Source organism: Pocillopora damicornis, chromosome 13 (assembly GCF_964200805.1).
Source record: "Pocillopora damicornis chromosome 13, jaPocDami1.2, whole genome shotgun sequence".
Taxonomy (NCBI): Eukaryota; Metazoa; Cnidaria; class Anthozoa; order Scleractinia; family Pocilloporidae; genus Pocillopora; species Pocillopora damicornis.
This window is the reverse complement of record NC_142682.1, coordinates 4981335-5121936: the sequence shown is the minus strand read 5'-3', so window position 1 is coordinate 5121936 and position 140602 is coordinate 4981335. Positions and strand designations below refer to the sequence as shown.

The 140602-nt window shown below is 38.0% G+C and overlaps 12 protein-coding genes, 2 long non-coding RNA genes and 3 pseudogenes across 39 annotated transcripts in view; 14 read left to right on the top strand and 3 right to left on the bottom strand.

Moving 5' to 3' along the window:
- LOC149035109 (uncharacterized) overlaps positions 1–495 on the top strand; it is an 8381-nt gene extending 7886 nt beyond the window's left edge. For 2 of the 3 annotated variants that reach the window (XM_089192641.1, XM_089192639.1), the window contains exon 8: positions 1–495. This exon is cut by the window's left edge and continues 1777 nt beyond it. The gene's annotated coding sequence lies outside the window, so the exon portion shown is untranslated. The other variant, XM_089192638.1, reaches the window with a different exon arrangement.
- LOC149035104 (receptor-type tyrosine-protein phosphatase F-like) overlaps positions 1–46693 on the top strand; it is a 111957-nt gene extending 65264 nt beyond the window's left edge. The window contains exons 7-17 of the mRNA XM_089192600.1: positions 38376–38660; positions 39167–39472; positions 40020–40123; positions 41291–41492; positions 42130–42232; positions 43068–43329; positions 43448–43493; positions 44117–44251; positions 44915–44939; positions 45840–46002; positions 46430–46693. Of these exons, the coding sequence (XP_089048726.1) occupies positions 38376–38660; positions 39167–39472; positions 40020–40123; positions 41291–41492; positions 42130–42232; positions 43068–43329; positions 43448–43493; positions 44117–44251; positions 44915–44939; positions 45840–46002; positions 46430–46543 (1745 nt within the window). The 3' untranslated portion in view covers positions 46544–46693. The remainder of the gene's footprint in view (positions 1–38375; positions 38661–39166; positions 39473–40019; positions 40124–41290; positions 41493–42129; positions 42233–43067; positions 43330–43447; positions 43494–44116; positions 44252–44914; positions 44940–45839; positions 46003–46429) is intronic.
- LOC149035108 (uncharacterized) lies at positions 6908–7441 on the top strand (annotated as a pseudogene).
- Positions 10427–11430, top strand: LOC149035107 (uncharacterized). The gene is made up of 3 exons (XM_089192669.1): positions 10427–10725; positions 10835–10932; positions 11212–11430. The coding sequence occupies exons 1-3, from the start codon at positions 10534–10536 to the stop codon at positions 11300–11302; spliced, it is 381 nt and encodes a 126-aa protein (XP_089048795.1). The 5' UTR covers positions 10427–10533; the 3' UTR covers positions 11303–11430.
- LOC149035106 (C-type lectin domain family 17, member A-like) lies at positions 13788–18903 on the top strand. The gene is made up of 4 exons (XM_089192430.1): positions 13788–13939; positions 15098–15164; positions 18090–18695; positions 18887–18903. Exons 2-4 carry the CDS (start codon positions 15140–15142, stop codon positions 18901–18903), a joined length of 648 nt encoding a protein of 215 aa, XP_089048556.1. The 5' UTR covers positions 13788–13939; positions 15098–15139.
- On the top strand, positions 18928–24804 carry LOC113666564 (uncharacterized). 6 transcript variants are annotated; one of them, XR_016182599.1, is made up of 6 exons: positions 18928–19190; positions 19515–19721; positions 20504–20558; positions 21217–21373; positions 21751–22068; positions 23957–24804. XR_016182599.1 is itself a non-coding variant. In XM_089192662.1 (5 exons), the coding sequence occupies exons 1-5, from the start codon at positions 19040–19042 to the stop codon at positions 21916–21918; spliced, it is 738 nt and encodes a 245-aa protein (XP_089048788.1). In that variant the 5' UTR covers positions 18928–19039; the 3' UTR covers positions 21919–23225. The 6 variants fall into 6 exon arrangements, 2 of the variants coding, with proteins under 2 accessions (XP_089048788.1, XP_089048790.1); XR_016182598.1 differs by having other exon boundaries at positions 21751–22108; XR_016182601.1 differs by having other exon boundaries at positions 18929–19190; positions 21220–21373.
- On the top strand, positions 26809–37548 carry LOC149035105 (EGF-like repeat and discoidin I-like domain-containing protein 3). The gene is made up of 5 exons (XM_089192656.1): positions 26809–26945; positions 35494–35514; positions 36240–36538; positions 36840–36987; positions 37125–37548. Exons 1-5 carry the CDS (start codon positions 26867–26869, stop codon positions 37421–37423), a joined length of 846 nt encoding a protein of 281 aa, XP_089048782.1. The 5' UTR covers positions 26809–26866; the 3' UTR covers positions 37424–37548.
- Positions 46694–64536: 17843 nt separating the features above from the next.
- Positions 64537–91364, top strand: LOC149035100 (uncharacterized). 14 transcript variants are annotated; one of them, XM_089192608.1, is made up of 10 exons: positions 64776–64877; positions 65446–65588; positions 66681–67073; positions 67451–67570; positions 68439–68627; positions 69409–69463; positions 88811–88973; positions 89083–89180; positions 89464–89527; positions 90184–91364. In XM_089192608.1, the coding sequence occupies exons 2-10, from the start codon at positions 65513–65515 to the stop codon at positions 90310–90312; spliced, it is 1287 nt and encodes a 428-aa protein (XP_089048734.1). In that variant the 5' UTR covers positions 64776–64877; positions 65446–65512; the 3' UTR covers positions 90313–91364. The 14 variants fall into 14 exon arrangements, with proteins under 14 accessions (XP_089048742.1, XP_089048745.1, XP_089048735.1 ...); XM_089192609.1 differs by lacking the exon at positions 65446–65588 and having other exon boundaries at positions 64558–64877; XM_089192610.1 differs by lacking the exon at positions 65446–65588 and having other exon boundaries at positions 64716–64877; positions 66684–67073.
- On the bottom strand, positions 73456–73699 carry LOC149035103 (uncharacterized). Its single transcript, XR_016182610.1, has 2 exons — positions 73597–73699; positions 73456–73514 (listed from the first exon to the last, which is right to left on the bottom strand). It is a non-coding gene; the product is annotated as an uncharacterized LOC149035103 (long non-coding RNA).
- On the bottom strand, positions 76984–78700 carry LOC149035102 (uncharacterized; annotated as a pseudogene).
- On the top strand, positions 84724–85406 carry LOC149035101 (uncharacterized; annotated as a pseudogene).
- Positions 91365–91822: 458 nt separating the features above from the next.
- On the top strand, positions 91823–108857 carry LOC149035097 (uncharacterized). 2 transcript variants are annotated; one of them, XM_089192606.1, is made up of 9 exons: positions 91823–92188; positions 95498–95887; positions 96792–96911; positions 97227–97433; positions 98199–98253; positions 106365–106527; positions 106634–106731; positions 107016–107079; positions 107676–108857. In XM_089192606.1, exons 1-9 carry the CDS (start codon positions 92125–92127, stop codon positions 107802–107804), a joined length of 1290 nt encoding a protein of 429 aa, XP_089048732.1. In that variant the 5' UTR covers positions 91823–92124; the 3' UTR covers positions 107805–108857. The 2 variants fall into 2 exon arrangements, with proteins under 2 accessions (XP_089048732.1, XP_089048733.1); XM_089192607.1 differs by lacking the exon at positions 96792–96911 and having other exon boundaries at positions 91978–92188.
- Positions 97851–104051, bottom strand: LOC149035098 (uncharacterized). Its single transcript, XM_089192673.1, has 3 exons — positions 103847–104051; positions 103535–103632; positions 97851–98081 (listed from the first exon to the last, which is right to left on the bottom strand). The coding sequence occupies exons 1-3, from the start codon at positions 103977–103979 to the stop codon at positions 97983–97985; spliced, it is 330 nt and encodes a 109-aa protein (XP_089048799.1). The 5' UTR covers positions 103980–104051; the 3' UTR covers positions 97851–97982.
- Positions 101625–102587, top strand: LOC149035099 (uncharacterized). The gene is made up of 3 exons (XR_016182608.1): positions 101625–101764; positions 102320–102346; positions 102454–102587. It is a non-coding gene; the product is annotated as an uncharacterized LOC149035099 (long non-coding RNA).
- A 441-nt stretch (positions 108858–109298) lies between the features above and the next one.
- Positions 109299–122391, top strand: LOC149035096 (uncharacterized). 2 transcript variants are annotated; one of them, XM_089192651.1, is made up of 7 exons: positions 109299–109682; positions 116284–116673; positions 119094–119213; positions 119545–119751; positions 120530–120584; positions 121241–121394; positions 121786–122391. In XM_089192651.1, the coding sequence occupies exons 1-7, from the start codon at positions 109619–109621 to the stop codon at positions 121951–121953; spliced, it is 1158 nt and encodes a 385-aa protein (XP_089048777.1). In that variant the 5' UTR covers positions 109299–109618; the 3' UTR covers positions 121954–122391. The 2 variants fall into 2 exon arrangements, with proteins under 2 accessions (XP_089048777.1, XP_089048776.1); XM_089192650.1 differs by having other exon boundaries at positions 109303–109682; positions 121238–121394.
- A 3391-nt stretch (positions 122392–125782) lies between these two features.
- LOC149035095 (uncharacterized) lies at positions 125783–132958 on the top strand. 4 transcript variants are annotated; one of them, XR_016182603.1, is made up of 10 exons: positions 125783–125921; positions 126860–127022; positions 127517–127662; positions 127987–128160; positions 128720–128850; positions 129223–129405; positions 130077–130107; positions 131504–131601; positions 131930–131993; positions 132535–132958. XR_016182603.1 is itself a non-coding variant. In XM_089192671.1 (8 exons), the coding sequence occupies exons 5-8, from the start codon at positions 128817–128819 to the stop codon at positions 131586–131588; spliced, it is 333 nt and encodes a 110-aa protein (XP_089048797.1). In that variant the 5' UTR covers positions 125783–125921; positions 126860–127022; positions 127517–127662; positions 127987–128160; positions 128720–128816; the 3' UTR covers positions 131589–131739. The 4 variants fall into 4 exon arrangements, 1 of the variants encoding a protein (XP_089048797.1); XM_089192671.1 differs by lacking the exons at positions 131930–131993; positions 132535–132958 and having other exon boundaries at positions 131504–131739; XR_016182604.1 differs by lacking the exons at positions 125783–125921; positions 126860–127022; positions 127517–127662; positions 127987–128160 and having other exon boundaries at positions 128685–128850.
- Positions 132959–134716: 1758 nt separating this feature from the next.
- On the top strand, positions 134717–137735 carry LOC149035094 (uncharacterized). Its single transcript, XM_089192665.1, has 4 exons — positions 134717–134887; positions 135695–135922; positions 136156–136180; positions 136762–137735. The coding sequence occupies exons 1-4, from the start codon at positions 134824–134826 to the stop codon at positions 137147–137149; spliced, it is 705 nt and encodes a 234-aa protein (XP_089048791.1). The 5' UTR covers positions 134717–134823; the 3' UTR covers positions 137150–137735.
- Positions 137736–140602: the final 2867 nt, after the last annotated feature.

Below are 140602 nucleotides of genomic sequence, written 5' to 3'. Positions count from 1 at the left end.
ATTACGTCGTAGGTGACATAACAGACTATCTATTTAAGGTAAAAACTATTCAAAATATCGCAACGTAACGCACTCGACATAAGAAAAAATCCCCCTGTTAATCAAAAAGGGCCACAAGATTGCACACACAGTGGGGTTTCCTTTAAAAGTCTTTTTTTCCATTTCCGTCGAGAGTACATGTACTTAAATGGAAGTGATTTTAGAAATGTCAGTTAGATAAACGGACTTAATTATATTGAGAAATATGTACAACTTCCTCATTTTGTACTTCCCTATCAATGCAGCACAACAGATGTAATTGCACAAGACAAACTCCGTAGTAATTCTGTGTTAAAACCTTTGATGTATTATAAAACAGATTTCCTTCACTGTAGTTGAAACTCATCTAAGTTACTTCTAAAGGAAACAAAGAAGTTGAACTACGAAAGACACAACTGATAAAACTGCCATGCTATGAATACTTAATAAAGTCAATGGAGCTTGTTCACTTATAAAGCTTTCTAACTAATCACATCACCAAGCTGAAAAAGGTCATTGAAAAATGAAATTCAGTCTGACGTTCTTCGGTTTCAACATTACGGGAAGTTAAAATATCTCGTTTTATTCCCGTAGGGTTGAGACTGAAAAAGAGGAACAATGTTTGAAAGAAAACATGTTTTTGGCAAATTTAAGATGGCCGTGAAGTCATTTTAATTCGTGCAGGAGTTACAAGTTTGTGTTCGGTAAAACTAATGAAAAAACGAAATAATGAATTGATAAATGCTTGAGATGAAATAGGTATTTCTGACGCTGCTCATCTAACTCATACAGTACCGGTAATCAAGCATGTAGAAAGACTCCCTTGAAGAGTTCCAGCCGCGTGTGTTTCTTATAAAAATTATTTAGAAAATACATATAAATTTTGGCATCAAAATTAAAGATATTGATCTGAATGATCAAATAGTTTTATCCACAAGATTATCTTATCGGTTTAGAATCCATCCGAAACTAACTGCAGCTAAAGTATATCTCTATATCTAAAAGGCCACAGACCATATCACATTAGTTCATATTTGAATAATAGAGAGAGAGGAAGAAGGATGAACGAAAAAGAATCTTAAGATTAATTTTTTTCTCCTTTGTTATGGTGTAAAGTTTCTTAGACAATGCCTGACCCTGACGACCTCAATCCCGCTGGCAAAGCATTTCGAGAACATTCCAGAAATATCCAACACAACACACCCCTGCTTTACTTTAATTAAACCAGAACACTTTGCTTCTCCTTTACTAATCTAACGCTAAAGAGAAAATCTGACATCAACACTTTGTGCTTTTTATTCTCACTCTAAATTTTTCTCATTGCCTGTTCTTGATTAACATTTTCCTTGAAGCGTGGTCTCTTGCCAAACTTCCGCTGTTTCCTCCCAAGTCACACCTTGACTGACCGGAAAGTGCGTCGAAATTTTAATTAGTCGTTCAAGCACAACTTTCTCTTTCGTGGCGTAATAAACATCAGCATCCAAAGCTTTGAACGATGGATTTGGTGAAGGTGTATGTATTGATACTTCTCGGAGTTGATTTGTTACTGTCGAGAACAGGTAAATTAGAGAGGAATATTTGATAATTCTAAAGTTCATGAAGTGAAAGCACTTAATCGAATTTCGAGTTTAATTATTTGGTTACTCGAGATCGTGGCGTTTTAGATTAATTCTGGACGTCAGACTGACCTAGCACTTTACTTTCGAGTCGAATCAATAGAAAATGAATTCTTGATTGAAGAATATTGAGATATAATGCGTTCTGACTGATTGCGACAAAGGTTTTTTAAGACTTGCAAGCCGAGCGACGGACGAGGTGAAAAAATTTGCAACGAGAAGGAAGTGGCAGTTTGCATGTTTAACCATTGATGATCAAATTTATGTAAAAAGGCATAATGTTGGTTTATTAATCATGTTAAATAACCCAACATACTCCACTAGCTTTCATCCATTTGAAGCTATAAAGCTGTTTGCTTTGTATTCATCCCGACGGTACGCTGATCTTCATGTAGTTGCGAAACGATTGTAATATATAGCGGGACTAACGTGCCTATGACGTCATGGTAAACCGCACATTACATACAAAGTGTAACGCAACCTAGGCGTGTTGCATGGGAAAATTAAGGGATTTATACAATGTACTTACTTTTACTTTATTCACTGTTTTTAGTATATTACACTGCTTGCTTTTTTAAATAAAAAGTATGTGACTTAAAACGATTTGAGAGAGTCTTAGATAAGCTGAATTTAAGCGCTCGACTTCCTTGCGGATGTGGATTAGTTTAAAGAAGGTTGACATTTGGTCGCTATTCCCTAGGTCTTCCTTCTATGTATATTGGGTCCACTTTAGCGGGGAGGAATGATGATAATGATGATAACGATTTTCTCTAAGAAAACTCAAAAATGATTTTCTGCTCGTAACAGTTAACCCAGTAAAGAGTGCATTCTCTCACAGACGCATAAAGACACACTTTACTGGCACTAACTATTGGTCTAGCTTCTCTGAAATTTGTGTTATTCTAGATGGAGAGAGCCTATGTTCGTGTTATGCTTTCAATAAAAGACAACGGACATGGCCAAATGCAAGAGACTCCTGTAAATCCAACAATAAAAAACTCGTAGTGATGGAATCAGAGCAGGAATGGCAATTTATTAAAAATGAGATTCAAAATAAAAAAACACACAGCCTATATAAAGAATGGTTTATAGGCTTGAAAAAAAACTCAACAACCCAGAGATGGACTTGGATCAATGGTAAATCTTTGACTATTGACAAATGGCATAAAGGTGTCAACAACCCTGACCCAACTGACTCTTACGGGCTGATTCATGAGGAATATCCACTAGGATTTAAAGGATCATTTAGTTCAGTTAGGGGCAGCTTACTAAGAGGATGGATTTGCGAGGAAGAAACAGGTATTAACCAGTACCAGAAAGAGTAAAATACTTTTTGAATACTACGCTGTTGTTATACACGAGTTTTAATTTTCTATGGGCTAACCATCCCTTCCCTGTCGTTTATCTTTCTTACCCTAACCCGAAGGCCGCCAACTGCGATCACCTTACCACTGATATTCCATCGCCATCAGGGGAGTAGACCGTGATTTTTGCCGCATATTTACCTAAGGCTTCCTAAATGATAGGGACGTGACATTGAAACTTTATCACCCATTGGAGGCATTGACTTAGCTTGAGAAACAATACACTTCCTTGTTATCGGGATATCACTTGAAAAATGTATAGTGGTAGGGACAGTAGTTATGTTTCTTTAACAGATACCTGTCAAGGGATTTGCTTCGTCCATCCTGTTCTAATAAGCACAAGTCCTCCTAAAACATCAACTGGGACAAAAGCTGTTACCACACAAGGCAAAACTTCATCTCAATATAAAAGCGATGCTTTATCATGTAAGATCTTCGATCGATTGTTGATTTTAAGATATGTAGACGAGCAATATCCATATTGTGTTCGTTTGTTAGTTTAAAGGTCAGTCTCTTGGTTTAGTATTCAGTTATAACAGGCAGAAGCACTTTTATGGCCAATACTCTTCGAGAAAAAAAGTTAAAACTTAGTACACTAAACGCTTCAAATCAGGGACCTCAGAAACTGCTCACTCCTGCCACGGCGAAATCAACAAAGAAAGTTCAGCCGAGGTTTCCTATTTATACGGAAAAGCTTTCAATTGTTTAAGCTCAACAAAGTAATGACCATAAGGGATTCCCTATGCGAGACTGCCAAGCAGCCCTCTCTCTTTCCATTCCTTTCCATATGTTATCCTATATCAGTAGGGTCAACCTAATTATCAGCTCGACTTTTATTTTTTTTTGTAAGCTTTGATGACGGTCCAAGCTTCCCCGACGACCAGAATTCAAGTAGTGACAAAGGACGATGAGCTCAAGAAACACACCAACTGCTTTTCCCGTTATTTAGCAATTGCTATTTTAGCAGCGTTGTTGTTTATAGTGATGATCATCCTCGCCGTGGTTTTGATACCGCCACGAAAAAAAGCAGCAAGAAATAGGTACTTGGATTTTATTTGCATTTTCCTTTATATTCAACTTGACTTTAAGCCATCTTTATTATCAAGGCAATTTAGGGGGAGACTTGATTAACATACCATTCAGCAACGATTCAACAACAATTCTAGAGATGTATATGAATTTAATTGGCAAGGAAGCGAAATATAAGTAAATGTAGTGAGTGAAGATGAAAAAAAAAATAATAACAATACTAACAATAAATAAATAAAGAGAAAAGAAAACTGAGTTGTGGCGAAGAAATACATTACACTCTCTAGGTCTTAAGAGTCCTGGACTTCAAAACTATGCTGTCTTATAAGACCGACTAGTTGTAGAAAAATCGTATTTGGAGGATCATCAAATTACGCTACAACAAATTCGTATGAAATAACCGTCCTAGATGACGTGCTCAAAGGAAATAGTAGGTCATATCACAGTAAGCTGCGCGACTACCTCTTGGCCGTCAATTTGCTAATTTGTTAACCCAAGGTACTAAGTACATGGATGTGTTCCACTAAAATGCTGCCGACAAATCTGAAGGTTGGCGTCGTTTTGTTTTTCCGACAAGCTAAATTGAAACCTTTCGAAGAAAACAGAAGTTCTCCATTTCTACGGTAATCGATTTCATTCACTAGCCTCAAGAAACAAAGCTATGAAAATGTAAGTCGCTTCTGTATCACTTTTTTCCGTCATTCATTCAGTCTGGTGCACATGGAAATTAAGGCCGAGTGTATCTCTTAAACAATATATAAAAATGATTCAGAAGGAATACATTTTCTCCATGGCATCCATTTTAACTATTCACTCGGTTTCTTTTCGGGGTGCAACAAAGAGTTTTCAGCCGTTTTGGGAGGGTAGAAAACTTACCCAGAAATGCAGATACAGATGGCTCTATGCTTTTAAAAGTGACAAAAGCCAGACATCCAACGCAGCCGTTGTTGCCCAAGAGCCAGTGGGCGAGGGCCTATATAATATCAAAGATTTGTGCTATTCCCATATTTACTTACTTGGAAGCAGAAATGCTCGAAAAAGAAAGCTTATACTGAGTATTGGTGGAACGCTTACAATAGTTTCAGAAACTTAAACAAATCTAGTAATAAAACAAGTTTTTAGAAGGAGAACAAGGAAATCTTACTCAAATGTTGATTTAACCAGTGGCACAAACATTTGATTAGCGCTTTTGATAGGCTGAAACTTTTTTTCTCACTGCCCATCGATACAGAAATCGTCATTCCTATTGATTTCATTCCATAGCAAATTTTGGGATTTTAAGCTGTTTATGAGAGAACAACATTATATTGCTTTACATGGGAGTTTAGGCTACGCTCTGGAACTCCGTAATTAAAAAAAGCATATAAACTCTAACATTTCGATAGTGTTGGTTGTTATTTTTGTAGCGATTTCGAGTCATTCCCCCGTCGGATTTTAGCCGAGCTCTCATTCAACCACTGCCTTCAGTCAGAAGAAGGAATTCGAAAGGAAGGAAAGCTTTTTCAGAACAACGGACTGACTCTCTCTCGAAAATTGCGCGATTCTCAGACTAAACCACGTCTTTTTACTTCAAGACACTGCATCACAAAAGCTATAGATAGTTGTTTTTTAAGTTTATCTTAAAATATTTCATAAAAATTCTGCCGTCGAGGAAACAATCCAGCGAAAATCTCTAAATAACCGCCCTGTCTTCGGAGTCAATGATGGTAATTATACTTACAACGAATTTGAAGTTACCCAGTATGAGCCTTATAAAAAAAGGGACTAAAGTATGTGCCTTACTTTCTTTTTTTTTTTTTTTTTTTTTTTAACTTTTTAGCTGTTCCTCTTTGTTCTCTGCATGTGCCCCTTTCCCTTCAGTTATATTGTTACTATGACGCACCTTGACTGTGGTCTTTTGACATAAAACTTTCCATATCATATAAGTTTGATTGTTTTACCATTTACCATTATTATTCATAAAATTTTATTCTTTCATTTATGTCCCTATTTTCCGTCTATGTCCCTTTCAAACTTCACTTGTTTGATTAAGACCTTTTTAGGAATGCCGGGTAAAGGGGTCTCTTTTGGAAACAGGCCATAAGTTTTAACCACGGTATCTAACAAAACCTTTCTTAAAATGTATTTGAACGAATAACTTGGTAGTTTTTATGGTTTATTCTCGCTAAAATAGCTAACAATTTCAACTGGACGGATTACACACAATAACAAAAAGTATTTAGTCTAGATTTTGATGTCCTCGTTTGACTGTTTTTTATCAAAGTATCTCATATTCTTGAATGGTGATAAGTCGTATTCGGTTTTGGAGAAAAGTAGCAGAAAAGCAAGGAGTTTGAAAGGATAAATCGAGTCTGTAAACCAAACTCATCACTGAATTTTATCTTACTTTATTAGTGAGATATTTCCTGTTCCAGGAAGTTTTGGACTTAGTGGACTGAATCAAAGTAAAATACTACCCTAAACCCTAAGTAAATGACATAATTTGATAAAAATGTTGAAAATTAGACAAGGTAATTGATAAGATTTATTAATTTATCAAATTATTTCTGAATTCACAGGAGTTAAGAGAGAAAGGGATTCAACAGGTAACTAAAAAAAATACTTTGCAAAGTGGAGTTTGAACAGTTTAAAAAATAGAAGAAATTTGAGTATTCAATTTAACATACTACTTTTTTTCAATTATCTCAATTAGAAGAAGAACGACAATTAACATGAGGATGGGGATTCGTTGGTGGCCCCATCACCACAGAAGAAGACCCGGTGGGAGAGAGCGATTTTAATAGTGGTTATCATTCCGCTGAAACTGAGATCATTTCAGATTCAGAAGATGATCCATTCTTTTTAGATGGTGAGTTAGCAGCCACTTATCATTGTAAATAAATTATAAAGTTCAGGATCAAGGCAATTACATTTACAGAAGTGTTACCCAGTGGCCGGGATAATGAAGAGAGAGGAGAGGAAGTGGACGAGGAGGAAGTGGGAGAGATTGAATACTGGAGCGAAGAGGAGTTGGGAGAAGAATGGGAGCAGTGGGAATTTGTAGAGGAAGATGATGTGGAGGACCAAGAGTACGAGGAAGATGAAGAGGAGGAGGAAGACGAAGAGAATGATAATGAGGAGGAGAGGGAGGAAGAAGAAGGCAATGAGGAGGAGAAGGGAGAGGAGAAGGTGCCAGTGTTTCCATTGACTCGAGCGTGGTCTGTGTTACCAGACCACGCAATGCCAGCTTCATTCATAGCGACACAGGACACCAAGTTTGTTGTTTTGAATGCGCTTCAAGGTTGAAAAATGAAAAAGAGAGATGTCCTGTGTGCCGGAAAAAAATCCAACTTGTCATTAAATTTTTTATTGTTTAGTGAGAGTTAATTGTAAGGTAATTAATATATGTAAATAATATAATTACTCAGATGATTATGGAAATGTACAGAAGTAAAAAGTAAGTAAAGTAGAAGTAAAAAATAAAAAGAAAGAAAATGCAGTTGCTTTGATAATCCCCGAGCAAGTATACTTAAAAATTATTATTATTCTCGTCTGGCTCAGTAAATATTGTGGAATTATTGATCAGTCCGATATTATGTGTCGTCGTTCTAAAGAATATCCAACCCCCCCCCCCCCCTTGAATTTCCAATTAAGCTTCATACACAATGTCGGGTTATCACCTAAATTTTTCTGTTACACACATAGTGCTTCAATTAATTGTAATTGTGTATGTATATAAATGATTTTATGTTTTTAATGGTGCCTACCTGAGCAGTATATTTTGAATTTTTTCCTCCTTTCTGTGATCCACGATGGAATGCATGGGCTTGCCAGTAGTTCTTTTGTGGTACATGATATACCAATACTGAAAAAAGAGAGTAATATTGAGTTTATTTATTTTTATACCACAAAGTTTCACTTAAAAGCTTCCTGCTTATATAATTACATTAACTTTCAGGCCTAGTAATTTATCTACTAATAATAAATAGTAGATGCATTGTGAAATTATTATTTGATATCATCATCATTACTTGCATCCAGGAAGACATTTGTTAAGAGTTAAATTTTTGTTGACGTACTGTGAATGTAGAGGGTGATTTCGTCATCATAGAACATTTCAAGAAATAGCTTTCCCCACTCCTGCACATATGTTTTAAAGCGCCGAGGCTCAAGGTAATCTGGATCATTATCTTGAACTTGTAACGCCCGCATCAAAGTCTGAAAACCCTACAGCAAGAAGCAAATGCAGATAACAATTAAGCATCATTATTTTTATTTCAGACGCCCTCACAAAGATTTTTTGCTGATAGCTTAAAAGGAATAAACAGCGACAGGTGAATATATTACTGAGTAATTACCAAGGAAATTTCGCAATGATACGTACCTCGATTGGTTTAAATTCTGCTGGTAAAATCTCTGCAGCATTTCGGAGGTAGTCTCCGATTGTTTTTCTCTTCAAAGACCGCGCAGCCCTGTCCACGCCCAATAGCTTTTGCGGCTGATGTTAAATTTCACGGTGTTCGTTACAGGGTTAACTGCAAGGCGACTTTGGGCAACTTCGTGTCTGAGAAGCTGAAGTTCCTGGTGAAGCTGGAAAACTTCAGCTGTTCTCTCTGCCAATTCCGCCACCTGGTCATTATTGATCTTACCATCTTCCATTTTTTCAGCTCGTAACTGCTCATTTTGAGCGCACAGATGGCGAATACGCTGGTCGTACACCTCAAGGAGCGGCAAAGAGATAGTAGACTGCTCTACCTCAAAATGCCTCGGTCCGCGTCTGTAGAGGGCGTTTGGCGCCTTCTCTATCTTAAACATGGAAAACGTTTTCAAGAAAACTTTTTTTTCGACGATCTCTTCTGATGACACGAGCGAAATGATTGTTGTTAAGTGACAATAGCGAAATGATCGTTGTCGAGTGCACGCGTCTCTATAGCCATTTACTCCATAAGCATGACAACAAGAAAACAATGGTGTCAACTGAGCGCGGATTTCAAAGACGCTCAGCTGCGCTCAAAACAAGTTATAGGCCGGTAACTTAACTTTTGACGATTAAGAAACAAAGACGAGAAAACAATACACAACTGAACTAATGCACTGAAAGTGTTTCGTAACTAAATTCCCCAAGAACCTTGTTACAATTTCTTAGATTGACTACTTATAATCTGCAATATGTTTGCGAAGAGTTAAAATCGATTAGTTTGAATTGGGGGAGTAACAGTAGTAATAGCGCAACAATTGTGTTTTTAAATAACACAAAAGACGCTTTTTTTTCTTATACTTTTAAGACATTCAATAATTTTATCATGACAATTTAACCCTCCCAACAGTTTAATGATATTTCGAACATAATTGATAGCAGCGGCAGTTCTTCGCTGTAGGTAAGCTACTTTCCCCGCAGCGGATTCGGCTTATCAGCTGGCCTATTGCAAAGCATTAAACAGACCAGAAAATAGGCTTATTACTTCGCTTCACTTTTGAGTTTCTTTTCCGATGACTGGGTTTTGCTTGTAGTTGTTTTGCGCCTTTCCATTTGTATTCAAAAGTACAAACCCTAGCCCTTTTAGCGTGCTTCTGAACGTTGACATTCGCCGGTTTGCGTGAAGAAAAGAAATAACTTCTACAGCCCGTGCTTCATGTTACAAAGTTTCCCTTCCGTACCCCCGTTAAAATTGTCTTTGTTCTGAGCGACATTTCCCTTACCCTACCCCGAGAATTGTGATATTATCAACATCTGGTAGTCAACGAATATTTTGAATCTCGCGCTCGGAAATTAGCCTCGCGTCGGTTCTTTCAAACCTTTGTTCCAGAAACAATAGAGCCTCTAAGCTGCAAACAATTAAAATGCCTCTGAAAGGAAGGTAATCCAGTACCATTGTCTACCCAAAATTAAACACAAAGTTTGGTATGGGTAAAGGATATTGAATGTTCGTAAAGGATAAGGATCAAGATGGATATAATTAACCACTTTCTATTTGGAGAAATACTCAAAGAAATGAAATAATTGTAGCTTATCCATCTTCCGTAGAATTACCGTGGTATTTTGACCAATTTCGCTTATAAAACTTTACGCCTCTTTAATATTCTTTGCGCATCTTTACTCACTGTTCTTTACCAACCTTTAACATTCTTAAACATTCTTTACGCACAACCAATCTTTACGTGCCGTTAATTCTCTTTACAAATCTTTAGCGTTCTTCAACGACCCTTAACTTTCCATTCGCACAATCAGTCTGTACGTGCTTTTAATTCTCTTTCCGCATCTGTATTCTGTCTTTATACCGGTTCCAAACTTTCTGTTCGCATAAACTGGTAATAAAGGCCACAGCAAGAGATTCTTAAACGCTGCTCTTACATTTACCATCAAGTCTACTTGATATCTTCCTAATTGCCTGATGAATGTGGCGAGCTGTTCGCTGCTTTGTTTTTTCGAATTTTTTTTTGGATGTCTTACTGTTAGCTCTCAGTGTATTTCCATTGCTAAATGCCATTTATAGCTAGCCTACTTTTGTTTCCTGTTTTCTTTTTGTATGTTTATATGTAACCTCTCTCTCCACAGAAATCAACGCGACTTTCAAGACGGTTTGCCCTTGATTACTTTGAACAATTGTGCCCAGCCTAGTTTTTCCGCGGGAAATGAAACCAAGAATGACAGGCTCCAAAGTAAACCGTCTGTCCAGCAAGGGGGTGTATATACCGCACTATGTCCTCAGTCAATGATGGTAATTATACAGAAAATGGAACGAAATTATCCAATGTGATCCAAATGCGATTTTTGAAAAACAAAAAATTGAATTAAAATTTCCTAATCAGTAAAACTGTGTTTCGCAGACGCCTGAAGAGGATGGTTCACGAACGTACGCGTCGCTTGATGAATCTACAAGAGAAGCCAAAGACATTGAATGTGAGAATTTAATACCAGCTCATGGGTATGTTAATACTTCACCATCAGAAAACATGTCAAAAGCTATGGTGGATTGTTTGTTAGAAATTTAGCGTTAACCCAGGATTAGAAAGCTGAAGTAAACCAAGTGTTCAGAGCACTTAGATTTTGGGAGGAGTTCATTTCATAGGTGGCAATCGAGTCTACAGTTTTTCCTCCCTGTTAAACAATCTACGTACAGTTGAAATTCCCGATGAAATAATTTCTTAAATGAATTAACAGCTAACCTCTTTTCTTTTGTTTGTTTGTTTATTTATTTATTTAGGCTCCGCAAACCTTTTGTCCAACGGGAGGGTGCATATACAGCACTGTGTCCAGAGCCAATGATGGTAATGAATTTAAATTACTTAATATGATCCCCAAAAGATTTTTCAATATAAGATTACAAAAAAATGGAATGAAAAATTTGCGATACGTCTAAGTGTTTTCAAACTACTCAGCTATATCTATCTATCTATCTATCGATCTATCTATCTATCTATCTATCTATCTGTTTGTCTGTCTGTCTGTCTGTCTGTCTATCTATCTATCTATCTATCTATCTATCTATTCTTCTATATATCTATTTAAACATCGCAATTTCTCATGTGAAAAATCACATCATTGCCAGTTAGAAGGATTTCATTTGGAAATAGGCATTACGTTTCAGAACCACTTGTCTAAACTTTTAGCCGTATCTATGTCAAAGATCGGAGTTTATATCATTAGACGATGTAGTAAATTAATTGCTTGATGGTAAGCACAATATGTCACAAAGACCTGAATAGAAATTTCAATTAACTACATACATGTTTTACACGATCAGGAGAAAATGATATTTACTCTTGACATGATCTTATTATCGCTGGGTTGCGTTTATGGTGTCGTTCAATTTTGTTTCTTGACAATGGAGAGTTTAGTCAAGCAAACAGCAATTTTCAAAGGAATTGAGAGCACAGTTGGAGTCGATAAACCTTGTCTGTAAAGTAGATAAAACCATCAGTTTTCTCACAAATAAAACTGGATATTTGCAGGCTCCAGAAGGTGAGGGTTCTCGAACTTACACACCACAGTGGAAGACGGTGACGTTGAATATGTGAATCAAATAATTAATCCTGAATATGTGAACCAGATACCTACTCCTGAGTATGTTAATGCTTGAGTGAGGTGTTCACGAGACGGCTGGCACTAATTTAGGATTATAAAGCTGAAGTAAACGACGTAATGATAGTACTTGTCCCAGAAAGACGACAAAAGAAAAACACGAATTTCCGTTGGGTTAATTTAATTGTGGTTTGAGAAACCCACAGTAAATGGACTCTAAATTATGCCAATTTGTCGTCTAAACAATCTTCTTTGTTCACGCATGCTGCGCCTGATGATGTGGAACTCGCTGTTATTACTGCTTGGAACTTGTAGCAGATTCGCCATCAAAAACAAAATTTTAAAATTAAAAAAAATAATACTGATAACAATAATAACAATGATAATAATAGAAACAGTAATAAAAATAGCAATAACAATAATGATAAAAGCATGAAAATAAAGGAGAAAGCAAACCAAGGCATTTCTTTAATGGTAATATAGCTATAAAAATTTGTAATTTATTATCATTAAGTATGTTTTCAAAATGAAATGTTGCGAGCGTAAAAAAACATTACATACCAGTTAAGTTCCATAGTACAGTGAATGCTTTGCCCGAAGTAATAAAAGAAATTAAAAAAAAAAAAAAAAACTTCAGCTTCTTCGTAACACTATAATCACTGGTGGAGAAAAAAATTACAGCAAGGCGAGGCAACTGTATCTGCATACGCGCATATGTTGCGTGATGGGTGAAGGAGCTCGCCTCCTCGTGCGACTACGAGGCTTTTTTTTCCGGATTACAGAAAAGAGAAGGCTTTGAGTCGATTGTTTTTTTACTTATTCTGTATTACGTAGTTAGTGGTAATTATTCGATAGGACTTTGCTTCGAGGTTTTTTTCGCTCTGTCTTGGAAAACGCCATAACAAAGATGAATGAATTAGCATTTTGTTTTGCTTAGGGTTAGTGTTGTCGTGTTTTATAAAATTTAGGCAAATTCCCTTACAGGACGTTAGTACGTTCCCGTATGGTGCGTCCTTACAGGATCCATACTAAGAGGACGATTTAGTCTGTGTAAAAAAAATTAAATAAATAGATGACTGAAATAACGTAAGTGTTTGGAACTTTGTTTATCAAATTTACATGCGAATCGTGGTAATTACTCATCCGTACAGAAAGATTCCCTTGATGGGTTCCGGGCCTCGTGTTTACATTCCATCGATATGATTTTTGTTAAAGTGACTGAGTAAATACTTTCAAACAATAAATCAAAATACAAGTATATAAATTTGAATGATCAAACTGTGTTGGCAGGGCCATTAGCAGATCGCTTCAAAATGAATGCGAAACTAACCTCTGTTAATATCCATCGAGCTATCTGGAAGACCACAAGCAATATGCATATAAGTTCATACATAAATAATAGAGAGACAAAAGAATCTTGCGTTGAATTTTTTTCCTTAATTGTGGCGTTCGGTTTTCTAGACAGTGCCTGACCCTGACGACCTCAATCCGTCGACAAAGCTTTTCGAGAACATTCCAAAAATATTCAACGCATTACACCCTGCTTATTCGAAAGAAACCGGAACACTTTGCCTCTCGTCTAAAGCTAAAAGAGAAGCTGACAGGAGGAGTTTGCGTTGTTTTATCATTCAAAATTTCTCTTTTTCATATTTTCATTTTCTGGTAAATTCAACTTCCTTTTAATTTACTTTAAAGTTTCTCTGAGGCGGGATCTCTTGTCAAACTTCCGTTGATTCCTCCCACGTCACACGTTGAGTAACCATAAATATCTTAATTGGTCGGCCGAGTGTAACTTTCACTATCTTGGCGTTTCAAACTTTCTCATCCAAAACGTAAGCCTAGAACGATGACTTTCGCGAGGATACATGTATGCTTCGTGCTTGCAATTGGTTTGTTGCCGCCGAGAACTGGTAAGTGAAATAGAATTGAAAATAATCCTTGACTTCAAGAGTTTTGTTGATGTACGTACGTGATCGATACTTAAGATCAAATCTAATATCTTACGCATCCAATGCTTTAAATTGCGAAACTCACCACCAAATGACTTGCTCGCATAAAAAAATGATTGGTGACTTATGTTTTGATTGTTTTTAAAGAAGAATTACCTCGCAGTTTACCTAAACACACTTCACGCTACACAACAATGATCGTTTGGATTGAAAAGGAAGTAGCGGCCTCCATTAGGGCAATAGATCCATATATTTTGATCCGTTGTACCGTGTTTGCTATGAGTACGACTTTCTCGAATTTGGAACTGTGAACAGCTTTCATTTAGTTGTCGCTATGAAGCAGTACGTCTCAAGTACATCGCAACAGCTTGCTTTATTGTTTTAAAAGATGTCCTGCAACGATCCTTGTCAAAGATGGCGTGACTTATTTGCCATCGATCAAATGTGACATAAAAATTTAATCTATTTCAATGGCGAATTTTTACAATGAAAATGACTTACATACGCAGATATTATTGATATACTGCATTTTGACTGTTAGGAAAGAAGACTTTTCACGCAGTTGGCCTTAACACAGGGCAAGCTGTACAACGATTGTCGATTGAAATGAAAAGGAAACACATGCATTTTTTTATCAAATCCAACGTGTCATCCAGCAAACTCGACCAGCTTTCATTTAGTTGTCCCTATGAAGCGGGCGCCAAGAAAATCTGGATCGGACCAGATCGAATCACGGACCGGATCAGGATCCGATCACAGATCATGGATCGGATCATGTTAAATAAAATTAGACATTGTGCGTGACAAGCCAAAATATAGTCTGCGTGACATAATCGAGCGCAGGCCCCACTGGCATTTTTTTTTTAAGGCACAAAAACCTCGCGGATCGGATCACGGATCAAAAAAAGAGAGCTTCTAAAATTGAAACAGTCAAATCATGTACAAAATAATAAAGAGTTTAAAAAAAGGGGCATGAAAAAGTTAAAATGATTTCAATGAAAATTAGAGATGCAGCTAAATAAGCCAAAATAGAGTTTGCGTGACGTAATAGAGCGCACGCTCATTTGAATGTTTTGCTTTTATTATTTTTTTTCTTTCTTGCCCCAAAACTCCATGTAGTCATTTTCACCGCTGTTTCAAGGAGTGTTGTGAAGTGCCGCCATGGACAAAGGCAAGAGAGATCAAGGTACGTATCATTCTTCAATCAGGATGGGAGCATTGGGATTTTCGGTTTTGCGGTTTAGGCTATTTTTAGATTGATTTTCGGTTTTTGCGCCAAAAAACTCTAGTTTTTGCTGTTCATTTCGGTTTGCGGATTTTACGCGGTTTAGCATTTGGTTTTCGGTTTTCGTCAAAAATACAAAAAGGGTTTCCTGAAATTTTTTCGATTTGTTGCGATCTGAGCGGCAATTAAGCTCCTCCACTGACCTCGAACAGCCGAGAAACGCAAATGTTATTGAGAGGAATGCGAAACAAACCAAATGTCACTGTAATAACTTCTCGTTGGTCAAATTTCGTAGCGCTCCGTGAGAGGTCACGGGTCTTAGCACTTAGGTCGATCAGTTTGCGAACTATGGCGTACAACGAGCTTCACGCATCGGAAACAGAAGAGGCTTAAGGACCTTAAGAAGCAACTGTGGATTGTGTCGCGTTTTTCTTAACTGACTGGTGAAATGATACATACCTCTCGCTTACCTTGGTCCACGGTGGCACTACACAACACTCCTCGACACGGCCATGGGGTTTTTGGACGAAAAAACAAAAACAAAGAAACTCCCAGTGGTTCCTGCGCTTCATTATGTCACGCAGACTTTATTTTGGCTTGTGGTGCAAAATTTATAATTGCAATTAACATGACCCGATCCGTGATCCGATCCGTGACCCGGTCCGTAATCTGATCCGATCCGTGATCAGACCGGTGATCCGATCCGGTCGGACCCAGATTTTGTCGAAGCCGCTTTGACGCTAAATGTCTCATGCTCCTCACGACAGCTTGGTTCACATGGATTAAGAATATGGAGTAATGATCACTCATATTCCTGGCGTGACAAAATAACGTCATGCAAAAGCAGCCGTGACGTAAAAGTGGGATGATACCATCGTCTTAAACATTTCAAGCGTGACGCGCGAAGGTTTAATGGATATATTCGCAGTTTTGGTTTTTATTATAATCATCTTTGCGGTGCTTACTTTTTTTGAGGAAAAGAATGTAAATTAGAAGTATTTGAGGAAGTATTGAATAGTAATGTTCGTTTGATTGCCAACTTTGCTAGCGGACGTTTATCTGATCATCATGTGGTTATCTCGTACCTTAACTTTTCAAAGCCAGGCGGTTGAGGGCGGTTGTAAAACCCCTTCTTTCAGTTACACGGTAGGGTCTGGCTATGAGATTACTGGCGTGTGTATGGCGTGAGGTTGTGCTATCGCCGCGATTCTTCTGCTATTCCCTCTAAATCTAACCGAGGTCTTCTTCAGACTGATGGTCTTTTTCGAATCATTAAGTCTTGCTTAAGATTACAAATAATTAACGAAAAATAAATAAAAACATGGATAAATGAATACGTAATTGTGAAAACAGAAATCTTAAGCCTAGCCCAAAGCCCTTGCGTTTCAATCCTGTTAAGCTGAATGCTCATTCCGCGTTTACAGCGCAAAGAACTCTTAACGTAAATGCGACTCCCTACGTTGAGCTGACTGAACTGATCGGAAATCTCCCCGATGATTCCGATGACCATCCTCAATTCCACATTTCTCCTGCTATTAGAGAATAGGTATTCAAAGTGATTAAGGTTAATATTTTCGTTGGATCGTAAGCATTTACCGTGTTGTAAAGTTTCAAGCCTTAGATTCGTGGGCCAATGTTCATCATACAGGGCTTTGTGTGCTGCTTTAAGTAAATGCCACGGTCCCGACGCTCACTCATTGGTAACCAGCCTAATTTAAATAGAGTATTCACAGAGTTCCCATAGTGACCCGTGACAAAGCTGGCAGCGGAAAACTGAATATGCTGAAGCTTTTTAAGCAGATTTTCACTGAGGGGGCAAAATGCAATGTCACTAAAGTCTAAGCGTGATAGAACTAACGATTCGGCAAGATCCTTTCTCAACTTATATTTAGTAAAGTAAAGGATTTTTTTAAGCGTGCCTAAGGTACCATACCACGAAGCAGCTAAATGTTTGATATGGTCGTCCCATTTGAGGTTACTGTGGATGGTAACCCCGAGAAACTTTGTAGATTCGACTCGCTCAAGAGAGTTGTCTCCGACAGTGAGATTAAGAGCGCGATCTATTAATTTGTGGTGGGATGACATTTGCTGGGTGGAGAGAACCACGAATTTGGTCTTATTAGGGTTCAAGCAAGGTTAAAGGTTGGAGTCCTTAGACCATGATCCAAGTTTGGTAAGGGATTCGTTTAAATCGCACGTCAATTCCCTTACTGCACAATGAGTGTAGGGGATGTGTCATCAGCGTATTGAGAACAAGATGTGGATAGATCGAGGTTGTCTTGCAGGTCTGATACATACAAATTGAAGATCATCGTAGAATTCGTAGTTCGTAGAATTTCTTTAGCGTTGTCTTGAAACAAACCATATCAAAAGCCTTAGAAAAATCGGCGAGAACCATCAAGGTGGTCTTTTCCTTTTCATAGCGCGCTATATATCATCTCTTATTTCAAGAAGGGCAGTGAAATCCACACCTTTTCAAAAGAAACTCATAAAATTTTAAAAGCTGCAGTAGATATTTCGTAGAGATATGCATGTATATATTATTATAAGTAATTCTGATTTTTTTTTTATTGTTATACCCAATTTTATGTTTGTATAACATGTAGAGCCATTTTACCCATGTAAACGCTGTTAATAAACCGTTATTATTATTATTATTATTAATTACCTTATTGATTAATGCGTGAATAATGATGGTGATCACCCTCTAACAAGTCACGTGTTCAGTTATAATGCTTGGCTTCAGAAAGTAATCCATTTTCACATAATTCCCTCCCTATCTCTCCTGTTGTTCAAACACTCCCCTCCCTCCCCCTCCTGTTGTTGATTATTGTTAGAACTTAAAACAACATATCTGCAATTTGTTTTGTTTTTGTTTCTTTGTAGATGGAGAGAGGCTTTGCTCGTGTTACAGCTTTAATAACAAGTCAGCTGATTACGCGTGGCCACAAGCAAATGATAACTGTAAATACCACAAAAAACACCTTGTGGTGATAGAAACAGAGCAGGAATGGGAATTTATCAAAAATGCGATTCAAGGCCGAGTAGGCAGTAAAAATGGTGAATGGTTCATAGGTTTGGAGATAAATATAACAACAAGAAATTGGACTTGGGTCAATGGCAAATCTCTGACTATTGACAAATGGGAGAATTCAAGTCCTGACCCAAATGACTTTTATGGGATGATTCATGAGGAATTTCCACCTGGAATTAAAGGATCTTTTAGCACCGTTAAAGGAAACGTACAAAGAGGATGGATTTGCGAGAAAGAATCAGGTATTGATCAGCACCAGATAAAAGAAACGATTTTAGCTCTATCAAAAATTATTATCATGCATGAATCTGAATTAGCCACAGACTGCTTCTACCCTCCCATTCCCACCCCTTATCTTTCCCTTTCCCACCCCTTATCTTTCCCTTTCCCACCCCTTATCTTTCCTTTTCCCACCCCTTATCTTTCCCTTTCCCACCCCTTATCTTTCCCATTCCCACGCCTTATCTTTCCCTTTCCCACCCCTTATCTTTCCTTTTCCCACCCCTTATCTTTCCCTTTCCCACCCTTTATCTTTCCCTTTCCCACCCCTTATCTTTCCCTTTCCCACCCCTTATCTTTCCTTTCCCACCTTACCTTTCTGGAACCCGCCCTTTGCAACCACCTCATACTAAAGGCTTATCATCTTTAGGAAAAAAGTTCCCGTAATACCAGCCCCTTTAAAAAAGTTTTATAGATAAATTATAAGAGAACCTCTTGGAAATGAATCGATTCATGGCTATGGACAAGCCTAAAATAATACATTCTCACCTAATCGCAATGCCACCCCACAAATGTCTAGCTAATGAGTGTCAGTTGTCATGTTCCTTTAACAGACAATTGTCTAGGAGGCTGTTTCATACATCCTGTTCCGCAAAGCACTGGTCTTCCTGGAACAAAAGCTTTTACTACAAAAGTCAGGACGTCAACAGAACAGGATATCACTGATGTGTCAGGTTAATTTAAGGATATGTAAAAGGGCAACTTTCATGAAGTAATCGAAATTTGTATGTTTCGTTTTAAAATTTTGAAAACAAACCGAAACGGTCTCTATTTGTCTCTCTTTTTCTTACCGGTTGGCTAGTCTTTTTGTCTGTTTTTTTTTTTTTTATCTGAGGAAAAAAGATTTGACCTCTCAGTGGTTTTCCTAATTTGTTTGTTTTATTTTTGTGTCTTAAGCTAAAATCAATATTAAAAGCCAGGATCACTATTTAGGTTAAACTGTATCATGATTCATGTGTATGTGAACGAAACTTTTAATACATTGATTTAAAATCTAGGGTCTTTAACAATTGTCTCCATCCTTACCACGGCGAAATCAACAGACAGAGCGAAATCAACAGACACCCCTTTCACAGCGGATGACATGAGCAGTTCTTCTCCCACAGGAACGATAGTAGGCGCATCGTTAGGAGCAGTGGTCCTCGTAGCGTTTATTATTCTCATCATAGTCATTTTATTAAGACGAAAGAAACGTCAGGGAAAAGGTGAAGACTCTCTAGATGTTGTAAAGATGAAACTATTATTATAGTTTAAAATAGTTTCTAATGATATAATGGTTTAGATATCATTCATGCGGCGAAGCCTTTAACTGACCTTCTGTCTCTCAAAGACTATTATTTTGACTGCGAAAATAGAACTGGAGACTAACCACACAGTACAACGGGAGACCAAACAAGCCCTTTTTGTCTGTTTGTTTTCATGTTCGTTTTGTTGTTGTTGTTTTCTTTTCTCAGGAAAATGTTATTGTTCCTTGATTTTCAGATAATATTTATTGCATTTATTTTTGATTACATACCTGGCTTGCACATGCTACTTAATCTTGTTCCAATAAAAGGTCAAATATCGTTGCAGTTCCACTGTGACGTACATGTAACTCGGGCATGGTTTCATCATCAAAGTCGCAAAGCTAACTTGAATAATTGCCTTTTAACTTCTCAGCCGTTCTTTCCTTTGTCGACGTCGTGCTTATAAGCAATGTTGAATCAAAAACCAGCTTTGAATACATAATAACTAGTTTGGCAGATGTTGAAAAAGTGGTTTCCAAATGATCATAGGTAAAACTAACACCAGTCTGCACTTATGCGTCCACAATTTCAGAAAAGTCTTCGTTGTTATGTTGTTGTTGTAGCCACTGTTAATCTCCGCTTAGGAAAACAAAAATGTTTATCTTTTTATTTTTATACATTATTATCATTAGTTGTTAACAAAGGAGATGGTTCCTGCGGTAAATGGTTTGTTTGTTTGTTTGTTTGTTTGTTTTTTTAAGATACAGAGAGCGTACTGCCTAAAGAGTCTTCGCCGAATATGTCAGCGCCGAAGAAGTCAGTATTTATCTTTGCTTTGTTTTTATGTTTATTTGCTTATTTAATTGTTCGAATTCGTTTGTTAATATTTTTGGGGGGTACGTTTTGAGTTTCTTACAACAGATCATTACCAAATGATAACACCAACCAGTACTTATTCAATTTGTATAGGGTAAGGTAAGTTCAGCATACTATTGCTGAAAATCCTATCCTCTTAGCATAGCATAGAGCAATTACGAGTATTGATACTTCTCCCTTCCCTAAAGATAATCCAGTTCATAGCAGGATTACTTCTTCCCCTTTCCCCTCCTTACATTCCGTCAAGTGCCTTTGTGTCCCTGTCAAACGTGGTCTCTGTGTACCAATCAATACTCCTGGATGGAGAGGGACACATCAAGGAACGTGTCTCAAATCCCTGCTAAGGACACACGTGTCTAGAATGTTTGAGACTGAAATGAATCCTCTTCCCACGCACTGCGATGATTTCAGAGCGGTGATGGCGGAGTGGTGAGAACGCTAATCTCCCACCGCTATGGCTCGGGTTCGATTCCTGGATCTGGTGATACGTGTCGGTTGCGGTTGTTGTTGGTTCTAGTCCTTGCTTCGTGGGTTTCCCTACAGAACCTCCCGTTTTGCTCCCCCGCAAAACCAACATTCTCATTTTTTTTTACCTAAGCAGCGAGAACGACCAATTAGGAGAAAGCCAATATGAATCTGTGAATCAAGTTGAAGCCGCAAAGCTTCTTGGGTCACCGAACAGCAAGAATAATACTAGGCTTCAACTACCACCAGAAAATTGTGAATATGCTGTTGTCAACAAGGCAAACAAGAAGGTGAACATTCAGCGTTAGAAGTATGGATGTAATTGAGATTCAGTGTAATTTCAAATTTTTGCTAGGACGATGGACTCTACTAAATATAGCATGTGCAGCAGATGAATGAGCAGATTCTTGAACGTCTACAAGCAGATAGAATTGTGCGCATGACTAAACCTGAAGAGAGGCAGATTATGGAATACATTGTTGTCTACGTAGGGCATCTAGATATTGATGTTCGTTAGAGCGAGGCTCTTTGCGCTGAGAAGTTTGTTATATGTGGCATCAGACCAAAAAGAAAAAAAAAAGAGATTCCATGACATAAACTTGTCGCAAGTATCACCATTGAAGGGCATTTTGATCTATGAAATTTTTTTTTTCTGTGTTGATTCAAGCGAAAGGAAGGAGACCTTGTTTACGCTAAACTCGCTGAATTTGACCATGAAACTGATGCCACCAAACCACCAAAACCACCCAGCTATGAGCCTACGGTATATGCTGATGTTGAAGTACCAGACTCCTTACAGCCAATGTATGGAAATCTTGAAACGACTGGTGTCTGAATGAAATAAATGTACGCAATTTATCAGCCGAGAGGTCCGTATTGGGGAAAACTGTGCCCAAGTTCTTGGACACTGCAACAAGCCGTACGCAAGATCCTCCGGGAAGTGCTGAAGAAAAATATATATTAAACCTGGCCACTTGTGACAAAGGTCAGTGACCTAAAAAATGACTGCTTTCCCCCACTATCTGGTAATTACCAATATAGCAGGATTGTGATTTATAATATTGATAATCCGTGATACTTGCTGGGGTTCTGATACTGAGACAGAAAAACGACAAATATGGAATTGGGTCCTATTGGCTTTCTTTTTAAAATCCAACAGTTATTTTAGCCTTCTCTATTATAAGGGTGATTTACGGGCGCACTTGACTGAAACATTATCATAGGAGACGTGTAAACTCCAACAAACAAGGTAACAAAATATTAAATTAAATAAGCGACGACCGAACAAATTAAACCACAATAAGTTTTAGGTGTCCTGGATTTCAACAATATACTGCCTTATAGCACCGACTTGTTCTGGAAATTTTAAAATCCCATTTAAAAGGTCGTCAAAATAATTACGCCTCGATCGCCTAATCGGGCTAAAATGATCAATTAAAAAAGTCACATCATTAAGTAAGCTGCACCACTAGAGAATTTGTTCATGTTTAGCGCGCTGCTATGTATATGTTACATATTCTCCAGCCAGTTTTTTTCGTGCAATTTATGGTACAAATGTCCATATTGAACAGACTTGCGAAGACTCAACGAGAGTGCATGAATATTTTGTAGGAGTAACCTATAGAGTAGGCGTAATTTTGGCGAGCGAGTGCTCAATATCATTCTTAACGGAAATTATGGCCGCCATCTTTGATTTTAATGGCAGCGGGAGCCTGGGTAAAGAAATAAATTTTTACAAAGGGGGCCCCTACCCCTGCCGTCTACTCCAACTCCAAATCAAATATGGCTGGTGGGATAAATGATCGCGAGCATGTGACGTTAACTCGCACTAATAAGAAGCCTGCACTGCAGGTTATTGTAGAAGTGAAAAGTTCAGGCACCGTTTAACATCATACAAACTGTTTGATAAAATTTAAATAAATCCAACCGGATTTTCATTACTCCTGACTGACATGCAACTTAAGAAACTTTTCTCGTGTTATCCCTTTATCCCGCGTGGTTTATTACACTGGTAAACCGACAGTGTAGTTTATTCCTTAGATAGTGCGTTGAGTATTAAAACGCGCTTGTATCTGCGTTGTTGCTTTCTATCTCTTTTCTTTTTTGTAATGGCGAGGAAATAAAGGAAAACCAAAAACAAAATCCCGTTTTCGTCGCGAAACTTTTGCCTGAATCCAAATGGGCTGCGAAACAATTTTAAGTTGAAAAGGGAAGCACAAAACCTAAGATTTATTTTCTGGGTATTATTTCTATTTTCCTGATTAGGTTCAATAGCAACTGTGCTTTTGATAAGCCAAAATAATAGATTGCAATAAAAAGTGCAGAACTGTCCGTTGATGTTACCACCGTATTCCCCCCTTTCCCCCCCCCCCCCACTTCTAGCGGCGTGATTTGCATATGTATCCCATAATATTAATATTCGTAGGCAACATAAAAGGCTATCTATTTAGGGTAAAAACTATTCAAAATATCGAAATGTAACGAACTCACTAATGGATGGGTAGAGGTTCTCTCGTGTCCAACCACCCCCTCCCCCCTCCCTTGTACCATGGTGGGGATATGAGACTGCATGTACGCCCGAGAGTTGAAAACGAAAAGAAAGTAAAAGAGCCTTTAAATGAGTGCAATATTTTCGTATACAAGCGCATTGGAAAGAATTGTGCACATGAAAAACATCATAAACATTCTAATCTAAGTAGGGAATCTAAATACTGATCTTTGTTAGATCGAGTCCTATTGCATTGAAATTCTGCTACATGTGTCGTCTGCCAAAAAAAGAAAAAAAGGGGATTACCGCTATATCATAAACTTGTCTGTAGCATTACCGCCAAGTTGCGCATTTTTATTGATTATTGTTATTACTTTTATTCAAGCGAAAGGAGGCAGACTTTGTGTACGCTCAACTTGCTGAATTTGACCATGAAACTGATTCTGCAAAGCCACCAAAACCATCCAGCTATGAGCCCACGGTATACGCTGACGTTGAAGCAATACCTCCTGAGATGCATGGTAGAGAGGATCCAGACTATTCACGGTCAACAAACGCGAATCTTAAAACGACTGGTGTCTGAATGAAGAGGAAACAAAATATATAGGTTGAGATAATGGTGTTGGTTTGAACACACCCAGCCGTTGATGCATTGTTTAGGATAATATAAATACATTTAAATCATTTTTTCACCCGAGGGTATCGAGGAAACTTCGAGATATAATGTTCTAACTAAAGATATAAATTACCATGAGTAAAGAGATCTTCTATTAGCATTTTCTAACAGAAATATTGAGGGTTTATGTTAAGAGGTTGTATGAGCCAAATTTCTGTCTCTTACCTAGCTTATAGGAGTAAACTTGCAGTCTGCAACTTGCAACTTGAACGTAATGATATATTGAATTTGTTGTTAGTTTTTTTGTTTTTTTGTTTGTTTTTTTTTTCTAAAAAGAGCGTTGGACACGATTTGGCGCCGATCCGCTGGTGTTTCTTTCCTTCATTGACTGGTCTATCGTAGTGACTGAACCGATAGGAGCTTTTAAATAGTACATCATATTTCGTGCTCAAATGTGGCGTATATAAAGTGCTTTTCGAATTCCGTACGCTCTTCCATTGTGTCTGCGTGCTAACGCACTAGACACAAAAAGTATTATGTGTGTATTTAATATTTCATCGAGAGAGATGACATTAGAGAAAAACAGAGGTTAAAAATAAACGATGAGCTAATTGAGACTCATGAATTTGTTGTGTATGAACGCCGCACAAGGAACCGTTATGACTGCTGCCCCATTAAATCTAAATCGCACACGCCCGGATGCTTCGTTGCTGTTTTACGCAGTTTTGAATGGCTTGGAAAGAAAAGACTGAAAAGAACTCAATAGATAAGGTTTGAAAGAATTCGAACTCACGAATTACCTGTGTTACTGACGAAGCTTTCGTACTCGTCTAGATATGAACGATCTCTGTAGATGTCTAGGGTCCAGTCCTTTATCCTTCCCTTTCGGAGAGGAGCGTGGGCTCATTTCCCGAACTGCAGTTGGCTATAAACACTAGTATGTCACGCATGACGCTCCAGCGCTCTATCCCCCGTCAGACGGCAACAAAAAGGATAAACGGCATCAAAGTGGATTTGAAGAGTCCTTTCATATGAGTTCGCCTAGCGTGCTGAGATAGAAACCGGGGTAATTTATGAATGGAAATATACCACATTTTTTAAAAACATGTTTCGGCAGTTCTTCTGTATATTTTCTTAAATTCGTGACATATCTTTTGCTATCCAGACCTTTTGGCAATTTATGCGAGTGGAAAATTCCATCCCGGCTACAGAACTGAGTATTTCAACGCAATCGCTCTTAATACGAGAACTCGTTTCATTGCAGTTACCAAGATGAAAGAAACACCATCTTTTAATTTCGTGATTGCCAACCATGTCCAGGTTTTCACAATTTAAGGAAAAAATTGGCCATCGCAACTGCCAAAATATCGGTCACGTAAAGATCGAGACTTAAATAACCATGTCAGCTTGTCTTCGCTGATCATCACAAAGGAGAGAGGAGCGAGGCAAAACCTCATAACTCGGTAGGTGAGCCAGTTTCGCTGAACTCAGATAAAGAGACCCCTGAAGTTTTACACTACTTTCTTTATCAACATTTACAATAATATTCACATGACAATATTAACGTAACACACGTCCGGTGTTTTAATTTATAAGAGGATCTCATCGGTTGGACGACAGTTTTTGGTTCTATCCGCCTGTTTCCTAGCTGAAAGCAACAAGAATTTTTTTTTTAAATTAATCAGCTGACAGTAGCAAGTCCTTTGTGATAAGACTCGAAATTGAAAATGAAAACGAACTCGATACAGGAATATGTGACTCGAAACTACGTAATCAAAGAGGATACCCACCCTATCCGGACATCATTAATTCGATTAAAATCACATAGTGATAAACATATAACTTCTCCCTATAAAATTCATACATTACCTCAAAAGGAGACAATGAGAGCGCTCAAACAAATCAGCCAGGTGGAGGTTGTTTTCCAAACACCAAATTCCCATAACTAGTTTACAAAGAAATTTGTAAAGACTAAAAGGGAGAATAAACAATGAGATCGTGGTAGTTAAAGAGTCAATCCCCCATAATTTTTTCTTTCACGGTGATATCTCTCATTTTCTTACTCCCTGGTAGCCTCTGATGAGAGCACTTAGTTGAGACTGAGAACAGCAGGTTATCGCCAATATGCAAGTCGGCTGTAGTGTCACAAAAAAATATATGTATTTCTGTGAAAAGACATCTTCAGCCTGGTTATGAGAATAGGCCTGTTTTGACCTCACAATCTAAACAATTTCCGCGGGATTAAAGTAATTTATAGCAAAACAAATATTTCTAGGGGGCGTCTCAGCAAAATAAATAAATAATATATCAGTTTCTTTGCTTACCTCATCGATTTGCAAGTTTAACAGATGTTGAGTAAACGGGTAACTATCAATGCAAAATTTCTCTCAGAGAAAACTTAAGACCATATTCTCTTGCAATTGTAGGAAGCTGGTCCTATAATTTTTCGCCAAAACGAAAACCTTTTTTCCACAATATAAAATGTCATTTGGTACAAAAATAACTTGCTGATTGAAACATTGACGTACACTTCCGTTTGGACGCACCCGTCTGTGACGCGATTGATCAATGGAAGAATGTTCATTTTGGTTACGTGTACAAATAATCACTTCCTGTTCCTTTCTGAGTAACTTTAAAATGACTGTGAACTGACAGTTAAGGCACAAACTGTAAGCGAATATGATTTTCGTAATTCGCCAGATGCCCCAATTACAAACTGTTTTATGTCTGATCTTCTTCACGGTTCACAAGGATGCAGGTAAAATGATTCGTTTTGTTTGAAAGTCTAAACGATCTGTTTATTATAACGTTTTTCTCGTTCTGGCATAGCGCCATCGTAGAACTCTGAATATATATCGATCGCATTGAAGTTTTTTCCATTTCGGTATTTATGCTATTGTACGAAAAAACTTCTTCCATCTTCGAATATTTCTTCTACCACATGGTCTAATAACTCAAACTTATATCTAAGCCTCATTCAATTGCTAAAAATGCTTGGATGAAAATGTTAAGTGAATATGTCAAATGTATACTTCTTAATATATATATATATATATATATATATATATATATATATATATATATTTATTTATCTATTTATTTATTTATTTATTTATTTAAAGCTCAGACCAGGCCTTTAAGATAGCTATAAGGAAAAGGGCACTCGTTGGATTCTCAAATTGAGAAATCTCTGTTATATTGAGTGACTTTTATATTGGAGTTAGTACATCTCTCCTATAGATTTTACTAAAAAAGGGCTGAATACATTATTTTGTTTTTACCAAGGAGGGATTCTTTTTAACTAGTGAATTGCGCGCATGCGCAAGAGCGAGTTAAAGATCCGATGTGGGGAATGGAATTCGCTCGCTCGCTCGCTCGCTCGCTCGCTCGCTCGATTGGTCGATTCCTGTAAACTTTTTTTAGATTTTAGGCTTTTGAGTGCATTTTATAGTTTTTGGCGAGCAATAAACAGACGAAATGGCGACCTTTTTTGCTAAGAATAGTGGTGGGGTGAAAAAGAAGCCAATGATAATCTTAAAAGAGTTTTTTTTTTTTTCGTTTTAGTTTCAACAAGCGGCGCCAGCGACTGGCAGGCATGCAAGGATTCACACTGAAATAACAGAACAACCTTCGTTTTTCATAAAATTGTAATTTACAATCCTTGAACTTGAAAACAATCCGAAGATTCATTGAAAATATCACTTACTGCGATGCGCTCGGAGTTTACAGATGTTCAAAAGCTTTTTCTGTTATAGTGTGAGATTGAGGACAAAATTAATCATTACGTTTCGTCGCGTGTGTTTTTCCTGTGTGAAGCAACAAAAGATGCCGGCGACTGACGAAATAACAAGTTAACACGAAAATCAGATAACACCTAAACAAACAATTTTAGCTACCGATTTCAGTGAATTTTTAAAGAAAAATTTTCTTTTAAGTTTTTAAGACAATTTGAAGATTCAACATACATACAACGTACTAAAATGCGAAAGTTACACACCACGAAATTGATAACTAGGCCTGAAATGAAATTCTATCTTGTTATTGATTATACGTTGCCTAGCACGTGACTTAAATCTACCCAGGCGGAGATCCAAAATGACGGAAAGCACACTCCGACATCTGTCAGAAGGAGGTCATCTCGGGTAGATTTCCGATTACGAAATCCGAGCTCGCCCGATGTTGTCTTCGTGATGAAGGCCCTATTTAGCATATTAGACCCGCAAAACAGAGTAGAAACGAACACGTGCTTCGTTTTCGCTCATGACTTCGTATTACCCTTAAGATATTTGCATTTTTTTCCGTTGCTTACCTATATTACAGACTCCAATAAATTTTTGCGATGCCTCCTTTTTACGGATGGCCGATTACAACTACAATATACTGACACCTCCACGAAATCTGTCAAAAGGAGGATGTTACAACACCAGAGGTCATCTCGGGTAGATTTCTGATGACGAAATCCGAGCTCGCCCGATGTTTTCATGGAGGCCCTATTTCACATTTTAGAGCTGCAAAATAGAGTAGAAAGGAGCACTTACTTCGTTTTCGCTCATGACTTTGTATTAGCGTTAAGATATTTGCATTTTTTTCCGTTGCTAACCTATATGACAGATTCCACAAAATACATTTGACGCCTTCTTTTCACGGATGGCCGATCACAACTACAACGTAATGACATCTTCACGAAATCTGTCAAATGGAGGATTTTAAAACACCGGAAATCTTCTAGATTTCTGATGAAATAAATTTAACGCAGTTACGTTCAGAGTTTAAGCGATACATTGTTATTTCTAATATGGTAATTGATAAGAAAATTGTACATTACCTCGATTGGACGGAGATTAAGTTTGAATATAATGTAGCAGGCGATATTACTTTTGTCGACAAGGATAATTCGTGACTTGTCTCACCTATTATATTTCTCTATCTGTGTTGTGCCATGATCATCATTTAAAATATTCTACGATAATATTTTTTACAATATTTAGATGAGGATTTTCAATTCTAAACGCAAGAGCGTACTTAGGGAAAGATCTATAAGAAACAGTTTCTCATGAATACATTTTAAAAATTCTTTTAGCCGACTTCTAAATAGATAAAAAATTACTGCACATATATATTTCACTTCGACGATTATCTTAATAAACAACTAATGGGAAGTTCTGAGAATCAGTTTTTAATACTACATGTTAAATTAATGGTTATTTTTCTCTTCCTGCTTAAGGGCTCTTTCGCAGTTTGGACAACGCCAGTTTGCACTTGAATCTTCCAAAATAATTGTTAAAATGCATTTCCTGTGAAAAAACTCCTTGCAGCTACAACATTTCACACAACGAGAAGGAGACTTTATTATCGATTGGAATACGGCCGAACGCTGAATACGAATTGAGTGAGCAAACAGATACTTTGATCTCTCGCACGATAACAAATTTCCCGCCTTTGCTAGTTTGGACCTTTCAATTGTCTGGGAGTTAATCGACCGTATCATTTATCTTTCCTCTCCGTTTCTACTATGTTTTGCGGGTCTAATATGCTAAATAGGGCCTTCACCACGAAGACAACGTCGGGCGAGCTCGGATTTCGTAATCGGAAATCTACCCGAGATGACCTCCTTCTGACGGATGTCGGAGTGTGCTTTCCCAATGACGGTGGCAGGCTTGGCTTAATTATGTCACTCAAAACTCGTTCCCGTTTGTCTCATTTGATAAAGAGGGAATCGTTAATGTTTTCATTAAGACAGTATTGCCTTGATTTTCTAATATTTACAACGAAAGACAGTAAATTTCACTTGTCACCCACATTTACTTCCAACCTTTTCTTTTGAACCAGAAACAAAAATGATAGACGTTTAAAACACATGACATCATCCACCTTGTCAAATGTAATAGCATGATCATTTCAATTGTAATGCCTTCTTATCCCAACGTTACTTTGTTTCTTTGCTACATTAGCGAACACTGAACTACTGCTCGTACTCTAGATATGACAATCAACCACAAAATTCCCTAAACCAGATAACATTAAACATAATCTAAAAAATCATGTGTCAATTCACGAGTTTGCTCACAGAGCACTTTGATTATAATAAGGTTTGTTTAATAACAGTTCCTATTATGAATCTTGAATGTTCCCAACCTGACTAAAGGAATCTTGAAACCTTACTGATATATTTATTCCATTTTATAATAAAGTTCGGATATAACGCGCGCTCTCATTGGTTGAAAGAGCGTGCTCTATGAGAGTATAGAGCATAGAACTGAGCTAAAGCTGTCACGCCATCTGCCATATTGTACCAAGTTCGACCTTTTCCGGGACTTCTTTTTAGCTTTTTTCCGATAATTGAACGTGAAATTTCGGATCAAGCGAGCCGGCAAGTAGTAACAGAAGAACCAAAGAAGGGTTTGTAAACATACCAGGCGCCGTTATTTCTGTTATTAAAACGTGCGCAGATACGAAAATCCTCAAAGGAAAAACAAAATAGACATTCCGAGTTTTAAAGATTTTCACGCTCAGTTAGATTACAAGCTTACTTACGGTAATGAAAATCAAACACAGCCAACACTCGTATAGTCTATAGAATTCAGAGTTCAAAAACAAAACAGAACAAAACAGAAATGATGAAAAATACAACCAAACCGGCATAATTGTTAAAATTCATACTAATCATGATGGTGTCTGAGCAAATATGATCATGCTGAAGTCCATCGCGGCTCACTTATCATGTCGATCTCCAGTCATCACAGTAAAGCAAGCCTCAGAAACTACATCGGCCGCCCTTCGAGTGAAAAAATAAGAGCTCGCTCTGATATGCTTTCCAATGTGTTGAGTGGAAAGTCACTTCAGTCACTGCAGCCGAGTTTTGCGGCGCTGTCATCCCGAGCGAGCTTCATGTTCCGGTGAATTCGGCTGTCGTTCATTTAAAAAAAAAACTCGCCTTGAACAGTTTGTTTTCCACCTTGTCATGTGAAAAAACCCGCGTGTTTTTGTGGGTCATAATTCGGCTGAAGTTCACTGAACATTTCACTTCAAGATTCTGATTTAAAAACTTCAGGCAAAAGCGTTAAATTCGACCTGCCGAATTATTTTAGTTTGTAAACTATCAAAGAGTGTGAACTTTGATGGTTTTTGAACTTTGATGGTTTGACACTTTTGACAGCTTTTGTCTTGTACAGCCAATCAGATTATTTGAACCATTCTAACAGGGATTCTGATTGGCTTATTGTAGCGTGCTCTATGAGAGTATAGAGCATGCTGACGACACTGTTGTTCGCTTTGGAAATAAAGTTTGTTTTGAAAATTGAAAGTAATACATGGGGAATTGCACTGTTCGAAGTATAAAACAATATTGTTGATAGCTGACAGACAGATAAGAACAACAAGTAAACTTTAGAGCTGTTATTATTGAAGTGTGACTTGCACTTTTCATTTGTATATAAAGAAGGACTTGTATTTTGCACCAAAATTAAAAAGATGTAATATTTTTTGGGAGATTCATAGATTGGGACATTTAATAAATTAATTTATGAAAGGAAACTTGGTTTGTACTTCAAAAATGTTTTGTAAGAATAAAAACAGCAAAGCAAATTACACCAACTAGTCACGAAAACAGAGCAAAAAACTGAAAGAAAAAAAAAACAGCAACAACATTCATGAAAAAAGAAAGATTAATTAGGTGTTGAATTTGTTTGTCTAAGGCATGAAATTTCTACTAAAGATAATGTCAACAACGGCAACTAAGCTTGACTGTTCCAAGGTTTTCTAACAAAGGCAACTAGTAATGTAGGTTAGGGAAGTAACTTATGTTCATAACGATCAAAGTTCTTCAAGTGTAGATAACAATGTAATTATTGTTAATTATTGTGGAAGCTGTGTACCAAGGAACAGCTTATGAATGTTTGATGATTTTGGCACATCAGTGAACATGAAACATTAATTTGCACCACAAAAAAAATGTTTTATGATCATGGAATCCAAGAGTCCTTTGAGGTTAGAAAGCAAATGTGATATGAGTACATTGGATTAATTGGCAATTTCCATTTAACAAAATTGACAGCTGGTTCACGAGATAATTTATATTAATGTAGAGATTTACTAAAACTTAGTTTGAATAATAAATTTAATGATCTTTAAGTTATAAACATATACATGTATCTATATCTCTCGGTAAGTTTTGTATAGCATACCTTTTATTGAGCCAAAGTTTTAAGCCTCTGAAATTACTCCTTTTCTTAAAACCATCACATTCAAGATATTGAGAATTTCTTAGAATTTTTTTGCGCACCTCAGGGTATTTAAATTGCCTCAAATTCGATTCCCAGAAATTCCCAAGAATTCCGCCTTTCTTAAATTATAGGTAGTTTGTATCGCTGATAATTCCTAGGAATTCCAAGTTCTCACAAAACTGGAGTCTTCTTTACGAAGAAATTCCCAGTAATTCCAAGCTTCTTAAATCAGAGCTAATTTGCATAGTTGGGAAATTTTGAGAATTCCTAGGAATTCCCAGAAAACTGGGAATTCAGTTTGCAAGGGTCATTTGCATAATTGAGAATTTTTTGAGAATTCCTAGGAATTCCCAGAAAACTGGGAATTCAGTTCGCAAGGGTGCTGTGTCTAAGTTTAAATTAACTTTACGTATTGTCATGGTTATTCAAGATTGCATGATTGTTCTTTTCACGCAGATTTTGGCGACTCCATCATCCATGTAATGAACTTAGTGTTATTAACAGAGGTAATCTCGTCTGAAATTTCCGAGAGTAATGTTTTCAGGGTTTGAAAAATAATTGTAACAAACGAATCCAGTTCGAAAATTGATTAAATACTTAAAGCCCTGAACAAAGTGTCCAAGGAAAGAAATGGGATAGCCAAATTTGGACAAGAGTTCATTTTGTTTGTTAGAAAATAGAGTGGTGATTGTTAATGATAATGTAATTGTCGCCAGTTATTTATATTGAATGGGTTCTCTGAATGTGAACAGGAACAGGGTAACTGTATTGATTCCATTTGGTGCCTTTATTCAATGAAGTTCCCCTTTTATGATGAACTATCTAAAAATTTGTTTTTGCTAAGCACACTTATTCGAAAAAGTGCCCTTATACCAATTTACCTCCTAGTCCAAAAAGTGGTTCACTCTCCTTTTATTGCTCTCTACTGAGCCTCACTACTAAATCATTTGTCTTCCTTACAGTACATCAACCATTATGTCAAACCTTTGTTTCACAGATTCTGCTGTTTCTCAAAACAGAAATAGGTACCCAGTTCCTTAAAAAGGGCCCTGTTTTGAATAAGCACCATCCCTTATTTTACCAAAATTAAAAAAAAAGGCACACTGCATTAAATTGAATCATTTCAGTTGAAATCTAGAACTCCTATGAGTGACCAAAACAGAATTTTTCTTTACATTATAAATACATTGTCAAGCAGGAAAGTGATGAGAATTTTAAAAAAAGTATATCTACTCTGGGACCATTAGTTCATCCAACCCCAAATTCTCTGAACCAACATCATGAGAATTGACTATAGCAGATAGTAAGGAGAATCAGAACTTTGGACTGAAAGGGTTATAAGACATGATGAAATTTTCCACTTCTCTACCTCTGTATATAAAAGCTGCTCACTTCATCACAATGTGCAAAATGTCCTATTACTAATGTTAAATACACTCTGGCATTGTATTTGGTAAAATAAAATTTTGATCAAGCTGAAGTAGTTTTCTTTATCAGAGCTCTTATTGCTGTAATGATTATAATTCACAATACTTTTTAGATCTGTGATAACTGTTTCTTATATAAAAAGTGATAAGCTAATATTATGAACTGACAATGCATTTTTAACGATAGAATAATTTGTTTGCATGTCCTCTGAATTTTCATGTCAGCTTTTCTGTATTTCCCTGTTATCAAGAACCAGCAAGTGTCAACATACACAAGTCTGCATAACTGTTCTAAATTCTAAAGAACTTTATTCCCCTTTATTTCAATAACAGAGAAACGATATTATGCAAAGGGTCCTTCCTCTTGATCTGGGTTAAGATTGTAGCTATAAATTTGTGTTAATTTCAAACCCTCGACATGGTTTTCAGATGTTTTTTTCCAAAATTAAATACTGAGATTTAAATTAAACTTTGGACATTGGAGCACATTCTGTTATTGTCACCTTAATCCCATTATCCTCTATAGTACTCTTAGTCTTAAGTGGTATTTTAATTTTTTCTTCTACTGGATGAAGTGAAAATAACCACATGAAAAGTATAATGTCAGGATGCAAATCTGCACCAATCCTAAACCCTTTGCACCCCAACATTGGCATTCAAATTCTCCACACTGTTCCTTTTTCATTTCCTATGGCGCTGACACGGAGAATAATTATGTGTGACAATCAGAAGCTCCCTAATTTGGTGATCATTTCCTTTATTATGAAACTGAAACAAGAAATAAGAAGCTATTCACTCTTAGGGGGTAAATCTGGTGTAGAATTCCTTAGAACCAAACCAATGAGTGGTGTAACTGTTCTTGTGTAACGCAGTTGAACCTCAATTATCCGGATTTGTTGGGACTAGACGAAACAGTCTGTGGGATAATCGAGATATGAATATTAATGAGGAACAAAAACTGATTAAATTAAGAAAGCAATATTTAATTGTGAAACAGAGCATTTACAAATCGTTTGGAAAAAAATATGGTCTACATCTTCAATGTCTGTTGTAAATACACGTATTTATAAACCATGAAAATTAATGAAAATGGTTTTTACCTTGGCCTAAAATGTTGAAGTAAGTCAGCTTGTCTCAAAGAAGAACATCATGTGACCATTGAGAGTTATAAGCAACACGAACTTGCCTTTACTTCACTTTTCATTGCTGTTTTTTTTTTTTTTTTCTTATGAAAGGAATATGGCTACGGATCTTGGTCATGACTGATAGATATTTATAAAAAAATTGAGACCAGAGGAAAAGTCCGCATAATCGAGAAATCTAGATAATTGAGGTTCGTCTGTACATCATCCTTTTACCTCATCATCGAAAGAAATATGATGATATGGAATAAACTTCCACTTGCATCCTCACAGAATGAAATGATGTTGACTCATGAGTATCAACTTGATTCAAAGTGAAATGTATTCATTAACTTTTTGTGAATATATATACTAGGTTTTTTTCATAGGATTCTTGTTTCCTTTTTATACAGCTAAGGAAATGTAAATTTTTATAGGATTTGTTTCTTTTTTATACACCTTGACATACTGGTTATATTAATGGACGTTGAGAATTCCTGTGAACCTAAAAATTTTGTATAAATATTTTTTTACAGGTACACAAGCTTCCAGTTCAGGTATGATAATGCACACTTTTACATGTTATACTTCGTATGAACTGGTTACTACTTGCTCTCTGATGGGTCATGGCCTATTAGCTTTCAAAGAACAGTAATTTTTGTTCTTTTCTTCTTCAAAATCATTTACAAAATCATTCTCTTCTAACTTAGCTGGTGTGAATATTTAGAATAGTCCATTTTACAGTTACATGCTTGGTTGATAAGCCTTTGAACAGTAGTGAGGCTGAGGGTGACCTTGTTATGATACAAACATTGCTTTTATCCAAATGTAAATTACTTTGTTATCATGCTAACTAGATACTTGTCTCTATCACAATAAGGTCACCTTCATCTTCTCTCCAAATCAAAGCCTTGGCAACTAAGTACACAACTGTAAAATGATCTATTGAAAAAGTGATCAAGAGCTGTTAGCACCTTTCTCTTCGTTGCATTTAAACAAAAGCCAAAAAAAAAAACAAAAGGAAGAAAATAATTTCATTTTTTGCTGTGTGAGCTGTAGATATTTAATACCAGCAGTTTTAAATGTATCAACTGTTGATTAAAGTGTTCCACTTTTTGCTATTATTTATATCATATCTACGGACAGATCTACTTAGAGGAGAAGCAAGGTAGTATAAGTTAGGTTTATCTATCTGGGTGAGCTCCTTGTGCATAAAGGCAAATTATTTAATGATCCACTTTAGAAACTGAAGTTAACATGATTTTCGTTAATGCCTCATTAGATTGTCCCACACCTGATCTTGGTATGGCAAGAGATATTATTCCAAACAGTGATATCACAGCATCATCAGCAAATAATTCTGATTCATCTCCTCACTATGCACGGTTAAGCAACAGCAAAGCATGGCTTCCTAATCCAAATGATAATGATCCATGGATAAAAGTGAACTTACAGTTTTCAAGAAATATCACTGCGATTGCCACACAAGGCTTTTCTGGCTCTTATGTCAATCACTATTATGTAAGTTACAGTTCTGATGGAAACAAGTGGCAAAACTATACAGAGCAAGGAAAAGTTCAGGTACCAGCTGAGTAATATTATATAATTCCTTTTATACCTGCCTACCTGCCTGGTTATTTGATCTCTTCTATTTTTAGTGGGCAGGTGGGTTTCTCCTTTTTGTAATGGGGCTGCTGGGAGCTGACTGAGGAGGGGGTGGGGGGGGAAGTTGGAAGGGGCAGTGTAGGTATGGTGAAGTGCACACAGGTGTTATGGTGTGAGCTAAGGTTCTGTCACTAATTGCTTATCTTTGTGATGCATAAAAATTAAGTTTGCATTTATCAACAAGTAATTATTTTTTTTGATGTATTTCTTGTTTCAGGTGTTTCATGCCAACGTAGATGATAATAAAACCAAAACAGTTCTTTTCAAACCTTCTTTAATAGCTCAGTACATAAGATTGCATCCCACAAACTGCTCCAACACTTGTGCTCTCAGATTTGAGCTTTATGGGTGTAATTTGACCACAGGTGAGGGAGAATATTGCAAGCTGTTGTAATATACATTGATGGTGTCAAATTAAATAGGGAATACGAGGGAATTTTATTAAGTAATTTATTTCTAATATCCATATTATTTTATCACATCTATTTTTTAATTTTTTTAGGCTTGCCTGGTCAGCCATCCTCGCTCTCTACAAAGTCTGTGTCATCAACCAAAATTGTAATCTCATGGAGTGCTCCTACTAATGAAGGGGATGGAATAACAGGGTACTCTGTTAAGTGGCAAGCTGCTGGAGAATCCAAAATTTACCAAAAAGAAGTTACAGGGAGCAGAACTGTGACACTGGATAAGCTAACACCCTACACATTGTATGAAATCCATGTGAGAGCAGAAAGTCATAGTGGGGATGGCCTTTGGTCAGTTCCACTGAAAGTGAGAACAAATGAGTCAAGTGAGTTATAAAATTACCCATCAACATGTAAAATAATTTCTATAACAAGGTTAACACGGGTTACTCAACCATTTGACCCCAAAGAGGGATAAGCTTTTTATTTCTCCTACAATATCACCCCTGAATTAAACATGAGGGTCATGAGAATAAAAGAAATGATCACCGATTATAGAAGCTCTTGATTGTTAGACAAGTTCTCCTTGTCGGCACCTAAGGAAATGCATAAAGAACAGTATGAAGAATATACATACTGATGTTAGGGTGTTAAGGTATGTTCGCTCCCACAATCTTATTTTGTAATTCTCATAACTTCTTCCATTCAATTTTTATGATGTTAGTTCTGTGAATTTGGTATTGGATCAATGAATAGTCCCCTAAGTGGTACTCCTCTTTATCCTCTCCACTTGTCTCCAGTATTGTATTTTTATCGAAAGGAGAATTTCTTTCCTGGTTACCTATGGGAGTTGAAGTGACTTAGCCCTTTAACCCCTAAGAGTGACTAACATATTATTTCTCCTTACAAATATCGCCCCTGAATCACACCCTTAGGTTATGAGAATAATGGAAATGATCAACAGAAGCTCTGGATCGTTAAGCTAATTCTCCTCGTCAGCACCTTAGGAAATGTATAGAGAACAGTATGGAGAATATGCATACTGATGTTAGGGTGTAAAGGGTTAATACATGTGGTTAGTTCTTTTCCCTTGTAGTAGGCTAACAAATTGAGCACACAACGGTTTTTCAAATTTATGTACAAAGTTTGGTAGCAGACTAATAGAGTTCTTGTTCAGAAGTTAGTTTATTTGATTTATCAAAAATTTAGGTGTGGGAATTGTGTTGTCCCCATGTACTTATGATCTCAGAGACTCTTATGGGCACTGTGCATACAAGTGTGCATGTATGTATGTTGCCACATAACCACTCAAACTTATTCAAATCTTGTACTGTTATTCATTTTAAAAGGTCCAAGCCGTCCGCTCAATGTTAAAGTTCAGGCCGTTTCTTCTGTTTCAATTCTTGTAACGTGGGAGGAACCAGCTCACCCTAATGGAGTCATAGGAGAGTATGTAATATTGTTTGGAACCAGCAAGGACGTACAAAGTAGTGAGCAAAACGTGACTGGAAGCACGCGTAAACGTATTATAGACGGCTTGAACAAATATACGACTTACTATGTGAAAGTCAGGGGTCGTACATCGAAACCGGGAAATGCTTCTGAAGTATTCAATGTCACAACTTTCGAAGATAGTAAGTAAATACTAATGATTCATGGTTTTCAAGTGTTACTTGTATTCCGGGAAACTAGATTTTTCATGTTTTAGAACGTCGGACTACCGGGCTGGAGGTCGTGGGTTCAAGTGCCAGACATTTATTTGCTGTAGGAAACAATTGGGAAGAATTAATTTTGAATTAAAAGAGAGAAGATGCAGCGACTACTGGAATGGTCAATTATAACAATGAATTATGATGAATTGTGTTATTGATTCCATGATAACCTCGAAGTGGTTGATGACAATGAATGTTGGAAATAGTTCATGGTTCATGAAAAGCTCAGCGGTCGCCTTTGCTTCGTGATTTACATGCTTTTCTCGTTCTCATCTTCTTACGATCGTATTTACACTAAAATAACTATAGAATGGGAACTCCGTCGCTTAAATAACTGAATGTATGATCACTTGTTCGATGGATTGGTGGGTTGATTATTTTTGTTTATTCTTATTGTTACTTTAATTTATTTCCTTTTTGCATCCTAGGTCCTGGACCGCCAAAGGAGTTTAGGGCTCAGGTTGTAACAGGTACTGATGTTTATCTTACATGGAAGGAGCCTGATAATTCTAATGGAGTTGTAAGGTTCTATTACATAAAGATCTACAATACTAAAACCGGCTCACAGGTCGGAAACGTACGCAACCAGAGCGCTGACGAGGAGTCAGACATGCAGCAACACAGAAGGCTGATACAAGGTCTCAAGTATTATACAGACTACACGTTCACAATCCAGGCCGTTACAATTAAACCTGGGGAAATGGCTCACGCCACAGCAAGAACAAAAGAAGGAGGTATAGTGCATACCTTTTCATATTGAACGAAGCTGGTCGAAGATTTTCTCTCTTCTCTTCTTTTCTCAATAAATGAAACCATTTGTACGGGTAATCACTTGATTTCGAGAGCAATTTGGAATAAATAAGCACGAGTAAATTTTTTCAAAGACCAAAAAAGTTGCACGAACCTACGCATTCGTGTAATTTACGGGTTATCCTGTTTTTCATTTACGGGTATCTTGTTGATTTACAAAAACCGTTATACGCCTCTAAACACCGTAACTTACTAGCTGGTATCGCTGTTTCTAACGTTTGAGATAAATTTTGGTTCTGACAGCCTGGAAGCACTTCATCTAGTTATTTCAACGTTCGCACACGCGCAAATGTTCTACCCTTTCATTGACACCAATAATTGATCTAGATCTGTTCCGCGAATGGTACACGCATGGGAACACTAACACTTCAAGTATTTTCACACCGATTACAATTTAACTCCTCTACAAGCGTTCCGTATCTTCGTCATACAATTTTTTGATCTCAAAGCAATTGTTATGATTTGTTGTAGTCCCAAGTCAGCCCAGAGATGTCACTACGAAACTTGACAAAGGTGGAATTTCTGTTACATGGAAGGATCCCCAGGACCACAACGGAATTATCACTAAGTACTCGGTGAGCTACACTGTAAAAATCCGTTCAATATCAAACCTATCAAAAATTTATTCAGGCGAAGTAATGGTCTCGAAGCGTGCAAGTTTACATTTCAGTCTTGGCTGAAAACTATCTTGTAATCATGTAAGATATTTTTTACAAGTCAAGTGAGACCCTAAACAACAGCCACAACTACAACAAAGATAGGCTAGGGCGTGAAATTGCGCCTAATACAGGCGCCAATGCGACTAAATGTTTCACTTTGGCGACCAAATCCTGAAAATTAGTCGCCAAATTGGCGACTAGAATACTTCATCTTAATCTTACCTAGAGATATACTGTGAATTAAAAGGATTTGCAAAGACAAATTAAATCCGCGGCAAACTTCCTGGTTAAGTTGGTTTCCAAAACGCAGCACATGCGTCTCGATCGATAACCAGACACAATCTTGGATTTACGTGAGCTTGAACGTTGAATATCATTCATTCTAGCGTCCACTTTGTAGCATATTTAAGATCCTTTTTTTTTAACTTAATTTTAGAGGGTCTATCTAGAACGCTGACAGCACAAAAAGAGGTTTTGTTTGTCTTTAGAAATAGCTAATTGGCTACCACTTTGAAAAATTTAGTAGCCAAGTGGCTATCAGAAAAAAAAAAAAGTTAATTTCACGCCCTGTAGGCCCAAAATAAATCAGCCGATTTTCGTAAATTTTGCATGAGATATTGCCATATTGCGTTATTTGAGTGTCTGATTTTGTTTGCTTTGCTTTTTTGTCTCGTTTTGTTTCTGTTTAGTGTTTGTTTCGCTGTGAATTTGTTCATTTGGTAATTTTTTCGAGCTTGGTTAAAATGTGTGATGACTATTCTGCTAGAATGCATTTTGTCATGCTCATGTAATCGAAAGCTTCAATTTTTGAGGGATAATGCCCTAGTGACGAGCACGCTTTGGAGGTTTATGGTTCTATCATCAGGTCCCGTTGTGTTATGTTCTTTTCAGTAATAACACATGTAAGCTTTCAAATTAAAAAACCCGGAAGAGAAGGAAGGAACCACAGTCCATTTCCTACCATCGGAACCCTGAAGTTTAAGTGTGTCAATTTTCTCTGAATTCAGAACGAATTTTCCCCTTCTCATTACCACTGCATTTGTTTGTCTTTCTCTGAGATGTTGTATCTTCCTCGATTTTCAGGTATACTTTGAGGGTAAAAGAGCATGTAACACTTCCTTTCAACATAACCATGAAATAGTTTTAGACGAAACCTCTCGGAGCACTGAGATATCAGTGGAAAAGTTGAAGCCTGGTACACAATATAGTGTTTATGTGAAAGCAAAAACAGCCAAAGGGTATGGAGCCAAAAGTGATTCTGCGTTGGTGGAGACACCATCAAAACGTATGTGAAAATGTTTTGTTTGTTGGTGTGAACATGTTGGAACTGTAGTTCAGCTTGTAGAACATTGGCCCAGTGCATTACTGCCATGTGCCCCCTTCGTTCTCAACTTAACTGGGATGGATTTTAGTTTGATAATTTGAATGGGGTCAGCAAGCAACTCACTCAATCTTCGAGTAGTAAAGAGGGAAACAAGTAGGCGTAGGGAGGGATGGGCAGATAGACAGACAGATAAATAAAGAGGGTAAGTTTCTAAAGAAACTGTGGTGCTGAAACGTCAGCACCATAGTGTGGTGAAACGTCAGTGTGCTGAGACGTCAGCTTTTTTACCCTTAACGGTGGCTAATTTACGTTTTCAACTCCGTTGTTAACACTAAATTACCAGCTAGACATATAGATAGACCGATTGACAGAGATATACTTGTACAGACAGACACATTATAGACAGACAAATACACGGACAATACGCAAAAGTAAAGATTTTTACGTTACTTAGGATGTGAAAATTGGGCCACTAGTTTGTTCATTTCTTTAAATGACCAAAGGTCCGGTTTTATCTATAACTTTTTTTTTGTGTCATCTGAAAGGATCTCGGTGATGAAATATTTTAGCATTTTTACTTTTTTTCTTTTGTTTTCAGGTCCTCCTGCTCCCAAACTCCCCCAAGTTGTCAAAGTTGACGTCACGACAAAAACAATTACGATCTCTTTATCACCATCCGATAACACTAACGGAGAGATCATGTGAGTGCTGGGAAATCCGTCTGTAAGACTGGCTTTTGTAATTTATCGTCCAGCCATTCTTCCATTCTTGTATTCCAAAAAGGTGGGGGGGGGGGTGGTCTGGGAGGTTTGGGGTCATCTTAGGGTTTCATGGGAGGACGAATTAGGGGGCAAGGGGAGGGGGAGTCAGTTGTTGTCACTAAGAGAGTAAAAGAAGAGCTATAGAAAGGAAACAGTGGGGGCGTGCATAGCCTTTTGGGCGGATCGGGAAAGTTTTATCTTTACACCACCACTTAACGTAAATCCTTCAAAAATTCCCCAACCGCACCCCCCTCCCCCCTCCTTCCAGGCGATGGATAATGACTTGTCCAAAACTGGAGAACAAAGCAGAAGTGATACTAATCGTAAGGCCGTAGGAGTACTTAGATCGACTTTTTTTTTTCTTTTCAGTTATACCTATGTCTTTCACTGAGTAACATCTTTCACTCTGAGATCGTTGAAAAATTCAGCAATCTTCCCCTAAATAAGGAAATTCTTTAAAAGTTATTATCCTAAAAGTTAATATGCAGAAAGTAGATTGAACAAGTTGAACAATGGCCAATCTTCGCTGCAAAGACTCTAAAGAATTAATGATCAAGTTATATATACCTCCATAACAAAAAAGGAAAATTCTCCTAACGAGTGTAATGCGTTTTAGACAAGAACATTATTTCATTTCCCAACAATATTTTCGGGCGACACTGCCGAGTTAATGGTAACATAATCTGCCTCTCTTTTTATTGAAACACCAAAGTTACTTGTTTATTATTACTACTTTACATGAAAACTGACCTTTTTGAAACATTTCCCCATTCAGTCGGCATGAGATCATAGTAGAATTGCTCGGAGCAGCCAGAGCTTGTCGTGAAGCATCCGCCCTCCCGGAGTACATATACGGCTTTAAGGAAGCGCAAACAAATGGCGATCGTTTCTACATTGCGGCCATGTTTGAAAGACGAAAACTACCTGTGGAGTTTGTTCTTGGAAATGGGAAGACATACGGCGGTTATGAGAATGCTCCTCTTAAGCCAGGGACGCATTACAAGGTGCATGTAAGAGGAGTCACAGAACGTAACGGGGTAAGTATTCAAGGTTTCATTTGACATTTCAGTACCTTACCTTGGATGTTTTTTTTTGGCGCAGTCTGGCCGTATCTCAATAACTAGTGATTGTGTTGCTTTTCTTTTCTTTGTGCAGAAATGGCTTGTAAGAGAAGCAGCTGCAATCTGCCTGCCGGAAACTGGTTTGTACTTTGGTTATGTCTTTTGTTTCGGTTCGTTGGTCTTTTTCTTTGCATAGATATTGGGTGGTACATTGTCTATGTCTGTAGTGGAAATGCACCCAATTCAGCATTTTTCCCGGATTGTCTCTTTTTGACGCTCACTGTTTCGTATTATGGTGCCTATACCGATCCTCACACCCATTCTAGATTCCTTCCAAACCTAGCCTTGAGCCACCCAGAAGCAATCAGATAACAAAGCCGAAATTGTTGCTACATATTTTGTAGACGAGTTGCCAGTCGCTAAAAAAGACGATATGGGAAAAAAATTTAAATTAAAGAGTTAGTACTCAAAACGCATAAAGCCCGGGGACTTAAAAAACTGACCTCATTCCTACCACGGGCAAATCAACAAAGAAAGTTCAGCCGAGGTTTCTTATTCAAAGGGAAAAGGCTTTCAACTTTTTTAAGCTCTACAAACTGGTGACCCTTGGGATTCCCTATGCGAGACTTTCAAACAGCCCTCTCTCTTTTCCTTCCTTTCCTTGTGTTGTCCTATATAATTAGGGTCAACCTAACTATTAGCTCGTATTTTTTCTATTTATTTTCAAACCTCTGTTGACGGTCCCCGACGACCACATTTCCAGTAGTGACAAAGGTCGATGACCTCAAGAAAGACAACCTTTATCTAGCAATCGTTATTTTAGCAGCATTGTTGTTCATAGTGATGATCATCCTCGCCGTGGTTTTGATACTGCTGCGAAAAAACCAGCAAGAAATAGGTATTTGGAATTTATTTGCGTTTTCCTTTAAATTCGACTTGACTTTTAGCCATCTCTATTATCAAGGCAATTTAGGGGCAAGCTTGATTATCATATCATTCAGTAATGATTAAACAATAATTCTAGAGATGTAGATGAATGTAATTGGCAAAGAAGCTAAACCTAAGTAAAAGAAGTGAGTAAAGGCGAAAAAAATAATAATAACTACAATGAGAACAAATAAAAAAAGAAAAGGAAATAAAAACCGAGTTGTGGCAAATAAATAAATTACACCTTTTAAGTCCAAAGTGTCCTGGACTTCAATACTATGCTGCCTTGTAAGACCGACTGGATCTGAAAAAATCATACTTAAAGGATCATGAAATTACGCTACGACAGATCCGAGGAAAATAACCCTCTTAAATGACGTGCTCAAAGTAAATAGTTGGTCACATCACCAATAAGCTGCGCGACTACCTCTTGGCTGTCAAGTTGTTAATTTGTTAACTGAGGTACCAAGTACATGTACGTGTTCCACTAAAATGCTGCCGGATGAACCGACAAATCGCGGGAAGGCTGGCGTCTTTTTTTTTTTTCCAACAACCTATTGAAACCTTTCGAAGAAAACAAAGTTATTTATTTCTGCATTTGCTACTAACGGTGGTACTTGATTTCATCCATTAGCCTCAAGAAACAAAGCTGTCAAAATGTAAGTTGCTTCTGAGTCACGTTTATTCGTCACTTATTAAGTCTGGCGCACATGTAAATTGACGCCGAAGGCATCGCTCAAACAATACATAAAAATTAATCATTCGGAAGGCATACATTTTCTCTGTGGCATCCATTTTAACTATTTACTTGGTTTGTTTTCGGAGTGAAACAAAGAGTTTTCGGCCGTCTTGGAATGGTAAAACACTTACCCAAAAATGCAGAGGGAGATGGCTCTATGCTTTAAAAAGTGACAAAAGCCAGACAGATCATGCAGTTGTAGCTGCCTAAAAACCAGTGGGCAAGAGCCTAAATAATTTGTCCTATTCCCATATTTACTTACTTGAAAGCAAGAATGCTCGAAAAAGAGAGCATATAAGTATTGGTGGAACTATAACAATAAATTCAAAAATTAGAAGAAAAAAAAAGCAGTGATAAAACAAGTTTTAAGGAGGAGAACAAGGAAATCTTATTCAAATGGTGATTATAACCAGTAGCACAAATTTTTTGATCGGCGCTTTTGATAGGCTGAAACTAGTTTCCTCGTGCCCATCGATGCAGAAATCGTCATTCCAATAGATTTCATTCCAGAGTAGATTTGGCGATTTCACGAAGGCGATCGGCTCTCACTAGAGCACAGGGCATCCCACCAATCTACGAGAGAACAATATCATAATGCCTTAAATGGCTCTGCTCTGGAACTCCGTAGGTTTTCTAACAATTTCAGTAGATATCGTATTCATGAATCTTCGTCAAATAAATATGGGGTGCTGCTCGTTGCTAGTTGTTTAAAATTTCAAAAGTTTGCTTGTCTTCCTGTTGGCAGTCAGTCTAATTGTATTTTCAAAGGTTATTAATAATAAACCTTTGTTTGTTTATTCTTTTTGCCCTCATTATACAGGAATCGACGTGACTCTCAAGAGAGCTTGCCATTAAATGTTCTGAATGTTGGTGCCCGGCTAGAGTCTGCTTCGGGAAATGGAACCGGGAATGAGAGGCTCCATAGCGAATCGCTCGTCCAGCAGGAGGATGTATACACCGAACTGTTTCCGGAGTCAATGATGGTAATTATACCTACAACGAAATTAGAATTACCCAGTGTGAGCCTTTCAAAAGAGGGACTAACGGATGTGCTATACTTCCTTTTTTTCAACTTTTTAACAGTTCCTCTTTGCTTTCTGCATGAGCCCCTTTTCCCTGCACTTATGTGTCGACTATGACGCACTTTGACTGTGGTCTTTTGACATAAAACTTTCCATATTATATAACTTGGAAACAGGCAATAAGTTTTAAGTGCATTATCTAACGAAACCTTCAATAGAAATGTACTTGAAAAAATGTCTAGCTTTTACTGGGCAGCGTTTATGGTTTCGTTCAATTTCATTTTTTTTCATTTGCACTGGCGATTTTAGTCGCGTTTTCCAGCATTACCAAGCTAGCCAGGTCAATAATAAACAATTTTTGAAACAAAAAAAACTTAATATTTTGCAGACCTCTGAAAACGATGGTTTCCGAACGTACGCTTCCCTTGTGAAATCAACAGAAGGCAGCGACATTGAATATGTGAATCAAATACCTGATCCTGATTATGTTAATGCTTGTTAAGTGGATTGTTCGTAATTAAGATGACTATCGGTAGTCCTAAAAAGCTGAAGTAAACAAAATATCGATGGTATGTGTCTCTGCAAAGCCACAATCCCCCCCCCCCCCGCTCCCACCCATCATGCAAAGGCTTAAATAAAGAAGAATACATTAATATCTTGTCTTTCAGTAGTTGTGCTATTTCAACACATATGGTATGTTACTGTCGAGGGGAAGAAATTGTGAATCAAATACCTGATCCTGATTATGTAAATGCTTGTTAAGTGGATTGTTCGTAATTAAGATGACTATCGCCATCCTAAAAAGCCGAGGTAAACAAAATGTCGACGGTATGTATCTCTGTCTGCGAAGCCACAATTTCCACACCGCCCTCCCCCATCTTGTAAACGCGTAAATAAAGATGAAGAAATTATGGTCTTGCCTTTCAGTTTTGTGCTATTTCAACATCTCTGTATCAGTTATGCATTCATTCCAGTAGGCATATCTCCTGTGTCTGCAAAACGCTCGGTCTAATCGATTGTCTGACTATTGTACCGTAACATAATTTAGGCTATTGAATGAGTTCGACTTCAGTTCTCCAATAGTGAAAAAGAGAAGCGCGGTTGAATCCGCTTTTATTTTTATTTTACTAGTTATTTTTATATTGGTGGGAAAATGAATGAAAAAGGAAATAAACAAAAAAAACTAAAAAAAATATCTTAACTTAATTACACTGAAAAACTGTGCATACGACATCCTCATTCTATGCTTTCCTATCAATCCAACGCAACTGATGTAGATACCAAAGACACGCTTTGCATTAATTATGTGCAAAAAGTTTTTATTGACAAAGACAAATTTCCTTCAAAGTTCGAAACTCATCTAAGCATTTTCTAATGGAAAAAAAGGAGTTGGAATCACGAAACTGAAAATTCATCCATACAGAGCTGGCATGGCTGCCGTCAGCTGATTTGAGAGTGCGTCCACGAGAGCACCAAACGCTACATGTCATCTCAACGATTTCAATGAAACTTTATCTACTCCAACACTCAAAGATACAAAACGGTTCATTTTTTGGTTATTTCCGTGGAAAGATAGATCCCCTGGTTTTTTCGTGGTTTTAATCAGAGAAATCGCTTCAGTATACGTAAATTTATGAAAACATCACTGCAATGTTATTTAACCGATTACCCTGGGAGATTGTATACATATTGTAGCATCCTTAATAAATGCACGACGCAAGTATCAGTCAATTTGACTTACAGTTTGTCAAGGCAAATAAATGACTGTTTTTTTTTTTTTTTTTAACTTTTCGATTCATCCAAATATTTGATAACTTTGAGGTCAAATATCTACCATTGCCAGAAAGCTACAACAATAATTTAATTCCCCGTTATAATCCATTACTTCGTTTCTAAAAACCATCAAAAAATCTTTTGGACACTGCCATGATTAATAATTGTTGACCCCGCACCGCCAATTAAGAGAGCGCAAACGCCTACCACTGTATTACACGGAGTAACAAATTTAACAATATAGATAAATAATGCCTCGGAGATTAGCATAGCGGACAAACACGGTGAGAACACAATTTACCTTCAACTAAGAAGCCATTTGCTTTGCATCATACAGGCTCGCTCTAATTATTTTTAAAAGGTTGTGCTCGCTGCCTTCAAAAGCTCATGCACAATTTCACGAGCAGAGGGCTTTGCTCGTTCAGCCCGTGTTTTGCAAGCTGTTTTAAGAAAATGAGGAATTCGAAGGAAATGAAGGAAAAAAACTCAAACACAGTTTTAAATGGTGGACAACAAGTCGAGATATTCCTTTTTGTTTGGCGATTTAGCGACCGAAGTTGCAATAGATATTGAGTATCGTATCAGCCAGGCGTATCGGCCGGGCGTATTGGTGAGCTAAAAAATCTTACAGCTTAGGACGTACTTCTTGTACAAATCGAAAGCAACTTCAACTTTAAGATACGTGTCATAAAGTTGCCACGGTCACCGTGTTATATCGCGCAAAGTTGTAAGCAAGATCTTGACACGTTCCTTTGTTTCTACCGTGTGAAGCAAGACGATGGCTGTGACCTTAATGAGGCAAGTAACTAACACGCAGCTAACGTGTTAAAAGCTAGTTCTTTTGTTTTAGCGTGCGAGCGTGCCGTGTGCGTGCGTTCACCTTACTCCCTGAAATCCTGTAAAGGGTGACATTTTGTCCTGGATGCCATTTAAAATCTACGACTTCGACAGGCTTCTCTCAAACACCCTTTTCATGCAATTCTAAGCGGTCACTTTATCAAATACACCTCACTTTATAGCTAATTGATCGATGAAGTTAAGAAATGTAAACAACTTTCGAGATAATTTGTAGGAGTGGAAAATTTAACGTTTAGGAAAAAGCATGTAGGCGAAATGTTTATAGGAAAACTGTAGCGTTTCTTTTCATCTATTAACTTGGAGATTTGCTAAAATCAGCAAATATGGCATACGACACAAAACATTCATTATTTGTAGTGTGACCTTACTTTTTCCAGGTAACATTTCTAGAAAGTTCTTAAACCCTCTTTTATTTTATTTGTCTTTTTTTTGGATGTATATATCATCTGCATCTTTTATTATTTTCGCTGAATTTCATGACCTTTCCTGTGTTAAAGTACAAGCCAGTTGGTATATAGCATTCTTGCGAGTTTCATTACGTGTGTCGAGTTTGAGAGGTGTGGGTGTGACTCAAAAGATCTCTGCACTCTGCAAAGGGGCAAGCAACGTGGGTTCCTGTGTTTTCTCCTTTATTTATTTATTTGTTTATTTATCTATTTGTTTATTTGTTTATTTTTTCTTTTTGGATTATTATACATATATGGTTTTTGGTTCCCTCAGTGCATTCGCTCAGATTTGGAGGTAGGATATGAGAAGTCAATATTGACCAGAACTCAAACCCTTTCTTCCATTTGTTTCAAAGAACCCCTGTCATTCATGACTTAATTTCTCAAGAGAATGTGTTTTCATTTGGTATTTATTCTGATAAGAACATGAAACTAGGTTCCGAAAAGTTTTGTTTCGTGACTCCCAATAGCTGTGTTTGCGACAACATAAATTGAGAATAATGTCTGGAAATATATGAAAATCATACTTGTGCACTGCGGTGAAGAAATGAGATATAAGCGATCTCACAGCTATGAACACAACTGAACTATTAGTTGAAAAGAGACCTGAAAAAAAATTCAGGTCCGTACGGGATTTGAACCAATTACCTCTGCGATATCGGTGCAGCGCTCGACTAACTGAGCTAACAAGCGTACTGCGAGCTGGTCTTTATGTTGGACATATATGAAAATCATACATGTTGCACATACATGACTTTCATATATTTCCAGTTATTATTCACCGCTTGGAAGGTTTATTTGGATCCAACATTGTGACCAACTCCCAGTTAGCTTATTAGCTCAGTTGGTAGAGCGCTGCAACGGTATCGCAGAGGTCAGAGGTCATGCACTTTCTAAAATAGGTTGATTCAAGAGGAGTACCACCACGATTTGAATACATCATTTAGCAACATCGATTGCAACTTATATAGAGGACGCTTATACGAGGAAAAATCAGGCAGAGATCAATATGATATGACCAACACAATTCTAACTGTTATCTTCATTGCCACAATGAGTAATTATAATACACTGTCTATTAAGAAAAAAAAAGGGCAGAAATTCATTCCTGACGATAAAGACTCTAAGGGATTGACTAGCAAGAAGTATGTGTTGAAGGGATCATTTAGCTCCTTGAACAGTCTCCTTAGTAAGAGGATGGATTTTTGAGGAAGAAACAGGCAGAAGTCAGTATTATATGACCGTCAACATTGTTTCTATGACTAAACCTCTGTCATAAACCTTTAATTAATATTTGTAGACGGACTAAGAATTCCTCAAGAACAACTTCTCTTTGAAATATTATTAGAAGCTTCATCTGAATAAATGTTCCATCCAAATTAAATGACACTTGGCAGCTTTTATTGTTTCGCATAGTCTTGCTCACTTGCTTTGTCGTGTTTACTCGTTTTCACAAGTATGAAACAGTTTCCAAGGTAATGGAGACCACATTCGATAAATCAAGCATGCCTGTCAAGTCGATGCAACCATCATTTTTCAGACAGATAAAAACTGAATACTTTGCAGGCCTCTGAATTCGAAGGTGACGGTTCTCGAACTTACACGTCACATATGAAATCTACGAGAAAAAACAACGAAAGTGAAAATGTGAATATAAATGACTGCTCCTGAGTATGTTGATGCTTGAGTTAATTACTAATTTCACGGTTAGAGCTAATCCAGGAATTATATAAAATATTATTTTAGTACTTGTCCCTGCAGAGCCACGAAAGAAAGACAACATTTTCGTTTACGCCGAGCTAGTTTAATCGCGCTTTGAGCTAATTGGTCCTTGAACTTATATATGTTCAATGTCTACGGACGCTACGTTTTTGCTATTTACTCGTCGAAACAATCTCCTCTCACTCATGTTATCCTGTCTTATAGAACTCGAGGCCACCATCGTTTTTAGTTTACAAACAGTAAATGAAAAGCGTTTTAGAATAGCGAATAATCATTTTACAGCATCATAACAATACCAATTCTTAATTATCAATGTTATCAAATCTCATTTCAAAATGAAATTTTGTAAGCTCGATAATTGGTTACACACCAGTTAAGGCCATATCCCTCATTAGACAAAAGAAGAGGCCGTTCCATGCAGTCCTGGAAACGTAATGAGAATACCACCTAGAGGAAGGCAAAGAGAGCTGTAATAGTAGAGTCCAGCGGAGATCCATGGAGAAGCGAATATGACTTTATCTAATCAAATATTAGGGTAATATAGTATCAAAAACTGAGGTGATAATGTAAATTGGCCACCGTTAAGAGTTTAAATCGTGAGAGCGACCGGAAGGTTTTATCAGGCGAAGATAATCGCGCGTCAGTCGCTCTGACGAAGGGCTAACGCTCGAAACGTCAACTTTTAAACTCTTTGCGATGGCCAATTTACGTTATCAACTCAGTTAATAATACTTAATTACCCTGTTTTACTCTCCCACTGACGCAGCACCACAATTCCTTTAGAAAGTTACCCCCCCCTCCCCCCACATCAAATGATTAATGACGTTACAATCACTGATAAAGAAAAAATGAAGTAGAAGGCAAGGCAAGTGCACATGCGCATATTTTCGAAGGCTGGGATGGTGCGATGGTGTTAGGAGCTCACATCATTAACACGACTGTTATTTTTACCTACTCCTTATCACGAAGCTAATTGCTTATAATTAGATAAGGTTTAGGTGTGAGTTTTTTTTTTTTTTTTCTACTCTTTATCGGTTATCACTCGAATAAAGATGAATACATTATCTGTTCAATAGTTCAGTTTAAATCTCGTTCTTAGTCTGCAATTCATATTTCCTGCATGTGTCTGCAGAATTTTCAGTCCGACTGATTTTCTGACTGCAGAGCCTAATAACCTATAGAGTGTGACGTGAATACTGCTTCGAATTCCCAAAAGTACCCTGAATACCAATACGCGCTCAAATCTACGTTATTAATAAATAAATAAGTAAGTAAGAAACTTAATTTTTATTTCATTTAACAGTAATTTGAATTATTGACAAACTTTTGGCCCCCTTAAACTAAAAATGCAAGGCAATCAAAAACCTAGATTTAATAATAGAGGTTAGAGATGTTTTGTTTTACTTTTTTGTTTTGCTTTGTTTTGTTTTGTTTTGTTTGGTTTTTTTTTTTTGGAAAAAGTGATGGTTAAGTAAATACAATAAAATTATGGAATAAGAGATGTAGATATGAATGATCAAGTAGTTTTATCAAGGCAATTATCTCATTGGTTCCAAATGCATCCGAAACTAATTGCAGCTAAAATAACTACACTTAAAATATATCAAACTATCAGAAATAAGAGAGAGACAGGAAGATGGATGAAGGGGAAAAACCTAGGTCTTGAATTAAAGATTTTTCCTTAATTGCGTCGCAAAGTTTCCGAAGCAATGCCAGACCCTGACGACCTCAATCTCACCAGCAAAGCTTTTTAATAACATTCCGAAAAAATGTATGCAATACACCTCTACTTTATCTGAAATAAACCGTCGCACTTGCCTTCTTCTTTAATAACCTAAAGCGAAGGAGAAAAGCTAAGAGACTGTGTTGTTTTCTCATCCTAAATTTCTCTATTTCATTTCCTTGTTCTTGATCGAAATCAACTAGTCGTAAACGGCTACTTTTCAATTTTCCTTGAGGCGTGATTCCACCTTAAATGACCGGAAATTCCATCTATATCTCACTTGGTTGTCCAAGCGTACCCTTAATCCACGTTTGTGGCGTTTCATATATCCTCATCCAAAGAATTGAACGATGAATTCAGCGAAGATACTGGTACTGATACTTCTTGGAGTCGATTTATTACTGTCAAGACCAAGTAAGTGTGAAAGAAATCGTCGATAATTCTAAAGTTCACAAAGCGCAAGTTCTTTATCCAATGTCTAGTTTCATTATTTAATTGTTTTCTAGATAGAGGCGCTTGATTTAGCTGCAAAGCCAGTTCATAACGGGCGAGCTCTTGATCGAATGTCTGATTTCATTTTTTAGCTGTTTTCTAGATAGTGGCGACTAATTTTAGATCATGAATCAAGAGAATTGCGAGATAAACCTCGGGGTGGAACGCGTTTTGACCGGTTATAACAAGTATTTATCAAGAGCGACGGACAAGGATGGCATAAGCATAATTTTTTTTTTTGAGAAGGAAATAGTAGATGGTAATGATCAAATTAATGTGTATTGAATGTTGGCTTAACAATCATATCAAAGAACCCCACGTCCTTCACTAGCTTTCTAGTTTCTAGGTTTCCTTTGTGTATACCGCGTCAGTATGGGTATGTTGCATAAGAAAATTGATGAATTAACACAATACTGACACTAGCTTTATTCAGTGTTTTTAATATATTACACCCCTTGCTTGTTCAAGTGAAAACTAAGTGAATTTTAAAAAAAATTAAGGTTTTTAGATGATTAATATAACTTTTAGCGCCCAACAGCGACACTGAATATGCGAATCAAATACCTCCTAAGTATGTTAATGCTTGAGTGTATCCGAATGCATCCGAAACTGAACTCAGTTAAAATATGTCAAACTATCCAAAAGGCCACAGACCATGTAAATGAATAAGAGAGAGAGAGAGAGAGAGAGAGAGAGAGAGAAACAGGAAGATGGCTGAAGGGGAAAAAATCCTCAGTTGAAGCTTTTTCATTAATTGTGTCGCAAAGTTTTCAAGACAATCCCTGACCCTGACGACCTCAATCCCGCCAGAAAAGTTTTAAAAGAACATTTCCAAACTTTCTCATCCAAAACGTGTAGGCCTAGGACGATGAATTTAGCGAGGATACATATATTGATCATGCTTGCAATTGACTTGTTACTGTCGAGAACTGGTAAGTGGAAAGAAATTGAAGATAACCCTTAAAGACTTCACGAGTTTTGTTTGTATGAGATTGATACTTAAAGATCGAATCTGATATCTTACGCATCCAACTCCTTAGATTTTAAAATGTACTAGCAAGATGACTTGCATTTATATAAATGACTGGTAAATAATATTCTGATGTCTTTAGAGGAGAATTCTCTCGCATTTTACCTTCATTCACTTCACATTACACAACGATGGTCGATTGGATTGAAAAGGAAGTAGAGGCTTCCATTTTGGAAATAGATCCATGTTTTATTGATCCGTTGAAACGACTTTCTCGAATTTTGAACTTTGAACAGCTTTCATTTAGTCGTCGCTATGGAGCTGTATGTCCTATGTACATTGCGACAGGTTCCTTTAAAGATTGAAAATATCGTGCCACGATCGTTGTCGAACATGGAGTTACAAATTCACATGGCCATCGATCAAATGTGACATAAAAATTTAATTTATCTTAATTGCGACTAATTATTAAAGTGTTATGCGATTAACACAGTGCACGCTGTAAAAGGATTGTCGATTGAAATGAATAGGAAGCAAAAGTACAAATTAATCAAATGCAACGTGTAATTCAGGAAACTCGACCAGCTCTCATTTAGTTGTGGGTTCCGTGCTCCTCACGACTGCTTGGTTAACATTTAAGAACATCGAGTATTGATAGCTCATATTCCTTGAGTGACAATTTGACGTCACTTCTAAATTCAGGCGTGTAACGCGAGTGTAGCTACATGTCGTGGGTCGTGGGTAGTGGGTAGAGGTCGTGGGTGTGGGTCGTGGGTGAAAGTAAAAATAATAATAATAATATTAAAATAAAAATAAATGAAATTAAAGTACAATTGTAAAGTTACAAGATCCAACTCATTTCGACGAAATATTTCAATTGCTTACCAATTCCCTCCTCCACCCCCACAGATCAGTTAAAAGGCAGATCCGCAGAACACAGGATCACCAGAAAGGCCTTTGGGCACTTCACAGATTTTTTTTCGCCTTGACAGGTTAACTCCTCTATAATTGAGAATGAATTAAAATACCTTGGGTGAAAAAAAAAATTAAAAAAGAACGAAAGGAACAAAATAAGTGAAGCGATCTACCCCCACCAAGTACACACTTAACCCCCATCCTCCCTCATCCCGCCCCAATTGCACGAAAAGGCGGTTCCTCAGAATAAACGGACATCAGAAAGGCAGTTTGCCAAAGAAGCAAACGTGACAGGGAAAGTTCCCGGGCACTTTGTACCCTCCCGAGGTCTCACTCGCCTTGGGAGACCTAGCTGATCACTATCCTACTCCCCCCCAACCCCCAGCGAAAACGGCCAGACGTGCTTAGCCTTTCAGGGCGAAGAAAAGGCCTTTGTGGTGACCCTGTGTCCTGCTGACCCGCCTTTCGACTAACATGTGGGGGTGGGGGGAGGGGATTAGTGTGTATTTGAAATATTTCATAAACAAAAGTTTGATCTAGGCTGTAATTGTACAGCTGTATTTCCATTATATTTCTTTCTTTCTTTTTTTTTTTTTTTTTAATTTTTACCCACACCCACGACCCACGACGTCTACCCACTACCCACGACCCAGGACATTTAGCTAAACACGAGTAACGTAAATGTGGGATGCTACCATCGTATCAAATATTTCGGGCGGAAGGTGTGAAGGTTTGTTAGATAAATTCGCAGTTTTTGTTTTCATCAATCATCTTTGTGATGCTTACTTTTTTAACGAAAGGTGTGTAAATAAAAAAGATTTGAGGAAGCATTGAATAGTATTTTACATTTCATTGTGATCGCCCGCTTTGCTAACGGACGTTTATCTGATGTGGTTCTCTCAAACCCAGATTTTTGAAGGCCAGGGGTTGTAAAACCTTACTTTTCAGTTATACTTGAAGATCTGGATTTGAGACTTTTGGCGTGTGTATGGAGTGTGGTTATGCTATAACTGCAATTCTTCTGCTATTCAATCTAAATTTGATCTAAATAACCCAGATCTTCTTGAGACAAGTGGTGTTTCTTTAATCTTTCTGCCTTGCTTAAGACTGCAGATGACAAATGAAATAAAAAAACGAATAAAAACATGGATATATGAACAGGTAATGATCTTGTTGATTAATGTAAGAATGACTGTGGCGATCACCCTCTATGAGGTCACGTGTTCGGTTGTAATCCTTGGCTTCATGGAAACTTGTCGTTTTTTTTTTTTTTTTTTTTTTTTAAGATCAGAAAGTTCAAACTAAAAGTTCGATACGTAACCCAAGCTCACACACTTCATTCTTCCGCCCCTTTCTTGTTGTTTATTATTGATAGAGCTTAAAACAACATATTTGTAATTTGTTTTGTCCTTTTGTTTCTTGGTAGATGGAGAGAGGCTTTGTTCATGTTATAGCTTTAGAAACTGGTCAACTGGTTCAGCGTGGCCACAGGCAATGGTCTCTGTAAGTATCACAACAACACCTTGTGGTGATGGAAACAGAGCAGGAATGGGAATTTATCAAAAATGCGATTCAAAACCGAGTAGGCAGTAAATATGGTGAATGGTTTATTGGTCTTGAGATGAATATAACATCAGGTAATTGGACTTGGATCAATGGCGAACCTCTGACTATTGACAAATGGGAGAAGTCAAGTCCTGTCCCGAATGACTTTAACAGGATGATTCATAAGGAATTTCCACCTGGAATAAAAGGATTTTTAGCACAATTATTGGCATCGCACAAAGAGGATGGATTAACGAGAAAGAATCAGGTATTGATAAGGATCAGATAACAGAAATGATTTTAGCTTTATCGAACATTATTATTATGCATGAATCTGAATTAACGATAGGCTGCTTTTTCCCTCCCTTTCCCACCCCTTATCTGTTCTTTTTCCCATCTTACCCTTTTCGCCTATTTCGACCACCTCATACAAAGGTTCATCATCTTTAGTGGAACAGTTCCCGTAATACCAGCTACTTTGATAAAAGTTAATAGATAAATTATTGAGAACCCCCTTACATTTCCGTCTAATCAAAATGCCACTCCACAAATGTCTAACAAAAAACAGTGTCAATTTTCATGTTCCTTTCAACAGATAATTGTCGAGGGGTCTGTTTCCTTCATCCTGTTCCAAGAAGCAAAAATCCTCCTGGACCTACAACTGCAACAAAAATTGTTACCACACAAGGGGAAGACGTCAACCAAACAGGATATCGCTGCTGTATTAGGTAAGATCGTCGCTTGATTGACAATTTTAATTGATTGGCAATTTTGATTGATTGAGGATATATAAAAGAGCAACTTCCATGCATTAGCCTAGTTTTGTTTGCTTTTTTCCGTTCTGTTTCACTTCGACTTGTCTTTTCATGTTTTTGTTTCGTTTGATTGTTCTGTTTGTATGCTTTGCTTGTTGTTGTTGTTGTTTTGTTTTGGTGTGTGTGGCAGAGCTTAAGGGACCTCTATGCATTTGATATTGGTTTTCCTTGTTTTCCTTCTTTTGTACGCTTGAAGGCTGGACAGTCGGTAAATAATTTTGCCGAATCATTCAGGGGCACTATTTAGGATAGGTATTATAATCTCTTCATACATCACGATGAACATCATTAGAAATTTGAAAATACAAATGCTTTTACTCCAGGATCTTCAACAACTGTGTTCATACCAACCATGGCAATCACAAATGAAAACAACAGTTCATTGCCCCCAGTAATGATAATTGCCGCTTCCCCAGCAGCAGTGTTCTTCGCAGTGTTGATCATTCTTATTGCACTTATATTATAAAGGCGAAGGAATCGTCAACGAAAAGGTGAAGAAGTTCGATTTCTTGTAAAAAATTACGTATTATTACTTTTTTCTCACCTGAAAATTGTTGCAATAACACGGTTATTTAGATATCGCTACTTCATGGAAGCCATTTACTGGCCTTTTTTCACCCAGAGACATTTATTAGGTCTGCGAAAAGAAAACTGAAGATTAATCCACCGTATAGCGGAATCAAAAAAACGTTTTTTTCAGAAAAAAAAATTTATTTTCTTGGTTTTCAAATCATTAATTGTCGATTTGATCCTTGGCTTAAACATAAGAGGCCGTTTTGTTTCCGTAAATGGCGTTCATCCCTACAGATCAAATTTGAAGTACCTGTATACCTCGGGAATGGAAATCATGATCCTCAGCCTCTTCCTAAAAGTCATTAACGATAATTAATTGCCTTTGACCTCTCGAATTTTATTTCCTTTGCCGATGTCGTGCTTTTAAGCGCTGTCGTATTGAAAAGCAGCACTAAATATGTAATAAGATGCTCGCAAAATGTTGAAACTACAGGTTTACGGATCATTGTTTAGACACAAATCTTTGCGATAACAGAAACATTCTGATTTGTTTTTACTACTGTTACAGTGTGGCAAGACACAAACCTGTCTGTTTTACGTGCAGTGATAATCAAAGTCATGTTTCCTAAATGCACATCTTTTTAGATGCAGAAAGCACAGTGTCTAAAGAATCATCGTAAGTATCTATTTCCTTTTTCTGAAACGCTTTCCCACTGGTACTTATTGAGTGCTTTAAGGTAATACTAGTATTCGAGCTAGCGCTGAAAGTCGTATCCTCTTGTTGCTATGATTATTGCTACTTCCTCCTTCCCTAGAAAAAAAGCCAGTCCATACCAAGGTTACCCCTCCTCCTCAGGTTCATCTGTTAAACGTGATTGCACCAATCTATACTCCTCCTCAGGTTCATCTGTTAAACGTGATTGCACCAATCTATACTCCTGGATGGATAAAACTAGTCTAAAGCATCTCTGCAAGCTCAAACCCAGACCTCCAGACCCGAATCCCTCAGCGCGCAAACCCCGTATGCTTTACACCAGCCAAAAGAGCGCACATGTCATATTGAGTTTTACCTGAAAAAAAGAAAAAAAAACCGTTAAATTTGAGTCGAATCATTGCTTGGAGGCGTTGCCTTGTCTCAAAACATTGACGAGTTACTAGTGCTATCGTTAGGTAGAAGATAATATAATTGCTCCTTCAAGAGTTTCTCCGTGATCCATTTTTTTTTCCAAATTGTATAGAGCATGAATTTACTGCTTTACAAATAAAATGTTGAAACAATTTGAGACTATGAAATCAATGATCCTCTTGTGAAAACCCCTGATTTCTTTGAAGTTGGTTGCCAAAACATCATTTAGCAACAAAGGCACTTGTAAAAACAAATTTAGACTGGGTAAATTCCAATAGCAGCGATGTTCAAAGATATATTTACATAGCATCCATCACCGTTGTTGATGGGCAAGACTACCTCCCTCACCCACGAGCATGAGACAAAATGTGAAATATCATATCTGCGTCAACCACGGCATTTGATAGTAACGAAAACAAAACGTCTCTAAGCGTTTTCGATGATGTGTTTCCCATAGATTTAACTGAAGAGAAAATTTGTCAAATTGACAAGGGTAATCGACCCCTGCTAAAGCCCGCAGCAAGAGGTGTTCAACGCTGCTCTTAGATTTTTTGTCAAGTTGATTTGATACCTTCCTAATTGCCTGATGAACATGGCGAGCTTTTCCCTGCTTTGTTTTTTGAACTTTTGTTTGGTTGTCTTACTGCTAGCAGTCAATGTATTTTCATTTTCAAATGCCATTGATAGCTAGCCTCCTCTGTTTGCTGCTTTCTTTTTGTTTGTTTATTTGTAACCCGTCTCTACATAGAAATCAGCGCGACTTTCAAGACGGTTTGCCGTTGATTAATTTGAGTGGTTGCTCCCAACCCAGTTTTCCCGCGGGAATTAAAACCAGGAATGAGAGGCTCCAAAGTGAACCTTTTGTCCAACAGGAGGGTTTATATACTGCACTATGTCCTCAGTCAGTGATGGTAGTTATACAGAAAATGAAACGAAAACTACTCAATGTGATCCAAATGTGATTTTCGGAAAACAAAAAAATTGAATGAATATTTTTCCAACCAATAAAACTGTCTATTTCGCAGACGCCTGATGAGGATAATTCACGAACATACGCGTCGCTTGATGAATCTACGACAGACACTGCGTGAAATAATCCGAATACGGTCCCTTATGTAGGTCTTATACAGTCAGTACACAAAGTCGTGTACAGAATCTATAAGGAGGTGTTCAAATGACCCAACTGCCTCAAATGGCCAAATTGGATGAAATGACTAAACCGGTTCAAATAATGCAACTGTCTCAAATGGCCCATCTGGCTTAAATGAGTAAACCGGTTCAAATGATGCAATTGTTTGAAATTACCCAACTGCCTCAAATGACACCAACTGGCTGAAATGGCCAACTGCCTCAAATGGCACAGCTGCCTCAAATGACCCAGCCGGCTCAAATGAGTAAACTGGTTCAAATGATGCAATTATTTGAAATTACCCAACTGCCTCAAATGACCCCAACTGCCTCAAATGACCAACTGCCTCAAGTGGCACAGCTGCCTCAAATGGCTCAGCTGCCTCAAATATAATGAACCAACAGGCTCAAATGAGTAACCGGTTTAAATGATCCAATTGTTTCAAATGACTCGACCACCTAAAATGACCCAACTTGCTAAAATGGCACAAGTGGTCGAAATGACTAGCTGCCTTAAATGGCACAGCTGCCTCAAATGACCCAACTGGCTGAAATGACCAAACTCACTCAAATGACAAAATTGGTTCAAATGACCCACCTGCCTCAAATGACCCAATTGGATCAAATAACTCAATCAGTTCAAATGATGCAACTCTTTAATATTGCCAACCAGCTCAAATGAGTAAATCAGTTCAAATGATCCAATTGTTTCAACTAACTAGCGACTAGCTGAAATGACCCAACTGGCTGAAATTACCAACTGCTTCAAATGGCAAAAATTGTTTCAAATGACCCAACTACCTCAAATGGCCAAACAGGCTGAAATGACCCAACTGGTGAAAACGGCACAGTGTTGTCTAAAACTGCCAAACTAGCCCAACTGACCAAACCCATTCAAATTAAATGATGCAACTGCGTCGCATGATGCAACTAAGTCTAATGGCCCAACTGCTTCAAATGACCCAGCTGCCTCAAATGGCCAAACTACCACAGGTGACTAAATCGGTTTATCTGGCTCAAATCACGCAACTGCCTCAAATGACCCAACCGGCTGAAATGATCAAACGGACTCAGGTGACCCAGCTGCCCTTAAAGGCCCAAGCGCCTCAAATGAACAAACTGGATTAAGTGATCGGACTGGTTCAAATGATCAAACTGGCTTATGTGACCAGCCGATACAAATAACCTAACTATCTCAGATGGCAAAACTGGCTGAAACGACCCAAGATACTCAGATTGCACTACCAGCTCAAATGACACAAGTCCTTCACATCACTTTCTCAAAAGTGCTCAACTCGGTAAATAATGAATGTACAATAACATGCCCTAACGCTTAGTATTAAGTCATAAGTATACTTAACAGTATACAAAACAGTGTACACTTGCATACTAAAAAAATATTTTGAAAAGTGGAAAAGTGAAAAACGTCTTACAGCTTTAGGACAAGAGTGTCTTCAGCAGCTATGGGTAAGCAAATTAAAAGCTTTGGAATAACTGGTAAAATGACGGATATACAATGTCCTTACACTTGGTACACATTTATGTGTAATTAAAAGTATCCAAAACAGTATGCACTTGTGTCCTGACAAAGTTGCTGAAGAGTGGTAAATTGAAAAATCTCTAACAGCTTAAGGGTAAGAATTTCTGCAGTTGTTATAGATGAGCAAATTAAGAGCTTTGGTATAATTAGTAAAAATAGTGGATATACAATATCCTTACACTTAGTATACGTCTATGCGTAATGATCAGTATACAAAACAGTATACACTTGTGTCCTGACAAAATTGTCGGAAAGGGTGCAGAAAAATTGCTTTTCTGTAAATTTTTAGTGCAATATATACGCAAAAACTTAAAAATTTAAGTTTTTAAATTTCAAGCATTATAATGCTTGGTGAAAAACTGGATATAGGGTGTCCTAATACTTAGTATACGGTTATGTGTAATAATCAGTACACAAAACAGTATACACTTATGTCTAGACAAAATTGTCGGGAAAGGGTACAGAAAAAAACTGCCTCTCAGTAAATATTCAGTATAGAAATATCTTCAGTAGTTGTATGTAAGTAAATTAAGTAAATTTGTAGCTTCATAACAATTGGTGAAATACTGGCTATACGATGTCCTAACACTTAGTATACGGTCATGTGCAACATCTAGTATACATAGGAATAAGGAATCAAACATATACTGATCATTACTCAGTCCTTATACATCGATGTCCTTATATGCCAGTATATCTCTCCGTGTACGTCATGTATACGGGCTCATTACACCCCCTGATATTTGTTAATTCACGCAGTGAGAAGCCAAAGACATTGAATATGAGAATTTAAAACCAGCTCATGGGTATGTTATTGCTTCACCATCAGAAAACGTGTGGAAAGCCATGGTGGACTGTTTGTTAGACATTCTGCGTTAATCCAGGAATATAAAGCGAAAGTAAACTAAATTCTGAAAGCACTTTTGGCGGAAGTTTAACGGTGGCAATTGAGTCCACAGGTTTTCCTTCCCTCCCAAAAACCTTTGTATTCATAAAATTCCGTTTGAAATCGTTCCTCAAATTAATCAACAACTAACCTAGATTTACTTCCCCTTTTTTGTTTTTTGTTTCTATTTGTTTATTTAGACTCCAACGTAAACCATTTGTCCAACGGGAGGGTGTAGATACCACACTGTGTTTAGAGCCAATGATGATAATTACGTATAAAATTAATTAAATCACCTAATGCGATCCCCATTTGATTTTTCAAGATTAGGTTACGAAAAAAAGAAATATAAAAATAATAAAAAATAAAAAAAAAAAACCGAAACGTCTAAGTGTGTTCAAACAACCAGCTACATCTATCTATCTATTCCCTTATATATCTACTTAAACATTGCAGTTTTCTGGGGAAACATCACATTATTGCAGTAGAGGTAGAGGGGTCTCATTTAAAACAGGCATTACATTTCACAACCAGTAGTATTTTTGCCAAAGAGTCTATATCTTCAGAAGGAATCGAGAGCACAGTTCGAGAAACCTTGTCTGTCAAGTCGATAATAAAACCATCAGTTTTCTCACAAATAAAACTGAATATTTTTCAGGCTCCAGAAGGCGAGGGTTTCCCGAACAGATTCGCCACCAAAAATAATAGTAATAATAGTTATAATGATGATAATAATAATAATAATAATAATCATCATCATCATCATTGAAATAACGTTAATAACCATGATATGATAGTAGAATAAGCAGAAAGCAAAAGCTTTTTAGTAATATAGCTATATGAATTCGTAATTTACTATCATTAAGTATGTTTTCAAAATGAAACATTACATACCAGTTTAGTTCCATAGTACAGTAAATGCTTAGCCCATAGTAAACTAAAAATAAATTAATTAAAAAAAATCAGATTATTACTAACACTATAATCATTGATAGAGAAAACAAGTACAACAAGGCGAAGCAACTGTATCTGCACACGTGCAAACGTTTGAGAGCAGAGTTGGCGTGATGGCTGAAGGAGCTCGCCTCCTAGCGCAAGTTATAGCGTTGACATATCGATGCTTTTTTCGACTACGAGGTTTTTTTTTTCAGAATTTAAAGAAAAAGGCCTTGAGCTCGTTGTTATTTTACTTATTCTGTATCACGTAGTATACTGGTGATTATTCGGTACGACTTTAGTTTGAGGTTTTTTTTAGCTTTGTTTTGAAAAACACAACGATAAGGATGAATATCTTAGCATAAAGTTTTCAGTTAATCAACCAATACAACAGCTCTGTATTAATCTTATACACAGTTCATAGTTTCCGTGTCAGCCGAATTTTCAGTCTGGTTGATTTGTCTGATTGTAGTGTCGTATAACATTTAGACTACGATTTCGATTCCCTCGTAGTGCGTTAGTACGTTGCCGTATAGTAGGTTATTACAAGATCCATACCAAGAGAACGATTTAGTCTGTGTAAAAAATATGAATAAATAAATGACTGAAATAACTTGAGTGTTTTTGACCTTGTTTATCAAATCTACATGCGAATCGTTGTAATTACTCACCCATGCAGACAGATTCCCTTGATGGGTTCCGGTCCTCGTGTTTTCATTCCATCGATATAATTTTTATTAAAATGATTAAGTAAATACTTTCAATTAAGAAATCAAAGTAAAAAGATATAAATTTGAATGATCAAACTGTGTTAGCAGGACGACTAGCTGATCGCTTCAAAAATGAGTGCGAACTTCGCACTCACTTTTGAAACCAACCGCTGTTAATATCTATCGAGCTATCTAGAAGACCACAGGCAATATGTACATACGTTCATACACAAATAATAGAGACAAAAGAATCTTGCGTTAATTTTTTTTTCCTTAATTGTGGCGTTCAGTTTCTTAGACGGTGCTTGACCCTACGACCTCAATCCCGTCGGCAAAGCTTTTCAAGAACGTTCCAGAAATATCCAACGCAATACACCCTGCTTATTTAAAATAAACCAGAATCGTTTGCCTCTCCTCTAATGACCCAAAGCTAAATAGAAGCTGGCAGTAGAAATTTGCGTTGTTTTATCATTCAAAATTTCCCTTTTTTCGAATTCTCATTCAACGTTGAAATCAAGTTCCTTTTAAACTATTTTTACGCGATCTCTTGTCAAACGTTGATTCCTTTTAAGTCACACCTTGTGTGACCAGAAATATGTTAATTGATCGTTCGAGTGTAAATTTCACTTTCTTGGCGTTTCAAACTTTCACGTTCAGAACGTAGGCCTAGGAAGATGAATTTCGCGAACATACATGTATGGATCGTGCTTGCAGTTGATTTGTTTCTGCCGAGAACTGGTAGGTGAAATGGAATTGAAAATAATCCTTGACTTCACGAGTTTTGTTGATGTTCGTACGCGATTGATACTTAAGGATCAAATCTAATATCTTGCGCATCCAACGCTTTAGATTTCGAAACTTATCACCAAAATGACTTGCTTTTATAAAGGTGATTGGTAAATTATGTTTTGATTGTTTTTTTAGGGAAGAATTATCTTGCAGTTAACCAAAACACACTTCACACTACACAACAATGGTCGATTGAATTGAAAAAGAAGTAGAGGCTTCCATTATGGAAATAGATCCATGTATTTTGATCCGTAGTAACGTGTTTGCTTTGAGTTCAAATTTATCGAATTTGGAACTGTGAACAGCTTTCATTTAGTTGTCGCTACGGAGCTGTACGTGTCATGTACATCGCGACCGCTTGCTTTATTGTTATAAAAATGTCGTGCGGCGATCCTTGTCAAAGATGGCGTGACTTATTTGCCATCGATCAAATGTAACATAAAAATTTAATCTATATCAATTGCGAATTTTTACGATGAAAATGACTTACATACGCAGATATTATTTGTAACGATAGCTAAACAGGCGGGCAGGTACCAAAACATCAACTTATATTTAACCCAAGAACAGAGCTACAATTTACTATGCTAACAACATGGCCGACACACGAGGAAGCTGTTCCCAAGATGCCATGCGGCCGCAGGAAGCTCAATGCTTCATGTAAGCGTACTCGTTACATTATTGATACACTGCATTCTGACTGTTAGGAAAGAAGACTTTTCACGTAGTTTGCCTTAACACAATGCAAGCTTCCCAACGATTGTCGACTGGAATGAAAAGGAAACACATGCATTATTAATCAAATTCAGCATGTCATCCCGGAACACGGATCGGATCACGGATAAAATGAAAAATATGTCAAGCCAAAACAAAGCCTGCGTGGCATATTTGAGCGCAGGCCCCACTAGAAGTGAGGGAGAGTTTTCAAAATTTTAAAAATCAAATAATTTACAAAGTAATGAACAGTTTAAAAAAGAGGGGGTGAAAAAAATTAACATTATTTCAATAAAAAGTACAGATGTTGCGTAACGCGCCAAAACAGAGTCTGTGTGACATAATGGAGCGCAGGCCCATTTTATTGTTGTTGTTGTTGTTGTTGGTTTTGTTTTTTTGTTTTTTCATTCTTCAATCAGCATGGAGGCATTGGGGTTTTCGGTTTGACGATTTTGGCTATTTTCATATCCGATTTTCGGTTTTTGTGCCAAAAAACTTTGGTCTCTCGGTTTGTTGTTCATTTCGGTTTGCGGATTTTACGCGGTTTAGCAGTTGGTTTTCGGTTTTCGTCAAAAATGCAAACGGGTTCTCGAAATTTTTTCGATTTGTCTTCGATCTGATCGGCAATTGAGCCCCTCCACTGGTCTCGAACAATCGCGAAACGCAGATGTTCTTGAGAGCAATGTGTAACAAACCAACTGTCAAAATAACTTCTAGTTGGTGAAATTTCGTTGCGATTTATGGAAGGTCACGCATCTTAGCACTCAGGTCGATCAGTTTGCGAACTATGGCTTAATTAATGAAAAATAAATAAAAACATGGGTAAATGAATAGGTAATTACCTTATTGATTAATGCGTGAATAATGATGGTGATCACCCTCTATCAAGTCACGCGTTCAGTTATAATCCTAAGCTTCAGAAAGTTCAATCTGTAATCCATTCTCACAAACTCTCTCGCCTCCTCCTGTTGTTGATTATTGATAGAGCTTAAAAACAACATCTTTGCAATGTTTTTTGTTTTTTTTTTTGTTTCTCAGTAGATGGAGAGAGGCTTTGTTCGTGTTATAGCTTTAATAACAAGTCAAATGGTATGGCGTGGCCACAAGCAAATGGTATCTGTAAACACCACAACAAAACCCTTGTGGTGATGGAAACAGAGCAGGAATGGGAATTTATCAAAAATGCGATTCAAAATCGAGTAGGCAGTAAATATGGTGAATGGTTTATTGGTTTGGTGAAAGATATGACAACAAAGAATTGGACTTGGATCAATGGCAAACCTCTGACTATTGACAAATGGGAGGGGTCAAATCCTGACCCAGCTGACCATTACGGGATAATTCATGAGGAATTTCCATCTGGAATTAAAGGATCTTTTAGCACTGTTAAAGAAAACGTACAAAGAGGATGGATTTGCGAGAAAGAATCAGGTATTGATCAGGACCAGATAAAACAAACAATTTTATCTTAATCAAACATAATTATCATGGACAGATCTGAATTAACTATAGGCTACTTTTCCCCTTCCTTTCCCACCCCTAATCTTTCCTTTTCCCACCTTACATTTTTCCGGAACCCTCCCATCGCGACCACCTCATAGGGAAGGCTTATAATTTCGGGGGAACAGTGCCCGAAATATCAGCCACTTTGATAAAGCTTTATACATAACTTATAAGAGAACCCCTCAGAGGATGTATAGATTCGTGGCTACGGACAAGCCTAGAAACAATACAGTTTCGCCAAATCGCAATGCCACCCCACAAATGTCTAGCTAGTAATAATGTCATTTGTCATGTTCCTTTAACAGACAATTGTCGAGGAGTCTGTTTCTTATATCCTATTCAGAGGAGCACCATTCCTCCTGGAACAAAAGCTGTTACTACGAAAGTCAAGACGTCAACAGAACAGGACATCACTGACGTATCAGGTTAATTTTAGGATATGTAAAAAAGGAACTTTTCCGAAGTTATTACTAAAAGTTTTTAAAATTTGTATGTTCGTTTTGAAATTATGAAAACAAATCAAAACAGTCTCTGTTTGTTTCTCTTTTTCATGGTTAAGCTCGTCTGTTTGTCTGTTTTTTCCTTTTTTCAATTATTAGAGGAAATTAACAATTGGTTCAAGAAACTAGATTTGCTCTCTAGCTCTCTAGTCTCTCTTTTACTCTCTTATGCTCTCCAAACTTCCCAAGTGCTTCATATCTCGATGAACGCACAGCTGACGTACGAACCAAGTGTTTTACAACATTTTCGACCCGATGGAATTTTTTTTTTCTCGAGGGATTTGTTTGATGACGTCATGAGCGTGCACAATTGAAGAAATGTAAAATGGTTTCCGTGTTTACATAGCCTGATGTAAACATGCAAGAGGTTGGGAGAACACGAGATAAGCGTAGGAAACCACGACGCGAAGCGGAGTGGTTTCCAGCTTATCGAGTATGTAAACACGGAAACCATTTTACATTTCTTTTATAAAATAACTAATGAAAGAGGAACGAAAACCTTGTTTACATACGCTCATGTAAAATGGTTTTATGGCCAATCAGAGCGCTCGTACTATTTGAATTATCTTATAAAAGAATATGAAACACACTCGCGCAATTGAATTTGATTAGACAAATTTACTAGCTATGTTATAAATGTATTTGACCTCGTAATGCTTTTCCTTGTTAGTATGTTGTATTTTCGTGTCATAAGCTAAAATCAATATTAAAAGCTAAGATCACTATTTAGGTTTAATTGTATCATGATTCAATGTGAACAAAAATTTTGATACATTGATGCTTTAAAATCTAGGGTCTTTAACAATTGTCTCCATCCCTACAACGGCGAAATCAACAGACACCCGTACCACTGCGGATGACAAGAGCAGTTCTTCTCCCACAGTAATGATAGTGGGAGCATCTTTAGGAGCAGTACTCTTCGTAGTGTTGATCATCCTCATCACAGTCATTTTGTTAAGACGAAAGAAACGTCATGGAAAAGGTTAAGAGTCTCTAGACGTTGTAAAGATTAAAACATCATTACTCCCCATACGAAAATAGTTTCTAATAATATGATGGTTTAGACATCACTCATGCGGCGAGGCCTTTAACTGACCTTCTGTCCCTCAGAGACATTCATTTTGTCTGCGAAAATAGAACTGGAGACTAACGACAAAGTATGACGGAAGATCAAACGAGCCTTTTTTGTTTCTTTGCTTTATGCTGTTTTGTTGTTGTTGTCGTTGTTTTCTTCTCTCTAGAAAATGTCCTTGTTCCTTGGTTTCCAGATAATATTTCTTGTATTTATTACCGATTGAATCCCTGGCTTACACATCTGCATAATCTTGTTCCCACAAAGGGTCAAATATCGTTGCAGTTCCACTGTGACGTACCTGTATCTCTGGAATGGTTTCAACATCAAAGTCGCAAAGCTAGCCTGATTAATTGCCTTTAACTTCCCAGCCGTTCTTTCCTTTGTGGACGTCGTGCTTACAAGTAATGTTAAATCGAAAACCAGCTCTAAAGACGTAATAACTAGTTTGGCAAATGTTGAAAAAGAGGTTTCCCAATGATCATAGGGGGGAAAAAAATCAAGGTTACACTTGTCCACAATTTCAGAAACATCTTTGTTGTTGTAGTTGTTGCCACTGTTGCTATTTGCTGAGAAAAAAAATCCGTTTGCATTTCTGTTTATATTTTTTATTCTTATTCTTATTATTTTTCATGCGGTGTTAACCACGGAGATGTTCCCATGCTTGTTTGTTTGTTTGTTTATTTTTAAGATAGAGAGAGCGTACTGCCCAGAGAGTCTTCGCCGAAGATGTCAGCGCCGAAAAAGTCAGTATTTATCTTTGCTTTGTTTCTATGTTTATTTGTTTATTTATATGTTTGTCGGTTTATATTTTTTGGGGGTACAGTGTGAGTTTCTTACAACAGATCACTACCAAATGATAAAATCAACCAGTACTAATTAAATTTATATAGGGTAAGGTAAGTTCAGCATACTATTTCTGGAAATCCTATCCTCTTAGCATAGCATGGAGCAATTACGAGTATTGATACTTCTTCCTTTCCTAGATAGAATCCAGTCCATAGTAGGATTACCCCCTCCCCCCCCCCCCCTCAACCCTTCCCTTACATTACGTCATGTGTCTTTGTGTCCCTGTTAAACGTGGTCTCTGCGTACCAATCAATACTTCTGGATGGAGAGGGACACTGCAAAGAACGAGTCTCAAACCCCTGCCGGATTGAGACTCAATAAATAATCATCGTGCACTTCGATGATTTTCAGAGCGGGGAAGGTGAACTGGCGAGAACGTTAATCTCCCACCACTATGGTTCGGGCTCGATTCCTAGATTTGGGGATACGTGTCGGTTGCGGTTATTGTTGGCGCTCTTCCTTGCTTCGTGAGTTTCTCTGCGGAACCTCCCGTTTTGCTCCTCTGCTCCTCCGCAAAGACCAACATTCTCGGTTTTTTTTGTTTTTTTTTTACCTAAGCAGAGAAAAGGACCAATTAGGAGAAAGTCAATATGAATCTGTGAATCAAGTTGAAGCCGCAAAGCTTCTTGGGTCACCGAACAGCAAGAATAATACTAGGCTTCAACCACCACTAGAAAATTGTGAATATGCTGTTGTCAACAAGGCAAACAAGAAGGTGAGCATTTAGCGTTAGAAGTATGGATGTAATTGGGATTCAGTGTAATTTCAAGTTTTTGTTAGGACGATGGACTCTAATAAATATGACGTGTGCAGAAGATGAATGAACAGATTCTTGAACGTCTAAAAGCAGATTGGATAGAATTGTGCGCATGACTAAACCTGAAGAGAGGCAGATTATAGAATACATTGTTATCTATGTACGTAAGGCATCTAGATATTGATGTGAGCTAGTATCACCACTAGCAGGCATTTTGATCTATGAAATTTTTTTTTCTGTGTTTATTCAAGCGAAAGGAGGGAGACCTTGTGTACGCTCAACTCGCCGAATTTGACCATGAAACTGATGCCACCAAACCACCAAAACCACCCAGCTATGAGCCTACGGTATACGCTGATGTGGAGGGACCACCCCCTGAGTTGCCTGGTAGAGAGGATTCAGACTCCTCACAGCCAACATATGCGAATCTTGAAACGACTGGTGTCTGAATGAAATAAATATACGTAATTTACCAGCCAGGAAGTTAGGGAAAACTGAGCCCAAGTTCTTGGACACCGCAAGAGGTCGTACGCAATATCCTCCGGGACGTGCCGAAGGAAAATATATATTAAACCTAGCCACTTGTGACAAAGGTCGGTGACCTAAAAAATGACTGCTTTCCCCCTCTATCTGGTAATTACCAACATAGCAGGATTGTTGTTTATAGTATTGATAATCTGTGATCCTTGCTGGGGTTTTGATACCACGACAGAAAAACGACAAATATAGAATTGGATCCTTTTGGCTTCCTGTTTAAAATCCAATAGTAATTTTAGCCCTCTCTATTATAAGGGCGATTTACGAGCAGACTTGACTGAAACATTATCATAAGAGATGTGAAAACTCCAACAAACAAGGGAACCAAACGTTAAATTAAATAAGCGACGAATGAACAAGTTTAATCCCATAAGTTTTAGGTGTCCTGGATTTCAATACTATGCTGCCTTATTGCACCGACTTGTTCTGGAAATTTTAAAATCCCATTTAAAAGATTATCAAAATAATTACGCCTCGATCGCCTAATCAGGGTGAAATGATAAATTAAGACGAAGTCACAACATTAGGTAAGCTGCACCACTAGAGAATTGGTTCATATTTAGCGCGCTGCTATGTATATGTTATTCTCCAGCCGGTTTCTGTCGTGCAATTTATGATACAAATGTCCATATAGAACAGACTTGTAAAGGCTCATCAAGAGTGCATGAATATTTTGTTGGAGTAGCCTACAGAGAAGGCGTAATTTTGGCGAGCGAGTGCTCAGCGGCAGGGCTGGGTAGAAAAAGAAATTTTTACTAAGGGGGCGGTCGACGGTCAACAATAAGGAGAGGGGTAGGGGTGGAGAAGTGCCCCTACCCCTGCCGTCTACTCTAACTCCAAATCAAATATGGCCGGTCGGATAAACGATCGCGAACATATGACGTTAGCTCGCACTAATAAGACGCCTGCACTGCAGGCTATTGTAGAAGTGAAAAGTTCAGTCACCGTTTAACAACGTGCAAATTGTTTGATAAAATTTCGATAAATCCAATCGGATTTTCATTGCTACTGACTGACTTGCAACTTGAGAAACTTTTCCGGTTTTTTCCCTTTATTCCGCGTGGTTCATTACACTGGTAAACCGATAGTGTAGTTTATTGCTTAGATAATGCATTGAATGTTAAGACGCGCTTGAATCTGCGTTGTTGCTTTTAGCTTCTTTTTTTTTTTTTTAATTGGCGAGGAAATAAAACAAAAACAAAAACAAAATCCCGTATTCATCACGAAACTTTTTCATGAATCCAAACGGGCTGTGGAACAATTTTAAGTTGAAAAGGGAAGCACAGAACCTATGATTTATTTTCTATGTATTATTTCTATTTTCCTGATTAGCTTCAATAGCAACTGTGCTTTTGATAAGCCAAAATAATTAATTGTAATAAAAAGTCCCCCCCCTTCTAGCGGCATTATTTGCAAATGTATCCCACACTATTAATATTACGTCGTAGGCGACATAACAGGCTATCTATTTAGGGTAAAAACTATTCAAAATATCGCAACGTAACGCACTCGACATAAGAAAAAAATCCCCCTGTTAATCAAAAAGGGCCACAACACTGCACACACTGTTAGGTTTCCTTTAAAAGTCTTTTTTTTCCATTTCCGTCTAGAGTACATGTACTTAAATGGAAGTGATTTTAGAAATGTCAGTGAGATAAACAGACTTAATTATATTGAAAAATATGGACAACTTCCTCATTTTGTACTTCCCTATCAATGCAGCACAACGGATGTAATTGCACAAGACAAACTCTGTAGTAATTCTGTGTTAAAACCTTTGATGTATTATAAAACAGATTTCCTTCACTGTAGTTGAAACTCATCTAAGTTACTTCTAAAGGAAACAAAGAAGTTGAACTACGAAAGACACAACTGATAAAACTGCCATACTATGAATACTTAATAAAGCCAATGGAGCTTGATCACTGATAAAGCTTTCTAACTGATCACATCACCAGGCTGAAAAAGGTCATAGAAAAATGAAATTCAGTCTGACGTTCTTCGGTTTCAACATTACGGGAAGTTAAAATATCTCGTTTTATTCCCGTAGAGTTTTGACTGAAAAAGAGGAACAATGTTTGAAAGAAAACATGTTTTTGGCAAATTTAAGATGGCTGTGAAGTCATTTTAATTCGTGCGGGAGTTACAAGTTTGTGTTCGGTAAAACTAATGAAAAAAAGAAATAATGAATTGATAAATACTTGAGATGAAATAGGTGTTTCTGACCCTGCTTATCTAACTCATACAGTACCGGTAATCAAGCATGCAGAAAGATTCCCTTGAAGAGTTCCAGCCGCGTGTGTTTCTTATAAAAAATTATTTAGAAAATACATATAAATTTTGGCATCAAAATTAAAGATATTGATCTGAATGATTGAAGAATATTGAGATATAATACTTTCTGACTGATTGCGACAAAGGTTTTTTTAAGACTTGCAAGCCGAGCGACGGACGAGGATGAAAAAATTTGCAACGAGAAGGAAGTGGCAGTTTGCATGTTTAACCATTGATGATCAAATTTATGTAAAATGCATAATGTTGTGATTCGCTCCTGTGATTGAAGGGCTACTTTATGTTGAAGATTTCACCACTAACTGATTTTTGCGTACATGACCGTACATGGAATTTATTTGCACTTGTAATAGTATAGTCAACTGAAAAATTAAATTAATATGACAAAGAAGGTTATTACACATGTCGATTTCGGTTGAAGCGACGGGAAAATATTATACTTACAATTTGTGTTCCATATGCGGCTAGTAAGCTTCGAAGTGCGATCTGTGGTGACACTTTTGAAATGTAAGTTGCGTAACGAACTTCTAGGTTTTTAAATAATTAGTCACCTGATCTATTTTTGCCGCGTTGCGCTAAGATAATTAAATATTCACAAAAAAATGACAAACGGCTTGAGAAATGCAAATCACTCCGCCCCAGTGCGGAAATTAGGTCTAAATAATTAGTTCTAATTGAGCAACGACTATAATGGCTCAAGTGTTCAATGTTCAATAAAGAAGTGTCAGAAAATGGTGTTAGAGTCCATTTCTACTATCGACTAGCTTGAGCAATCCGCATTCAGTTCGTCTTGAGTTGCTATGAGACATAACTTGTGAATTGGTCTGTCATACTCTCCGTCTCTTGTCTTGATTCTCACTTTTCGGACAAGTCTGTCGTTTCCAGGATATGTGCCTACAATACGCGCCATTTTCCATTCGCATCTTTTGTGTTTGGGGTCCAGCTCCAATACAAGATCACCGATCTGGATGTTATCTCGCACGCGAAACCACTTGTTCCTTGGTAACAAGTTTGGGGCGAAATACTTCATCCAGCTCCTCCAGAAATCAGCAACTCTGTTTTGGGCGCTCCTGAGTAATTGTCGCGGATTGGTTCTTTCCTCTGGTTCTGGTTGTGGTGGTGGATTGTAGTGGACTAGAAGTAGGTCGTTTGGAGTGATCGGTGGGGCCTCCCAGATATCATCGGAACTGGGGTACAGCGGTCGTCCGTTGACCATGTAGGTGATTTCTGACAGAATTGTTCTCCATTGTTCCTGGGAGTAGGCTTGGTTCTTGCAAGTGGCGTTAAATGCTTGTCTGACTGACTTAATTAGGGTTTCAACAACTCCGTTTTGGTGACTCGCATGTGGTGTATTCCATTCCCATCTGAGCTCGCAGCTAAATTTATCAGAGAGGACACTCTTTACCCCAGGAATATCCCAGTTCTGCGTGATTTCCTTTAGGTAGCCTTGGGCACCCACGAAATTTGTACCACGGTCTGACCAGCAAACATTAGGGTGTCCGCGTAGGCAGGCAAACCGTCGAAAAGCCATTAAGAATGCGTCTGAAGTTTTATCGGTGACCAGCTCAAGATGAATCGCACGTGATGTCATGCAAGCGAAGATGATCACTTGTGCCTCTTTCAGAGTTTTGCGGCCGAGCTTGATCTGTACTGGCCCAAACATGTCCATAGCAGTGTTTGAGAATGCCGGGAAGCCAGCTGCTACTCTTAGGTTTGGAATCTGTCCCATGAGCTGGTTGAGAGGCCTTTTCCGTAGTTTTCTGCATATGACACACTTTGAGGTGACGGTCTTAGCCATTCTGCGGAGTCCAATGATCCAGAATCTTTTTCTGGCCTCGTGGATTAAACTCTTATAGCCACAATGCCCACGTCGTTCGTGGAGGTCACGCAGAAGCAAGATCGCAAAGGGGTGGTCTTTTGGCAAGATGATAGGTTTTCTCAACTCTTCCGGGAGACATCTGACATCTTCAAGTCGACCATGCGCACGAAAAAGGCTATCTTCATCCTTCTTTGCTACCAGTTTCTTATCCAAGCTGTCTTCGTTGACGTGAAATTGACTCCACTTCAGAAGATGGGTCTCGGCAGCCTTCAGTTCCTGAACTGAAATGGGCCCTGACTTTGGGTTCATTTTCCGAGCGTTGTGAATAAAGCGACCGACGTAGGCTAGAGTTCTCCGTATCTTGGAGTACGTAGAACACGTTTTCAGCAAGTGTAAAAGGATAGGATTTTCTTCAGATCCAGGTTGATCTAGTTCAGGACATACTTCCGCGGCGGCACTGTAATGTTTACCGGCTTTCTTCTCTTTCCGAAACGTTTTCTTCTCTCTTAAAGCGTCGAGGTCGTCCACATGAGTGTTAACTCGGGTGTGGTCTTGAGCGCTGGGCCACTTTTCTTCTGGCAACTCTAGGAAGGATGGTCCCTCTGACCACTTCATGAGATGATTAAGATGGATTCCTCTCGTTAGAGCATCTGCGGGGTTGTTGTTAGACTTGATGTAGCGTATTTGGTCTGCCCCAATCGTCTCTTGAATTTCAGCCACTCTGGCAGATACCAAAGGCCTGAATTCCCGTGGTGGCGTTCTGATCCAGGACAAAACGGTTGATGAATCGATCCAGAAGAATCTTTCCCAGTCCTGGGCTTTTGCGAACTCCAATGCTTTTACACATGTAACGTACACGCGTGCAAGTGCTAAACAGCCCAACAGTTCTAATCTCGGGATGCTCTTCTTCTTCAGAGGTGCGACGAAAGCCTTTATCGTGACTGGAACACTACGATAGTCTCCGCCAGCAAGTTTCCACCGTAGAAAGATGACCGCACCATAAGCCTGCTCACCACCATCGGAGAATCCGTGAATTTGAGGCACGCCCACTGCGTTGTTTGGTTTTAGCTTGCGGTCAAACTGAAATGACAGGAGATCATTTATGGACTGGACATTCTCTAACCATGTTTGCTGAATACTCTCGGGAAGGATATCGTCCCAGCTGTAACCTGAACTCCATAATCCTTGCAGGTCAATTCTGAACTTGATTGCGACGGGCAGCACAAGACCGATGGGGTCCCATAACTGACCAACAAGACCTAAACAGCGCCTCTTTGTCAGGACATCCAGTTCTCCGAGGTCATTCTTTTTGAAGGTGAACGTGTCTAGCTGTTTATCCCAGCTTAGGCCGAGAAGATCCGTGAACCGTTCACCGTTGGATTGGTCGATTTCTGCCTGATTGGAATGCCAAGTTTTGATCTGGAAGTTGCCTTTCGCGAGGACAGCGTCGATGTGGCTGATAATCTGCTTTGCCTTGGTTACTGTTTCTCTGGAGCCACCGATGTCATCCACGTACACATGCTGTCGGAGTTCTCCTGCGGCTTCCGGGAATTCTGCGTTCGAAAGCTTGGCTAGCGTGTTGATAGCGTTAGTTGCGACGTCAAGAGCCGGTTTATCACCAAAGTTCAGTCTTAGCCACTGGTAAACAGTTGGTTTGTCACGTGTGTTGCTCCTCCAAAGAAACCTGTGGTACACCTGATCCTCAGGATGTACCAGGATTTGGTTGAACATTTTACGAACGTCACCAGTGAACGCCACTTCGTCCCATCGCCATGCTGCCAGTACATCCAGAAGACTATTGATGAAGTTAGGTCCTTTCTCAAGGTAATCGTTGAGGGACAATCCATCATGACCTTTTGAAGATGAATCAAAGACTAGTCGAACTTTTGTGGTTCTTTCTGGCGTAAACACTGCTTGCAATGGGAGGTACCATTCGGGTTTATCATGAGCAATTTGTTCAGGTGGAATCATTGTGATAAAGTTCTGGTCTAACAACTTTTGCACTTCCTCTTTTACGACCTCGAAGCAACCCTTTTTTTTATAAAACCCCTTTCAGCGGAGAGCATCCTCTTCAGAGCGATGTCGTAGTTGCTTCGTTTTGGAGGCCCTCCTTCTTTCCAGGGCATCTTCACTTGTATTCTCCCGTCGACCAAGGTAGTTGAAGCTGCGAGGGACTTCACGAACTTGCTCTCACGTAACACGTTTTCAGTGCAAGTACAGAGTTTGGTTGGTTTGACTCCAAGGAGGTCTTGGTGCAGAAGTTTCTTGATATCTTCCTCGACACTCACTGTCCCTACTTCTATTGACTGAATTTCAGATAGAGTGGAGCCGCTTGACTCGAACTGTCCCAGAACGTACCATCCAAAACAGTTTCTTTTCCCGATGGGCTCTCCAGGTTCTCCGGACACTGTGTGAATATCAATGAAGGCCTCTACGAAGTCTGTGCCAATAAGGAGATCTATGGCACCACCCGAGAGATGTATTTTATCGGAAACGTTCTTCAAATGGCTGTATTGTCTCACTGACTCCTTAGAAATTGTTTTGGCACTACTGCAAGGTCTAGTTACGGTATACACTTGAAGGGTCTTCGTAATATCTTCGTCAGAGGGCGAGGCAACCGTGACATCGATTATCTCAGAAGGTTCGCTTTTCTTCTTTCCACCCACCAGATTCATAGTGAGACGTGTTGCTGCTCCATTTAAGCCAAGTCGACCAGCTGCACTTTTGGAGAGTAAGCTTGTGTTAGACCCGGAGTCCAACATGGCGAGAACTTCGACAAAGTTTCCATTTTTGTCCATGACTTTAACTTTTTGCACAGGGCAAAGTCCAGTAACAGGTTTCAACTTGCTTTTCTGGTACACAGCATTCCCCTGGATGTTACCATTCGATGTAGGTGTGGGCCCTTGGAACTGACTTTGAAACGGTGGTGCTTTGGGATTCAAACTTGTGTTAGTTTCTCCAGTCTTCTCATTATGCAGGCACCGGTGATGGTTTTTTCTGCATTTGTCGCAGGTTGAGCCGTCTGGTTTCTTGCAATCGTTTGTGTGATGCGCTCTCAGACACTTGCGACATCGCCAATGTTGCTTTACAACCTCCCACCTTTGATTGACTGTTAGAATCTGAAACTTAGGACATGCAGCCAGGTGATGTTTGGTCTTACAGCCAAGAGGACATGTTTCATCGTCAGAATCCTCGCTGTTAGCGGCGTTATTTTCTGTCTTTTTGGGACTTTTGTCTCGGCGAATTTCGTTTCTTTCCACTGTGTTAGTGTTCGCTTTCCCTCGGGAACGAATACTCGCTTCTTGATGTAACCTGGTGATTAGATTGCTCACGGTTTCTTCTTTTCCTTCTCTTTTCATTTCTCTACCAAAATCTGAATTGTCACTTGGATCGAGTTTGGACAGAAGCTGGGACATGAGGGAACGGCGCTTCAACTGACTCCAGCACAGGACACCCAATATTATCTTCCATGTCACTTACATAACAGGCTATTGTAGTAGCGAAATGCGTTAGGGACTTAGAATCTCGTTTGACTGCTTTAAGATTATTAATCTCGGTGTGCAGTTCGTCCATTAGTTTTCGTCTGTCTGCGAACTCTGTATCCAAAATGATCCACGCGCTGTCAATGGTTTTACAAGTTTTTACTTGGTCGGTCCAGAACGATCCTTTTGGCATTGCATTTCGAAAACGATGCAATTGTTCATCTTTATCCTGACCGTATTTCTTCATCCAATGGCTGAACTTCTTTTTCCACGTGGCATAGGTTCTGCGAGTTCCGTCCCATACTGGTACAGGTAATCGTTGTAAACTTGAGTTTGACGGTTTTGATCCGATGTTATCGGCCATTTTCTGCACCGCCGACGTCATGGACGACATTGATAATGTTAGCGCTTCCAGAGTTGTCGCATTGTTAGAATTTTCTGAGGAGTTTTGTTCCTTTTGATATGCAGCAAACTTTAAAGTGATTTGAAGGAAATCAGCTTTGGTTTTGTCTCCAGCTTTCTTTGTTGCTAACACGAGTTCGTTTTCTGGGCCAGTGCCTTCGTCGACCAGTCTATCCAGAATTGTTTCCTGCTGTTTCTTGACCAGCCTGTACTTGGTTTCTACTAAACTGAATGCTGCTTCAAGCGTTTTTAGTTCCGGTTTTACGGAGAAAATTATTTCGAATTCCTCCATTAATTCGTACAAGAGTTTGACGGCATTGTCCAGTTTTCCCGCGAGAGTTTTCACGTCTACCTTCGGCGGCATTTTGAGCGGAATTTAAATGCGAAGCTTGGCGGTAGTTAGTAACTCGGCGTAATCTTCTGCAACAAATTTTGACTGATTCACTCCTGTGATTGAAATGCAAATCATATTGGTTTATTAATCATGTTAAATAACCCAACATACTCCACTAGCTTTCATCCATTTGAAGCTATAAAGCTGTTTGCTTTGTATTCATCCCGACGGTACGCTGATCTTCATGTAGTTGCGAAACGATTGTAATATATAGCGGGACTAACGTGCCTATGACGTCATGGTAAACTGCACATTACATACAAAGTGTAACGCAACCTAGGCGTGTTGCATGGGAAAATTAAGGGATTTATACAATGTACTAACTTTTCCTTTATTCACTGTTTTCAGTTATTACACTGCTTGCTTTTTTAAATGAAAAGTATGTGAATTAAAACGATTTGAGAGAGTCTTAGATAAGCTGAATTTAAGCGCTCGACTTCCTTGCGGATGTGGATTAGTTTAAAGAAGGTTGACATTTGGTCGCTATTCCCTAGGTCTTCTGTGTATATTGGGTCCGCTTTAGCGGGGAGGAATGATGATTGTGATGATGACGATTTTCTCCGAGAAAACTCAAATACGATTTTCTGCTCGTAACAGTTAACCCATTAAAGAGTGCATTCTCTCACAGACACATAAAGACACACTTTACTGGCACTAACTATGGGTCTAACTTCTATGAAATTTGTGTTATTCTAGATGGAAAGAGGCTATGTTCGTGTTATGCTTTCAATAAAAGACAATGGACATGGCCAAATGCAAGAGACTCCTGTAAATTCAACAATAAAACACTCGTAGTGATGGAATCAGAGCAGGAATGGCAATTTATTAAAAATGAGATTCAAAATCAAAAAACAGACAGCCTATATAAAGAATGGTTTATAGGCTTGAAAAAAAACTCAACAACCCAGAGATGGACTTGGATCAATGGTAAATCTTTGACTATTGACAAATGGCATAAAGGTGTCAACAACCCTGACCCAACTGACTCTTACGGGCTGATTCATGAGGAATATCCACTAGGATTTAAAGGATCATTTAGTTCAGTTAGGGACAGCTTACTAAGAGGATGGATTTGCGAGGAAGAAACAGGTATTAACCAGTACCAGAAAGAGTAAAATATTTTTTGAATAGAACGCTGTTGTTATACACGAGTTTTAATTTTCTATGGGCTAACCATCCCTTCCCTGTCGTTTATCTTTCATACCCTAACCCACTCTTTCCGAAGGCCGCCAACTGCGATCACCTTACCACTGACATTCCATCGCCATCAGGGGAGTAGACCGTGATTTTAGCCGCATATCTAGCTAAGGCTTCCTAAATGATAGGGACGTGACATTGAAACTTTATCACCCATTGGAGGCATTGACTTAGCTTGAGAAACAATACACTTCCTTGTTATCGGGATATCACTTGAAAGATGTATAGTGGTAGGGACAGTAGTTATGTTTCTTTAACAGATACCTGTCAAGGTATTTGCTTCTTCCATCCTGTTCCAATAAGCACAAGTCCTCCTAGAACATCAACTGGGACAAAAGCTGTTACCACACAAGGCAAAACTTCATCCCAATATAAAAGCGATGCTTTATCATGTAAGATCTTCGATCGATTGTTGATTTTAAGATATGTAGACGAGCAATATCCATATTGTGTTCGTTTGTGAGTTTAAAGGTCAGTCTCTTGGTTTAGTATTCAGTTATAAGAGGCAGAAGCACTTTTATGGCCAATACTCTTCGAGAAAAAAAGTTAAAAACTTAGTGCACTAAACGCTTCAAATCAGGGACCTCAGAAACTGCTCACTCCTGCCACGGCGAAATCAACAAAGAAAGTTCAGCCGAGGTTTCCTATTTATACGGAAAAGTTTTCAATTGTTTAAGCTCAACAAAGTAATGACCATAAGGGATTCCCTATGCGAGACTGCCAAGCAGTCCTCTCTCTTTCCATTCCTTTCCATATGTTATCCTATATCAGTAGGGTCAACCTAATTATCAGCTCGACTTTTATTTTTTTTTTTGTAAGCTTTGATGACGGTCCAAGCTTCCCCGACGCCCAGAATTCAAGTAGTGACAAAAGACGATGAGCTCAAGAAACACACCAACTGCTTTTCCCTTTATCTAGCAATTGCTATTTTAGCAGCGTTGTTGTTTATAGTGATGATCATCCTCGCCGTGGTTTTGATACCGCCACCAAAAAAAGGAGCAAGAAATAGGTACTTGGATTTTATTTGCATTTTCCTTTAAATTCAACTTGACTTTAAGCCATCTTTATTATCAAGGCAATTTAGGGGGAGACTTGATTAACATACCATTCAGCAATGATTCAACAACAATTCTAGAGATGTATATGAATTTAATTGGCAAGGAAGCGAAATATAAGTAAATGTAGTGAGTGAGGGTGAAAAAAAAATTATAACAATACTAACAATAAATAAATAAAAAGAAAAGAAAACTGAGTTGTGGCGAAGAAATACATTACACTCTCTAGGTCTTAAGAGTCCTGGACTTTAGAACTATGCTGTCTTATAAGACCGACTAGTTGTAGAAAAATCGTATTTGGATGATCATCAAATTACGCTACAACAAATTCGTATGAAATAACCGTCCTAGATGACGTGCTCAAAGGAAATAGTAGGTCATATCACAGTAAGCTGCGCGACTACCTCTTGGCCGTCAATTTGCTAATTTGTTAACCCAAGGTACTAAGTACATGGATGTGTTCCACTAAAATGCTGCCGACAAATCTGAAGGTTGGCGTCGTTTTGTTTTTCCGACAACCTAAATTGAAACCTTTCGAAGAAAACAAAAGTTCTCCATTTCTACGGTAATTGATTTCATTCACTAGCCTCAAGAAACAAAGCTATGAAAATGTAAGTCGCTTCTGTATCACTATTTTCCGTCATTCATTCAGTCTGGTGCACATGGAAATTAAGGCCGAGTGTATCTCTTAATATAAAAATGATTCAGAAGGAATACATTTTCTCCATGGCATCCATTTTAACTATTCACTCGGTTTGTTTTCAGGGTGCAACAAAGAGTTTTCAGCCGTTTTGGGAGGGTAGAAAACTTACCCAGAAATGCAGATACAGATGGCTCTATGCTTTTAAAAGCGACAAAAGCCAGACATCCAACGCAGCCGTTGTTGCCCAAGAGCCAGTGGGCGAGGGCCTATACAATATCATAGATTTGTGCTATTCCCATATTTACTTACTTGGAAGCAGAAATGCTCGAAAAAGAAAGCTTATACTGAGTATTGGTGGAACGCTTACAATAGTTTCAGAAACTTAAACAAATCTAGTAATAAAACAAGTTTTTAGAAGGAGAACAAGGAAATCTTACTCAAATGTTGATTTAACCAGTGGCACAAACATTTGATTAGCGCTTTTGATAGGCTGAAACTTTTTTTCTCACTGCCCATCGATACAGAAATCGTCATTCCTATTGATTTCATTCCATAGCAAATTTTGGGATTTTAAGCTGTTTATGAGAGAACAACATTATATTGCTTTACATGGGAGTTTAGGCTACGCTCTGGAACTCCGTAATTAAAAAAAAGCATATAAACTCTAACATTTCGATAGTGTTGGTTGTTATTTTTGTAGCGATTTCGAGTCATTCCCCCGTCGGATTTTAGCCGAGCTCTCATTCAACCACTGTCTTCAGTCAGAAGAAGGAATTCGAAAGGAAGGAAAGCTTTTTCAGAACAACGGACTGACTCTCTCTCGAAAATTGCGCGATTCTCAGACTAAACCACGTCTTTTTACTTCAAGACACTGCATCACAAAAGCTATAGATAGTTGTTTTTTAAGTTTATCTTAAAATATTTCATAAAAATTCTGCCGTCGAGGAAACAATCCAGCGAAAATCTCTAAATAACCGATCATTGCGAAGCCAATCGAGCCCGCAGCAAGAACTTCTTGTGTAATTCGGAGACCGTTACGACACGGTCTACCTGGACATGAGTCAAATTTCCATAAGGGCAACCCCATGGTTTGACTTTCTAGACCAAGTACATTACATCACTTATAATACATACTTAATATGATAAGCATTATAAAATTATCCTCTCATAAAGAACTTGGGCCCCTGTAACTGAAGGCCACAGAAAGAGGTTTCCAAACGATGCTATCAGGCTTTATAACAAGTTGAGTTGACATCATATTCATGAATCTTTGCCAAATAAATATGGGATGCTGTTCGTTGTTAGTTGTTTAAAGTTTTAAAAGTTTGTTTTCCTTACAGTTGCCAGTCAGTTTCGTTCCACTTTTAAAGATCATTCGTAATGAACCTGTACCTTTTCACTTTTTTGTTTTTGTTTTTGTTTTTGTTTTAAATTTTTGCTCTCATTACACAGGAATAAACGTGACTTACAAGAGAACTTGGCGTTAAATCCTTTGGATGTTGAAGCCCGGCTAGAATTTGCTTCGAGAAATGGAAACGGGATTGAGAGGCTCCATAGTGAACCGTTTGTCCAACAGGAGGGCGTATACACCGCCCTGTCTTCGGAGTCAATGATGGTAATTATACTTACAACGAATTTGAAGTTACCCAGTATGAGCCTTATAAAAAAAAGGAACTAAAGTATGTGCCTTACTTTTTTTTTTTTTTTTTTTAACTTTTTAGCTGTTCCTCTTTGTTCTCTGCATGTGCCCCTTTCCCTTCAGTTATATTGTTACTATGACGCACCTTGACTGTGGTCTTTTGACATAAAACTTTCCATATTATATAAGTTTGATTGTTTTACCATTTACCATTATTATTCATAAAATTTTATTCTTTCATTTATGTCCCTATTTTCCGTCTATGTCCCTTTCAAACTTCACTTGTTTGATTAAGACCCTTTTAGGAATGCCGGGTAAAGGGGTCTCTTTTGGAAACAGGCCATAAGTTTTAACCACGGTATCTAACAAAACCTTTCTTAAAATGTATTTGAACGAGTAACTTGGTAGTTTTTATGGTTTATTCTCGCTAAAATAGCTAACAATTTCAACTGGACGGATTACACACAATAACAAAAAGTACTTAGTCTAGATTTTGATGTCCTCGTTTGACTGTTTTTTATCAAAGTATCTCATATTCTTAGTAGCAGAAAAGCAAGGAGTTTGAAAGGATAAATCGAGTCTGTAAACCAAACTCATCACTGAATTTTATCTTACTTTATTAGTGAGATATTTCCTGTTCCAGGAAGTTTTGGACTTAGTGGACTGAATCAAAGTAAAATACTACTCTAAACCCTAAGTAAATGACATAATTTAATAAAAATGTTGAAAATTAGACAAGGTAATTGATAAGATTTATTAATTTATCAAATTATTTCTGAATTCACAGGAGTTAAGAGAGAAAGGGATTCAACAGGTAACTAAAAAAAATACTTTGCAAAGTGGAGTTTGAACAGTTTAAAAAATAGAAGAAATTTGAGTATTCAATTTAACATACTACTTTTTTTCAATTATTTCAATTAGAAGAAGAACGACAATTAGCATGGGGATGGGGATTCGTTGGTGGCCCCATCACCACAGTGATGAGTGGTTATCATTCCCCTGAACCTGAGATCATTTCAGATTCATAAGATGATCTATTCTTTTTAGATGGTGAGTTAGCAGCCACTTATCATTGTAAATAAATTATAAAGTTCAGGATCAAGGCAATTACATTTACAAAAGTGTTACCCAGTGGCCGGGATAATGAAGAGAGAGGAGACGAAGTGGACAAGGAGGAAGTGGGAGAGATTGAATACTGGAGCGAAGAGGAGTTGGGAGAAGAACAGAAGCAGTGGGAATTTGTAGAGCAAGATGATGTGGAGGAGGACCAAGAGTACGAGGAAGAAGATGAGGCGGAGGAAGACGAAGAGAATGATAATGAGGAGGAGAGGGAGGAAGAAGAAGGCAAGGAGGAGGAGAAGGGAGAGGAGAAGGTGCCAGTGTTCCCATTGACTCGAGCGTGGTCTGTGTTACCAGACCACGCAATGCCAGCTTCATTCATGGCGACTCAGGACACCAAGTTTGTTGTTTCGAATGCGCTTCAAAGTTGAAAAATGAAAAAGAGAGATGTCCTGTGTGCCGGAAAAAAATCCAACTTGTCATTAAATTTTTTTTTAGTGACAGTTAATTGTAAGGTAATTGGTATATGTAATTAGTAAAATTACTCAGGTGATTATGGAAATGTACAGAAGTAAAAAGTAAGTAAAGTAGAAGTAAAAAATAAAAAGAAAAAAAATACAGTTGCTCTGACAATCCCTGAGCAAGTATACTTAAAAAAATATTATTATTCTCGTCTGGCTCAGTAAATATTGTGGAATTATTGATCAGTCCGATATTATGTGTCGTCGTTCTAAAGAATATCCAACCCCCCCCCCCCTTGAATTTCCAATTAAGCTTCATACACAATGTCGGGTTATCACCTAAATTTTTCTGTTACACACATACTGCTTCAATTAATTGTAATTGTGTATGTATATAAATGATTTTATGTTTTTAATGGTGCCTACCTGAGCAGTATATTTTGAATTTTTTCCTCCTTTCTGTGATCCACGATGGAATGCCTGGGCTTGCCAGTAGTTCTTTTGTGGTACATGATATACCAATACTGAAAAAAGAGAGTAATATTAAATTTATTTATTTTTATACCACAAAGTTTCACTTAAAAGCTTCCTGCTTATATAATTACATTAACTTTCAGGCCTATTTATTTATTTGCTAATAATAAATAGCTAGTAGATGCATTGTGAAACTATTATTTGATATCATCACCATTACTTTCATCCAGGAAGACATTTGTTAAGAGTTAAATTTTTGTTGACGTACTGTGAATGTAGAGGGTGATTTCGTCATCATAGAACATTTCAAGAAATAGCTTTCCCCACTACTGCACATATGTTTTAAAGCGCCGAGGCTCAAGGTAATCTGGATCATTATCTTGAACCTGTAACGCCCGCATCAAAGTCTGAAAACCCTACAGCAAGAAGCAAATGCAGATAACAATTAAGCATCGTTATTTTTATTTCAGACGCTCTCACAAAGATTCTTTGCTGATAGCGTAAAAGGAATAAACAGCGACAGGTGAATATATTACTGAGCAATTACCAAGGAAATTTCGTAATGATACGTACCTCGATTGGTTTAAATTCTGCTGGTAAAATGTCTGCAGCATTTCGGAGGTAGTCTCCGATTGTTTTTCTCTTCAAAGACCGCGCAGCCCTGTCCACGCCCAATAGCTTTTGCGGCTGATGTTAAATTTCACGGTGTTCGTTACAGGGTTAACTGCAAGGCGACTTTGGGCAACTTCGTGTCTTAGAAGCTGAAGTTCCTGGCGAAGCTGGAAAACTTCAGCTGTTCTCTCTGCCAATTCCGCCGCCTGGTCATTATTGATCTTAACATCTTCCATTTTTTTCAGCTCGTAACTGCTCATTTTGAGCGCACAGATGGCGAATACGCTGGTCGTACACCATAAAGGAGTGGCAAAGAGATAGTAGACTGCTCTACCTCAAAATGCCTCGGTCCGCGTCTTTAGAGGGCGTTTGGCGCCTTCTCTATCTTAAACATGGAAAACATTTTCAAGAAAACCTTTTTTTTCGACGATCTCTTCTGATGACACGAGCGAAATGATTGTTGTTAAGTGACAATAGCGAAATGATCGTTGTCGAGTGCACGCGTCTCTATAGCCATTTACTCCATAAGCATGACAACAAGAAAACAATTGTGTCAACTGAGCGCGAATTTCAAAGACGCTCAGCTGCGCTCAAAACATGTTATAGGCCGGTAACTTAACTTTTGACGATTAAGAAACAAAGACGAGAAAACAATACACAACTGATCACGAAAGTGTTGTAAGTTATGAATACTCTAGTGGAACTAATGCACTGAAAGTGTTTCGTAACTAAATTCCCCAAGAACCCTGATACAATTTCTTAGATTGACCACTTATAATCTGCAATATGTTTGCGAAGAGTTAAAATCGATTAGTTTGAATTGGGGAAGTAACAGTAGTAATAGCGCAACAATTGTGTTTTTAAATAACACGAAAGACGCTTTTGTTTTCTTATACTTTTAAGACATTCAATAATTTTATCATGACAATTTAACCCTCCCAACAATTTACTGATATTTCGAATATAATTGATAGCAGCGGCAGTTCTTCGCTGTAGGTAAGCTACTTTCCCCGCAGCGGATTCGGCTTATCAGCTGGCTTATTGCAAAGCATTAAACAGACCAGAAAATAGGCTTATTACTTCGCTTCACTTTTGAGTTTCTTTTCCGATGACTGGGTTTTGCTTGTAGTTGTTTTTCGCCTTTCCATTTGTATTTAAAAGTACAAACCCTAGCCCATTTAGCGTACTTCTGAACGTTGACATTCGCCAGCCCGCGCTTCATGTTACAAAGTTTCCCTTCCGTACCCCCGGTAAAATTGTCTTTGTTCTGAGCGACATTTCCCTTACCCTACCCCGAGAATTGTGATATTATCAACATCTGGTAGTCAACGAATATTTTGAATCTCGCGCTCGGAAATTAGCTTAGCGTCGGTTCTTTCAAACCTTTGTTCCAGAAACAATAGAGCCTCTAAGCTGCAAACAATTAAAATGCCTCTGAAAGGAAGGTAATCCAGTAGAGTTGACCTGGTCAGCCTAGTGGAAGACAGTGGCAACTGCTGCAATCTTTGCAGCACGTGATTTTTTTTAATTATCTGCATGGTACAAGTATTTTTTATGTTATCTGAACATTGTTAATATTTCTGAATATTTTTAAATTTTAATGCATAGTTTATCGGCTATATTGTCACTTATTATGATACTGTACATAGTTTTTTCTATTAATTTAGTAATAGTAGGTGTCCCCAATTAGCTCTATGAGCTAAATACATTGACACGGTAATAAAGATTTTATTATTATTATTACCCAAAATTAAACACAAAGTTTGATATGGGTAAAGGATATTGAATGTTCGTAAAGGATAAGGATCAAGATGGATATAATTAACCACTTTCTACTTGGAGAAATACTCAAAGAAATGAAATAATTGTAGCTCATCCATCTTCCGTAGAATTACCGTGGTATTTTGACCAATTTCGCTTATAAAACTTTACGCCTCTTTAATATTCTTTGCGCATCTTTACTCACTGTTCTTTACCAACCTTTAACATTCTTAAACATTCTTTATGTACAACCAATCTTTACGTGCCGTTAATTCTCTTTACAAATCTTTAGCGTTCTTCAACGACCCTTAACTTTCCATTCGCACAATCAGTCTGTACGTGCTTTTAATTCTCTTTCCGCATCCGTATTCTGTCTTTTATACCGGTTCCAAACTTTCTGTTCGCATAAACTGGTAATAAAGGCCACAGCAAGAGATTCTTAAACGCTGCTCTTACATTTACCATCAAGTCTACTTGATATCTTCCTAATTGCCTGATGAATGTGGCGAGCTGTTCGCTGCTTTGTTTTTTCCAACTTTTTTTTGGTTGTCTTACTGTTAGCTCTCAGTGTATTTCCATTGCCAAATGCCATTTATAGCTAGCCTACTTTTGTTTCCTGTTTTCTTTTTGTATGTTTATATGTAACCTATCTCTCCACAGAAATCAACGCGACTTTCAAGACGGTTTGCCCTTGATTACTTTGAATAATTGTGCCCAGCCTAGTTTTTCCGCGGGAAATGAAACCAAGATTGACAGGCTCCAAAGTAAACCGTCTGTCCAGCAAGAGGGTGTATATACCGCACTATGTCCTCAGTCAATGATGGTAATTATACATAAAATGGAACGAAATTATCCAATGTGATCCAAATGCGATTTTTGAAAAACAACAAATTGAATTAAAATTTCCTAATCAGTAAAACTGTGTTTCGCAGACGCCTGAAGAGGATGGTTCACGAACGTACGCGTCGCTTGATGAATCTACAAGAGAAGCCAAAGACATTGAATTGGAGAATTTAATACCAGCTCATAGGTATGTTAATACTTCACCATCAGAAAAAAAACATGTCAAAAGCTATGGTGGATTGTTTGTTAGAAATTTAGCGTTAACCCAGGATTAGAAAGCTGAAGTAAACCAAGTGTTCAGAGCACTTAGATTTTGGGAGGAGTTCATTTCATAGGTGGCAATCGAGTCTACAGTTTTTCCTCCCTGTTAAACAATCTACGTACAGTTGAAATTCCCGATGAAATAATTTCTTAAATTAATAAACAGCTAACCTCTTTTCTTTTGTTTGTTTTTTTATTTATTTATTTAGGCTCCGTAAACCGTTTGTCCAACGGGAGGGTGCATATACAGCACTGTGTCCAGAGCCAATGATGGTAATGAATTTAAATTACTTAATATGATCCCCAAAAGATTTTTCAATATAAGATTACAAAAAATGGAATGCAAAAAATTGCGATACGTCTAAGTGTTTTCAAACTACTCAGCTATATCTATCTATCTATCTATCTATCTATCTATCTATCTATCTATCTATCTATCTATCTATCTATCTATCTATCTATCTATTGCTCTATATATCTATTTAAACATCGCAATTTCTCATGTGAAAAATCACATTATTGCTAGTTAGAAGGATTTCATTTGGAAATAGGCATTACGTTTCAGAACCACTTGTCTAAACCTTTAGCCGTATCTATGTCAAAGATTGGAGTTTATATCATCAGAAGATGTAGTAAATTGATTGCTTGATGGTAAGCACAATATGTCACAAAGACCTGAATAGAAATTTCAATTAACTACATACATGTTTTACACGATCAGGAGAAAATGATATTTACTCTTGACATGATCTTATTATCGCTGGGTTGCGTTTATGGTGTCGTTCAATTTTGTTTCTTGACAATGGAGAGTTTAGTCAAGCAAACAGCAATTTTCAAAGGAATTGAGAGCACAGTTGGAGTCGATAAACCTTGTCTGTAAAGTAGATAAAACCATCAGTTTTCTCACAAATAAAACTGGATATTTGCAGGCTCCAGAAGGTGAGGGTTCTCGAACTTACACATCCACAGTGGAAGACGGCGACGTTGAATATGTGAATCAAATACCTAATCCTGAATATGTGAACCAGATACCTACTCCTGAGTATGTTAATGCTTGAGTGAGGTGTTCGCGAGACGGCTGGCACTAATTTAGGATTATAAAGCTGAAGTAAACGACGTAATGATAGTACTTGTCCCAGCAAGACGACAAAAGAAAAACACGAATTTCCGTTGGGTTAATTTAATCGTGGTTTGAGAAACCCACAGTAAATGGACTCTAAACTATGCCAATTTGTCGTCTAAACAATCTTCTTTGTTCACGCATGCTGCGCCTGATGATGTGGAACTCGCTGTTATTACTGCTTGGAACTTGTAGCAGATTCGCCATCAAAAACAAAATTTTAAAATTAAAAAGAATAATACTGATAACAATAATAATAATAGAAACAGTAATAAAAATAGCAATAACAATAATGATAAAAGCATGAAAATAAAGGAGAAAGCAAACCAAGGCATTTCTTTAATGGTAATATAGCTATGAAAATTTGTAATTTATTATCATTAAGTATGTTTTCAAAATGAAATGTTGCGAGCGTAAAAAAACATTACATACCAGTTAAGTTCCATAGTACAGTGAATGCTTTGCCCGAAGTAATAAAAGAAATTAAAAATAAAAAAAAAAAAACATCAGCTTCTTCGTAACACTATAATCACTGGTGGAGAAAAAAATTACAGCAAGGCGAGGCAACTGTATCTGCATACGCGCATATGTTACGTGATCGGTGAAGGAGCTCGCCTCCTCGTGCGACTACGAGGCTTTTTTTTCCGGATTAAAAAAAAAGAGAAGGCTTTGAGTCGATTGTTATTTCACTTATTCTGTATTATGTAGTTAGTGGTAATTATTCGATAGGACTTTGCTTCGAGGTTTTTTTCGCTCTGTCTTGGAAAACGCCATAACAAAGATGAATGAATAAGCATTTTGTTTTCATTTAATCAACTAATACAACAGCCCTCTATTTATCTTATACACATTGTCGTGTTGTATAACATTTAGGCAAATTGCCTTACAGGACGTTAGTACGTTCCCGTATGGTGCGTCCTTACAGGATCCATACTTAGAGGACGATTTAGTCTGTGTAAAAAAATTTAAATAAATAGATGACTGAAATAACGTAAGTGTTTGGAACTTTGTTTATCAAATTTACATGCGAATCGTGGTAATTACTTATCCGTACAGAAAGATTCCCTTGATGGGTTCCGGTGCTCGTGTTTACATTCCATCGATATGATTTTTGTTAAAGTGACTGAGTAAATACTTTCAACAAGAAATCAAAATACAAAGATATAAATTTGAATGATCAAACTGTGTTGGCAGGGCCATTAGCAGATCGCTTCAAAATGAATGCGAAACTAACCTCTGTTAATATCCATCGAGCTATCTGAAAGACCACAAGCAATATGCACATAAGTTCATACATAAATAATAGAGAGACAAAAGAACCTTGCGTTGAATTTTTTTCCTTAATTGTGGCGTTGGGTTTTCTAGACAGTGCCTGACCCTGACGACCTCAATCCGTCGACAAAGCTTTTCGAGAACATTCCAAAAATATCCAACGCATTACACCCTGCTTATTCGAAAGAAACCGGAACACTTTGCCTCTCGTCTAAAGCTAAAAGAAAAGCTGACAGAAGGAGTTTGCGTTGTTTCATCATTCAAAATTTCTCTTTTTCTTATTTTCATTTTCTGGCAAATTCAACTTCCTTTTAATTTACTTTAAAGCTTCACTGAGGCGGGATCTCTTGTCAAACTTCCGTTGATTCCTCCCACGTCACACGTTGAGTGACCATAAATATCTTAATTGGTCGGCCGAGTGTAACTTTCATTTTCGTGGCGTTTCAAACTTTCTCATCCAAAACGTAAGCCTAGAACGATGACTTTCGCGAGGATACATGTATGGTTCGTGCTTGCAATTGGTTTGTTGCCGCCGAGAACTGGTAAGTGAAATAGAATTGAAAATAATCCTTGACTTCACGAGTTTTGTTGATGTACGTACGTGATTGATACTTAAGATCAAATCTAATATCTTACGCATCCAACGCTTTCAATTGCGAAACTCACCACCAAATGACTTGCTCGCATAAAAAAAATGATTGGTGACTTATGTTTTGATTGTTTTTAAGGAAGAATTATCTCGCAGTTTACCTAAACACACTTCACGTAACACAACAATGATCGTTTGGATTGAAAAGGAAGTAGCGGCCTCCATTAGGGCAATAGATCCATATATTTTGATCCGTTGTACCGTGTTTGCTATAAGTACGACTTTCTCAAATTTGGAACTGTGAACAGCTTTCATTTAGTTGTCGCTATGAAGCAGTACGTCTCAAGTACATCGCAACAGCTTGCTTTATTGTTTTAAAAGATGTCCTGCAACGATCCTTGTCAAAGATGGCGTGACTTATTTGCCATCGATCAAATGTGACATAAAAATTTAATCTATTTCAATGGCGAATTTTTACAATGAAAATGACTCACATACGTAGATGTTATTGATTTACTGCATTTTGACTGTTAGGAAAGAAGACTTTTCACGCAGTTTGCCTTAAGACAGTGCAAGCTGTACAACGATTGTCGATTGAAATGAAAAGGAAACACATGCATTTTTGATCAAATCCAACGTGTCATCCAGCAAACTCGACCAGCTTTCATTTAGTTGTCCCTATGAAGCGGGCGCCAAGAAAATCTGGATCGGACCGGATCGAACACGGACCGGATCAGGATCCGATCACAGATCATGGATCGGATCATGTTAAATAAAATTAGAAATTGTGCGTGACAAGCCAAAATATAGTCTGCGTGACATAATCGAGCGCAGGCCCCACTGGAATTAAAAACCTCGCGGATCGGATCACGGATCAAGAGAGGAGAGCTTCTAAAATTGAAACAATCAAATCATGTACAAAATAATAAAGAGTTTAAAAAAAGGGGTGTGAAAAAATTTAAATGATTTCAATGAAAATTAGAGATGCTACTTAATAAGCCAAAATAGAGTTTGTGTGACGTAATGGAGCGCACATCCATTTGAATGTTTTGCTTTTATTATTTTTTTTTTTTTTTTTGCCCCAAAATTCCATGTAGTCATTTTCACCGCTGTGTTGAGGAGTGTTGTGAAGTGCCGCCATGGACAAAGGCAAGAGAGATCAAGGTACATATCATTCTTCAATCAGGATGCTAGCATTGAGATTTTCGGTTTTGCGGTTTAGGCTATTTTTAGATTGATTTTCGGTTTTTGTGCCAAAAAAACTTTAGTTTTTCGGTTTTGCTGTTCATTTGGGTTTGCGGATTTTACGCGGTTTAGCATTTGGTTTTCGGTTTTCGTCAAAAATACAAAGAGGTTTCCGGGATTTTTTTCGATTTGTCTCGATCTGAGCGGCAATTAAGCTCCTCCACTGATCTCTAACAGCTGCGAAACGCAAATGTTATTGAGAGGAATGCAAAACAAACCAATTGTCACTGAAATAACTTCTCGTTGGTGAAATTTCGTAGCGTTCTGTGGGAGGTCACGCGTCTTAGCACTCTGGTCGATCAGTTTGCGAACTATGGCTTACAACGAGCCTCACGAACCGGAAACGGAAGAAGCTCAAGGACTTTAAGAAGCAGCTGTGGATTGTGTCGCGTTTTTCTTAACTGACTGGTGAAATGATACAAATCTCTCGCTTACCTTGGTTCACGGTGGCACTACACAACACTCCACGTAGTCTTGTCCATCAGCGCGTAGTTAGTAAAGCAATAATGGTGCAAAGCATTATAAATGACACAGCTCTAGAATATAAGACTTCGCGTTTTGTTCGTCGCTTCAATTTAACTAGTTACAACCTTAGAGAGAATGAATACAAGCTCGCTGTTGCACAACCCCGCGCTGAATTTTATAAAAGAAATCCTTCCTATAGCGGATATGTGTTATGGAACAGCGTTCCTCTGGAGGTGCGGTAATTGACATCCCCTACTATATTCAAGGGAAAATTAAGGGACCTGAATTTCGATTCAGTGAAACAATTTAATTAGCGATATGTTATATTTACACACGGCCTCCTTGAAAAGCAGGTGTTTTCTTTTCGTCTTCATTATTTTAGTTTTTATCTTAGATTCTAGTTTAGTTAGGCAGTCGTTTTTTTCTATTTGAATGTAAATGTACCTGAAGGAAATACAGTGTATAAATAAAGTTACCTTTCACAGCCGTGAAAGTGGCTACAGAAAACAGAAACAAAAAAACAAAAACAAAAACAAAATGGAAAATCTCCCAGTGGTTCCTGCGCTTCATTATGTCACGCAGACTTTTTGTTTTCTTTTGGCTTGTCGTGCAAAATTTATAATTTCAATTTACATTACCCGATCTGTGATCCGGTCCGTGATCCAGTCCGTGATCTGGTCCGTGATCTGGTCCGTGATCCGGTCCGTGATCCGGTCCGTGATCCGGTCCGTGATCCGGTCCGTGATCCGGTCCGTGATCCGGTCCGTGATCCGGTCCGTGATCCGGTCCGTGATCCGATCCGATCCGTGATCAGGCCCGTGATCCGATCCGGTCCGATCCAGATTTTGTCGAAGTCGCTTTGAAGATAAATGTCTCATGCTTCTCACGACATCACGACAGCTTGGTTAACATGGGTTAAGAAGGAAGGTTTAATGGATAAATTCGCAGTTTTGATTTTTATCATAATCATCTTTGCAAAGCTTACCTTTTTTGACGAAAAGTATGTAAATTAGAAAGATTTGAGGAAGTATTGAATGGTACAATTAATTGTTATCGCCTACTTTGTTAGCGGACGTTTATCTAATGTGGTTGTCTCGAACCTAGACTTTCCAAAGCCAGGCGGTTGTAAAACCCAACTATCAGTTACACGGTAGGGTCTAGGTATGAGATTATTGGCGTGTGTATGGCGTGAGGTTGTGCTATCGCCGCGATTCTTCTGCTATCCCCTCTAAATCTAAATAACCGAGGTCTTATTCAGACTGATGATCTTTTTCCAATTACTTAGTCTTGCTTAAGACTACAAATAATTAACGAACGAAAAATGGATAAAAACATGGATAAATGACTACGTAATTACCTTATTGATCAATGCGTGAATAATAATGGTGATCACCCTCTAACAAGTTACGTGTTCGGTTATAATGCTTGGCTTCAGAAAGTTCAATCTGTAATCCATTCTCACACACTCCCCTCCCTCCCCCTCCTGTTGTTGATTATTGACAGAGCTTAAAACAACATATATCCAATTTGTTTTGTTTTTGTTTCTATGTAGATGGAGAGAGGCTGTGTTCGTGCTATAACTTTAATAACAAGTCAAGTGGTTACGCGTGGCCACAAGCAAATGCTTACTGTAAATACAACAAAAAACACCTCGTGGTGATGGAAACAGAGCAGGAATGGGAATTTATCAAAAATGCGATTCAAAACCGAGGAGGCAGTAGATATGGTGAATGGTTTATTGGTTTGGAGATGAATATAATAACAAACAATTGGACTTGGGTCAATGGCAAATCTCTGACTATTGACAAATGGTTAAAGTCATATCCTGATCCAAATGACTTTTACGGGATGATTCACAAGGAATTTCCAGCTGGAATTAAAGGATCTTTTAGCACTTTTGGAGGAGCCATACAAAGAGGATGGAATTGCGAGAAAGAATCAGGTATTGATCAGGACCAGATAAAAGAAACGATTTTAGCTTTATCATAAATTATTATCATGCATGAATCTGAATTAGCTACGGACTGCTTTTCCCCTCCCTTTCCCACCCCTTATCATTCCCTTTCCCACCCCTTATCTTTCCCTTTCCCACCCCTTATATTTCCCTTTCCCACCCCTTATCTTTTCCTTTCCCACCCCTTATCTTTCCCTTTCCCACCGCTTATCTTTCCCTTTCCCACCGCTTATCTTTCCCTTTCCCACCCCTTATCTTTCCCTTTTCCACCCCTTATCTTTCCCTTTCCCGCCTCTTATCTTTCCCTTTACCATCCCTTATCATTCCCTTTCCCACCCCTTATCTTTCCCTTTCCCACCCCTTATCTTTCCCTTTGCCACCCCTTATCTTTCCCTTTCCCACCCCTTATCTTTCCATTTCCCACCCCTTATCTATTCCTTTCCCACCCCTCATCTTTCCTTTTCCCACCCCTTATCTTTCCCTTTCCCACCCATTATCTTTCCCTTTCCCACCCCTCATCTTTCCCTTTCCCACCCCTTATCTTTCCCTTTCCCACCCCTTATCTTTCCCTTTCCCACCCCTTATCTTTCCCTTTCCCACCTCTTATCTTTCCCATTCCCACCCCTTATCTTTCTTTTTCCCACCTTGCCTCTTCCGGAACCCGCCCATTGCGACCACCTCGTACTGAAGGCTTATCATGTTCAGGGGAAAAGTTCCCGTAATACCAGCCTCTTTAAAAAAGCTCTATAGATAAATTATAAGAGAACCCCTTAGAAATCTATCGATTAGTAGCTATGGCTAAACCTACAAACAATAAATTCTCACCTAATCGCAATGCTACCCCCCAAATGTCTAGCTAGTGACAGTGTCAATTGTCATGTTCCTTTAACAGACAATTGTCAAGGAGACTGTTTCGTACATCCTGTTCCGCAAAGCACTAGTCCTCCTGGAACAAAAGCTTTTACTACGAAAGTCAGGACGTCAACAGAACAGGATATCACTGATGTATCAGGTTAATTTAATGTAAAAGAGCAACTTTCATGAAGTAATCGAAGTTTGTATGTTTCGTTTTGAAATTTGGAAAACAAACCGAAACGGTCTCTATTTGTCTCTCTTTTTTCATTGTTTGGCTCGTCTTTTTGTCTGTTTTTTTATTTATCTGAGGAAAAAAGATTTGACCCCCCAGTGGTTTTCCTTTTTTGTATGTTTTATCTTTGTGTCTTAAGCTAAAATCAATATTAAAAGCCAGGATCACTACCTAGGTTTAACTATATCATGATTTATGTGCATGTGAACAAAACTTTTAATACATTGATTTAAAATTTAGGGTCTTTAACAATTGTCTCCATCCTTACCACGACGAAATCAACAGACAGAGCGAAATCAACAGACACCCCTACCACAGCGGATGACAAGAGCAGTTCTTCCCCCACAGTAATGATAGTGGGCGCATCTTTAGCAGCAGTGCTCTTCGTAGCGTTGATCATTTTCATCATAGTCATTTTATTAAGACGAAAGAAACGTCAGGGAAAAGGTGAAGAGTCTCTACATGTTGTAAAGATGAAACTGTTATTATTTCCCATATGAAAATAGTTTCTAATGATATAGTGGTTCAAATATCATTCATGAACCGAAACCTTGAACTAACCTTCTCTCTCTCAGAGACTATAATTTTGGCTGCGAAAATAGAACTGGAGACTAACCACACTGTATAACTGAAGATTAAACAAGCCTTTTTTGTTTCTTTTATGTTTGTTGTTGTTGTTGTTGTTTTCTTTTCTCAGGTAAATGTTATTGTTCCTTGGTTTCCAGATAATATTTATTGTATTTACTTTTTTTATTGAATCCCTGGCTTACATATGCTACATAGGTCAAATATTATAGGGGTTCCTCTATGAGGTACATGTATCTCTGGAATGGTTTCATCATAAAAGTTGCAGAACTAGTCTCATTAATTGCCTTTAACTTCCCAGCCGTTCTTTCCTTTTTTGACGTCGTGCTTATAAGCAATGTTGAATTGAAAACCAGCTTTTATTACATAATAACTAGTTTGGGAAATGTTTAAAAAGAAGTTTCCCAATGATCATAAGTAAAAAGGAAAAAAAAAAACTAGGCTGCACTTGCTTGTCCATAATTTCAGAAACATATTTGTTGTTGTTGTTGTTGTAGCCACTGTTGTTGTCTGCTGAGAAAAAAGAAAACGGTTATCTTTTATTTTTATTTATTATTATTATTTTTAATGCACTGTTAACCATGGCGATGTTTAGTTTGATAAATAGTTTGTTTGTTTGATTTAAAGATACAGAGAGTGCACTGCCCAACGAATCTTTACCGAAGATGTCAGCGCCGAAAAAGTTAGTATTTATCTTTGCTTCGTTTTTATGTTTATTTGTTTATTTGTTTGTATGTTTGTTTATGCTTTTGGGGGTACTTTTTGAGTTTCTTACAACAGATCATTATCAAATGATAAAACCAACCAGCACTCATTGAATTTGTATAGGGTAAGGTAAGTCAGCATACTATTGCTGGAAATCCTACCCTCTTAGTATAGCATGGAGCAATTACAATTATTGATACTTCTCCCTTCCTTAGAGAGAATCCACTCCATAGCAGGATTACCCCCTCCCCCTCCCCCTCCCCCTCCCCCTCCCCCAATCGTTATATTTTGTCATGTAACTTTGTGTCCCTGTTAAACATAGTGTCTGTGTACAAATCAATACTCCTGGGTGGGGAGGGACACTGCAAGGAACTTTGCCTATTGTTATGCTTTAAATTTTTTAAGACAATGAGCCTTTTGTTGTCCGGCCTTAGGGATTTTTCCGTCCGGTTTCGCGAAATTATACTCGAATCGAATCGGATTCAGTCGGCAAATTGTCGGTGATGACATTTTTTCCCAACGGTAGCCTACTTTGGAAATCAAAGACAAACCAAAAGGGGGTGGGTCAGTAAATTTCAAGAGTGCGCCAACTGCTTTGTCTAAACTTTTGTTATACCGCGCGCGCATGTTTCGGCCTTACTCAGCCTAACTGTCTTTACTTTTATTTTAGTCGTCAAGTAAAATATACAATACTTAGAATACAGCTTGTTGTATTATATCCGTGTAAGTTTATGTTTTAGCTCATGTTTTAGCAAGCAAGCGGCGGTGAGTAGCTGGAAGCAATGAGAACGGGCGGCTGCTATGCATTATCTCAGTTTAATATGCCTAATGCGTTATGATTCTTTGAAAATGACTTCTGTTTAAATTTACTTCGTACATGGCCTAATAATTATTTAACAAATTGCGCCTGGACCAACGTCGATCGGCAAGAAGACTATTTTGTCTTTTGCACCTTTTCACGTTTAAATGATTTCGCTTTTCGCTAATTGTTCCACTGCTAACAGAAGAAAAGAAAAAAAAAGAAAAGAAAAAAAATAGAATGAAGACACACTGCTCGATGTCGAGAGTGCGTGAAAAGGCGGGTTTACTTAGATTATTGTCAGGCCTCGAGGTTTTTTTTTTTTTTGGTCTATTGAAGCAAATAAACATCGCTGTTGAAGGCAAAACAAAAGGTGCGATTTTCGCACCTTTTTCCGTTTCAGTGATTTTATTCTCCGGTTAGCCAAAACTTCTAAAACAAAAATCTTTATCGTCGCATTAGGTGAGGGAAAAAATAGTGTGACTGGTTTGAAATTGCTTGCGCAAACCTTTCCTCGGTATTCCTTTTTTTCGTGACAACTCCCTACCTCGCGCGCGCTCACGTTTGTCGCAGATTTGTTTTTATCCATGTCCACGCGACGCCGCTCAGGGGGCGGGCCATTCACTAATTTGGGGTATTGCTCTCTGGTTGAAAAGCTCATAAATTTTATCAATGATACTTGCATATAAAAGCCTCGTAAACACAAGTCATAATCACTTTAGACAATCCCTGATTGAGAGAACAGCTAAGAAATATGAGTAAATGAAGATTTAGATATATGAAAATTCACATATTTGCACTGCGGTGGAAAGATGAAATTAGAAGATCCTCGCAGCTAAGAACACTACTGAAACTAGTAGTTGTAAGTAGGACCTGAAAAAATTTCAGGCCCGTACGGGATTTGAACCCATGACCTCTGCGATACCGGTGCAGCGCTCTACCAATTGAGCTAACAAGCCAACTGGGAGCTGGTCAATGAATTGGGTACAAATAAACATCCGAGTGAATGAAGATTTAGATATATGAAAATTCACATATTTGCGCTGCGGTGGAAAGATGAAATTAGAAGATCCTCGCAGCTAAGAACACTACTGAAACTAGTAGTTGTAAGTAGGACCTGAAAAAATTTCAGGTCCGTACGGGATTTGAACCCATGACCTCTGCGATACCGGTGCAGCGCTCTACCAATTGAGCTAACAAGCCAACTGGGAGCTGGTCAATGAATTGGGTACAAATAAACATCCGAGTGAATGAAGGTTTAGATATATGAAAATTTACATATTTGCACTGCGGTGGAAAGATGAAATTAGAAAATCCTCGCAGCTAAGAACACTACAGAAACTAGTAGTTGTAAGTAGGATCTCGGATGTTTATTTGTACCCAATTCATTGACCAGCTCCCAGTTGGCTTGTTAGCTCAATAGGTAGAGCGCTGCACCGGTATCGTAGAGGTCATGGGTTCAAATCCCGTACGGGCCTGAAATTTTTTCAGGTCCTACTTACAACTACTAGTTTCAGTAGTGTTCTTAGCTGCGAGGATCTTCTAATTTCAAATATGAGTAAGTTTTTATGAAGTATTGAAAGTGCTCGATAAGCGTACGGACGCTCACGGTCGCCTTCAGTACCTCGTCCGCTGGTGTGGCTATGGAAAGAAGTACGATAGCTGGGTGGATGAAATGGATAAAATCCAGCGCCTAAAACAAGTGTTTAGGACACGCCATCAAGGAACTCCAGGCTTGCTGCAGACCTTGGTTGTGTTAGTTGCAGAGAAGCTGAACATGAAAAAAACCGCCAACAACCAACATCGTGAGACGTGCGTCCGTTACCATGCCGATGGATACCGATAACTTCTTTCCGCGCCAAATCTCTTGCGAGGGACGAGGTTTTCTGTGCCCATTCACGAGCTTGACGCCATAATGCCTGCCGGATGGTCGTTAAACACTTTCAAAACCTCCTCGACTTGTCGGTTGCAGCCCGGAAAGCCTGTCGAGATTGCTCTTTTAGAGCGCAAAAAAGTGTTTTTTGCTCATTCGGGCTGTTTGCGCTGTCAAGGTGGGAATGGAGCCCCCGTCGCTTGCAATGACATGGTGCGGTGTTTGGTTCAACTCTTTTAAAGGTCTCATTCTACCGTGAGCGGAACAAGCAAGCCGAGCGAAAGCCCAAGGAGCGCACGAGACTAACCTGGGCGAAACCAAGATCAGCGGCGAGGTCGCCAACAGTGACCTACCGCTGGGTAGTCACTTAAACAAACGGCTCCTTTTAAGGAGCCACCAGATATAAGAAAGCAATGACCAACTCGAATGTGTGATACTCTTTTATTTCTCTTTTCTGGCCCTTTTTTTTTTCATTATTTGCCTCAAAAAAAGATCAGCATTCAAGCCACTTCGATTCGAACCGAAAGTTCCATACGCCTCACTTTTAGATCGCGCTGATTGTGTGCATCCCTGGGGTGGGATCACTCAAATAATCATACTTAGAAGGGATTTATTCAATTATCTTTCACCCAGTCGCCCTTTTGAACTAGCCTCGCGTCTTGCCAAGATTGCTAATAAGCCTTGAACCTGATAGCGTGTTCTGGACAACGTTCTTTTCATTTTTGCCTCAAAATTATGCAACACCGGAACCTGGTAATTTGACACCGATACCAGTACCAGTTTATCAATCATGGAGGAAGCAGGGCACGAGGCTTGGTAAGTGAGAATTAAATGCACCCATATTAAGTACTTCTGCCAGCGACCTATTCGCGTTTGTAAACACGAAAGTATTTCTTAGTCAAACAGCACACCGTAGCTCACAGTAAAAGCTAGTAAATCCGCCGGTGGTTCATTGAAATAAGCCACATTTATTCTCGCTAAAATAGCTGACAATTTCAACTTGACGGATTACACACAATAACAAAAAGTATTTAGTCTAGATTTTGATGTCCTCGTTTGACTGTTTTTTATCAAAGTATCTCATATTCTTGAATGGTGATAAGTAGTATTCGGTTGTGGAGAAAAGTAGCAGAAAAGCAAGGAGTTTGAAAGGATAAATCGAGTCTGTAAACCAAACTCATCACTGAATTTTATCTTACTTTATTAGTGAGATATTTCCTGTTCCAGGAAGTTTTGGACTTAGTGGACTGAATCAAAGTAAAATACTACTCTAAACCCTAAGTAAATGGCATAATTTGATAAAAATGTTGAAAATTAGACAAGGTAATTGATAAGATTTATTAATTTATCAAATTATTTCTGAATTCACAGGAGTTAAGAGAGAAAGGGATTCAACAGGTAACTAAAAAAAATAATTTGCAAAGTGGAGTTTGAACATTTTAAAAAATAGAAGAAATTTGAGTATTCAATTTAACATACTACTTTTTTTCAATTATTTCAATTAGAAGAAGAAAGACAATTAACATGGGGATGGGGATTCGTTGGTGGCCCCATCACCATAGAAGAAGACCCGGAGGGTCAGAGCGATTTTAATAGTGGTTATCATTCCGCTGAAACTGAGATCATTTCAGATTCAGAAGATGATCTATTCTTTTTAGATGGTGAGTTAGCAGCCACTTATCATTGTAAATAAATTATAAAGTTCAGGATCAAGGCAATTACATTTACAGAAGTGTTACCCAGTGGCCGGGATAATGAAGAGAGAGGAGAGGAAGTGGACGAGGAGGAAGTGGGAGAGATTGAATACTGGAGCGAAAAGGAGTTGGGAGAAGAATGGGAGCAGTGGGAATTTGTAGAGGAATATGATGTGGAGGAGGACCAAGAGTACGAGGAAGATGAAGAGGAGGAGGACCAAGAGTACGAGGAAGATGAAGAGGAGGAGGAAGACGAAGAGGATGATAATGAGGAGGAGGGGGAGGAAGAAGAAGGCAAGGAGGAGGAGAAGGGAGAGGAGAAGGTGCCAGCGTTCCCATTGACCCGTGCGTGGTCTGTGTTACCAGACCACGCAATGCCAGCTTCATTCATGGCGACACAGGACACCAAGTTTGTTGTTTTGAATGCGCTTCAAGGTTGAAAAATGAAAAAAGAGAGATGTCCTGTGTGCCGGAAAAAAATCCAACTCGTCATTAAATTTTTTTTTTAGTGACAGTTAATTGTAAGGTAATTAGTATATGTAATTAGTATAATTACTCGGGTGATTATGGAAATGTACAGAAGTAAAAAGTAAGTAAAGTAGAAGTAAAAAATAAAAAGAAAAAAAATACAGTTGCTCTGACAATCCCTGAGCAAGTATACTTAAAAAATATTATTATTCTCCTCTGGCTCAGTAAATATTGTGGAATTATTGATCAGTCCGATATTATGTGTCGTCGTTCTAAAGAATATCCAACCCCCCCTTGAATTTCCAATTAAGCTTCATACACAATGTCGGATTATCACCTAAATTTTTCTGTTACACACATACTGCTTCAATTAATTGTAATTGTGTATGTATATAAATGATTTTATGTTTTTAATGGTGCCTACCTGAGCAGTATATTTTGAATTTTTTCCTCCTTTCTGTGATCCACGATGGAATGCCTGGGCTTGCCAGTAGTTCTTTTGTGGTACATGATATACCAATACTGAAAAAAGAGAGTAATATTAAATTTATTTATTTTTATACCACAAAGTTTCACTTAAAAGCTTCCTGCTTATATAATTAAATTAACTTTCAGGCCTATTAATTTATCTGCTAATAATAAATAGTAGATGCATTGTGAAATTATTATTTGAAATCATCATCATTACTTTCATCCAGGAAGACATTTGTTAAGAGTTAAATTTTTGTTGACGAACTGTGAATGTAGAGGGTGATTTCGTCATCATAGAACATTTCAAGAAATAGCTTTCCCCACTCCTGCACATATGTTTTAAAGCGCTGAGGCTCAAGGTAATCTGTATCATTATCTTGAACCTGTAACGCCCGCATCAAAGTCTGAAAACCCTACAGCAAGAAGCAAATGCAGATAACAATTAAGCATCATTATTTTTATTTCAGACGCTCTCACAAAGATTCTTTGCTGATAGCGTAAAAGGAATAAACAGCGACAGGTGAATATATTACTGAGTAATTACCAAGGAAATTTTGCAATGATACGTACCTCGATTGGTTTAAATTCTGCTGGTAAAATCTCTGCAGCATTTCGGAGGTAGTCTCCGATTGTTTTTCTCTTCAAAGACCGCACAGCCCTGTCCACGCCCAATAGCTTTTGCGGCTGATGTTAAATTTCACGGTGTTCGTTGCAGGGTTAACTGCAAGGCGACTTTGGGCAACTTCGTGTCTTAGAAGCTGAAGTTCCTGGTGAAGCTGGAAAACTTCAGCTGTTCTCTCTGCCAATTCCGCCACCTGGTCATTATTGATCTTAACATCTTCCATTTTTTCAGCTCGTAACTGCTCGTTTTGAGCGCGCAGATGGCGAATACGCTGGTCGTACACCTCAAGGAGTGGCAAAGAGATAGTAGACTGCTCTACCTCAAAATGCCTCGGTCCGCATCTTTAGAGGGCGTTTGGCGCCTTCTCTATCTTAAACATGGAAAATATTTTCAAGAAAACTTTTTTTTCGACGATCTCTTCTGATGACACGAGCGAAATGATTGTTGTTAAGTGACAATAGCGAAATGATCGTTGTCAAGTGCACGCGTCTCTATAACCATTTACTACATTAGCATGACAACAAGAAAACAATGGTGTCAACTGAGCGCGAATTTCAAAGACGCTCAGCTGCGCTCAAAACAAGTTATAGGCCGGTAACTTAACTTTTGACGATTAAGAAACAAAGACGAGAAAACAATACACAACTGATCATGAAAGCGTTGCAAGTTATGAATACTCAAGTGAAACTAATGCACTGAAAGTGTTTCGTAACTAAATTCCCCAAGAACTCTGTTACAATTTCTTAGATTGACTACTTATAATCTGCAATATGTTTGCGAAGAGTTAAAATCGATTAGTTTGAATTGGGGGAGTAACAGTAGTAATAGCGCAACAATTGTGTTTTTAAATAACACAAAAGACGCTTTTTTTTCTTATACTTTTAAGAAATTCAATAATTTTATCATGACAATTTAACCCTCCCAACAGTTTAATGATATTTCGAACATAATTGATAGCAGCGGCAGTTCTTCGCTGTAGGTAAGCTACTTTCCCCGCAGCGGATTCGGCTTATCAGCTGGCCTATTGCAAAGCATTAAACAGACCAGAAAATAGGCTTATTACTTCGCTTCACTTTTGAGTTTCTTTTCCGATGACTGGGTTTTGCTTGTAGTTGTTTTGCGCCTTTTCATTTGTATTTAAAAGTACAAACCCTAGCCCTTTTAGCGTGCTTCTGAACGTTGACATTCGCCGGTTTGCGTGAAGAAAAGAAATAACTTCTACAGCCCGTGCTTCATGTTACAAAGTTTCCCTTCCGTATCCCCGTTAAAATTGTCTTTGTTCTGAGCGACATTTCCCTTACCCTACCCCGAGAATTGTGATATTATCAACATCTGGTAGTCAACGAATATTTTGAATCTCGCGCTCGGAAATTAGCCTAGCGTCGGTTCTTTCAAACCTTTGTTCCAGAAACAATGGAGCCTCTAAGCTGCAAACAATTAAAATGCCTCTGAAAGGAAGGTAATCCAGTGCCATTGTCTACCCAAAATTAAACACAAAGTTTGATATGGGTAAAGGATATTGAATGTTCGTAAAGGATAAGGATCAAGATGGATATAATTAACCACTTTCTATTTGGAGAAATACTCAAAGAAATGAAATAATTATAGCTCATCCATCTTCCGTAGAATTACCGTGGTATTTTGACCAATTTCGCTTATAAAACTTTACGCCTCTTTAATATTCTTTGCGCATCTTTACTCACTGTTCTTTACCAACCTTTAACATTCTTAAACATTCTTTACGCACAACCAATTATCTTTACGTGCCGTTAATTCTCTTTACAAATCTTTAGCGTTCTTCAACGACCCTTAACTTTCCATTCGCACAATCAGTCTGTACGTGCTTTTCATTCTCTTTCCGCATCTGTATTCTGTCTTTTATACCGGTTCCAAACTTTCTGTTCGCATAAACTGGTAATAAAGGCCACAGCAAGAGATTCTTAAACGCTGCTCTTTCATTTACCATCAAGTCTACTTGATATCTTCCTAATTGCCTGATGAATGTGGCGAGCTGTTCGCTGCTTTGTTTTTTCGAACTTTTTTTTGGTTGTCTTACTGTTAGCTCTCAGTGTATTTCCATTGCCAAATGCCATTTATAGCTAGCCTACTTTTGTTTCCTGTTTTCTTTTTGCATGTTTATATGTAACCTCTCTCTCCACAGAAATCAACGCGACTTTCAAGACGGTTTGCCCTTGATTACTTTGAACAATTGTGCCCAGCCTAGTTTTTCCGCGGGAAATGAAACCAAGAATGACAGGCTCCAAAGTAAACCGTCTGTCCAGCAAGAGGGTGTATATACCGCACTATGTCCTCAGTCAATGATGGTAATTATGAAAATGGAACGAAATTATCCAATGTGATCCAAATGCGATTTTTGAAAAACAAAAAATTGAATTAAAATTTCCTAATCAGTAAAACTGTGTTTCACAGACCCCTGAAGAGGATGGTTCACGAACGTACGCGTCGCTTGATGAATCTACAAGAGAAGCCAAAGACATTGAATTTGAGAATTTAATACCAGCTCATGGGTATGTTAATACTTCACCATCAGAAAAAAAAATATGTCAAAAGCTATGGTGGATTGTTTGTTAGAAATTTAGCGTTAACCCAGGATTAGAAAGCTGAAGTAAACCAAGTGTTCAGAGCACTTAGATTTTGGGAGGAGTTCATTTCATAGGTGGCAATCGAGTCTACAGTTTTTCCTCCCTGTTAAACAATCTACGTACAGTTGAAATTCCCGATGAAATAATTTCTTAAATTAATAAACAGCTAACCTCTTTTCTTTTGTTTGTTTGTTTATTTATTTATTTAGGCTCCGCAAACCGTTTGTCCAACGGGAGGGTGCATATACAGCACTGTGTCCAGAGCCAATGATGGTAATGAATTTAAATTACTTAATATGATCTCCAAAAGATTTTTCAATATAAGATTACAAAAAAATGGAATGAAAAAATTGCGATACGTCTAAGTGTTTTCAAACTACTCAGCTATATCTATCTATCTATCTATTCCTCTATATATCTATTTAAACATCGCAATTTCTCATGTGAAAAATCACATTATTGCCAGTTAGAAGGATTTCATTTGGAAATAGGTATCACGTTTCAGAACCACTTGTCTAAACTCTTAGCCGTATCTATGTCAAAGATTGGAGTTTATATCATCAGAAGATGTAGTAAATTAATTGCTTGATGGTAAGCACAATATGTCACAAAGACCTGAATAGAAATTTCAATTAACTACATACATGTTTTACACGATCAGGAGAAAATGATATTTACTCTTGACATGATCTTATTATCGCTGGGTTGCGTTTATGGTGTCGTTCAATTTTGTTTCTTGACAATGGAGAGTTTAGTCAAGCAAACAGCAATTTTCAAAGGAATTGAGAGCACAGTTGGAGTCGATAAACCTTGTCTGTAAAGTAGATAAAACCATCAGTTTTCTCACAAATAAAACTGGATATTTGCAGGCTCCAGAAGGTGAGGGTTCTCGAACTTACACATCCACAGTGGAAGACGGCGACGTTGAATACGTGAATCAAATACCTAATCCTGAATATGTGAACCAGATACCTACTCCTGAGTATGTTAATGCTTGAGTGAGGTGTTCGCGAGACGGCTAGCACTAATTTAGGATTATAAAGCCGAAGTAAATGACGTAATGATAGTACTTGTCCCAGCAAGACCACATAAGAAAAACACGAATTTCCGTTGGGTTAATTTAATCGTGGTTTGAGAAACCCACAGTAAATGGACTCTAAATTATGCCAATTTGTCGTCTAAACAATCTTCTTTGTTCACGCATGCTGCGCCTGATGATGTGGAACTCGCTGTTATTACTGCTTGGAACTTGTAGCAGATTCGCCATCAAAAACAAAATTTTAAAATTAAAAAAAATAATACTGATAACAATAATAATAATAGAAACAGTAATAAAAATAGCAATAACAATAATGATAAAAGCATGAAAATAAAGGAGAAAGCAAACCAAGGTATTTCTTTAATGGTAATATAGCTATGAAAATTTGTAATTTATTATCATTAAGTATGTTTTCAAAATGAAATGTTGCGAGCGTAAAAAAAACATTACATACCAGTTAAGTTCCATAGTACAGTGAATGCTTTGCCCGAAGTAATAAAAGAAATTAAAAATAAAAATAAAAAAACATCAGCTTCTTCGTAACACTATAATCACTGGTGGAGAAAAAAATTACAGCAAGGCGAGGCAACTGTATCTGCATACGCGCATATGTTGCGTGATGGGTGAAGGAGCTCGCCTCCTCGTGCGACTACGAGGCTTTTTTTTCCGGATTAAAAAAAAAGAGAAGGCTTTGAGTCGATTGTTATTTTACTTATTCTGTATTACGTAGTTAGTGGTAATTATTCGATAGGACTTTGCTTCGAGGTTTTTTTCGCTCTGTCTTGGAAAACGCCATAACAAAGATGAATGAATTAGCATTTTGTTTTCATTTAATCAACCAATACAACAGCCCTCTATTTATCTTATACACATTGTCGTGTTGTATAACATTTAGGCAAATTGCCTTACAGGACGTTAGTACGTTCCCGTATGGTGCGTCCTTACAGGATCCATACTTAGAGGACGATTTAGTCTGTGTAAAAAAATTTAAATAAATAGATGACTGAAATAACGTAAGTGTTTGGAACTTTGTTTATCAAATTTACATGCGAATCGTGGTAATTACTCATCGGTACAGAAAGATTCCCTCGATGGTTTCCGGTCCTCGTGTTTACATTCCATCGATATGATTTTTGTTAAAGTGACTGAGGAAATACTTTCAAACAAGAAATCAAAATACAAGGATATAAATTTGAATGATCAAACTGTGTTGGCAGGGCCATTAGCAGATCGCTTCAAAATGAAAGCGAAACTAACCTCTGTTAATATCCATCGAGCTATCTGGAAGACCACAAGCAATATGCACATAAGTCCATACATGAATAATAGAGAGACAAAAGAATCTTGCGTTGAATTTTTTTCCTTAATTGTGGCGTTGGGTTTTCTAGACAGTGCCTGACCCTGACGACCTCAATCCGTCGACAAAGCTTTTCGAGAACATTCCAAAAATATTCAACGCATTACACCCTGCTTATTCGAAAGAAACCGGAACACTTTGCCTCTCGTCTAAAGCTAAAAGAGAAGCTGACAGAAGGAATTTGCGTTGTTTTATCATTCAAAATTTCTCTTTTTCATATTTTCATTTTCTGGTAAATTCAACTTCCTTTTAATTTACTTTAAAGTTTCTCTGAGGCGGGATCTCTTGTCAAACTTCCGTTGATTCCTCCCACGTCACACGTTGAGTGACCATAAATATCTTAATTGGTCGGCCGAGTTTAACTTTCACATTCGTGGCGTTTCAAACTTTCTCATCCAAAACATAAGCCTAGAACGATGACTTTCGCGAGAATACATGTATGGTTCGTGCTTGCAATTGGTTTGTTGCCGCCGAGAACTGGTAAGTGAAATAGAATTGAAAATAATGCTTGACTTCACGAGTTTTGTTGACGCACGTAGGTGATTGATACTTAAGATCAAATCTAATATCTTACGCATCCAATGCTTTAAATTGCGAAACTCACCACCAAATGACTTGCTCGCATAAAAAAATGATTGGTGACTTATGTTTTGATTGTTTTTAAAGAAGAATTACCTCATAGTTTACCTAAACACACTTCACGCTACACAACAATGATCGTTTGGATTGAAAAGGAAGTAGCGGCCTCCATTAGGGCAATAGATCCATATATTTTGATCCGTTGTACCGTGTTTGCTCTAAGTATGACTTTCTCGAATTTGGAACTGTGAACAGCTTTTATTTAGATGTCGCTATGAAGCAGTACGTCTCAAGTACATCGCAACAGCTTGCTTTACTGTTTTAAAAAATGTCGTGCAACGATCCTTGTCAAAGATGGCGTGACTTATTTGCCATCGATCAAATGTGACATAAAAATTTAATCTATTTCAAATCCGAATTTTTACAATTAAAATGACTTACATGCGCAGATATTATTTATTGTTAGGAAAGAAGACTTTTCACGCAGTTTGCCTTTACACAGTGCAAGCTGTACAACGATTGTCGATTGAAATGAAAAGGAAACACATGCATTTTTGATCAAATCCAACGTGTCATCCAGCAAACTCGACCAGCTTTCATTTAGTTGTCCCTATGAAGCGGGCGCCAAGAAAATCTGGATCGGACCGGATCGAATCACCGACCGGATCAGGATCCGATCACAGATCATGGATCGGATCATGTTAAATAAAATTAGAAATTGTGCGTGACAAGCCAAAATATAGTCTGCGTGACATAATCGAGCGCAGGCCCCACTGGAATTTTTTTTGAAGCACAAAAACCTCGCGGATCGGATCACGGATCAAAAAAGGAGAGCTTCTAAAATTGAAACAATCAAATCATGTACAAAATAATAAAGAGTTTAAAAAAAGGGGTGTGAAAAAGTTAAAATGATTTCAATGAAAATTAGAGATGCTACTTAATAAGCCAAAATAGAGTTTGTGTGACGTAGTGGAGCGCACACCCATTTGAATGTTTTGCTTTTATTATTATTATTTTCTCTTTTTTTTGCCCCAAAACTCCATGTAGTCATTTTCACCGCTGTGTTGAGGAGTGTTGTGAAGTGCCGCCATGGACAAAGGCAAGAGAGATCAAGGTACATATCATTCTTCAATCAGGATGCGAGCATTGAGATTTTCGGTTTTGCGGTTTAGGCTATTTTTTAGATTGATTTTCGGTTTTTGTGCCAAAAAAACTTTAGTTTTTCGGTTTTGCTGTTCATTTGGGTTTGCGGATTTTACGCGGTTTAGCATTTGGTTTTCGGTTTTCGTGAAAAATACAAACAGGTTTCCGGAATTCATATCAAACTCTTTCCTCAGCGCGATGAACATTTGTTTTTCTCGGTTCCAGGTGTACGCGGCCATGCACATGCTCTCCGTGGCGAATTTTCAAAATGGCGGACAGGCTAAATAGGGAAATAAAAAAAGCAAAGTGATTTTGCAACAAATACTTAACATAAACCCCCGTTAGAGAGGCGAATCCACGATAGAAAGATACAAAACTGTATGATATTGAGATCAGGGAGGTTGACAAAATCAACAAGAGAGGTTGAAAATTCATTACGTTGCATGGCTATAGCACATGCTTCGATGAATAGACACCCTTCAGGGCCGATAGAGGATCTGGATATTTTCCGTTTGTTCGCAGCGAAAAGCTGTTCATTCCCTCGGAAAATTCTCTAGAGGATAGAAAAGAATCGTTCCATGGCCAACTTGCTCGTGAAATAAAGAAAAAGCTTTGGTTTGGACAGCGAGAGGACCCTGATATAAACATAGGCCTTAATGTTGACCAAGATGTTTTCATGGAAAGTCTTGGGAGTGTTTTGCCTGGCGTTCTTCAAAGAGGGAAGATGGTTTACCAATTGGAGTCAAATAGGGTGCTTGATTCATATCTGGGGCTGAAGTGGGATGAAAGAATTTTAAATGTAGGTGAAGATTTTGCCTATGTAATTCCAGGAACTATTAAGTATTGGCTGGGACAAAGAAGTCCAATCATTGAATACAAGCTCATCGTTGAAGGTGTTCTTAAACCCTTTCATAACCTGCTGCCTCCAGGAACTGAATCCTGTTTTTCTTCAGAAACAGTTGTTTGAGGGCATCAACCCCTTTGTGAATTGTGGATCTGAAGAAATCTTTAGAAGCTCTATTATTGTATTTTTCCAAGCCTTGCTGTGTGTAATATGCTATGTTCTGATAAAGTGACAGGAACTCAGGAACATGATAACATAGTGCATACATGTAGGGAGTGACATCTTTTGCTTGGTAAACTTTGAGAAAGTGCTCAAACCATGATTTGATATTTCTTCGCAGTTCAAAAATACCCTCTTCAGATGTAAAATCTAGCCTCAAATCACCAATTATGTCCATAAATTTAGCCCAGATCACTTGTATGTCTTTGTTTTGACTGCAAAGAGGGACAAGCATAGGTCGGAATGTTTATATTCTGAAAGAGTTTCAACTTTTCTGGTTCGGTAAGATCTCTATATTCCAGCTTTTTGCTCTCTTTGTTGATTCTAAAATTAAAAGTGATTCCCATACTTTTGATAAATTCTTCATAACATGCCATGTGTTTATATTTATCCCTTGGGAGTCCATCAGAGGTTTTTTTTTTTTTTTCTCAATAGCATCACTTCTTCTCAGCTCTCTTATGAACAAGTCAATCAAAACATCTGAAATCCTCAGAAAAAAATGTAATGTATATATGATGACAAGGTCCATAGGTATAAAATCAAATAATGGTTGTGCCTTACAGTTTAATTTCCTTCCAGTGGAAAACCTTGCTATTTTTATTTGCTTGCTATTAATTGACCATGTTTTGCTTGTGTCCCACCGTTGCTCCCTGGGACACTTGCACCACACACAAGCATAATCCTCATTTGCCCTGCCTAAACCACATTACAGTGCTAAAAATTTCAAATATCCACGTAAAAAGTATTCAATTTTATAGGTGCAATTATTTGCACTTATCTCCTTTAAGTTTGACATTTCCATTCGAAGGTCTACTGGGCTGTCTCTCAGATTATCATGTCTCTGTAGTTTTTATAACAGCAAGTATATAATTTCCCTTCTCACCCATTGCCACATCCTTTTCATGGAGAATAGTGAAAGTGAAGTTGACAACTGTAAGCCCCTTTCCAATATTTGTACCATCACCACTAAGCTTGATCTTAATAGTTTCTCCATCATTGATTTCTCCATTCTTCTGAAGCCTAACAATGTGCTTTTGCAAGCTTTCTGCAAATCCTAACTGAACACCTTCAGCATCTCCTGGTGTTGGTTTCAAGTTCCATTCACTGTTTAGCTCATTAATTCGCTTCTTGATGGAATATATATTGGGGAGATCATAAGCCTTAATGGCAATTTCATGCCAGGCCTCATTTGAAATCATGAATTTGTCTTTGAGGTAAAGCCACATATTTATGTTATCAATGTCATCATTATTAAGGGCCTTTGGGTCAGACTCTGTAAATGGCAGCTCTCCCTCTCCAACAAGATCGAAAGTTTCATATTGATTAGTCTTAGTCTTGAGGACTTCAATTTTGGTTGCAACAAAATTGTACAGCCCAAGAAAGGAGAGTGTAGTTTGGCACTCCTCCTTCAGTTGGTTTTTAATTCTCTTTTGATGGTGCTTAGAATAGTCATTAAACTTCTTCTTAGCTGGGCCTCTACCTTTTTTCCCATTTGTAATCACTTTTTTAGCCAACTGAATAATTTTTTTTATTGTAGAAGGCCCCTTTCTTCTCAGCTTTCTCGAGAGCTTCTCGGGCTTTTTTATCCACTCGCAATCGCTTTACCTTCTCCTGTACCAACGATTCTCCTAATTTTATTTTTTCTCCCCTCAACTGGCTGTTCTCATCTTTAAGCTGATGTACATCAACCTCGTTGTAATACACCTTAAATCGATACCGAGGGCCCGTTTCCAAATTGCTGAGAAGTGCATTTAATTGCCACGATTACTAGCTTTCTTGACAGCTTTCTGAAAACAGAATATTTTCTTTCTGAAGACTTCTGATATATGGCTATTGATTATTATACCTCGTATACCTGATTGCTCAAACACTTTGTTTACAATCATTGAAACGACCGACTCATGGTTTTCTCTGAAAACTTCTTTGCTTTGAAATAGTATAGATTAGTAAGCTGAAACGAAAAATTAATCAGGGAAGTTTACGAAAAATCCAGCGAACTAGCTTAAAAAAGGCATTTAGTTAGACTTCATACTGCGATGAACTTCACAAATCTTACTTGTTTATCTCGTAAGTAAACAATGGCAGATTAATACCCGAAGTGCTTTCTGAGTTTCCCGATCTCTCTCCTACTGCTTTCACGCTCACCAAATAGGAAAAAATCAAAAGGAGGAAGATACAGCTGTTTTGAAACGCCATTTGACGAGGGTAAATCTGCTTTTTGTTCGACACTTTACATATCAAAACAAAGGAAATTTGTTCCTCTTTTTGATTCAGGCGGTACATTTTTAAATTGCGCTTGCGTAAAAAAAGATATCGCCCGTGACGCTTCGCTCGGTTGTGTTTTGAACAAAAACGCCTTGTTAGTTTCACGCAACCGCTCGGAGAAAAGGTTAAAATGACGAGGGAAAAACTTTACCTTCAAGTTAGAAAATTAGCGAAATAGAAAGCCACAATATTATAGTTTAATATTTCAGAGGTACATTGAGTGCTTTTTCCGTAGAGAATCCGCACGATGGTAAAATGTTCGAAAATTACACTCGATTTGAGTGGGGCGTTGAAGTGGGCGTGGTCACTATATTCATGTTAAGACTATTTGTACCCCGTGAGTTTGATATGTTTTCGATTTGTCTCGATCTGAGCGGCAATTAAGCTCCTCCACTGATCTCTAACAGCTGCGAAACGCAAATGTTATTGAGAGGAATGCAAAACAAACCAATTGTCACTGAAATAGCTTCTCGTTGGTGAAATTTCGTAGCGTTCTGTGGGAGGTCACGCGTCTTAGCACTCCGGTCGATCAGTTTGCGAACTATGGCTTACAACGAGCCTCACGAACCGGAAACGGAAGAAGCTCAAGGACTTTAAGAAGCAGCTGTGGATTGTGTCGCGTTTTTCTTAACTGACTGGTGAAATGATACAAATCTCTCGCTTACCTTGGTTCACGGTGGCACTACACAACACTCCTCGTAGTCTTGTCCATCAGCGCGTAGTTAGTAGAGCAATAATGGTGCAAAGCATTTTAAATGACACAGCTCCAGAATATCAGACTTCGCGTTTTGTTCGTCGCTTCAATTTAACTAGTTATAACTTTAGAGAGAATGAATACAATCTCGCTGTTCCACAACCCCGCGCTGAATTTTATAAACGAAATCTTTCCTATAGCGGATATGTGTTATGGGACAGCGTTCCTCTAGAGGTGCGGTAATTGACATCCCCTACTATATTCAAGGGAAAATTAAGGGACCTGAATTTCGATTCAGTGAAATAATTTAATTAGCGATATGTTATATTTACACACGGCCTCCTTGAAAAGCAGGTGTTTTCTTTTCATCTAAATTATTTTAGTTTTTATCTTAGATTCTAGTTTAGTTAGGCAGTCGTTTTTGTCTATTTGAATGCAAATGTACCCGAAGGAAATACAGTGTATAAATAAAGTTACCTTACCTTACCTTTCACAGCCGTGAAAGTGGCTACAGAAAAACAGAAACAAAAAAACAAAAACAAAATGGAAAATCTCCCAGTGGTTCCTGCGCTTCATTATGTCACGCAGACTTTGTTTTTCTTTTGGCTTGTCGTGCAAAATTTATAATTTCAATTAACATTACCCGATCCGTGATCCGGTCCGTGATCCGATCCGATCCGTGATCAGGCCCGTGATCCGATCCGGTCCGATCCAGATTTTGTCGAAGCCGCTTTGAAGACAAATGTCTCATGCTTCTCACGACATCACGACAGCTTGGTTAACGTGGGTTAAGAAGGAAGGTTTAATGGATAAATTCGCAGTTTTGATTTTTATCATAATCATCTTTGCAAAGCTTACCTTTTTTGACGAAAAGTATGTAAATTAGAAAGATTTGAGGAAGTATTGAATAGTACAATTAATTGTTATCGCCTACTTTGTTAGCGGACGTTTACCTAATGTGGTTGTCTCGAACCTGGACTTTCCAAAGCCAGGCGGTTGTAAAACCCAACTATCAGTTACACGGTAGGGTCTAGGTATGAGATTACTGGCGTGTGTATGGCGTGAGGTTGTGCTATCGCCGCGATTCTTCTGCTATTCCCTCTAAATCTAAATAACCGAGGTCTTATTCAGACTGATGATCTTTTTCGAATTACTTAGTATTGCCTAAGACTACAAATAATTAACGTACGCGTGTTCGGTTATAATGCTAGGCTTCAGAAAGTTCAATCTGTAATCCATTCTCACACACTCCCTTCCCTCCCCCTCCTGTTGTTGATTGTTGATAGAACTTGAAACAACATATCTACAAAATTTGTTTTGTTTTTGTTTTTATGTAGATGGAGAGAGGCTATGTTCGTGTTATAGCTTTAATAACAAGTCAAGAGATCATGCGTGGCCACAAGCAAGTGGTAACTGTATGTACCACAAAATACACCTTGTGGTGATGGAAACAGAGCAGGAATGGGAATTTATCAAAAATGCGATTCAAAACCGAGAAGGCAGTATATTGGGTGAATGGTTTATTGGTTTGGAGATGAATATAACAACAAAAAATTGGACTTGGGTCAATGGGAAACCTCTGACTATTGACAAATGGCAGAAGTCAAATCCTGACCCAAATGACTTTTACGGGATGATTCACAAAGAATTTCCAGCTGGAATTAAAGGATCTTTTAGCACTGTTAATGGACGCGTACAAAGAGGATGGATTTGCGAGAAAGAATCAGGTATTGATCAGGACCAGATAAAAGAAACGATTTTAGCTTTATCATAAATTATTATCATGCATGAATCTGAATTAGCTACAGGCTGCTTTTCCCCTCCCGTTCCCATCCCTTATCTTTCCCTTTCCCACCCCTTATCTTTCCTTTCCCACCCTTATCTTTCCCTTTCCCACCCCTTATCTTTCCTTTTCCCACCCCTTATCTTTCCCTTTACCACCCCTTATCTTTCCCTTTCCCACCCCTAATCTTTCCCTTTCTCACCCCTTATCTTTCCCTTTCCCACCCCTTATCTTTCCCTTTCCCACCCCTTATCTTTCCCTTTCCCACCCCTTATCTTTCCCTTTCCCACCTCTTATCTTTCCCTTTCCCACCCCTTATCTTTCCCTTTCCCACCCCTTATCTTTCCCTTTCCCACCCCTTATCTTTCCTTTTCCCACCCCTTATCTTTCCCATTCCCACCCCTTATCTTTCCCTTTCCCACCCCTTATCGTTCCCTTTCCCACCCCTTATCTTTCCCTTTCCCACCCCTTATATTTCCCTTTCCCACCCCTTATCTTTCCCTTTCCCACCCCTTATCTTTCCTTTTCCCACCCCTTATCTTTCCCTTTCCCACCCCTTATCTTTTCTTTTCCCACCCCTTATCTTTCCTTTTCCCACCCCTTATCTTTCCCTTTCCCACCCCTTATCTTTCCCTTTCCCATCCCTTATCTTTCCCGTTCCCACCCCTTATCTTTCCCTTTCCCACCACTTTTCTTTCCCTTTCCCACCCCTAATCTTTCCCTTTACCACCCCTTATCTTTCCCTTTCCCACCCCTTATCTTTCCCTTTCCCACCCCTTATCTTCCCCTTTCCCACCCCTTATCTTTCCCTTTCCCACCCCTTATCTTTCCCTTTCCCACCCCTAATCTTTCCATTTACCACCCCTAATCTTTCCCTTTCCCACCCCTTATCTTTCCCTTTCTCACCCCTTATCTTTCCCTTTCCCACCCCTTATCTTTCCCTTTACCACCCCTCATCTTTCCCTTTCCCACCCCTAATCTTTCCCTTTACCACCCCTTATCTTTCCCTTTACCACCCCTTATCTTTCCCTTTCCCACCCCTTATCTTTCCCTTTCCCACCCCTTATCTTTCCCTTTACCACCCCTTATCTTTCCCTTTCCCACCTTTAATCTTTACCTTTCCCACCCCTTATCTTTCCCTTTACCACCCCTTATCTTTCCCTTTCCCACCCCTTATCTTTCCCTTTACCACCCCTTATCTTTCCCTTTACCACCCCTTATCTTTCCCTTTACCACCCCTTATCTTTCCCTTTCCCACCCCTAATCTTTCCCTTTACCACCCCTTATCTTTCCCTTTACCACCCCTTATCTTTCCCTTTCCCACCCCTTATCTTTCCCTTTCCCACCACTTATCTTTCCCTGTCCCACCCCTTATCTTTCCCTTTCCCACCCTTATCTTTCCCTTTCCCACCCCTTATCTTTCCCTTTCCCACCCCTTATCTTTTCCTTTCCCACCCCTTATCTTTCCCTTTCCTACCCCTTATCTTTCCTTTTCCCACCCCTTATCTTTCCCATTCCCACCCCTTATCACTCCCTTTCCCACGCCTTATCATTCCCTTTCCCACCCCTTATCTTTCCCTTTCCCACCCCTTATCTTTCCCTTTCCCACGCCTTATCTTTCCTTTTCCCACCCCTTATCTTTCCCATTCCCACCCCTTATCTTTCCCTTTCCCACCCCTTATCTTTCCTTTCCCACCCCTTATCTTTCCCTTTCCCACCCCTTATCTTTCCCTTTCCCACCCCTTATCTTTCCCTTTCCCACCCCTTATCTTTCCCATTCCCACCCCTTATCTATCCTTTTCCCAACCCCTTATCTTTCCCTTTCCCACCCTTATTTTTCCCTTCTCCACCCCTTATCTTTCCTTTTCCCACCCTTTATCTTTTCTTTTCCCACCCCTTATCTTTCCTTTTCCCACCCCTTATCTTTCCCTTTCCCACCCCTTATCTTTCCTTTTCCCACCCCTTATCTTTCCCTTTCCCACCCTTTATCTTTCCCTTTCCCCCCACTTATCTTTCCCTTTCCCCCCACTTATCTTTCCCTTTCCCCCCACTTATCTTTCCCTTTCCCACCCCTTATCTTTTTTTTTCCCACCCCTTATCTTTCCTTTTCCCGCCTTACCTTTTCCGGAACCCGCCCATTGCGACCACCTCATACTGAAGGCTTATCATCTTCAGGGGAACAATTCCAGTAATACCAGCCCCTTTAAAAAAGTTTTATAGATAAATTATAAGAGAACCCCCTTAAGAAATGTGTCGATTCGCGGCCATGGGCAAGCCTAAAAACAATACATTCTCACTTAATGGCAATGCCATCCCACAAATGTCTAGCTACTGACAGTGTCAATTGTCATGTTCCTTTAACAGACAATTGTCAAGGAGACTGTTTCGTACATCCTGGTCCGCAAAGCACCATTCCTCCTGGAACAAAAGCTTTTACTACAAAAGTCAGGACGTCAACAGAACAGGATATCACTGATGTATCAGGTTAATTTAAGGATATGTAAAAGAGCAACTTTTATGAAGTAGTCGAAGATTGTATGTTTCGTTTTGAAATTTTGAAAACAAATTGAAACTGTCTCTATTTGTCTCTCTTTTTGCATTGCTTGGCTCGTCTTTTTGTCTGTTTTATTATTGTCTTTTTATTCATCAGAGGAAAAAATATTTGACCCCCCAGCGGTTTCCCTTATGTGTATGTTTTATTCTTGTGTCTAAAGCTAAAGTCAATATTAAAAGCCAGGATCACTATCTAGATTTAACTGTATCATGATTCATGTGCATGTAAACAAAACTTTTAATACATTGATTTAAAATCTAGGGTCCTTAACAGCTGTCTCCATCCTTACAACGGCGAAATCAACCGACAGAGTGAAATCAACAGACACCCCTACCACAGCGGATGACAAGAGCAGTTCTTCTCCCACAGGAACGATAGTAGGCGCATCTTTAGGAGCAGTGGTCCTCGTAGCGTTTATTATTCTCATCATAGTCATTTTATTAAGACGAAAGAAACGTCAGGGAAAAGGTAAAGAGTCTGTAGATGTCGCAAAGATGAAACTATTATTATTCCCTATATGAAAACAGCTTCTAATGATATAATGGTTCAGATATCATTCATGCGGCGAAGCCGGTACCTGACCTTCTGTCTCTCAAAGACTATTATTTTGACTGCGAAAATAGAACTGGAGACTAACCACACATTATAACGGAAGATCAGACAAGCCCTTTTTTTTTGTTTGTTTGTTTTTATGTTTGTCTTGTTGTTGTTGTTTTCTTTTCTCAGAAAAATTGTATTGTTCCTTAATTTCCAGATAATATTTATTGTATTTATTTTTGATTACATACCTGGCCTGCACATGCTACTTAATAAAAGGTCAAATATCGTTGCAGTTCCACTGTGACGTACATGTAACTCGAGCATGGTTTCATCATCAAAGTCGCAAAGCTAACCTGAATAATTGCCTTTTAACTTCTCAGCCGTTCTTTCCGTTGTCGACGTCGTGCTTATAAGCAATGTTGAATCAAAAACCAGCTTTGAATACGTAATAACTAGTTTGGCAGATGTTGAAAAAGTGGTTTCCAAATGATCATAGGTAAAACTAACACCAGGCTACACTTATGCGTCTACACTTTCAGAAAAGTCTTCGTTGTTACGTTGTTGTTGTAGCCACTGTTACATTCCGCTTAGGAAAAAAACCGTTTATCTTTTTATTTTTATATATCATTATCATTATTTGTTAACAAAGGAGATGGTTCCTGCGGTAAATGGTTTGTTTGTTTGTTTGTTTGTTTGTTCTTTTAAGATACAGAGGGCGTACTGCCTAAAGAGTCTTCGCCGAATATGTCAGCGCCGAAGAAGTCAGTATTTATCTTTGCTTTGTTTCGATGTTTATTTGCTTATTTAATTGTTCGTTTGTTTATATTTTTGGGGGTACGTTTTGAGTTTCTTACAACAGATCATTACCAAATGATAACACCAACCAGTACTTATTGAATTTGTATAGGGTAAGGTAAGTTCAGCACACTATTGCTGGAAATCCTATCCTCTTAGCATAGCATGGAGCAATTACGAGTATTGATACTTCTCCCTTCCCTAAAGATAATCCAGTCCATAGCAGGATTACTTCTTCCCCTCCCCCCTCCTTACATTCCGTCATGTGCCTTTGTGTCCCTGTTAAACGTGGTCTCTGTGTACTAATCAATACTCCTGGATGGAGAGGAACACATCAAGGAACGTGTCTCAAACCCCTGCTAAGGACACACGTGTCTAGAATGTTTGAGACTGAAATGAATCATCTTCCCACGCACTGCGATGATTTCAGAGCGGGGATGGCAGAGTGGTGAGAACGCTAATCTCCCACCGCTATGGCTTGGGTTCGATTCCTGGATCTGGTGATAGGTGTCGGTTGCGGTTGTTGTTGGTTCTCGTCCTTGCTTCGTGGGTTTCTTCACAGAACCTCCCGTTTTGCTCCCATGCAAAAACCAACATTCTCATTTTTTTTTAACCTAAGCAGCGAGAACGACCAATTAGGAGAAAGCCAATATGAATCTGTGAAGCAAGTTGAAGCCGCAAAGCTTCTTGGGTCACCGAACAGCAAGAATAATACTAGGCTTCAACCACCACCAGAAAATTGTGAATATGCTGTTGTCAACAAGGCAAACAAGAAGGTGAGCATTTAGCGTTAGAAGTATGGATGTAATTGGGATTCAGTGTAATTTCAAGTTTTTGCTAGAACGATGGACTCTAATAAATTTGACATGTGCAGCAGATGAATGAGCAGATTCTTGAACGTCTACAGGCAGATTGGATAGAATCGTGTACATGACTAAACCTGAAGAGAGGCAGATTATGGAATACATTGTTATCTACGTACGTAAGGGCATCTAGATATTGATGCTCGCTAGAGCGAGGCTCTTTGCGCTGAGAAATTTGTTAAATGTGGCAACAGACCAAAAGGAAAATTAAAAAAAAGAGATTCCATGACATAAACTTGTAGCTAGCATCATCATTAGCAGGGCATTTTGATATATGAATTTTTTTTTTCCGTGTTGATTCAAGCGAAAGGAGGGAGACCTTGTGTACGCCCAACTCGCCGAATTTGACCATGAAACTGATGCCACCAAACCACCAAAACCACCCAGCTATGAGCCTACGGTATACGCTGATGTTGAAGTACCAGACTCCTTACAGCCAACGTATGCAAATCTTGAAACGACTGGTGTCTGAATGAAATAAATGTACGTAATTTACCAGGCGAGAGGTCCGTACTAATAAAAAGCTGTGCTCAAGTTCTTGGACACCGCAAGAGGCCGTACACAAGATCCTCCGGGACGTGCCGAAGAAAAAAATATATTAAACCTGGCCGCTTGTGACAAATGTCGGTGACCTAAAGATGACTGCCTTCCCCCACCATCTGGTAATTGCCAACTTAGCAGGATTGTTGTTTATAATATTGGTAATCCGTGATCCTTGCTTAGGTTTTGATGCTACGACGAAAAAACGACAAATATGGAATTGGATCCTATTAGCTTTCTGTTAAAAATTTAACAGTAATTTTAGCCCTCTCTATTTTTAGAGCGATTTACGGGCGTATTTGATTGGAACATGATCATAAGAGATGTGTAAACTCCAACAAACAAGGTAATAAAATGTTAAATTAAATAAGCGACGAATGAACAAATTTAACCCCAATAAGTTTTAGGGGTTCTGGATTTCAGTACTATGCTGCCTTGTAGCACTGACTTATTCTGGAAATTTTAAAATCTAATTTAAAAGATCATCAAAATAATTACGCCTTGATCGCCTAATCGGGCTAAAATGATCAATCAAGACAAAGTCACAACATTAGGTAAGCTGCGCCACTAAAGAATTGGTTCATATTTAAAGCGCTGCTATGTAGATGTTACTCTCCAGCCGGTTTCTGTCTTGCAATTTATGATACCATGACAGGACGGAAAAACGCGTGGACTGTAAGTACCTCCCGTTGTCCCATACAAAGCCTTAGAAAACTTTTCTAAGGCTTTGTATGGAACAACGGGAGGTACTTACAGTGCATGCATTATCCGTCCTGTCATGATGTCCATATACATGTATATTTTGTTGGAGTAGCCTACAGAGCAGGCGTAATTTTAGCTAGCGAGTGCTCAGTACTTTTCTTAAGGGAAATTAAGGCCGCCATCTTCGATTTTAATGGCAGCGGAAGGCTGGGTAGAAAAATAAATTTTTACCAAGGGGGCGGTCGACGGTCAATAATAATGAGAGGGGTAGGGGTGGAGAAGTGCCCCTACCCCTGCCGACTACTCTGACTCCAAATCAAATATGGCCGGTCGGATAAACGATCGCGAACATATGACGTTAGCTCACACTAATAAGACACCTGCACTGCAGGCTATTGTAGAAGTGAAAACTTCACGCACCGTTTTACAACGAACAAATTGTTAGATAAAATTTGGATAAATCCAATCGGATTTTCATTAAGATAGTGATTCGAGCTTTTAAGGACCGGTCATTATATATGTGTGGGTCAATGCTTATTCAGATTGATCAGGGGAGGAGGTAATCAAGTTTTGGGGGAGTCATCAGTTAAATAGAAGAGCGCAGACAATATATGTGAAACAGTTATGCCAAATTGTACAATTTTGTGGAAATTTTTTTGTTTTCTCGTTTTTGAACACCAGCATTCTGTACAACTTAGTGATTTTCCGATGATTATGAATATATGGAAATCATATATTGTGCGACTTTTATTTCACAGAAAAACTGCTTGCTCTCTAAACTCCTTTTTTACCTCAAATATTAATTAATATAAATAAATTTTAATAAATTTTCTGTTGAAAAAAATGCTTGTCACTTCGATAACCGTTAAGGAATTAAACATGAAACAACAACGGCGATGAACAAAACACTGAACCCAAGTCCGTGGATTAACGGTTGGACTAACCAAATGGACTACCCCAGAATAAGCTAACCCTCTAAAATCCTATTTCGAATGAATTCGTTTAAAAGCGCTGCCATCTCTATACTTACATAGCACGTGCCCTCATTATTTACATACAGTATAACGTAATTTTCTCGTTAAAGGTCAAACATCAACTTTGATTCAGCACGGGAAATGGCAATAAATAGTTTCTACAGTGTACCAAGTTTCAGTACTTTATTTCATTTAATACTTGTGTCCACTTCAATGTTAAAGCGTATTGCTTCTGCTTCGAGCTTTAACTCAGTCACGCTTGTAATCACATTGAGTCTTGTTTATGTCGTAAAATAGGTTGTGGTTCTTTATCGTGTTAAATATCACTTCAAAAGAGAAAATTAATGATATCGTTTGTCTCACACCTCTAACGTGTTTCCACTGCATACTACTAGTCTTCTTCAGACGACTGAGCACGCTAACCTATAATGCTGTTGTGCTGAGCTGTAACTAGATGTAATTCCACGACTGTGATTGGTGCATCTTCCGGATCAGTGTCCCTAAGTGGTCCGCTGCCGCACGGCTCTCCTGCCGTTGTTTTTTTGTGATCTTCGGCATCGAGTCGTGTGGAATTTCATTTCCATAGTCTCCGTTAATGTTGTTAGGGTGAATTCTTATATGAATTGCCCCTTTTACCCTGCATGCTTAGAAATAGGGATCACGATCAATGAACTTTACTTCGTTCCAGAGCGGGCGGTGTTCGGTGTTGTGGGCGTACACGAAACGGCGGAAGTCTACGTCTTAGCGAGTCAGATATTCTGATTGGTTGGTGAAAATCATACGCATGACTACGAGCTATTTTACGCAGGAAGGACTTTAATGGCCGGCTATTTAACAAAGTTTATCCATTGTTTAACAAAAACTGCGTTCTAAGCCATCAAAATTTAGCCGAACCTTTATCGAGACATTTATTTTTGTGGACAATGTCAAGAGGGCAGAAAGCTAAGAGTGGCAGGACATTTATTTTATTAAATCAGGCCTCTTACATAGATTCCCTTGGCCCAAAAACTTCCGTAAAACCGTGGTTATGGTTAGACATCACATAAATAACTGGCCCTAAATGTTTAAAATAGTCGCCCTAGTTTCGTGGGGATTTGTTGTGGTTGGCGAAATGACAAACGAGTCAAAGGGTTGGTCCGTTATTGGGTCGTCAATTTGAAGAGTGCATCGAGGTAGTCCATGGACTGGGTTGTAATGTTTAGAATTAAATTCATGGCCATGACTTTTGTGTTCCCCATAAAGGCATGATTTGAAAAATCTGTCACTTTTCCAAAGTTAGGAAATATTTTCCTTTATTTAAGTAGAATATCACTTTCAGTAGTTAATGATATTGGTGCGTTCAAAAGACAACAGGAAGTGAATGGAAAACTATTCACTGGTTTAGGCCGATTTTTTGAAAAATCCCAACTACTTATTCCTTTATTTGGCAATTGCTATTTTAGCAGCATTTTTGTTTACAGTGATGATCATCCTCGCCGTGGTTTTGATACTGCTGCGAAAAAAAACAACAAGAAATATGTACTTGGATTTTATTTGCATTGTCCATTAAATTCAACGTGACGTGTAGCCATCTCTATCGTCAGGGAAATTTAGGGGTAGGTTTGATTTCCATATCATATAATATTGATTCAACCACAATTCTAAAGATATATATGAATGAAACTGGCAAGGAAGCTAAATGTAAGTAAAAGTAGCGAATAAAGGTGAAAAAAAAATTGACAACAATGATTATAAATATATAATAAAAATAAAATAAAATAAAACAATCAAGTACAAACCGATTTGTGGCGAAGAAATAGTTTACGCTCTCTAAGTCTAAAGTGTCCTGGACTTCAATTACCATGCTGCCCTGTAAGACCGACTGGTTCTGGAAAAGTCATACTTAAAGAATCATAAAAATTACGCTACGGCAAATCTGAGTAAAATAACCGTCTTAAATGACGTGCTCAAAGGAAATAGTTGGTCACATCACCAATAAGCTCCGCGACTACCTCTTGGCTGTCAAGGTTTTAATTTGTTAACCGAGGTACCAAGTACATGTATGTGTTCCACTAAAATACCAACCGGATGAACCGACAAATCGCGGGAAGTCTGACGTCATTTTTTCCCCCAAAAACCTAAATTGAAACCTTTTGAAGAAACAGAAGTTATTTACTTCTGTTTTTGCTGCTAACGGTGGTACTTGATTTTATCCTCAAGCCTCAAGAAACAAAGCTGTCAAAATGTAAGTGAGCAAGTAAATGTAAGTTGCTTCTGTGTCACTCTTATTCGACATTTATTCAGTCTATTGCACATGTAAATTTAGGCCGACTGTATCTCTTAAATAATACATAAATGTTTATGATTCGGAAGGAATACATTGCCTCTAGAACATTGGCACAGTATTCACTTGGTTTGTTTTCGGAGTACAACAAAGAGTTTTCGGCCCATTTGGGAAGGAAGAACACTTACTCAGAAATGTAGAGACCGATGGTTCAATGCTTTGAAAAATGACAAAAGCCAGAAAGCTAATGCAGATGAAGTTGCCTAAAAGCCAGTGGGCAAGAGCCTAAACGATTTGCACTATTCCCATATTTACTTACTTGGAAGCGGAAATGCTCGAAAAAGAGACCATATAAGTATTTGTGGAATGATTACAATAAATTCAGAAATTAAAAAAATAATAATAATAAAAAACAGTTTTTAAGGAGAAGAACGAGGAAATCTTTTTCAAATGTTGATATAACCAGTAGCACAAAATTTAATTAGCATCTTTGATAGGCTGAAACCAGACTTGTCATGCCCATCAGAAATCGTCATTCCTATCGATTTCATACCAGAGTAGATTTAGCAATTTCACGAAGGTAATCGACTATCATCAGAGCACAAGGCACCCAAGCGCCTATGTGAGAACATTATTATATTGCTTTAAATGGCTCTGCTCTGGAACTCCGTAGGTTTTCTAACAAATGGAGTAGATATCTTGTTCATGAATCTTCGCCAAATAAATATGGGGTACTGCTCATTGTTTGTTGTTTAAAGTTTCAAAAGTTTGTTTGTCTTCCCGTTGCCAGTCAGTCTAATTGCATTTTCAAAGCTCATTAATAATGAACCTGGACCTTATTACTTTTTTTATTTTTGTTTGTTTATTCATTTGTTTATTTTTTTGCTCTTATTACACAGAAATCAGCGTGACTTTCAAGAGAGCTTGCCATTGAATGTTTTTAATTTTGATGCCCGGCTAGAGTTTGCATCGGAAAATGGAACCGGGATTGAAAGGTTCCATGGTAAACCGCGTGTTCAACAGGAGGGCATATACACCGAGCTGATTCCGGAGTCAATGATGGTAATTATACTTACAGCAAAGTTACCCAATAAGGGCCTTATAAAAGAAGAGACTATAGTATGTGCCTTACTTCCTTTCTTTAAACTTTTTAGCCGTTCCTCTAGATGTTTGCTCTCTACATTGTCCCTTTCCTTGCGCTTATATATTACTACTCTGACACACCTTGACTGTGGTCTTTTAACAGAAAAATTTTCCATATTATACAAGTTTGATTGTTTTATCCATTTACCATTATTATTCATCAAATTTTATTCATCCGTTTATCTCCTTACTTTCCCTTACATCTATTTTAAACATCACTTGTTTGATTAAGACCTTTTTAGGAATGGCGCTTGAGGGGTCTCATTTGGAAATAGGCAATACAGCGGTTATGGTTTCGTTCAGTTTTTTTTTCATTTGATTTCACGATTTTAGTCGTGTTTTCCAGCGTTACCAAGCCCACTAAGTCGATTATAACATGATTTTTGTAACAAATAAAACTGAATATTTTGCAGACCTCTGAGAACGATGGTTCCCGAACGTACACTTCCCTTGTGAAATCAACAGAAGACAGCGACATTGAATATGTGAACCAAATAACTGCTCCTGAGAATGTTAATGCTTGCTCAATAGATTGTTCGTAATTAAGATTCGTAAAAAGGTGAGGTAAACAAAATGTCGATGGTATGTGTCTCTGCAAAGCCACAATTCCCCCCCCCCTTCATCTTGCAAGGTCTTAAATAAAGATGAATAAATTATTATCTTGTCTTTCAGTGGTTGTGCTATTTCATCACATCTGTATGTCGAGAGGAAGAAATTGTGAAAGGAATCTTTGAAAATTCTAAAGTTTATGAAGGGCGAGCTTATGAAAGTTCAATCTGTAATCCATGCTCACAGACTCCCCTTGCCCCCTCCTGTTGTTGATTATTGATAAAACTTAGAACGACATCTTTGCGATTTGCTTTGTTTTTTTGTTTCTTGGCAGATGGAGAAAGGCTTTGTTCGTGTTACAGCTTTAATAAACAGTTAAATGGTTTTATGTGGCCACAAGCAAATGGTAACTGTAAATACCACGACAAAAACCTTGTGGTGATGAAAACAGAGCAGGAATGGGAATTTATCAAAAATGCGATTCAAAACCGAGCAGGCAGTAAATATGGTGAATGGTTTATTGTTTTGGAGATCAACTCAACAACAGAGAATTGGACTCGGATCAATGACGAACCTCTTACTATTGACAAATGGGAGAGGTCAAGTCCTTACCCGGATGACTATTTCGGATGATTCATAAGGAATTTCCAACTGGAATAAAAGGATCTTTTGGCGCCATTAAAGGAAACGTGCAAAGAAGATGGATTTGTGAGAAAGAATCACGTATTGATCAAGACCAGATAAAAGAAACAATTTTAGCTTCACGAATCTGAATAACTATAAGCTACTTTTTCCCTTCCTTTCCCACCCCTAATCTCTTCTTTCATTTTGCCCTTTTTGCCCATTGCGACCACCTCGTATGAAGGCTTGTCATCTTCAGGGGAACAGTTCCCGTAATACCAGCCACTTTGATAAAAGTTAATAGATAAATTATTGGGAACCCCGCAGAAAAAGTATTGATTCGTTGCTGGCTATGGGCAAGTTTGAGAAATAATACATTCACGTCGAAATGCCACTCCACAAATGTCTACCTAGTTATAGTCTAAATCGTCATGTTTTTTCAACAGACAATTGTCAAGGAGTCTGTTTCCTCCATCCTGTTCCAAGAAGCACAAATCCTCCTGGAACTACAACTTTCGCAAAACTGTTACTCCAAAAGGGAAGATGTCAACCGAACAGGATATCGCTGCTGTATCAGGTGAGATCGCTGATTGATTGACAGTTTTGATTGATTGGGAATATATAAAAGAGCAACTTCCTTAGATTAGCCTAATTTTGTTTGTTTGTTTGTGTGTTTGTTTCTGTTTTGTTTTGATTTATGGTTAGTTTGCTTTTTTTTTGTTTTTTGTTTTGCTCATTGTTGATGTTGTTTTCTTTTTGTGTGTGTGGCAGAGTTTAAGGGACCTCTTTCCATTTGATATTGGTCTTCCTTGTTTTCGTTCTTTTGGACGCTTGAAGGTTGGACAGTCGGTAAATAATTTTGTCTGATCATTCATGAGCACTATTTAGAATAGGTATTCTTATCTCTTGATATATCATGATTAACGTCATCTGAAATATGAAAATACAGGCGCCTCTAATCCAGGATCTTCGACAACTGTGTTCATACCAACCATGGCAATCACAGATGACAACAGCAGTTCATTCCCCACAGTAGTAATAATAGCCGCTTCCTCAGCAGCAGTGTTCTTCGTAGTGTTGATCATTTTCACTGCACTTATATTGCTAAAACGAAGGAACCGTCAACGAAAAGGTAAATACGTTCGATTTTTTGTAAAAAATTACGTATTATTATGCTTTCTAACCTGAAAATTGCTCCAATAATATGATTATTTAGACATCGCTAACTCATGGAAGCCATTTATTGGCTTTCTTTTACTCAGCAACATTCGTTGGGTCTGCGAAAAGAAAACTGAAGATTAACCACACCTTATAGTGGAATCAAAACAACGTTTTTTGGAAAAAATATCCTTTTCTTGGTTTTCAAATCATATTATTTTTCGATTGGATCCTTGGCTTATACGTAAAAGGCCGTTTTATTTCCATAAATGGCGTATATCACTACAGTTCAAATTTGACGTACTTATATACCTCGGGAATGGAAATCATGATGCTCAGCTTTTTCCTAAAAGTCATTAACTACAATGAATTGCCTTTGGCTTCTCAAATTTTATTTTCTTTGCCGATTTCGTGCTCTTAAGAGCTGCCGTATTGAAAAGCAGCACTGAATATGTGATATAGGACGTTCGCAAAATATTGAAACCACAGGTTTACGGGTGATCATTATTTAGACACAAATCTTCGAAATAACAAAAACATTCTACTTTGTTTTTGCCACACTTTACAGTGTGGCAGAAAACGAACCAGTCTGTTTTATATGCAGTGTTAATTAGAGTCATGTTTCCTAAATGCACATATTTTTAGGTGCAGAAAGCACAGTGTCGAAAGAATCATCGTAAGTATCTATTTCCTTTTTCTGAAGCGCTTTCCAACTGGTACTTATTGAGTGGTTTCAGGTAAAACTAACATTCGAGCTAGCGCTGAAAGTCATATCCTCTTGAGGCTATGATTATGGCTACTTCCTCCTTCCCTAAAAAAATGCCAGTCCACAGCAAGGTTACCCCTCCACCCTTAGGTTCCCCTGATAAACGTGATCGCACCAATCTAGTCTCCTGGGTGGTTAAAATCAGTCCAAAGCATCTCTCCAAAGCTTAAACCCAGACCTTGATCCGAAACCTTAAGCGCACAAACCACTTTTGCTTCACGTCCAACCTAAAGAATGCGCGTGTTACAGTGAAGTTTACCTTTAAAAGAAACCCGTTAAATTTGAGTCGAATCTAAGTTCAAAGTTCATTGCTTGGAGGCGTTACTTTATTTTATAACCATAAAGAGTTATTAGGGCTATCGTCAGGTGGCCCATTTTTTTCAAATTGTATAGAGCATTAATTTACTGCTCTACAATAAAAATTTGAGACAATTTGAGACTATGAAATCGTGATCCTCTTGTGAAAACCCATGATTTCTTTGAAGTTGGTCGCCCAAACATCATTTAGGAACAAAGGCACTTGTGAAAACAAATTTAGACCGAGTAACTTCCAACAAAAGTGATATTCAAAGAGATATGTAATCCATAACTTTCGTTGATGGTCAAGGCTTCCTCCCTTACCCACGAGCATGAGACAAAATGAGGAAATATGAACTCTGCATTAAGCACGGCATTCGATGATCTCGAAAACAAAACGTCTCTCTGCGTTTTCGCTAATATGATTCCCATAGATTTTACAGAAGAGAAAATTTGTGGATTTCTTAACTGATCGAATGCCACTAAAGGCCGTAGCAAAAGATTGTCAAACCGACGCTGCTCTTACATTTTCTATCAAGTCTATTTGATATATCCCTAATTGCCTGATGAATATAGCGAGCTGTTCGCTGCTTTGTTTTTTGAACTTTTGTTTGGTTGTCTGACTGTTAGCAGTCAATGTATTTTCATTCTCAAATGCCATTGATAGCTAGCCTACTTTGTTTCCTGTTTCCTTTTTGTATGTTTATTCGTAACCTGTCTCTACACAGAAATCAGCGCGACTTTTAAGACGGTTTTCCGTTGATTAATTTGAGTGGTTGTGCCGGCCCAACCCAGTATTTCCGCGGGAAATGAAGCAAGTAATGAGATGCTCCAAAATGAACCTTTCGTCCAACGGGAGGGTGTATGTGCCACATTAGGTCCTCAGTCAATGATGGTAATCATACATAAAATGAAACGAAAACAACCCAATGTGATCCAAATGTGATTTCGAAAAACAAAAAAAAATTGAATGAAATTCTGCTTACCAATAAAACTGTCTATTTCGCAGACGCCTGAAGGGGAAGATTCACGAACATACGCGTCGCTTGATGAATCCAAAAGAGAGGCCAAAGACATTGAAAATGAGAATTTAATACCAGCTCATGAGTACGTTAATGCTTCACCAACAGAAAACGTATCAAAAGCTACTTAGGGTTAATCTTATTAATCTAATTTAGCGTTAATCCAGGATTATAAAGCTGGAGTAAACCAAATTTTGATAGCGCTTAGATTTTGGTTGGAGTTTATTTCATGGGTAGCAATTGAATCCACAGGTTTTCCTCCCTGCTCAAAAACCTTTGTACCTGCTTAAAATTCCGGTTGAAATCGTTCCTCAAATTAATCAATAGCTAAGCTAGATTTGCTTCCTCTTTCCTTTTTGTTTGTTTGTTTGTTTGTTTGTTTTTTTTTTATTAGTAATTTTTTATTTATTTAGGCTCCGTAAACCGTTTGTCCAACGGGAGGATGTATATATAGCGCTGTGTCCAGAGCCAATGATGGTAATAAATTTAAATTACCTAATCAGATTACATAAAAATGGAATGAAAAAATTGCGATAGTTTGAGTGTTTTCAAACTACTCAGCTATCTATCTATCTATGTATTCCTTTATATATGCGAAAAATCACATTATTGCCAGGTAGAAGGATTTCATTTGGAAATAGGCTTTACGTTTCAAAACCACTTGTCTAAACTTTTAGCCGTATCTGTGCCAAAGAGTCTATATCATCAGAAGATGTAGTAAATTAATTGCTTGATGGTAAGCACAATATTTCACAAAGACCTGAATAGAAATATCAATTAACTACATACATGTTTTACACCATCAGGAGAAAATAATATTTACTCTTGACATGATCTTATTATCGCTGGGTTGCGTTTATGGAGTCGTTCGTTTAGTTTTGTTTGTTGACAATGGAGAGTTTAGTCAAGCAAACAGCAATTTTCAAAGGAATTGAGAGCGCAGTTGGAGTCGATAAACCTTGTCTGTAAAGTAGATAAAACCATCAGTTTTCTCACAAATAAAACTGGATATTTGCAGGCTCCAGATGGCGAGGGTTCTCGCACTTACACATCCACAGTGGAAGACGGCGTCGTTGAATATGTGAATCAAATACCTAATCCTGAATATGTGAACCAGATACCTACTCCTAAGTATGTTGATGCTTGAGTGAGTTGTTCGTTAGGCGGTTGGCGCTAACTTAGGATTATAAAGCTGAAGTAAACGATGTAATGATAGTACTTGTCCGAGCAAGGCCACAAAAGAAAAACAAGAATTTCCGTTGGGTTAAATTAAATCGTGGTTTAAGAAACCCACTAATTGTAAATGGACTGTAAATCATGCCATTTTGTCGTCTAAACAATCTTTTCTGTTCACGCATGCTGCGCCTCCTGATGATGCGGAACTAGCTGTTATTATTGCTTGGAACTTGCATCAGATCCACCATCAAAAAAAAGCAAAAAAATATTAATAATAATAATAGAAATAGTAATAATAATTAAAATTGTTATAACAATCACAATATGATAATAAAAATAAGGAGAAAGCAACTCAGGCTTTTTTTTTAAATAGTAATATAGCTATATAACTTCGTAATTTACTATCATTAAAGTGTGTTTTCAAAATGAAATGTTGCAAGCGTATAATTACAAACAATAATTACCAGTTAGGTTCCATTGTACAGTAAATGCTTAGTCCATCGTAAAATGAAAAATAAATAAATAAATAAATAAAAAAAATTAAAAAAACTATTAAATTGTTAATAACACTATAATCATTGATAGAGAAAAAAGTATAACAAGGCGATGCAACTGTATCTGTACACGCGCATATGTTTGAGAGCTACGAGGTTTTTTTTCAGGATTTAAAAAAAAAAAAGGCCCTAAGGTCATTGTTATTTTACTTCATCTGCATTACGTAGTTAATTGGTGATTATTCAGTAGGACTTTAGTTTGAGGTTTTTTCACTTTGTTTTGGAAAACGCTACGATAAAGATGAATATCTTAGCATACAGTTTTCAGTCATTCAACTAATGCAACAGCTCTGTATTAATCTTATACACAGTTCATAGTTTCTGCGTCTGCCGAATTTTCAGTCTGGTTGATTTGCCTGATTGTCGTGTCGTATAACATTTAGACAACGATTTCGATTTCCTCATTGTGAGTTGGTACGTTCCCGTATAGTAGGTTATTACAGGATCCAGACCAAAAGAACGATTTAGTCTGTGTACAAAAATAATATATAGATTTAGGCAAGCCTAAAAGCGGAGCTCGCATTTTTTTTTCCCGCACGTCTCTTCAACAAAACTAAAGCTTCTACTATGGATAAAGTGCATGGTAATATTAATGGATTTTCATTCGCAACTTTTTCGTGTCCGTGTAGAGGACTGATTACAAGATATAGTGCCCATGGTACAGTTGGCCGCGCATGCTAAAAGTAGCACCTTGTAAGGTCGGTCGAACGGTCGTACGGTCGTACATCCAATTTTTTTCGGCTTGATGGGTTACTACTATTTTGTATAATTATGGGGCTACGGGAGCTCCGCTATAAATTAACAAATGACTGAAATAACCTAAGTGTTTTTGACCTTGTTTATTAAATTTAAACGCGAATCGTTGTAATTACACATCCATGCAGAAAGATTCCCTTGATGGATTCCGGTCTTCGTGTTTTCATTCCATCGTTATGATTTTTATTAAAGCGATTAAGTAAATACTCTCAATTAAGGAATCAAAGTACAAAGATATAAATTTGAATGATCTAACTGTGTTAGCAGGGCGATTAGCAGATCGCTTCAAAAATGAATGCAAAACCTACCGCTGCTAATATCTATCGAGCTATTCAGGAGACCACAGGCAATATACACATAAGTTCATACAAAAATAATAGAGGGACAAAATAATCTTTCGTTAAATTTTTTTCCTTAATTGTGGCGTTCAGTTTCCTACAGATTGCCGGACCCTAACGATCTCAATCCCGTCGGCAAAGCTTTTCAAGAACATTCCAAAAATATCCAACGCAATACACCCTGCTTATTTAAAATAAACCAGAACACTTCGCCTCTCCTCTAATGATCCAAAGCTAAAGAGAAGCTGGCCGTAGAAATTTGCGTTTTTTTCTCATTCAAAATTTCCCTTTTTCAAATTCTCGTTCTCCGTGGAAATCAAGTTCCTTTTAAACTATGTTTACGTGATCTCTTGTCAAACTTCCGCTGCCTCCTCCTAATTCACACCTAGTGTGACCGGAAATATGTCAATATTGGTCGTGCGAGTGTAAATTTCTCTTTCGTGGCGTTTCAAACTTTCTCGTTCAGAACGTAGGCCTAGGACGATGAATTTCGTCAACATACATGTATGGATCGTGCTTGCAATTGATTTGTTACTACCGAGAACTGGTAAGTGAAATGGAATTGAAAATAATTCTTGACTTCACGAGTTTTGTTGATTTACGTACGTGATTGATACTTAAGGATCAAATCTAATATCTTGCGCATTCAACGCTTTAAATTTCGAAATTAATCACCAAAATGACTTGCTTTTATAAAAGATGATTGGTAAATTATGTTTTGATTGTTTTTAAAGAAGAATTATCTCGCAGTTAACCTAAACACACTTCAAAATGCACAACAATGGTCGATTGGGTTGAGAAGGAAGAAGAGGCTTTTCCATTACGGAAATAGATCCATGTATTTTGATCCTTTGTAACGTGTTTGCTTTAAGTTCGACTTTCTCGAATTTGGAACTGTGAACAGCTTTCATTTAGTTGTCGCTACGGAGTTATACGTCTCATGTACATCGCGACAGTACACGATCTTCGTAAAGTTGAAAACCATTGTAAGATATAGCATGACTCGCGTGACTGATGACGTCACGGTAACTGCACATGGCATGCAATATGTAACGCAACCCGGGCGTGTTACATGAGAAAATTAATGGATTTATTCAATGTACTGGCTTTTATCTTACACATTATTTTTATTATATTACACTGCTGGCTTGATGAAATGAAAACCATGTAAATTAGAACGATTCGAGATAGTTAGAAAATCTAAATTTTTTTATTGTCTCTAAGAAAACTCAAAAATGATTTTCTGCACGTAACAGTTAACCCAGTAAGCAGTGCATTTTCTCACAGACGCATAGACAAACACTTTTCTGTTACTAATTATTAGTCTAACTTCTATGTAATTGTGCTATTCTAGATGGAGAGAGGCTATGTTCGTGTTATACCTTCAATAAAAGACAATCGTTCTGGCCAAACGCAAGGGACTCCTGTGAATCCAACGATAAAACACTCGCAGTCATGGAATCAGAGCAGGAATGGCAATTTATTACAAATGAGATTCAAAATAAATCAGGCAACCGATATGATGAATGGTCTATCGGCTTGAAAAAAAATTCAGTGACGCGTAGATGGACTTGGATCAATGGTAAATCTTTGACTATCGAGAGAGCTTGCCATTGAATGTTTTGAATGTTGATGCCCGGTATCGCAGAGGTCATGGGTTCAAATCCCGTACGGGCCTGAATTTTTTTCAGGTCCTATTTACAACTACTCGTTTCAGTAGTGTTCTTAGCTGCGAGGATCTCTAAATTTCATCGAAACAAAAGTTGTTTATTCCTTTGTTTGGTACTAACGGTGGTACTTGATTTTATCCACTAGCTTCAAGAAACAAAGCTGTCAAAATGTAAGTTGCTTCTGTGTCACTCTTAATCGACATTTATTCAGTCCAAGTGCACATGTAAATTTAGGCCGAGTGTATCTCTTAAACAAAACATAAAAATTTATGATTGGAAGGAATAAAATTCCTTAAAACAGGTTTTAAGGAGAAGAACGAGGAAATCTTATTCAAATGTTGATATAACCAGTGGCACAAAATTTTAATTTTTCGCTTTTGATGGACTAATTTAATACCAGAGTAGATTTGGCGATTTCACGAAGGCAATAGACTGTCAGTAGAGTACAGGGAACCCAAGCTGTTTGTGAGAGAACAGTATTATCATGTTTTAAATGGCTCTGCTCTGGAACTCCGTAGGTTTTCTAACAAGTTGAGTAGATAGCTATTCATGAATCTCCGCCAAATAAATATGGGGTGCTGCTCGTTGTTTGTTGTTAAATGTTTCAAAAGTTTGTCTGTCTTCCTGTTGCCAGTCAGTCTAGTTGCATTTTCAAAGGTCATTAGTGATGAACCTGGACCTTCTCACTTTTTTCTTTTTGTTTGTTTATTTTTTTTTTTTTATTTTTATTTTTTTTGCTCTCATTATACAGAAATCAGCGTGATTTTCAAGAGAGCTTGCCATTGAATGTTTTGAATGTTGATGCCCGGCTAGAGTTTGCTTCGGACAATGGAACCGGGATTGAGGGGCTCCAGAGTGAACAGCTTGTCCAACAGGAGGGTGTATACACCGAGCTGTTACCGGAGTCGATGATGGTAATTATACTTACAACGAATTTGAAGTTACCCAATATGAGCTTTATGAAAAAAGGGACTATAGTATGTGCCTTACTTCCTTTATTTAAACTTTTTAGCTGTTCTTCTGGATGTTTGCTCCCTGCATCGCCCCTTTCCCTGCGCTTATATATTGCCTCTCTGACGCACCTTGGCTGTGGTCTTTTGACAAAAAAAAATTTTTCCATATTATGTCTGATTGTTTAATCTATTTACCATTATTATTCATCAAATTTTATTCATCCGTTTATGTCCTTACTTTCCTTTATATCTATTTTAAACATCACTTCTTTTCAGGAATGGCGGGTAAAGGGGTCTCATTTGGAAATAGGCAATAAGCATACGATTTAAGCGCAGTATCTTATAAAACCTTCACTAGAAACGCATTTGAACGAATGTCTAATTTTCACTTGGCAGCGTTTATGGTTTCGTTCAATTTTTTTTTCATTTGATTTGACGATATTAGTCGTGTTTTCAGTGTTACCAAGCCTATCAAGTCGATTATAACATGATTTTTGTAACAAATAAAACTGAATATTTTGCAGACCTCTGAAAACGATGGTTCCCAAACGTACACTCCCCTTGACACAGTGACATTGAATATGTGAATCAAATACCTGCTCCTGATTATGTTAATGCTTGTTGAGTGGATTTTTCGTAATTAAGATGATAATCGCTAGTCCTAAAAAGCTGAAGTAAACAAAATGTCGATGGTATGTGTCTCTGCAAATCCACAATCCCCCCCCCCCCCCCCCCCCATCATGCAAAGGCTTAAATAAAGATGAATACACTATTATCCTGTCTTGCAGTGGTTGTGCTATTTCAACACATCGGTATGTTACTGTCGAGTGTAAGAAATTGTGAAAGGAATCGTTGAGAATTCTAAAGTTTATGACGGACGAGCTCTTGATCGAATGTCTGGTTTCATTGTTTAGCTGTTTTCTAGATAGTGGCGATTAATTTTTTAGATCATGAATCAAGAGAATTGCGAGATAAACCTCGGGGTAGAACGCGTTTTGACCGATTATAACAAGTATTTATCAAGAGCGACGGACAAGGATGGCATGAGCATAATTATTTTTTTTGAGAAGGAAATAGTAGATGGTAATGATCGAATTAATGTGTATTGAATAATGTTGGCTTAACAATCATATCAAAGAACCCCAAGTCCTTCACTACCTTTCATCTAGTTGTAGATTTAAAGCTGTTTCCTTTGTGTATATCGAGTCAGTATAGGTGTGTTGAATGAGAAAATTGATGAATTTACACAATATACTGACACTCGCTTTATTCAGTGTTTTTAATATATTACACTCCTTGCTTGTTCAATTGAAAACCAAGGGAATTAAAAAAAAAATTTAAAGGTTTTTAGATAATTAATATAGCTTTTAGCGCCCAACAGCGATACTGAACATGCGAATCAAATACCTACTCCTGAGTATGTTAATGCTTGAGTGGATCCGAATGCATCCAAAACCAACCTCAGTTAAAATATGTCAAACTATCCAAAAGGCCACAGACCATGTAAATGAATAAGAGAGAGAGAGAGAGAGAAACAGGAAGATAGCTGAAGGGGAAAAAAATCCTCAGTTGAAGCTTTTTCATTAATTGTGTTGCAAAGTTTCCAAGACAATCCCTGACCCTGACGACCTCAATCCCGCCAGAAAAGCTTTAAAAGAACATTTCCAAAAAATTATCCAATGAGTTTGTACGAAATACAACCCTGCTGTATCTGAAATGAACCAGAGCACATTTCTTCGCTTTGAATAATTTGGCTTAAGAGAAAAGCCAAGAGACTGTGTTGTTTTCCTCATCTTAAATTTCTCTATTTCATTCTCTTGTTCTTGATTCGATACTTGATCAAATACAACAGCTATTTATTAATCTTAAACACAGTTTATAGTTTCTGTGTCTGCAGAATTCCCAGTCTGATGATTTGCTTGAATGCTGTGTCGTAATAGAAGACAAGGGCTTCAATTCCCTCGTAGTACGTTAGTACGTTCCCGCGTAGTACGTGGCTACTACAAGATCGATATTAAGAGAACTATTCAGTCTGTGTACAAAAATCTAGATAAATAAATGACTGATAACATAACTGTTTTTACTTTGTTTATCTAATTCACATGCAAGTCGTAGTAATTACTCGTCCATCCATCGGCCTTATCTCTTGCCGAACTTTCCGCTGATTCTTCCCATGTCACACCTTGAGTGACCGGAAATATCTTTTAGCTGGTCATCCAAGTGCAACTTTTACTTTCGTGACGTTTCAAACTTTCTCATCCAAAACGTGTAGGCCTAGGAAGATGAATTTAGCGAGTATACATGTATTGATCATGCTTGCAATTGACTTGTTACTGTCGAGAACTGATAAGTGAAAAGAAATTGAAGATAATCCTTAAAGACTTCACAGGTTTTTATGTATGAGATTGATACTGAAAGATCGAATCTGATATCTTGCGCATCCAACTCCTTACATTGCAAAATTTACTATCAAGATGACTTTCATTTATAAAAAATGATTGGTAAATAATATTTTGATGTCTTTAGAGGAGAATTCTCCCGCATTTTACCTTCATACACTTCACATTACACAACAATGGTCGATTGGATTGAAAGGAAGTAGAGGTTTCGATTCCATAATGGAAATAGATCCATGTTTTATTGATCCGTTGAAACGACTTTCTCGAATTTTGAAATTTGAACAGCTTTCATTTAGTCGTTGCTATGGAGCTGTATGTCTTATGTACATCGCGACAGGTTTCTTTAATGATTGAAAATATCGTGCCACGACCGTTGTCGAACATGGAGTGACAAATTTACATGGCCATCGATCAAATAAGACAAAAATATAATCTATCTTAATTGCGAATTTTTACGAGACTCTTAGGAAAAAAGACTTTTCACGCAATTTGTCTTAATACAGTGCAGGCTGTAAAAGGATTGACGATTGAAATGAATGAGAAGCAAATGTATTATTGATCAAATGCAACGTGACATCCAGCAAACTCGACTAGCTCTCATTTAGTTGTGGGTTCCATGCTCCTCAGGACTGCTTGGTTAACATTTAAGAACATCGAGTATTGATAGCTCACATTCCTGGCGTGACAATTTGACGTCACGTCTAAATTCATGCAGCAAGTGGCATGTAACGTGAGTGTAGCTACATGTCGTGGGTCGTGGGTAGTGGGTAAAGGTCGTGGGTCGTGGGTGATGATCGTGGGTGAAAATCAAAATAATAATAATAATAATAATAATAATAATAATAATAAAAAAATAAAAATAAATGAAATAGAAGTATAGTTGTAAAATTACAAGATCAGACTCATTTCTACGAAATATTTTAATTACTTACCAATTCCATCCTCCCCCCAACAGTCAATTAAAAGGCAGATCCACAGAACACAGGATCACTAGAAAGGCATTTGGGCACTTCACAGATTTTTTTTCGCCTTGACAGACTAACACTTCAATATTTGAGAATGAATTAAAATACCTTGGGTGAAAAAAAAAATTAAAAAAAAGAAAAAAAGGAACAAAATATGTGAAGCAATCTACCCCCGCCAAGTACACACTTAACCCCCATCCTCCCCCATCCTCCCCCATCTCGCCCCAATTGCACGAAAAGGCGGTTCCTCAGAATAAACGGACATCAGAAATGCA

Excerpts from the sequence above, each read along its gene's own strand:
- LOC149035107 (XM_089192669.1), top strand. The coding sequence starts at position 10,534 with ATGTTTATATGTAACCTCTCTCTCCACAGAAATCAACGCGACTTTCAA. Across the intron at positions 10,726-10,834 it reads TATGTCCTCAGTCAATGATG|ACGCCTGAAGAGGATGGTTC; the intron begins GTAATTATACAG and ends TGTGTTTCGCAG. Across the intron at positions 10,933-11,211 it reads AATTTAATACCAGCTCATGG|GCTCCGCAAACCTTTTGTCC; the intron begins GTATGTTAATAC and ends TTATTTATTTAG.
- LOC149035106 (XM_089192430.1), top strand. The coding sequence starts at position 15,140 with ATGGACAAAGGCAAGAGAGATCAAG. Across the intron at positions 15,165-18,089 it reads CAAAGGCAAGAGAGATCAAG|ATGGAGAGAGGCTTTGCTCG; the intron begins GTACGTATCATT and ends GTTTCTTTGTAG.
- LOC113666564 (XM_089192662.1), top strand. The coding sequence starts at position 19,040 with ATGAGTGTCAGTTGTCATGTTCCTTTAACAGACAATTGTCTAGGAGGC. Across the intron at positions 19,722-20,503 it reads AAAGAAACGTCAGGGAAAAG|ATACAGAGAGCGTACTGCCT; the intron begins GTGAAGACTCTC and ends TGTTTTTTTAAG. Across the intron at positions 20,559-21,216 it reads AATATGTCAGCGCCGAAGAA|CAGCGAGAACGACCAATTAG; the intron begins GTCAGTATTTAT and ends TTTTTACCTAAG.
- LOC149035105 (XM_089192656.1), top strand. The coding sequence starts at position 26,867 with ATGATTTTCGTAATTCGCCAGATGCCCCAATTACAAACTGTTTTATGT. Across the intron at positions 35,515-36,239 it reads TACACAAGCTTCCAGTTCAG|ATTGTCCCACACCTGATCTT; the intron begins GTATGATAATGC and ends ATGCCTCATTAG. Across the intron at positions 36,988-37,124 it reads TGGGTGTAATTTGACCACAG|GCTTGCCTGGTCAGCCATCC; the intron begins GTGAGGGAGAAT and ends TAATTTTTTTAG.
- LOC149035100 (XM_089192608.1), top strand. The coding sequence starts at position 65,513 with ATGCTAACAACATGGCCGACACACGAGGAAGCTGTTCCCAAGATGCCA. Across the intron at positions 67,571-68,438 it reads GGACATCACTGACGTATCAG|GGTCTTTAACAATTGTCTCC; the intron begins GTTAATTTTAGG and ends TTTAAAATCTAG. Across the intron at positions 69,464-88,810 it reads AAGATGTCAGCGCCGAAAAA|AAATCAACGCGACTTTCAAG; the intron begins GTCAGTATTTAT and ends ATCTCTCCACAG.
- LOC149035097 (XM_089192606.1), top strand. The coding sequence starts at position 92,125 with ATGACTTTCGCGAGGATACATGTATGGTTCGTGCTTGCAATTGGTTTG. Across the intron at positions 96,912-97,226 it reads GGATATCACTGATGTATCAG|GGTCTTTAACAATTGTCTCC; the intron begins GTTAATTTAATG and ends TTTAAAATTTAG. Across the intron at positions 107,080-107,675 it reads TGTGTCCAGAGCCAATGATG|GCTCCAGAAGGTGAGGGTTC; the intron begins GTAATGAATTTA and ends GGATATTTGCAG.
- LOC149035098 (XM_089192673.1), bottom strand. The coding sequence starts at position 103,979 with ATGCGGGCGTTACAGGTTCAAGATAATGATACAGATTACCTTGAGCCT. Across the intron at positions 103,633-103,846 it reads AATCACCCTCTACATTCACA|TATTGGTATATCATGTACCA; the intron begins GTTCGTCAACAA and ends CTCTTTTTTCAG. Across the intron at positions 98,082-103,534 it reads ATTCAAAATATACTGCTCAG|ACAACAACAGTGGCTACAAC; the intron begins GTAGGCACCATT and ends TTTTCTCAGCAG.
- LOC149035096 (XM_089192650.1), top strand. The coding sequence starts at position 109,619 with ATGACTTTCGCGAGAATACATGTATGGTTCGTGCTTGCAATTGGTTTG. Across the intron at positions 116,674-119,093 it reads GATTTGCGAGAAAGAATCAG|ACAATTGTCAAGGAGACTGT; the intron begins GTATTGATCAGG and ends TTCCTTTAACAG. Across the intron at positions 119,752-120,529 it reads AAAGAAACGTCAGGGAAAAG|ATACAGAGGGCGTACTGCCT; the intron begins GTAAAGAGTCTG and ends TGTTCTTTTAAG.
- LOC149035095 (XM_089192671.1), top strand. The coding sequence starts at position 128,817 with ATGTCAACCGAACAGGATATCGCTGCTGTATCAG. Across the intron at positions 128,851-129,222 it reads GGATATCGCTGCTGTATCAG|GCGCCTCTAATCCAGGATCT; the intron begins GTGAGATCGCTG and ends ATGAAAATACAG. Across the intron at positions 129,406-130,076 it reads AAGGAACCGTCAACGAAAAG|GTGCAGAAAGCACAGTGTCG; the intron begins GTAAATACGTTC and ends ACATATTTTTAG.
- LOC149035094 (XM_089192665.1), top strand. The coding sequence starts at position 134,824 with ATGAATTTCGTCAACATACATGTATGGATCGTGCTTGCAATTGATTTG. Across the intron at positions 135,923-136,155 it reads TAGATGGACTTGGATCAATG|CTTCAAGAAACAAAGCTGTC; the intron begins GTAAATCTTTGA and ends TTTATCCACTAG. Across the intron at positions 136,181-136,761 it reads AGAAACAAAGCTGTCAAAAT|AAATCAGCGTGATTTTCAAG; the intron begins GTAAGTTGCTTC and ends CTCATTATACAG.